Source organism: Abramis brama (genome assembly GCF_963993115.1).
Source record: "Abramis brama genome assembly, chromosome: 24".
NCBI lineage: Eukaryota > Metazoa > Chordata > Actinopteri > Cypriniformes > Leuciscidae > Abramis > Abramis brama.
The window spans coordinates 22,144,822-22,276,849 of NC_139986.1; the positions used below are offsets into that span (position 1 = coordinate 22,144,822).

At 37.7% G+C, this 132,028-nt stretch overlaps 2 protein-coding genes across 14 annotated transcripts in view; one reads left to right on the forward strand and one right to left on the reverse strand.

Annotated features, from left to right (window-relative positions):
• The window catches only part of ntng1a (netrin g1a), an 89,876-nt gene extending 58,840 nt beyond the window's left edge, over positions 1 to 31,036 (forward strand). For 2 of the 13 annotated variants that reach the window (XM_084102195.1, XM_084102190.1), the window contains exons 4-8: positions 7,335 to 7,507; positions 16,219 to 16,245; positions 21,575 to 21,742; positions 23,987 to 24,121; positions 29,410 to 31,036. In XM_084102195.1, coding sequence (XP_083958321.1) covers positions 7,335 to 7,507; positions 16,219 to 16,245; positions 21,575 to 21,742; positions 23,987 to 24,121; positions 29,410 to 29,663 — 757 coding nt within the window. In that variant the 3' untranslated portion in view covers positions 29,664 to 31,036. Of the gene's footprint in view, positions 1 to 7,334; positions 7,508 to 16,218; positions 16,246 to 19,017; positions 19,063 to 20,005; positions 20,066 to 21,574; positions 21,743 to 23,986; positions 24,122 to 29,409 lie in introns of all 13 variants that reach the window. The other 11 variants (XM_084102192.1, XM_084102191.1, XM_084102194.1 and 8 more) reach the window with 10 other exon arrangements.
• Positions 31,037 to 52,765: 21,729 nt separating this feature from the next.
• vav3 (vav guanine nucleotide exchange factor 3) lies at positions 52,766 to 120,221 on the reverse strand. Its single transcript, XM_084102380.1, has 27 exons — positions 119,778 to 120,221; positions 107,108 to 107,224; positions 90,976 to 91,034; positions 90,807 to 90,872; positions 85,927 to 86,035; positions 85,759 to 85,851; positions 84,548 to 84,616; positions 84,348 to 84,451; positions 84,165 to 84,264; positions 83,756 to 83,851; positions 80,533 to 80,601; positions 79,530 to 79,616; positions 78,782 to 78,867; positions 78,513 to 78,645; positions 76,979 to 77,088; positions 74,785 to 74,886; positions 74,299 to 74,396; positions 72,826 to 72,848; positions 72,149 to 72,182; positions 68,222 to 68,352; positions 65,256 to 65,321; positions 64,702 to 64,736; positions 64,052 to 64,168; positions 63,009 to 63,096; positions 62,427 to 62,529; positions 58,081 to 58,232; positions 52,766 to 56,383 (listed from the first exon to the last, which is right to left on the reverse strand). The coding sequence occupies exons 1-27, from the start codon at positions 119,979 to 119,981 to the stop codon at positions 56,339 to 56,341; spliced, it is 2,496 nt and encodes an 831-aa protein (XP_083958506.1). The 5' UTR covers positions 119,982 to 120,221; the 3' UTR covers positions 52,766 to 56,338.
• Between the last annotated feature and the right edge of the window lie 11,807 nt (positions 120,222 to 132,028).

Consider the following 132,028-nt stretch of genomic DNA (forward strand, 5'->3'; position numbering starts at 1 on the left):
TACTGAAGGATGTTAAAAGATAAAGATAAAGGATAGAAATGTAACACTGTGCTGGCCAGGATGTGTTAGTTTGAACGTTTTCAAAGTAACTGGATGTTTGAAAGCAGCACTGCACAGCACTGCAGTTTTCCCATCTGCTTCAAAAGAGCAGCCATTGTTCCTAAAAAACCCAAGATACCACACCTGAATGGCTACAGACCTGAGTTCTGCATTTAGACATTTGGGGACTCAAGTCCACTTCAGAACCAAAGCACTTTGCCTTCAGTGCTGACAGTCTAATGATGACATTGCCCCCTCAGTTACAATCTGTCCCCTCTCCACCCCTCGAAACGCGATACATTTGAACCCTTTTAACATTCACACCGGTGTGATTGGAACGTTCAGTGCGTGACATGATAAACTGCTAAATTAATATGTATCTTTGCTCCTCCGCTGGTGCTGAGCCAGAGACGGACATGCTCAGCGCTGTTCTTATATCACAACTATTCAGTGTTTTCGATCACATAATGTTTAATTTAGGTTTCAGACATGTAGGCAATAAAAAAAAACAATAAAAAAAACATAAAAAACAAACAAACAAATTAGTTTGTTAAATACACTGATGTCAATGGAAGCATCTATAATTTGACATTGTGCTTTATCAGATAGCATACACACTGTACACAGTAACTATAAAGTTTATTCTATTCTTTTCCGATTTCACCAGCCACTTACATTTATGTATTTCAGGAGAATTGGATGAACTTAAGTGATAAAGGCTCCCATCGTGTTTTATAGATTAACCAACGTGATCATTATAAAGGTGTTTAAACAACAAATGTGACATGCATAACGCGTCCCATACAACAGTATTTCTCCGCCCTCCGTTCCCCAGGTCCGTTCGAGACCAGCAAGTTTTTAGGGCCGGAGCTGAATCGATCTTTCCGGCCCGAAACCCCCTTTTCTGCAGTGGAAATTAGTGTTGCTTTCGTCAACGAAAATTATGACGAAATATTGCCGTCAACGAACCGTTATCACCTGACGAAAACGAGACGAGACGAGACGTAAATGCTGGTCATGTGACGATGACTAAAATACATGTATAATGCAATATCGTTGACGAATAAAAATGAGACTAAATGTGGTTTACAAAATAAAAACTATGCTAAAATGTATCTTCATTTTCGTTGACCAAAACGAGACGAGACGAAATGTTATAACGTCACGACGAATGAGAGAGTTGTGCGTGAACCCATAGCTTTGTCGGCTGGTCACCCGATTATCAGCGAATTTAACAATATTATTCCATTAGTTATTCCATTAAAATGTCTCATTGATATATTTGACAAATTCATAATCATTACTTTTGCCGGTTCTTTGTGACAGCTGTTATGTGCGTTATTGGCAGCGTCACACTCTGGTTACATGAACGCGTCACCGCATCAGCACCAGAACATGGAGATTTTATTTTAGAGAATAATCGCACAACCTATTCGATATTCTATAATTAAATAAACTAATCGAATATCCAAAAATCGTGACTCATCCCTGCATGGAATCTCTTGTTTCTTTTCCCAAATCTTCACTCACGTCTCACCCATTTTCTAAAGGGATTAAACATTTCTTCATTGGTTCGCTTTTAATTAGGCCTATTATATTCGTATTCTTTACTGTGGTAAAGTAGAAAAATTCTGTAGGACAGATAGCCTACATTTGTACTTGCATGTCAAATTCTTTTTAACACAGTTTGTGCTTGTTATATTAGACATAGGGCGCGTCAAGTTTAGTTGTAAAGCACGTTTCACACGTGCGGGTGATTTTTAGTTTCACTTTCTCTGGCAGCGCAATCTCAAACATAGCCTAAATATTTCGCCCTTGTGGAGGATAAAATTCACTCTTCAGACCAATTTACATCAAGTAGAAAACACGAAGATATCATAAAGAGATCGATGGTCTCTTTCCTGCTCGTGTCCCACATCCCTCTTAAAGCGCAGAGTAGGCTATATCACGCGTCTTTGTGTGGAAATATAAAACAAGGTTTTTTTTGTTTGTTTTGTTTTTAAATAACCCCCAACTACCGCCGGTAGGTAAAAAAAAACTGCCACCGTCACAGCCCTAAATATAATAAAAAAGATAACCTTGTTTGAAATTCTATATTGACGGGGTTAAATAGAATTGCATTACTAAAAAGAGACTAAAATACAATTTTCATTGACTAAAACTAGACTAAAATGTCATCAGTTTTCGTTGACTAAACCTAGACTAAAATGTCATCAGTTTTCGTCGACTAAAACTTGACTAGACTAAAAAGAGTATGAACGTGACTAAAACTAATAAAAACTAAAACGACAGCTTGACACAAAGACTAGACTAAAACTAAAATTAAAACAGGCCGCCAAAAACAACACTAGTGGAAATGCACAGAATGGTTCGAGAACAGACAAAGGCCGGGAACCCGCACCAGAACTGTGTCGGTGAAAAAGGGTTAACAGTGATCTTGTGTTGTTCCAAACCAATATGATTTTCTTTCTTCTGTGGAACACAAAAGGTAATCTAAAAAGTCAAAAGAATCCATACGACTTGTGCGCTATATATTCCAAGTCTTCTGAAGCTGTGCGATACCCCAGTTACTCAGCAACACTCTTATTATTTATTTAAAGTTTGTTTGACTCCTCGTATCTTAATGATTTGCACAATGGTTTTTATTCACTGACATGAGCAAACAATTATTTTAGTGAGAGTTTTGACCATGTTCTCTGTATTACAATAACACCTGCACATTTAATTGAACATAATTACTTCACTTACTTTGCTCACTCACAGGCCATTCTGTCTTTGCTCAGCCTGTTTTGGTTGGATCAGCATGCCTAGCCATGCATGTGTAAGCTTCATTTGGAGATAATTGCTAATAATTATCCACTGATAAGTCAGTACGGCGCAAGGCGGCTAGAGAACGGGGGCTGTTTTACTGTCGGTTTTCTGAGCTGGTGCGAGATTAGATAAGATATGAATTGATGAAGATGAGCTCTTTTTTTCAAGAGGTCAGTTGTGAAGGGGGACTATTTAAAGAGAGACTACAGTGCTGTTTGTGCTTTCGATGTCAATCAAGCTTCTATTATTTTCGAGGTCACAGACCCATGTGCTTCAGGCTAGTATTTCAATAAAAGATAGATAAATAAAGAAATAAATCACTATAAGCATGTTCTGCCTCCTGCCTTTCAAGGAGGATATTCAGCCTTTAAACTTTTCTGTTAGACTCAAAGCTGTCTGAACAAAAACCTCCTTCATATTCTTCTTTGTAGCATGTTAGCCATATATACAATTTGAAACAAGTGAGAAATGAAAATTCTGTCATCATTTACTCACCCTCACGTTGTTCCAAACTGTAGAACACTTTAAACATTTTGAAATTCATCAAAACATCTGCAGAATAACGAAAGTCATGCAGGTTTGGAACGACATGAGTGTGAGTAAATAATGACAGATTTATGTATTATTTTTGTGTGAGCTGGTTCTGAGTTTGAATATACACAGACGAGGGCAAAATTTAAGAGTTATGGTGGAGGGGAAGATTTCCAGTAAATAACAAAATGCATTTTTGTTTTTCACACAAAAGCTATTGTATGACTTCAGAAGACTTAGTATAGTGCACAAGTCATGTGGACCACATTTGTGGTGCTCTTTTGTGTATTTTGCACTAACATTTTAGACTGTTGTGGAAACTCACACAAGCAAAATGCACATGCATCATAATCTTTTATCAGAACAAGGCAGTACTTGTGAATATGGCAAAGCCTGGCTAAATTAAGACAGACAGTTTCTATGGTGGAGCCCTGGAGAGCAGCTTTGGCATTAAAGTCTAATTAAATGTATTTTTTTACTGCACTTCTCCTTGAGGCAGCTATTGCACCCCATCTCCCCTGGTGACCAGACTGGAACGAGAATGTTTCGGCTCTGTTAGCGATGCTACCATGCCGACGGCAAAGGGACCCAGCAGGCCCTTGCTGTGTCCCCTTCATTACATCAGCAGCACAGCTCTGCCTCATATCAACACCTGATTAAAATGTTTCTGGTGATAAGAGGATATGAAGGTCAAGCTACAAGAAGTGCAGTGCATGGAATCTGAGACCTCCACCTGAACTGAATAAGGAGGCCTAATCAGAATGCCATGCATGCCTTTAACTCCTTGCAGCTCGATGGCTTTGTTTTGCTCGGTCGCTGGACCAGCTTTGTTAGTTAAGGCTAGTGAGCTGTTCATTGCAATGCATAGTTTTTTTATGAATAAAGTAAATGAGGTACTTTATAATTCAGAAAAAAACTATGCCCACTGGAAATGTTTCATGCCCCTGTAAAGCAGCCCTTTTTTATGGTTTTTACTCTTGTGTGGTTTTAATATGTCTCAGAAGTCTATTACTCACTGTTTATATGCAGTTTAATGACCCACCATAATATCAGCAACTAATTTGCATCATATGTCATTATTTGGTTGGAGATTTTATGTGTGCAAGCTTGCTAACATGTCACAGAAGCAACAGATTCATGCTTGGCTGACAGGTGCCAGTTTTAAAGAGGATGTCCTATGATATTGAGATTTGACATGCCCTTCTGTTAAATAATAAATAAATAAAAACTATAGATAATGAGATGCAAATCAGGGTGTCTGGAGAATAATGCCCCCTCATTTATTCAACCCGTGTATACGTGCAGGGACTGAGCAGTCATTTGTCACTTCCAAACGTGATTCGGTGCATCACATTTACCAGCCCCTGCATGTACATCTCTTCGGACACAATGTTTTTAATAATTCTCCTCTGTACCCACACTTGGCAGATCGTAAACCTGTGTGAGAAAGAGAGACGGCAGACATCTGGAAAAAGTTAGATCAAAGACTAGAGACTGATCAGCTTTTTATTTTTTATTTTTTATTTTTTTTATTTTACAGTGTTACTTTAATCTGTTAGAATCATGCTGATCAACTTTAAAGGAATTCAGTTATTTTTTCTAACATAAAATCTATAGACAGCATCGGTGACATGCTGTACATTACCACAAGGAATAGTTTCAGCTATAATAATTACATAAAAGGTACAATACATTTATATTAGCAGGCAAGTGGGCCAGAGTAATTTTAGTAATTTTAATTTATTTTGCTATCTGAATACATTCTGGGTACCTCCACCTCTGGGTGGAGTTTGCTTCATATAACCCAAGCTTTATGAATAGTCAAGTAAAATAATTTTTACTCTTAAAAACTTTACTCTCATTGACTTTCTATTGTTATCATTCATGCTATATGTTTTTTTTTTATTTCTTATTTATATTTATACCATGGCCTGTCTGAATACTCGATTCTGCAATAAAACCGTTTAATGCACAGGTAGTTCCAAGTCAGTTTAATCACCGTTCTATAGTAATGCACTGTTTTCATTGAAGCACATATACACATACGTCACTCGCATGCAGAGGGCAGAGATTGCGGAAAGCACACACAGAAACATTCAGGAGCGAAACTTGTGATCAACGCTGCCTTAAGACCTTTATTAATAATATAGCTTCGCTACTTAATCGCTACATTATATTTCTCAGCATGAGGGTGTTACATCACTATTCTGAAGGAATTAAACTCACAGCTTCATTGTTAATAGAGAGAGATACGCTGAAAAGATGCAGGTACCCATCTCTCATCTCTCTCTCAATAATTAATTCAAATGAATCCTATAGTTTATTCATTCAAATAAATGTAATCTTACGCACTACTTTATCTCTGTGTCTGATTTGAAAGCAGGATGAATGCTAGAACAAACAAGCCGTAACTAACGAAAATAACCATAAATTTTACCCTTCCGGTCAAATATTGCACTGAAAACATCTTTAAGTTGTCAATGTTGACAAATGACCAAAGTGTAAGCAGGATAATTCATGGCTAGCTGTGCATTAAACAATTTTAATGCACTTTGTGGAGACAACCAGCCTCCGCTTCCCATCGGATGGTCTTTGCCTCCACATCATGCATTCAAATAGTTTAATGCACAGCTAGCCGGGGATTATTCCTTACTGGTTTATAATATTCAAATATTAAATTGTACTTTTATATTGTTAATCACACTTTATAGTAGGTGTCTTTAACTACTTTGCCCTTACATCAAAAAATAAGTACAATGTACTTTTGTTTGTATTGTGTTGATGTTGTATTGCAAAACACCTTTTCTGCTACTGAGGTGGGATACGGGTAAGGTTAGTGACAGGTTTAGTGGAATGAGTAGGCTGTAGGTTTAAGGCTGGGTTAAAAGGGAAGGGAAGGGTCAACAGTGTAATTATAGCTGGAATTACAGAAATTAATTACAGATGGAATTACATGCAGGTATTTATAATACTATAAGTACAATGTAAAAACATGTATGTACATAATAAGTGCATTGTATCACATTATAAATGTAAATGTTAGTACATAGTAGTTTAAGACACTGGTAACAGTGAATGTTAGTGAATGTTAGTTAATACAATAACTAATGTTAACAAATGAGATCGTATTGTAAAGTGTTACCAAGACACCTAATATAAAGTGGGACCATATTGTTTATTACCACATATTGTTTATTATGTTATTCAGTTTATGAGTATAAAAAAATATTTGCGCAAGTGATGGTCAATTTCATTTACAGTATTGCATGGTGAACTGAAAAACACAGACGCACACATATAAACAAGTTAAGCTATACTCAATTCTAGCTGCAGAACAGTTTCACTTAACCACATCACAACCACTCTCGTGCTTAGAGAGGAAACTGGGGAGAGCAAATCTCGCTGTGAGACACTTGCATGGGGGTTGTCCTCAGTGGCCATAGTGAATGTATAACCAACATTTAAAGCATGACTGCCTCTGAGGATTAAAAGCATTCACAAGTGCTTCAGCATATATATGAATATGTGAATATGTAAATAAAGAAGTGTGCAACATATACGCCTAATATACCACTTAATTGATATTTTTAGATTATTTAACTGGTTTTTTTTTCTCTCTTTGAAAGTGTGACCTGTCTGTAACTATTTCTTTTCCTGTGGGAAAATTATAAATAACCTATCTTTCGAGAAGGGAAAAAAACCCTGAAAAATAATGATGTGGATTTTGCAGAATCCTTGACACTGTGTGCAAGGTTTTGAAGTCACTTTCTGGAAGCTTCAGAATACCTCCACATGCAGATGCACATTTACTTGAAATGCAAATGATTTACAAGGTCACTCTGGTCTCTAAGTGCTGGTTCCAATTTTTTCTCCCCTCTCGGGTGTAATTGAACTCCACAATTGAAAATCCACAAGGGCATATGTTTTATTTCCTTTTTTTTTTACCGTGACAGGTGCAAGTGCAACCTTCATGCCAACAGCTGCATCTTTGACAAAGAGAAACTCACTTGCGAATGTGAGCACAACACTACGGGGCCTGACTGTGGCCGCTGTAAGAGGAATTATCAGGCCAGAGCTTGGAGCGCTGGATCCTATCTCCCCATCCCCAAGGGCACAGCAAATATCTGTGAGTATACACACACACACATTCCCATTCCACTTACTGGAAAGAACAATATGGGCTCTATGTTTGTGGATAACAAGGCTCACATGTCATTTTACTCTGACCATAAACCATCTCTCTTACTGATGTCCTACCTTTCACAATGCGCTCATGGTGTCTCCCCAGAAGCCATTACCCTACTTCCAATTTAAAACCAGGTCCTCACAGGAACTCTGACACATCACAGTAACTTTTCAACTTTAAGAAGGGCTATCAGACATATTTAATATTTGAATTAGTTATGTTAAATTACAAACTAAATGCTCATTATTGTTTACTACAGATGTAGGGACTAAGTCCAAAAATTGTGGTGGTACTATTATTATCCATAGTATAAAGTGGGTTACAAAGTAAAAAAAAAAGATTACCACCATTTACCATTTCAGTGAAAAGTTAACATTATTTTCTATTTGGTATGTCCTTTAGCTTTAATGACAGCAATAGCATGGAAGTGCCTAAGCAACCATGCTATTGGTTACAGGGATAGTTTACCTAAAAAATGTAAAAGCTGTCATCATTTACTCACCATCATGTCATTCCAAACCTTTATGACTTACTTTCTTCTGTGGGGCACAAAATGAGATATTTTGAATAAGGTTTCAGTTGTTTTTGTCCATGATGGCAGAAATTTACTTTTGAGTGAACTACCCCTTTAAGGAGTGTTTACCCTTCAGAAAGACGCAGAACACTTGTAGGACCTTTCTTTCACAGAGCGCATATCAAATGTTAGAACTATAAAGAAGGACAGTTAGCCTTTATAAAACCAGTGCTGTCTGTAAGCCTGGGGACTACACCACCACTGCAGTTTATTTCAAATGACAGAAGACAGAGCCTTCAATCAAACACACAGAATGTTTGCCCTGAAATAAACTAGCACTCAACATATGCTTCTGGGACTAAAGCAGCAGCACATATCACAGATATGACCTTAGCATGCACAGACACTGTGTGTATGCCAAAACTTTCTTTTCAGTCTTCAGCAGGTTAGAAGGTGTGTGTGTGTGTGTGTGTGTGTGTGTGTGTGTGTGTGTGTGTGTGTGTGTGTGTGTGTGTGTGTGTGTGTGTGTGTGTGTGTGTGTGTGTCTGTCTGTGTTTGTGTGTTTGTGTGTCCCTCCGTGTGTATAAGGGGAGCGACGCGTGCCTTCTGGCAGCTGTTGTACCTCATGACTCTCTAGGAGCCGTTGGAGTGTTTTGAAGGACTGAGATTGACAGGACATTATTTAAAAAAAAAGACAGCGCAGACTCTGGACCCACTATAAAACACAGCCTCACCTTAAACCCCTTATTATGGTCCTGTGTGAGGAGAGTGAGAAGTCCATAACATAATAATGTGGTAAAAGACGGGCTCTTAGATCATTCCCTTTGGATTAAAAATAATTAGATTAAACAATAATAATAATATTTCAAACAGAAGAAAAGCAGTTTGTCGATTTAAAGCCAATTGCAGCTGATTTTACAACAGTTCTTTGTGCTTGATACCATGCGGTAGGGCAATGGAGACAAACGTAAATAATTACAAATAGCATCTTTTTTACTACAGGTTGCATTGTTGTGCTTTTAAAAAAAAAAATTACTGCTAAGAGTGTATTGCTCTCTCGCTTCGGTCTTCTTTTTATTGAAGCAAAATATGTATTTAAATAAGTGCTACTGTTTATCACAATGCTTTCAACATAGTAATTTTTTTATTGGCACTTTGTAAAAAATTGCATTTTCTATTTTTATAGTTTTTTCTTAGTTTAAGCTCATTTTTATTTTTATTCTCATTTTTGTTTTGTGAGGGATATTATATATAGATACATTGTTTTTTAATAGATACAGGTATCTTGACTGCAGTTTTACTAATTTAAATTTTGAGTAATTTGTTAATTTATACTATGTAGTGTTAGTTTTTGTGTCGTTGGAAGGCAGAGTAGTTCCTCTTAGTCCGAGTGGGTCAGACAAATCAAGAAAAGAGCTTGAGTTTGATGAAAGAGTGTTGGATATCACTCTTCATCAAAGCGTGCTCAGACTTCTGGGAAGTAGCTAGGTCCTCGCTTCACATCAGAACGGCGAGTCGGAGAGCGATCAGTTGGAGAATTAGCAGTGACAGACCATTTCTGATCTCGAAGAGAGGGGAAGTGATGAGGGCGCCCCCATTTTCTCCCTCCTGGAAAAGGCGGCAATGGGACTCACGCACAATGTTCTGGCCCGTGCTGATCTGAATCTAAAATGCCTTCTTAAACTTGACTAATGTTTGTGTGTTTTATGGGTTGTCAGATTGATGTAGGGTTTCACAACGCGAGTGAAAATAAGGTCTGATCTGCACTGTGCCTGCTGGTTCCCAAGCGAAGCAATGGCATTTGGTATGGTTCACGCACATAAGATCAGCAAGCCCCTGTTAAAGTTTAAAAATGGGAGGATTAGCAAGCAATGCTAATTGTTTTCCACGTCTCTGCTGAGTAATACTCTGTGGTTTAATATAGCACTTCTGTACAGAGAACTGACTAATTCCTCTTGTCCTGGCAGGATTAAACTGTGCAAATGAAACTTCAAATCAAACCAGTCTGGCCTTGTAAATTACTTGCGATCAAAGCACTTAAAGAGAGATGTGTCCCGACACAGTTTCAGTAACGGTTTTTATCGCTCCTCATTGACCTCGGCTTCAGTCCGTGAAGATAAAAGCTGAACATGATATATGCTTTTATGCGACTTATTGATTTTACAGCTTTTTAACATTTAATTTTGGATACAAAATTCCACTCAGCACACAACAGAAGCCATGGAAATCATGCTTGAGCGAGATCCACCGAGGGAGGAGATTCATAATACCTCATTTACTTCTGTTCAGCCTAGCTAACGAAGACAGCCCAACACATCTGGAGATGACAGTCGCAATGAGAGTAAATTATTATCAGCGGTGCCGTAGTGTACGACTGATGGCTGGTTTTGTTTTTTAATTAGTGTACATAAGTAAAGGGCTGCCAGATGTCAGTGTGTTCGCCTGCCGTTGTTCGGCGTCCTTGAATCAAATGGTTCGTTCCTGGGCTGAAACTATAACAGCTGTACCCTTCCTCCCCCACCTGCCATCCTCAGACATGCAAACTTTCTTATAGGAAAAGCATACACTCAAGGAGGAAGTGAGGAAGACAGTTCCCGCCTTAGAACGTGCTCAGTCCTGTAGAAGATGTTTGCCTTTCTTGTTTTGTAACATGGATGATCTTGAAGTGTAATTAAGCGTGTCCTCGATCCTCATTCCACTGCCCGTACGGATGCTCTAATTAGTGTTATCTGAAGGGCCAGGTGGCCATCTTGTCTTCTCCCAGAAGAGGAGAGTTATTTTGTACCATTTGTGTTATCTAATTATTCATTTTAACATCTCCACCCTGGCTGCATATCCTCCTTCACAACCACCACAGTTACCATTTCCATCTTGACTCTTGTAGTGTCAACTCCGAAAGCATATTACGCTCCCTCTCTCTTTCGGTCTTTTTTCTCTTTCTTTATTTTGTGTTATGTTCTCCTTATTCCCCCATGAGACCTGGTTTGTTTACTCTGCCTTTTCCACATCTTTCTCTGTGCTGCCGCAACGGTAATCTCTCTTTCAAATATTTGTTTCTTCCATCACAGGATTTTCCGCCGCGTGTCGCATTCCCAGAATCTTAACTGTGACTGTGACTCATCGCAGGCACTTTTTCATACTTGCCATCTCCCGTACAAATCTATTCACTCTGCCCTGTAAGACATTCAGATGGAGGTGCCGTTACTGTAGCAGAGGTTGGCCGACAAGTTCTACCGGTGTGGATTGTCATATTTCCTTACGTTTTGAGCCGTGCGGTTGCTTGTGTATGTCGCGGCTCACATCCGTGTAGAAAATGGATGATGGATGGCCATGAGATGTAAGTGGCCAGGGAAAGTAATTACAAACTTTGCCTAGGGTTGAAATTTTGTAGATAAGCTTTGCCGGAAAGTCCAGGAAGACGGAAAAAGCAAACAGATGAGACTATGTGAAGGTCAGGAAGTTATTTCCACTAGAACAACAATAATGAGGCCACCAGCAATTCAGCTAGCTCCGTTTCCAACATGAAACATGAAATAAAGCATCATAGAGGGGTTTGTCCTTTTGCTGGCGACGGAAGTGGGCGGTTAAGGAACAGATTGTCTTTCAAATGAGAAAAAAGGAAGTCGTCACAATTTCCATGCCGTCCAGCGGGAATCCCTCAAGCTGGATGACTTGGCAGGCGTGTGAGTGTGTTATGTAGGGCAGGACAGATCTGGTATCTTGCCCAGGTTGGGTTAATTACGTCCCGTCAACCTCTGGGAGGAAGCCTGAAAAATTAACTGTCAGTATAACATGTGTTTAGGTGTGTGTGGATGGATTTTCCCCCCAAGAGACTGTCTATTCTTTATCATTCTGTGCAGGTTCATATAACATTGTAGGTGTATTTTGATGGCATAATTGCTTGATTGTGAGAAAAGGGTCTTATTAATTTGTGGAAAGGTGGATTTGCACAAAATCAAGGAAGTATTTGTCTAAATATGAATAGAAGGAATGTGGAATAAGTCCCACACACTGATATATATATATATATATATATATATATATATATATATATATATATTAGGGCTGGGCAACGATTAATCGCATCCAAAATAAAAGTTTGTGTTTACATAATATATGTGTGTGTACTGTGTATAATTATTTTGTATAAATACACACGCATGCATGTATATATTTAAGAAATGTATGTATGTATGCGTATATATATATATATATATATATATATATATATATATATATATATCACACACACACACACACACGACTCGTGTGCACAGAAAGCCATTTCAGACAGTTTCATGCCCGTTTTGTGGAGTATCCTTGCAAGCACAGTCTTAAATGAGTTAAATAAAGTCTTAAATGTACGTAAAGAGTTGAGAAAATAAGGTGTGTGTCAGATCTGCGTCATATGCTTCAGCTCTTAAAGTGACAGCAGCCTATTAAGGTCGCTTAATGTTAATCAAAGAACAAAAGACAGAGAAAATCATTTGTAGCTTTAATAAGGATTAATCTATATTTAATTTATCATGTATGCAGTGAATACTGTGAAGTGTTTGATAACTTTATTCAATATCTGTATATATCCTACCTGTTAGACCTACCTAAAAATCTTAAAGCCCTGTTTACAAGGTTACATTGGACAAAAACAGTGAAAACAATAACTTTTTGTGCATTTTGATAGGGCAAGTAAAAATCTGAACCGGTCTGACTGGGCCCATAGAAAAAATTTAGCCCTAACATAATGAAGGGCAGGTGAATGTGGCATTTATTATGATGGGTTTATGTAAAGATTGTTTTAAGTTCACTTAAATTAAAAGTTGTTCTATTATTTAAAGCCTAATAAATGTTAAACAAGTATTTATTATATTTAGTATTTCACCAATTACCCCCTGGTGTCACTTTTGGACAGTGAAAAACAAGTGATTTATACACTTTTAATGTCATATTTTGTAATATTTGCATTGTTTTATTTTTGTAATATTGGTTATTTTTTCATACACACACAAACATCAATAATTATTCAATAAGCAACACTTAACAACACAATAAGCCATTAAGCTACTGTACTAAAGGTACAATTTTTGCAAACATTTTCTGACAGTGTAGAGAGTTCATTCAGTCATTTTAGGTGTGTTAAACAAACAATAGCATAAAAGATGACAACATAACATGTAAAATCAGGTACAGGAAAATTGGAAAAATCCTCCTGGATATATATTCATTTAGCACACACACACTCCTGCCCATCATCAGTTGATCCTGGAGACTCGAGTGACCCCAGAGTGCAGAAGTTCAGATGGTAAAAATCAATGGAGTGTGCAATAAACATAAGCAGCCTAATGTGTTTCTGCATCAGGCTTCACAATTTGATTCCTGCTCTCTGACATAATGGAGAGTTCCAGCAGGTGAGGGGGGCTGAAAACCGCTCTGATTGAAAGATAATCTAATGATATGACACATGATATTTTGTGTCCGTCTCAGGCAGACGACTGTCCAACTCAAAAGAGGAGAGGTGAATAAATAAATAAAAATAAAAATGAGGTTGTATAGCACTTACATGAATCGTGAGGATGAATGAGAACCATGACTAAAAGCCTGACTGTATTTAAAGCAAAGAGAGCGGACAATGTGCTATGAGAGGTGCTGTGTTACACTGTTGATGCTGTTTAGAGTATATTGAGACGTCTGTATTTGTTTCTGTGGTGTCAGATGCAGCATCAATCATTGTATTTTTCCATGATGAAGTTCAAGTAAAAAAAAAAGACATTGAAAGAGGGAACCAAGCCTTACTGTATCTATGGACCAGAATATCATAGAGATTTCCACCGAAATTACCCGGAACAATTTGTCCCAATTTTTTTCCCCCAGACCTGTTTCTTTCTGCGTTTCCACTGCAGTCTAAAGTACCATTAAGATTAGGCAAATTAGTCCGGTGACGTAGGACTACACACCGCAACAGATTTTTAAAAATGGTGGTTGAAATGAAATGCTGCGTGAAGTCAACCAATCAAAATGCGGCATGAACTCAACCAATCAGCATGTTCAGTGCCCAAGTCCCACCCCCGAAAGTTCCTGAACATTGAAAAGGTAGTACCTCGCAAGCAGGCACTTTCTGAGGGGGACATTTTTACCCGGAACTTCATTTAGACTCTGGATCCTGCAGTCGCAACACACCAAGTAACCCCCCAAAGTTCCTATTTCCTGGGGAAAGTTCCTGCGGTGGAAACGCGGCTTTATGGATGCGCTCCTTTGAATTAAAATAAATAAAGAACTTAGTGCTATTGCACTGTTGCCATATATTAAAAAAAATAGAACATATTTACTCTTAAGCAGGAGTTTTCAAACTGGAGTATTGGGACCCCCATGAGGCCACAAGGAGGTGCTATAGGGGTCAGTGAAACATATATATATATATATATATTTTTTTTTTTTTTACAAAAAGTTAGCAAGTAAAACTCCCATGTGCTATAGTTTGCATATTTTAGCTTACATTAAGTCTTCTGTGAAGTGTGAACGATTTCTCTCTTGATTTCATCAGTGAAATCAAGGTATTGGCAGATACCAATCTCTCTTTGGTATTGGCATAATAGATGTGAATGCAAAAGCATGATGTTATAGTTTATGTTTCCCTATGCAGGTTGTCCTCTCTACTCCTTTCCGTCTTCTATCTTTCTGTCTCAGTCTTCACACATGTTCGTTGGAGGTGCCTGGAGGTGCCTATTTTCCAAGTGATTTCTCAACCCTCCTTCCAAAGGTCATAAATTTGACTCTTAACTGTCCATATGAAGCAGAGATCAGGGAGAGAGATTAGATGGCGCACACTAGATCAATGGCACACTGCAGGGGCGTGAGTTCAGCTCACCAAGAGTTCTCCATCGTTCAAAGGAAAATCTTCATTCACTGCTCTCCAAATGGTCTGTTTGAAACGTAGCACCAAATCTTATACCTCACCATTTTTTGGTTTATTTTTATTTATTAGGAATGCAGATATAATGCTTGAATCTGTTCCTACTTTTGGATTTGCTTTGTGTTTTTTATGAATTATCCTAGAGGGGTTCTCTGCTGTCATCAATTGTTTGAAATGGTTGTTTTACTAAGGTTGTTTATTTTTTCAGGTTCTGTAGCAAATATAGTGAGAGATAGTCCAGCAGTACACTACGAACTATTTTATTACATAAAAACCAGATTATGGGTGTGTTCACACTTGGCATTTTTGGTTCAATTAAAATGAACCCTGGTGTGATTGCTCTGTTAGTGCGGTTCATTTGAATAAGTGTGAACGCTACCATGCGAACCCTGGTGCGCACCAAACAAGTGGACCGAGACCGCTGAAAAGATGTCTCCGTCCAAACTCTGGTGTGGATTGAATCAAATATGAACGCAACACAGACCAAAGGCATGTAAACGAACCAAAAACGGGACATGATGTCACAAGATGCGACCCTAAAAAGGACAGAATGCTCACACATACCTGATTTTTCTCATCATGGTCATGATGTTGCCCATCACAGTTTGATACAGGTATCAGAAACACGTCTCCTCGCAGCAGATCTTCGTTTGTGTGTGTGACACAGGGATTCCTGCCTTTGTTTTGACTCATTTACACATTTTATAAGCTCTTCACGCGTCAAAACACCATCATATGTAGGCTACACACATACAACGAGCAAATTTAGCCCACCACACAGCATTGGTTTGGTTGTTCGGGAAGTTCCGTCTCGAAACGTCATAAAAGCTGATCAATCAGGTTGTGAATGAATCCCTATATGGTGTTAAAATGCAAATGTGAATGCTAAGCGGACCAGGACTAAACTTTTTTTTTTTTTGGTCTGGACCAAACGAACCGAACTATAAGTGTGAACACACCCTATATTACATGTTATGTGCATTGTATGTGTTTTTTATCAATATTTATTTATATGTATTATTAATATTTATTGTGTTATGATTATTTCATTTAAGTATTTTTATGGAAATATATATTTATAGAATGTAAAATGTAATTATTGCTTTTCAGTAAAAAAAATAAAATTAATGATTTTTGCACTTTTTATTACATTTTAAAATTGCTGTTTGTTGCCATTGCTATTGATATATACTGTTTCTAATATAATCTCTTCTCTCATTTCTCTTCTAGGTCTGCCAAATAGCGTTGGTCCAGTTAGTAAGTAAACAAACTCATAGATATAAATCAACAGGAAGTGCGAGATGAACAGCTTTGCTTCTCACTTTACCTCAAGTACACTTCTGGTTAAACGTTGATTTCTGATTTTCATTGGACCTACTGATTATAAACTGTGCAACCTAATGTGATTAGTTTTGAAGTTAATTAGAACAGAGTTAAGGTAAGCTGTTTCTAGCAAACAGCAGTTTTGCCACATAATAAGATAGGGGCTTAGAAGCAGAAAGGGGAGAATATCATTTTAATATGATAAATGCAGGTCTATCTGGTATTATCTGGTCCTGCCAGGGGCCTCATAAGCCAGCAGACAGATAGAGTTACAGGTGCAGGGAGGTTGAATGTGAAAACTGGAGCCACAGAGATATTGAACAAGTCAGAATGCATGTAGAGCCTTGAATATTTCCATACGCTTCACTTCTCTTGGGTCCAGGACAAATATACACATTTCCTCTTTGGATAGATTGGTATAACATATCAAAGATGTATGAGATAACATTGCACAAATCAGATATTCAAAAATGAACATTGTAATTATTGTTGATAAGGATTTTATATTTATTACAATATTCATATTGTACTGATTTATTCATACAATACCAATGAACATTTGTTGAGAAGAAATTAGTGAACGAAAAACTTGCGCTACAAGTTGCACTTTTGATCAGAAATGTACGTTAAACCAAGTGGACACTCTCCTCAAGTGTGTTTTGTCTTTGGCTGTAAAGCATGGCCTGTGCTGTGCCATTTCTGCATGGGCTCACTCCATTATTTCTTATGCAATCATCAACATGAACATCCACTCACTGTCCCTCATGGTGAATTTACACACCTCCATCCAGAAAGACACAAAGATGAGACACTCACAGTACAACTAGGGTCCTGAACAGTTTGATGATACTTTATCACCAAAACAGAGCTGAAGCCATAAAAACTGTCCTCTGACCATCACTATAACAATTATAAACACCATTCTCTCCCTTTCATAAAAACTATAGAGAGAGAGCTTGTAAAGAGAGTCCTTGAGGCCGGAGATGTTTTGCCCGAGACTGAAAAAGAAAACACTGCAGTTTCCTCAGAGTTGCTTGAGGGTAATTGAATTCTTTATTGACTTTTCCCAATTCTATTTCAAGTTTATTAAGCCTGCCAGAATTGCCTAATGCAGGCATTAGAGCAAAATTAATATTTTAAGATGAGATTTTGGCTGTACAGGATTGCATTTCATCACTGGGATGGCATTGATTAAAAGCTGTCACTTCTTATTTATCCAATTTTTATCCAAATTTTCACCAACAAAAACATTAATGAAGAGCAGATGTGATGAGCATCGCTCCTAATCATTTGGTAATACGGAACACATTTTATATCAATAATAAAGTGCTCAACGTTGTCCCATGGGTATCATGACACTGGCTTCTGCATGTGTGAGTGTCATGTAATGTGATGAAAGAGGACAACTGGATTCATCCGTCACTCTGAGGGCTGATAGCTTCCAAACTGATAGTAACTCCAATGGTTGTTCATTGCTGTGTTCTCACTCTTTGTGTCTAACTGGATTAAAAATAAAGAGACAGAAAACCTCTATGAAAAGAGTTGTGGGAAAAAAAGCGTTTCTCCAAATATTAGATTAGTTTGATGGATCCAAATTGGTTTTTTTTAGTTTACAAATTAATGCCTAATCACATTTTGAAATAATTGTAAAAACATTCCTTTTTTTCTTGTTTGTGTTTTAATGAGGCTTCAACTAATGAGGTGATGCTGAAATGCCAAACACTAATCTAAAGAAAGAGAAACACTTTACAATGTTGACAAACCCTCAGCTAACATTATCTTATTAATCTTACAAGAACAATTATTTGTTTTTCATCTTTAATTTCTATCATAAAATATTACTGGAGCTTGAACTGAAAACTCATAGTTATTTTCACGGAATTCCCCGAATCACATGGAAAAAGAGTCATTTCTCCCAATGTGATTGGACATAGAGGCCATTTCATAATGGGTCTTCAAGATGGGTTTCCTCTGTCAGTAACCTGCGTCTGCATGCATTCCGAGTCCCCAAACACCATGCTGTGTCCCTGGTGAAAAAAAAATCGAATTCAAATTCATAGACGTGTCCTCACTGGAATTCCTGCACCCTGTCCTCGTTTTACACACTTTTCCCACACACTGAGGTCAACCATGAAGCAGCACATAAGGGACTTAACCATGTTTGTGTCCTTTCACTTTAGTGCTGCCTCTGAGGTTGACTGAGAGACTGCCCCGTTCCCAGTCTTAATATTTCCGCATCCAAGGAAATTAATTGTATGTAATTATAAGGATATTCCCATCAAATCCTCATTTCAATTGTCAGCTTTTTTTCATCCAGAAGCACACTTCAAATGAATCAATTTGATGAATTTAACAAGTATCTCAAGCAACCATGATTACACGTGCGCACAATCCAGTCTCACATGGTGCATCCGAAACACTGACACAATTTCCCTTCATCTCTGTCAGCCATCTTTCCCATGTATTAATACAGAGTAAGCCAAAAAACACAGCTCAATTACATACAATCTCTAGAGATGACCTGTGATTGGTCCATTGGTTGCTTGTCCTCATCGAGCCTATCAGCTCAACTTTATGAATGACCCATCTGGAGATGTGTGTAGCTGTTTATGTGTACATGAGTCCAAACTTGACCCGTCCTAGTGCATCTGACATTCGACAGCCAGTGCATTCAATTAACACCTGATTTCTCCTGCTTGCATGCAGTTCGGCAGAACATTTCATCTCTAGGTGTCGCTAACCGAAATCAAGGTAGGGTATATTTTTCAACTTGGATAAAATTTCCTTTGATCTGACTCACAGAACAATTTTTAGACTGCTATAAGAGTGAAACAGATCCAGCAGAAGTTTGCTGACAGCTAGTCTTTTTTGTACATTTGTTGTATACTGACTCATTCCAGATGGACAAACATGTTCTTTTTGCTTTTTCTCTTTCGCGTATGAGTTTCTGACATGTCTGAAAGCTGTGAGATTTTTGAGCAATCAGCATTTCTAAGAAACAAGCTGAACAGCCATAAAGACATGAAGATGATTTAAAGCATTATGCCCTCCATTTTAATTAGGAATGACGCTCTCTCTTGGGCCCTCTCAATCTTTTCTCAGCCCTGCTAGGGAGTTTTCATGGCTGTTTAAATATACTGATTCAAGTTAATACATTGCGCAGAAAGATGGCCAAAGAGAAACATCATGCGAACAGCATGCCTGAATAAACAGTGGTTTTGATTGAATTGGGGGTTGGAGGTTAGTAAAGGACATAGTGCTCATTGAAACTTGGGTTGATTTGTGAATGCATGATAAGCTGATAACTTTGGGATTGTTCTGAGCCCTGTTGTTCTGCTGTTGTGTCGGACTGGCAGCGGGACGTAGGGATATAAGCCTTACGTGCTCTCACACAAGAAGCCTGGGAAGCTCAAATACGCTAATGCCAGCTGAGCAGTTTCTGCCAGCAATGCAGGCTTTTTGTTTTCCAGAGCCGTTGAAACTTCCAAACCACAACAGCTGCAAGGAATGGAACGTGCACTGTGCACATTTTTGTCTATTTTTATCATTTATGACAGAGAAACTGGATTTAAATAGTCTGCATTCTTTCTACTTCATTCTTCTTTTGGTATGAACATTAATGTTCATAATAAAATTTAGGGTTTCTGTTGATTTAATGTTTTCATTTAATTTATTTTGTCTTTATTTTGTCCAGTAGCTCCTCAAGTTGCTTTGTCAACCATTCCTTCTGTACAAGTTGCAAACAGTAAGAGAGGTAGGAGGACTCGATTCTTATCCTCTCACTACTGTGTCAGTGTATGTCATCCGAATTACCCCCCACCACCATCCCCTGAATGAGTCCAGAGTGAGTCCTGTACTTTCTGTACTTGCAGAACACCTATCCCTGACCTTACTTTTCCCACTTTGCATAGTATAATAGTACCATTAAAAAGATATTACATTTATTGTATCTACATTTATTTATTGTTTAATTTGTTTATATTACTAGTTTGTTAATTAACTCCATCCTGAATCAGCATGGAAACTCTGTCCCGAATGCTTTTGGGATTCGAGGAGGCAAAGATTTTACTTGATAAATCAGAAGGGGAAGCATCATGTTGACTCTGTCGGATTAATGTGTTGTATATAGTCAATGTTGCTGATCCGAGTTTGGATGAGAACATTGAATCTGATATAACTCCACAGTGGCTCACTGACGAGAAGCCTGTACATTTTTTTTGTTAAAGTGGGCCGTCTAAAACATTTTTCAGACAGAATGATTGACATATCCAGGCAGCTTTAGAGATCGCTTTTCAGGAGATATGTCTGTCTCGACGACTCCAGTCGGGGGACGGGGGAAAAGGCTGCTGAGGAGGCCTGACCATAATCCAGATGTTGATAATGAGAATCCCTCCATTTCTCCCGAAAGCCCTGGAATCATCTCAGGAGGGAAGGACATGGAGGCTTTATGAACGAGAAGATCTGTCAGATTGAGGGTTCTGGCCAGTTGGTTGACCAAGTGTCCCTGGCAGGTCAGGGCGCCACTTTGTTATGTTATGCCAAGAGCAGCATCCGTGCATTGAGATTCAACTTCACTTTGAAACTAGGACAGACTCCTTGCGGGTCCTGGATAAACGTTGTTTGGTTTCTTTGGAGGCTGTGGGGAAATAGATAGGAAGTTATTTCTGATTTGGTTGAGCTATTTCTCATTTTGTAGCTGACAGAATCAATACTGAAAAAAGTGCTTTGTCTTTCATTTTTATGGCAGTAGTTCTGTGGAGAGGATACAGTTTGTGTACCCGTTTTCGACCTGAGAGGCTTTGTTATTTCGGGGGCATAGAAAATAGAAGCCATTGTTTTATTCTCATGTTTGAAAGTTCCAGCTCCTTCACTACACCCCTCCATCATTTATTTCAGACAACTCTCCATGAGCAATAGAATATAAATACTGTAGATGTAAATTTCAAATTGCACTCGCCTTCTGTCGAGGTTGAAAATTACATCTACTCGTGTTTGATTTCCATGTGGCATTCCTATTCTTATTTTCCTCTCCATTGCTGTGGTGTGCTCGAGGCGAACTCTAATAACAACACCGCTTCTCCATTCATCTTAAGGTGATCGTACATCTAACACCACTGGCTGCATCCATGGCAGTGCCTGCCACCCTACCGCTGTTTCAGACCATCCAAACCTCGCATGCCATGGTGCCCCTCTTCTGCAGCGCCGCCGCGACTCGCACACACTTACCCTAAACACAGCCACATCTCTCTCCCCTTTTTGCAAGACTGCGAATGCTTCAGTCACTCCAATCGCTGCAGTTACATCGAGGTGCTAAACACCGTCATTTGCGTGAGCTGTAAGCACAACACTAGAGGGCAGCACTGCCAACTGTGCAAGCTTGGATACTACCGCAATGCCTCAGCAGAGCTGGACGATGAGAATGTTTGCATAGGTCAGTCCTCCAGCACTCCCATCCACCAACGCACATCACACACCCTCCCAAAATCTGCCATATGGCCTTCCCTTTCTATTGCTCCATCATCCTTCATCTCTTCACTCCCTTCTCTGTGTCTGTCCATCTCTCTGTCATCACCCGAGTCTCTTCACGCATGCTTGTGTGAGTCAGCAACGTCACGTTGAACCACATCCCTCTGGTATTTGACCACAAAACCAGCAAGTATCTGACAATGATCCATGGCAGATTATATTTCCTGAAAATTGGCATGTTTATTAGTGTTTCACTAGTTCACACTTACATATAATTAAATAGAGTAAAGGTTATGCGTAATTGGCGTGCTGTCCGAGGGGAGGGCTCCGAGCTCGGAATTTGCCCCGAACCTAGAGTACTCCATCCCAGGTTGGGATAGGAATAGTTAGAAGTGAGGAGATGGGGTGGTGGAGGGATGCTGGAAAACTGTCATAGAACAGAGGTAAGTCTGCTGTATATATACCTCCTGATGCTAATTGAGTTGATTAACTGAATGAGCTCCTTCCAAACTTTGTTAATAAAACATAATTTTTTATATTTATTACAAAGCTCAGAAAGGAAAAGGAAAAAATATCGTGAAACCGAGAACAAGAAAAGACAAAGAAAAAACAAAAGACAGACTATAAAATCAGAAAGGTGTCATTGTGAGGTAGAGGTGATGTCTGCCTTCACACTTCCCCAGTGAGGTGTCTGGGAGGGCTCGCACCCACAAATAAAGGTGCTGCATGCTGCATATGTCACTCTGGGAAAGAAGAAGCAAGAGAAAGAAGAGAGCGAGAGAGGTGTCTGGGAGCAGGTCACGGCTGTGTGACTTACACACACATCTTTAGGTGTTACAGGTCACAGACTCTGACCTCCACCTCAACCCAGCAAATTCTGTACTCAGAGGAGGGCCACAGAGCTGTCAAAATATGTGAAAAGTGCTTCATGAGAGAGGTCTGTGTTAGTGTTTTAGCAAAGCATTGATAATTAATAAGCATGAATGTCTTCTACTTACTGTAGAAATGAAACAAGTATCTGATCTGTAGCAAAACCTTAAGACTATATTCACACATATAGAGAGTTCTGTTGTGCTGGGCATACTGGTGAATTTATACTGAAAAGAAGTAGTATTTCTCCCAAAACAAACAAAAACAAAAAACAAACAAATGCAGTTGTGAGTTGTGAAATGCCATTACACACATCAGAGTTTCAGGCTACATGTCCAAGTTCTTCAGCACTAGAGAATTAATCTTTTGAATGGCAAATATTAAAATTTTTTGCAATTTTAAAACCCTTCAGTAGCTCAACATCTGCTCGAAATATTTGTCTTCTCCATAGATGTCCCAGAGATCTAGGTTATGAATCGCCCTTCAGCACCAAGAAAGTAATCAGACCCTGGATAGTTGTCTTAAGCCAGATGCCTTAAGGTCAAATGTTACAGTAGTAGGGGTGATCCATGACCTGGAGAGTTACTGAAATTCCCAAACATTTACTTGTATTTTTCAGGGGTTTTTTTTTGTTTGTTTGTTTAGTATCTTGTTTTAAAATTATGCAGTGAAATGTGTTACAAATGCTTTTTCATTTTGACTTTAATAAAATGGTCCCCTTCAAGGACATTTCCTGTAGTATCAAAGGATTTAATTATGAGATAATTGTAAGAAATTATCAGTATTTGACTTAATGCACTTGTGGAAAGCAAACGAATTGGCTAATCAGGAAACCTCCACCACGTGTCTCTGTCTTTCTTTTTCTCTTTTGTATGTTCCTTCCCTTCATGCCACTCATTTTAGTGCTAAACTAAATATAGAAATATATTTTCGTAAAATTATTCATAATGCACAGTGCAATCAGTCTGTAATAGTCTTCATCGCCCTACACTTTTGCATAATGGGACTTCCAAGACGTTAAACAATCACAAACATACGTTTTCCTCACTAAACTAAATGCCATTTTTTCCATTTTCCACCCTCACTCACCTTCCCCAGCTGATGCTTCTCATTTTATTCCTTTGAAATGGAAGATGTAAGGTAAATATTCAGATATACAGGTTATAAATCTGTCCTTTGTAGACTAGCAATGTGCATGAAGGATGCAGCAGAGGCCCATTTTGAGCGAAAATGCTTTTTGTGTAGAAAACAGGGACTTTATTCATGAGCTGATCTGAGAGGCTGAAGACCACAGACCCGATCTCTCCACTGTGTGTATGTGTGTGTCTTGTTTCTACAGACTGTAATTGTAATCCCTTTGGCTCAGACACTGATCGCTGTAATGGCACAGGATATTGTAAATGTAAGGAGGGAACGACAGGGGCTAAGTGCCATGAGTGTCTACAAGGATATTTGTGGGACAATGGCTGCAAATGTAAGTAGAACCTCCAACCAACCTGCAGCTTCAGTCCCTTGCTCTCTTTTCCCTCTCTCTCTCAACCCCTCCCTTCTCCCTTCTCTCCCTCTATTTTCTCTGTTTGCTGCTGCTTTTTTGGCTTACCCGGGAATGAGCAGCTTGGTTTGCTTACAGCACTTGGGAACAAAAAAAACTTGGACTGACTTCCATCCGAGGCTCAGTCACACCTGTTATACTGCCTTGTTAGTGGTTTAACTACAGATTTAATTTTGAGGGAATTATTAACATAATTTATCAGAATTGTTTTTATTAATAGTATTAATACAAATAGAATTGTTCTCAATCACAGAGATAAATCATGCAAACAAATCTCGGCATAATCCCATGCATGTGCATTTGTGCAGATGAACGCAGACAGCTGAGCTAATATTTGAAGTGAGCAGAACATTTGACGCCTGCGCTGTGTTCTCTGGCTGTTTGCTGTTATGGCCACATTATGATGGCTGGTTTTCTCTCTTGGCTCCAAGTGTTGCGGTTTGAAACGATCTGTAGGTCAAGCATTGATTTGTATTCTTCAATGGGCTCCTAGCATCAAAGGTCAATATTTACCAAAGCCTCAGATAACACAAAGGGATTTTGGCTGTTATAATGTAAGATGGACAGTCCAGCATATGGGTATGTTGAGTTCAAAGCGGCTTTGAATGTAACAGTACGAGGATGGTTTAGTGTGAGAAGCAGAAATTCACACCATCACATGTCACAAGATACAAGTAAACCAGAGAGTTTGGTACAAGTGGTGACATGTGGCAAATGCACTCCCATTACTGACTGTTCTAGAAGATGTACTCGAAGAGAAATAAAGAGACATGTTCTTTATACACATCCATCTCCCACCAGCTTGAAGATGCATTATCATGTGACTGTTTCAGTCAATGGTATGCACTACGGTAAAGCACCATAACCATTTTAATTTGATGTTGTCATCAACACAGACGCTTTTTTGTTAGATGTCCTAGATAAGAGATTAAGTTTGTTGCATTTGTCTCATTAAAAGTCCCAAAGGCCAAAATGTGTGTGATAAATGCAATCTAACGCTCGTTTTCCTGATCCCGTCCATCTGTATGCAGGTTTCGGTATGCAATTAAAGCTCAAATCTTTCTTCAAATAAGCCTTTTCTTCCCAGTGCACCATGCAATCTACTGCTGTTCTCAATAAATATTATCCCTCTTATCAAAAGCAAACCCAATAAATGGCTCAATTTATTTTCTTATTACGGTTTATTTACATGCAAGCAAATTATGAATGCAGAATTGGAGGCTGAGCACATTTTTCCTTGTTGTGAGTGCACATGCTTTAAACATAAACAGACCTTCTGTTGCTCTCTTAAAATAGGTTCTCATATTTATTAGATAAAAACGCCTTCTTGTGCCTGGGCTCTAGAGAGCGTGGGGTAGGATATAGAGGTTAAACTGTTTGTAGGATATGAGAGATACATTCTCAACCAACAGCAGAGTAAATAGTTTCCATGCCCCCCTCTTTTGGAAGGTAAAGGCGTTTGTTTGCCCATACCAGCTATAAATCACTGACGGGGCTCTTCTTGCCTCAGCACCTTTTTCTGGTCATCAGGGTATATCAAACTGAGGAGACAGAAAGAGTTGAACTCTTAGGGTGAACCAAAAAGACCCAAACTCTTGAGAGATACGTTATCTACAAAACTGTGCCTCTTTTAAGTCTCTCTTTAGATGAAGCACAAGAACACTTTTGCCAAAGGCCACAGTTGTGGAAAAGGTAATCGATCAATTTGCTCTTTCCCGCAAAGAGGAGTTGTTCTAAAAGTCTTTCCACAGACACAATCAACTCATTATCTCTTACCTCTTTCTGTACAGTTTGGTAAGAGGCAACATTGATGTCTCAATCGCAAAGAGTCAATATGTCCTACACGTCTTTTAAAAATAAGATTAATTTATCAAAGGAAACATCTTGTCTATAAAAGAGCATTGGGCAACTTGGAGATTTACAAAGATTGAATCAATAAAGCATCTTTTATAAACAAGCCTCTTTTTAAAACAGCTGTTTTTCATCTTTTGATCCATAATTTCTTTATATTTTCTTATGGGCAGGCTAGACAAGTTAAAAATGTGCTCGGAAAAGGACAGTTGATTGTCATTTCATGACTACATCAGAGCCCTAGAAGTAAAACAACTGGTCTAAATTTATATTTTGATTATTTTAAGAAAAAAACCTAGATGAACTAATTGATCTACTGCGATCTGTTATATAAACAATTTTTTTTAACATGTGAAGAGAGAACAACAGAACAAAAGAAGCATATCACATAGCATTCCCTTTTACTGACCTGGGGCCTCATTTATAAACGTTGCGTACGCACAAAAGAAGGCGGACGCCGCTCTCTACGCAATAATTGGTATTTATAAAAAGCAAACTTGACGGGAAAATGTGCGGTCCTTCACGCAAACTCTAACCCAGGCGTACGCACAAAAACGGGTGAAATGAGAAATGGCGACACCGTCGGCAGATGGAAGAAACACGTGAAAGTGTGTGAAACTTTAGACCGTTGTGTAAAAAAATGACAATACTGCCTCTCATAAATAACATGAAGACTTTACAAAGCAAGTCTTACAATTAACAGCCTACACGAACACCCGTTTGATCGATCTGCAGTGTATAACAAACAAAATCAAACGAAAATTACAACAGAAATGCTAATTAACACATATTTGCAAAAAGAAAAGTGAAATATGTTCTGCAATAATATTGGCATGTTGTGCAATTCATCCTCATAAATAATATAGTAAACAGAACGAAATAATGTACAAAACTGATATTCTCGTCAATGTGTCCGTCTGGCGGAGCAGATAGATGCAATTAGATAGACAGATAGATAGATAATTTGGGAGATATATAGATAGATAAATAGATAGATGTATTAATTGTCCACTGGGGAAAGTTGTTTTCATAGTAAAACATTTCTTCATCAGCTACGGAATCATGGTATTCATGCATATGCCTTTAGTTTGTTTTATTTTTGATAAAATAACGTATGACGTATGTCTCAACTCTGGCGATGGAGCGCTAGACGCTTTTTTGCCTCAACTTTGATGTCCGACCATTTCTTTTTTATTTCGGCCACGGTCCGAGGTTGTGAGGCTACAGCATTTACGGCGTCTGCAACCTTTTGCCACTCAAGTGCCTTTTTGGCATTAGTAATGCCCACACTGTGCCCTCCAAACAACATTTTTCTCCTCTTTTCCACCTCGCCAACGATAACTTCTACTTCACATTGAGTGAAGTTACGTTTTTTTTTTATTTCCTCTCTGTGTTTGCCATGATTTCGCAATCAATGAATATTAACTTGTGGGCGTTTCACGGACTATTTATGGGCATCTATGGGCGTGACATGAAGCCGCAAAAGCTGCGCTACATTTAGAATTGATTGTGATTTATTAAGGGAAAACTGCGTAGGATGTGCGTGCGCACGGTTTTATAAATCCGAATATTTCTGTGCGTACGCACGTCCTATGTTTCATCCGTACACCACTTCTGACGCAAATCCTACGCAAAGTTTTATAAATGAGGCCCCTGATCATTTTTATGATTACATTCAAACCTTTGAAAATAGGCTAAACAGTATACAGAGGTAACTGTATATTAAGTTTGTTCTATAACACCTATATATTGCTTTAAATTTGAAACTATTGTAGTGTCTAACTAGGAAACTGCATTAATTTTGCTAAATTGAATTAATACTTTAGCGCAATTTAATTTATTGTCATAATCATTTCTTAACATTTGAATACACACTGATAATTTTGTATTGTTAATAATAATAATTATTTCTATTACAATTAAATTGTATCAGTACGGAGACCCGCATATGACATGCAAGAAAAAAAAGTACATTTTGAGCACGATTTAGTAAATCGAGGGAACGAATAAGTAAAATGTGCACATGATTTATAAATCAAGGGAACAAATCCGTAAATTGTCCACAGAATTTAGCCTACTATTTTTTTCCTGCATATCATGTGCGGGGTTCTGTATATCGGTGTGTATCCAAACGTTAAGAAATGTATGATTTGCTTGTTTTTACTAACAAATACTAATGAGACTAATACTAATTGAACGCATTCAATCTATATGTGTGTTAATCACTGATAATTCAAATAGCTTGTTCATCTTGCAGGTCCAGTGTCTGAGTCTTGTTTTGTGGTACGAGTGTGGGTTTTCACTAGGGAACGATTGATCTGCATCGTAAAAAGACTCGGCAGTGATGAACAGGGGGAATTATGGACACAAACAGGGGCTCATTTTTCCCTGACTCAACCATAAAGCCCGTATCCACACAGGAGATGGAGAGAGAGAAGCTGGAGACCATGTAGTTCTGCCAGCTCCCTAATCAGCCTGTTATGACTGGGAGAGTTACACCTCCTCTCTCTATCATCCAGCTCTCCCTGTCAGCTCAGTCCATCCCAAAATAGCTCAGTAACAGCCATTAAACAGATGCTGCAACGCACAAGTCCTCTCAGAACCATTCCTCGCAAGCTGATAGAGGTCAATGTTTGTGTGTTTTAGATGATTATTTTCCAATCAGCAGGTTTACAGTGATTTTCAAGCTTTGATGAAGATGTGAGAGGCATGGCTTGTTCATGGGTTTTTATTTGTCTATGTTGGTTTTGCTAGTTTGCACTGGAATTTATTTGCCTGAAGCTTGCTCAACAACTTGCATCTGAAGGGAGCAGGTCTGGCCTTGGTGTCCCTGTTGTTAAATATACTGATGCCTGATGCAGTGCCGCCACATAATGGAGAATGCAATTTATTGTCGGGGATTTGTAGAAACCTATGCCATGTTAATGGTTTGGGTTAATGGCAGTGCTGAGGTCTCTTGAGTGACATGTTTCAAATGAAACCAGACTAATTGTAGTACTTCAACCTTTTTCAAATAATTTCGAGGTGGCCGATGAGCAGGGATGCCAAGTAAACTTTTTGAGGGAAAACAAAATTATAATAATCGAAGCTGAAGAGTTTCTGTAAAACAAATGTCTATAATTTTTTTTTTACTTATGATTTTCTATTAATAATGATATTACGTTTTCTACTTGTGATTCATTTCAATCAATACTTTGCCTGCACTTTGTATTGACTATTTCTGTCTATTTTCAGCAATAGATGAATATATGATATCTCAGGATAGAGCTCTATGTAATCATAGAAGTGTTCATACTTGTTTGGGTGTAGCCTGTGTGTGTGTTTGTCTTCTGCTTACCCTTTTCCTCTCAATACCACAGCCCGGGTGTGTGACAATGAACTTCTGCGTTGCCAAAACGGTGGTGTGTGTGTGAACAACATCCGTTGTCAGTGTCCTCCGGCGTACACCGGCCTGCTGTGTGAGAAACCGCGGTGTGAGAACGAGCCGGGCGGCTGCGGAGGGTCGGACTCGGGCCAGGCTTCTCTCCGCCCCCCTGCGCCGATCCTGCTTTTGCTGCTGTTCGTCCTGGGTCCCGTTCTCCTCATGGAGATCTGCTGGGTCACAGTCCTTTGAGAGGCAGATCTCGGACTATCCAGCTTCTTCTGTATGAGCAGCGCACCAGACCCACCGACACTCGGCCGGCCATGTGGAATGTGCCCAAATATCAAAGCGAAATTTCAGAGGATGACAGACAAAATATAATAAATAAATACATCAACAAAAATAGCATTTATAAAAATTTATTCAATACAAAAATCTAAAAGTAAAAAAAAATAAAAAAATCAAGGTGTTATTTATAGAATTTACCTGAGCATATGCTTTATGAAGCAAATAAGAGGAAGTAGAGACTTGAACCAAGCCATAATAGATACTCACTCCCCTAACAAAACGAGAGAGTGACAGGGATCGGAGCGGACAATACTCAGCCCTTTCCTCCCTTTATCACCACGGCAACGGGAGCTGCGTTCAGCCAGCGGCATGTACAAGTAAAGCCAGCTGCCGCCCCTCACCTGAGCCATTCTGGGTATCATGTTGGCTGTAGACTGCTTTCGGCTATTGTGACACAGAACGATGGAAAACTGTCTGGATTGTGTGAACTGGACAATTACAAAAAATAAATAAAGATAAAGCAGTAATAATATGGAAAAAGACTTAAGAAAAGAAACAAGCATTCTTTGCTGTCAGTGCATTGTGGATACAAGGAAATCTATTGAGAATGTCACTTTTGATCTGCTTTCAAATTGAGCTCGTCCCGCCAACACCCCCGACCCCACCCTCGAAAATAAACTTTAGAGTGTCCTTTGTGTCAAGAGCCCCGTCCTTCCTCCACCATGTGCTTTTGTGAATGTAATTCTGTAACCCTTGATATTTTTTTTCATATATATATTTTTGGTTTCCTTTCAGTCTGTGTGATGTTAGTCACACTCATGTGGCACAACCCCTATCCTCCAAAAAATATGATTAAAAACTCATGACTTTGAAATGTGACAGACTGTTTGCTGAGGCCACGGTCAAAGATGTGTTTTCACCCAAACAGATGAAGTGCTTAGACAGTCATCAGTGTATTTAATTTTTGTATTAATACAGAAGTTATTTTCTTGACAGAGTAAAGATGATGTTGAGCATAAACCTTTTTGTATTATTGCTGATATGTTTAAGGGCAATATTTTAGTGCGTTCAATCAAGGTGCAAACAGAATTAAATATTAAATTACGTTTGTCTGAAATTTGATTTCATTTACAAACTACTTTTTTTTCTCCTTCAGTTTGATTGTGAAGTTTACCTAAAGTATATTGGCAACGTGCTGGCATCAAAGAATATCAGTTTACATACAGTATATATACTGAGATGTAAAAAAAGAAAATCACACCAAAGGACATTCTAAATGTTTTCTTGTTGCTTTAACACTGAAAAGTTTAAGTGAATAAAACTTTAAAAGGACTTTATGTAGTGGTGTTGTATTGTTTTATTGCAAAATGAAGAATCTAAATTGTCCCTGAAATGAAAGCGTAATAAATAATCGCATATGTCTTTATATAACATGCATATAAATTGCATACTTTGCAGAACAGTGGAAAATGCTTTAAGCCTCAGAATTTTCTGCACACCATTTATCTCAAATTCAATACAGTAATGATTCGTCTCAGAGAAACGCATTATCGGATGGGCAAAATTAAATATTAACAGCTATTGATGTCTCTTTGAGAGCCTGTTTTATGGAGTTGGTTTTGCCTGTGACTAAACTGCCCATCTATCGTACAGGTTTGTTTTAAACAGAAAGTTTTACAGCCGGTTTCACGATTATAGAGTGTGTGACAACACAGGCCTGCTAAATGATTCATTTTGAAGGAGATGCTTCAGGAACATTTGTCTTTATCTGCAATGATTCTTTAGAAACTGGATACTGATTTACGAATCTTCAAGTGTTGTTGTGTGTCTGCTTAGAAAACAAAAGAAATGTCGTTTAAGTGTTGACAAAGTTATTTTTAACTGTACACCCTAACACAGATCAACTGGTCCAGAGACACTCTTGTATTTCTTCCCTGGCTGAGAAAACTGGAGTTCACAACATCATCTCGTGTACATTTGTGGTGTATTGGTTCAGAAATGCAACATTCCCTTTATCATGTGCAGACATATGCAACACTGACAAAGAGAATAAACAATTCAGTGTATCTATATACTCAGCAGATCCACTGTGTATTCAACAAATTCTTTGAACCAAGCCAACAAACAGGCTCAGCCAAAATCAGCTGCATGGTTCCATTTGTTCACTCCTATTTATAGGAGGAAAGATATTGCAGATTATTTTCTAAAAAGATCTAGTGAATGTTTTCATTTCTGCATTTCTTCCCCTTAAAGCAACGTGTCAGTTTTTCTTGCATCTGGAGTTAATCTGCCCTTGAACAAGGCAGTCTATTGATTTTTAAATCAGCTTTTCCATTTGTTAAGAAGTTCAGCTTCAGTAAACATGATGATTTTTTACTTTAGGCACATCCAACTTTTTCATTGATAACAGGAATTAAAAACTGAGGATTCATTTAACGTTGACCATTTCAGGGTTTTGATTAATGGTTTCCTACTCAGGGTAAGACTTTCAAAGTTACAAACACTTTTATTTTTATCAGCTAATATCACATACTAATACTCATGGAAGTATTCAGATATTTGTGTTGCCACTACAGAATATGTTTCTGGAAGACCCATCTGAAGTTGATAACAAAGGAGAAGTGAACCAAGGTTACCCAGAGAACGCCGCCTGAACTCAGACAGCCAACGGGCTTCGCTAAGATCATTATCCACCATTCAGCATCTCGCTTTTCTTCCCAGAACAAAAGCCCAACTTTGGCTTGGCATCTAAGTCCTTCTCCTGGAGGAGTAATGGTGATGTTGTTCCCTCTGCTGCTAATGGGAATATCTCTGCAAAAACATTGGCAACATGCACTTTCAAAAGGGAAGAACACACACTGCATTTGGTATTTGGCTGCATGAGGATGTTCATTTGTCAGATTTGAAGGAATAGAGAATCTAAGCTTACAACAATGTGCATGGGTTCATGTTTTCACACTTAAGGTAGAATACCTGAATGAAGTATAGTGCTGGAGAACATGTGTGAGCGCTGGAGATTCCTGAAGGTCAAACCATTGTGGAAATGTAAAAGGTATTCAAGATTGTTTGGCATGAAATTCAAAAGAAAAAGCCACCGGAATGTGCGTGAGTAGCTAAGGCACAAAGAATAGTATTAAAACAAAGAACATTTTAATAGAATTCAAAATGTTTCAAGAATCCCTACTGACCACAAGCATGCACTGAATATGTACAGCGGAAACTTCACGACTCGTAACCTTCAATGTTTTAAACATAAGAGGCGATAAAATGCGAGCAAACTGAAATGGGAATCGTGGAAATCAGTTAGTCTGTTACAGCATTCATTTCTCAAAATAATAAGAAATCTTTCTTATTATTGTGAATGTACTTGTCAAACTCCAAAAGCTGTCCAGTTAATTATGCAGTTGGCTATAGAGTGGTGCAGGTATGACATCAGAACATGGAAGTCAAATTCGCTGCTGGTATTTCCTATGGGGTTTTATAATGGGGTTTTTCAATTTATGAGTAAAATAAAGCATGTGGTAAACATAAATTGACTATAACAACGTAATAACTAAATTACACACCCATAGCGAAAACACATTAAAAACACAAATTATTTAATGAGTAACTAGATAAGACAGCTTGGGGTGTAAGTGTGTCCCAGACAGTAACATATTGTCGGCCCAGATCTGGCCCACTTTTGGTACGCGTAGAATCCACATGTACCAGATGTGACCCGGATCTGGGCCGACACTATACTGTCTGGGTGTGCAGTTCTTAAAAAAAAAATTTGTGTAAAGAACATTTTAATAATCTTAAAGCTACACTGTGTAGGATTTTCTCCCATCTAGCGGTGAAATTGTTTATGACTACCAACTGAATATTGCTTTCTAGCCCCTCCCATTCCGAGGGCGTTTTAACTCCTACGGTGGCCGTATTACTCCCCCTCGCATTTGTCACGGTGCCACTGAGTGTAAAAACGCGAAAGGCGAAGCTTGAATTTCCAGGTATGTCACTCTTTGGCTAATGTATTTTCAAGATGGAGGCGCAACATGGCTGCCGCCATTTGAGCGACTTGCTCGTATGTATTCTAAATGGCAGATTCTACACTTACGAGAATACTTGATTAGTTGGTAGAAGTAATTATACATTAATGAGCACATATCATTTTGAAAGAACAAAGTGTTTTTTTGCTAAGAATCAACTTAAAAAATTACACAGTGTAGCTTTAAGAACCCTTTTCTACTATAAAGAACCTTTTGTGCATTGGAAAGGATCTATGAATGCTAAAGGTTCTTGTTAGGGTGTACTGGCGGTGAAGAAAAAATGGAGAAAAATTCACAGTCCAGGGTGTTTATTTTGGTGCAAAAGTTATAAAACTACACAAATACTCAAAACAAATGGCATTAATATGCAACCTATGCATCACACTATTAATTACAAAGTGGTGTCTAAACAAAGAAAAATGCCTGAGAAATGATAGTTTCCCTGATTTCCCCCTGTGATGTCACTGACAATGGAAGTGCCCTTCCTACTTGGCAAATGGAAGCTTTAAAATGGCAGCCATCGCTGCACATGGGTTTGCCAGTTGAGATTTGACCCACAATATGAGTACAACAGTATTTTATATGTATATGTTTGTTGCAGGGGAAATAAATATTTGTAAAATGTTAACATTTGTAAAAATGAAAAATAAAAATAACCACACATCTTGTATATCTGATGTTGTTTTGTCGGCATCTAGATTGTGTGTGTATATATTGGTGTAAACTGTTCATGGGTGTACATGCACTTAAGCAGTCCTTTCAAAATAAGAGTCAGAGGGCACAGTCTATCTGTGACAGTTCTTCATGGATCCATCAATGCTAATAGAAGTTCATTTTCACTAGAATTAATAATAGCGCAAGATGGTTCCAAAAGCGTTTGAATGAAACAAGAGTGTGATACGAGAGCCATGGAGCCACTAGTGGTGGTTAGTTACTCGGATGAGATATTGGGAAATGTCTGGGCACTGAATGCAGCGACTGACCAATCACAATCAAGAGACGTGAAATATGGAAATCCACTGTTTCATTTAAAGGTACACTAAGTCACTTATTCCTTACTATGATTTAATGCAAATTTAAATAGTGCTGTCAGAGAAAAACTGTGGGTAAAACAGTTTCTCAACTTGATCAACTAATATAGTCCAGATTACTCCAGCACAGCTTCATTAAGCCACCGAACCTCATGTGACAAATACATACAAATAAATATAAAAACATTTCCTGGCACAGTCGAGTCCCTGGGGCAGAGGCAGGTGTATGACTGAAGATTATTCTTGCCATTTTCCAAGTTAGTTTTTCACACCTCTCCAGAATACAAAACTCAGAGATCCAAATATACAAGAACTACATTCTCTCTCTCTCTCTCTCTCTCTCGTGCGCATGCGTGGGCGTTTGTGGAGTGAGTGCGGGAGTGTGCGGTGAGTGCGTGGAGTTTTCCCTCTGTACTTTTTGTTGTTTTGAAGTTATATAGGTTTTTGGTGTCTTTTTTCTTTTTCCTTTTCTTTTTTTCTTCTCTCTCCTCCTTTCTCTTCATTGTGGGGTTATTTTAGTGTTTGCTAATCTGTGCTGGGGGTAAGGTTTGGGCCGCGTGCTACCTGTAAGGGAACATGGCGGGCCCAGGTGTACGGGTGTTGAATACACTCACGCGGCGTCATGCAGTGAAGGTGGCGTCGGCTGTGAGTGTTGAGGACTGTTGTTTGGCCATAGGAGAAATTGTTGGGCATGAGAGCATTCTGTCGGCATCAAAAATGAATAGTGCTACTGTCATTTTTTTAAATGCAGTAGAAAAAGCAGATGAGTTAGTTGAGCGAGGAATTGTTGTCGATGGTTTGTTTATACATGTTCTTCCTCTTGCAATGCCGTCTAAAAAAGTTACGCTGTCAAATGTGCCTCCATTTATTAGCGATGAAGTGTTAATTCAGTCTCTTTCTCGTCACGGCAAATTAGTATCCCCGATCAAAAAAATCCCAATTGGAAGCGGATCCCCATTACTAAAGCATGTTGTTTCATTTAGACGATTTGTTTATATGATTGTGAGAGACGATGTTGAGCTGGATCTTACTTTTAAATATCGGATTGATGATTTTGATTATGTTGTATTTGCGACAACTGGTCAAGCTAAGTGTTTTGGCTGTAATAAAGTTGGTCACTTAATCAGGGATTGTCCCGAAAAGAAAAGAAAAGAAACGCTAATTATTACGGATGTCACGACTGGTCCTCCAGAGCCAGCGGGTGCTGCGGGGGGGCGTGCTGAGTCGGATGCGCTAGTGACGGAGCAAACCGAGGACAGTTTAGTTGTGGAGGAACCGCTAAACATTCAGCCAGATGTAAGCGTAGAAAGAGAATCTGTCAATGACAAATCAAATGAGTTGGAGACTATACAGTCTGTTAAAGACAAAAATGTTCCGTTGGACGGTATTGGAAGGGAACAGACTGTAGGTGAAACAAGCATGATTACGGGCAGTGGTGATGAGAGTTTGATATTTAAGATGCCGCGTAAAAGAAAGAGCAGTGTAATTACCGGGGATTTAGGATTTGGCAAGAAAATGGACAAAATCGAAAGTGAAAGTCAGGGCGAGTCAGGGAGTGACAGTGAGTCGGACTGTAGTGTTTCGCTATCGCAAATTGAAAACGTGAGTCGTTGTTATGATCTAGATGACATTAAACTGTTTCTTAAGGCAACTAAAAATAGAAGAGGAGTGAGAGTGGATGAATATTTTCCTGACTTAAAACAGTTCATTGAAAAGACACGGTATTTGATGGCTGAAGGTTCATTTACTAATAAAGAAATTTACAGATTGAAAAAACTAGTGAGAAAAATTAACACTGAATTGAGTGATGGTGCCGAAAAATGAGAATTTAGTGAAGATAGCTGCTTTTTTCTTTTTCTTTTCCTTTTTACCTTTTATGGCTGAAATCAGTGTTGCATCTGTGAATGTAAATGGTGCAAGACATATTAGGAAAAGAGCAGTGATATATGAGGTCTTGAAGGAAAAAAAACTAGATATTGTTTTTCTTCAAGAAACTCATAGTGATGTACATAATGTGACTGAGTGGACAAGAGAATGGGATGGAATCTCAATTTTAAGTCATAACACTGCTGTAAGTGGAGGGGTTGCTATATTATTTTCCAAAAATTTTAAACCAGTTACTTATGATATTGAGGAAATTATAAAAGGTAGGCTTTTGAAGGTTAAAGCCTTATTTGAAAATCACGTCTTCATATTTATTTGTGTCTATGCTCCAACGTCAGGAGTTGAAAGAATGTTGTTTTTAAACAAGCTTAATACAATCTTGCAAAATTGTAATAGTGAAGAGTGGTTAGTTGTAGGAGGAGATTTTAATTGCACTGAGGGAGATCTTGACAGGAATCATATCGAACCCCACGAACCCTCACGTAAGAGAATTATTCAAGTGATTAAAACACATGAGTTGAGTGACATTTGGAGACATCTCAATGGCAATCAGAGACATTATACTTGGTCCCATAATCGGGATAATGTGTTATCTCTAGCAAGATTAGACAGGTTTTACACTTTTAAACATCAATGTGGTATTTTTAGTAAATGCTTTATTGTACCTGTAAGTTTCTCCGATCATAGTATGGTGTGTTGTAACTTTTTTTTGAATTCTATCAAACCAAAGAGTGCATACTGGCATTTAAATTCTTCCCTGTTGTATGATAAGAATTTTGTGGATTCTTTTAAATATTTTTGGGTTAATTTTAGAGCCTCAAAAAGTCATTTTCAATCCTTGAAACAGTGGTGGGATTATGGTAAAGCCCAGATTAAACAATTCTGTCAGCAGCACACTCGAAACATCACTGTTCAGACATTAAGAGATATGAAAACCTTGGAGACATCCATAATAAAGCTTCAAGAATCAGTTGAATTAACGGGGGAGAATAGATGCTTGGAAGCTCTTTCAATTAAAAAGACTCTGCTTAGTGATCTTTTAAGTGCAAGAGCACAAGGAGCTCTGGTTCGGTCCCGATTTCAGCAAATTGATCAGATGGATGCGCCAACTAAATTCTTTTTTAATTTGGAGCAAAAGAATGGTCAGAAAAGGTTAATCCATGCTTTGCGTTCTGAAGCTGGCTTTTTATTAACTGATCCCACTGATATTAGAAAGAGAGCTGTTTGTTTTTATGAAAAACTGTACAAAGGTGAATGTGACTCAGCGCCTGCTGTTGGTAGTGGTTTTCTGGAAAACCTGTCTGGGGTGTCCGAAGAAGACAACCAGAAACTCAGCAAGGCTTTGTGCCTAGAGGAATTGTATGAAGCCCTGATGGGTATGGAGTCGGGAAAGGCTCCTGGCATTGACGGTCTCCCTGTCGACTTTTATAAGTCATTCTGGACGGTGTTGGGGGAGGACTTGCTCGCAGTGCTCAATGAAAGTTTAACCGAAGGGCGGCTACCTTTGAGCTGCCGCAGAGCAGTCCTTACACTTCTCCCAAAGAAAGGAGACTTGACAGAGATCAAAAATTGGCGGCCTGTGTCCCTTTTATGTACAGATTACAAACTACTCTCTAAATTATTGGCGAAAAGATTGTCAGTGGTGATGAAACAGATCATTCATCCGGACCAGAGCTATTGTGTATCTGGCAGGTCTATTTTCGATAACATTTCTTTATTGCGGGATTTTTTAGATGTCTCCAAGATATTTGATTTAGATTGTGCTCTAGTTTCTCTAGACCAAGAAAAGGCATTTGATCGTGTCGAGCATATTTACCTGTGGAAAACATTAGAATCATTTGGTTTTTGCCAAGATTTTGTGAATATGATAAAAGTACTATACACTGATGTTGAGAGTTTGCTGAAGGTTAACGGTGGTTTATGCACTCCTTTCAAGGTTGAAAGAGGGGTAAGACAAGGATGTTCCTTGTCAGGAATGCTCTATTCAATAGCCATAGAGCCACTACTACAACAGATAAGGAGTAATCTGAGTGGGGTTCAAATAGTTGGGTCTAATTGCACTGTTCATTTATCAGCGTATGCCGATGATCTGATTGTGATGGTTAAATGCCAAAGAGATATAGATATTTTAATGAAATTACTTGATGATTTCAAAGTTTTATCTTCTGCTAAGGTGAATTGGAAAAAAAGCGAAGCTGTGGTCTGTGGAAAATGGAGAAGAGGAAGGTTAAAATTCCCTGAAGGGTTACATTTGAACACAGAAGGTTTAAAGTACTTAGGAATTTTTTTAGGTAATGAGACAATCATACAGAAAAATTGGGATGGTGTTATTGACAAACTTAAAGGTCGGTTGGCAAAGTGGAAGTGGTTAGCCCCAAAAATGTCTTACAAGGGGCGAATTTTAATTATTAATAACTTGGTTGCTTCATCCTTATGGCATAAGTTAGCTTGTATTGATCCACCTCAAAAATTTTTATCAGATGTTCAAGCCTTATTAGTAGATTTTTTTTGGGATAAGTTACACTGGGTCTCTCAGAGTGTTTTATATTTGCCTAAAGAGGAAGGTGGTCAGGGGTTAGTGAATTTGCAGAGCAGGACAGCAGCTTTTCGTCTGCAATTCATACAGAAACTTCTGTCTGGATCAACTCGTGTCGGCTGGAGAGCTACTGCCTGTGCAATTCTACAGAGTTTGGGTGGTTTTCAGCTGGACAGAGCTCTTTTTTTGATGGACCCTCTTAAACTGGACCTTGCCAATGTCCCAGTGTTCTATCGCAACCTTTTTAGAGTCTGGAGTCTTTTTAATCATCAGAGGACATCATCTTCGGACTCTCTTTTTTGGTTGTTAAATGAGCCTATAATCCATGGAGGCCGATTGGACATTTCTTTCAGAGACCAAAAGTTTCCTGGACTAAGTCATTTACTATGTAAATCTAAGACCACTACACTAGGTGGTTTGGTAAAGGTGGCTGGTCCCAATTTCATGAACACTGAGAAAGCTGCTTTACATCTTGGTTTTTTTTCCACTCGTAAAGTTGATGAATTTTTGACAAAGTTGAGGTCTGTTTTATCATCTGAGGAAAGGGAATCTCTTACAGACTTTCATACAGGGGCAAGGTTTCCTAATGCTGAGGACTCCTTTCCAGATACTATTTTATTACCTAAATTAGATGATTGTATGGGGATTTTTTTCAAACCAGGTGAATCATTGTGTTTAAATTTTCTTTCAACTAATGGAAAAAACTTGTACAAAGCTTGTGTTCTGTTTTTTAACAAAAAATTATTGAATAACAAGGTGGATACGCCATGGCGTTCTTTTTTAAAATTAGATGAGGAGGCTAAGCCCGAATGGAGAATCTTGTATAAACCACCGTTAGAAAAAAGAGTTGGAGATATGCAGTGGAGAATTCTCCACGGTGCAATTGCAGTTAATGCCTTTATCTCTGTGTTAAACCCTGAAGTGAGTTCTGAGTGTCCTTTTTGTTTTAAGAGGGAAACAGTCTTTCATGCTTTTTTGGAGTGTTCCAGGTTAAATCCTTTATTCAGTGTATTAAGGAGTATTTTTGTTTGTGTGGATGAAACCTTGTCAAATGAAAGTTTCATTTTAGGTGTTAAATATGTAAGGAAGAAATGTAATAGATGTCAATTACTGAATTTTATTGTGGGTCAAGCTAAATTAGCAATGTACTTGAGCAGAAAAAATATGATTGAACGGACAGTTGGACAGAATGTTGTTGTTTTGTTTTTTGCTCTTGTAAAAGCCAGAATTTTAATTGATTTTAATTTCTACAAGTCAGTAAATGATCTTGCTTGGTTTGAGATGAAATGGTGTGACAAAGGAGCAGTGTGCTCTGTTGTTGAAGGAGAAGTGGTTTTTGCACACTTCTTATAATCATGTTTTATTGAATCCATTGGTTGTTTGTTAATCTGTTTTTGTCTTTTGTAATAAAGAGTAATTTAAAATTCAAAAAATTCTCTCTCTCTCTCTCTCTCTCTCTCTCTCTCTCTCTCTCTCTCTCTCTCTCTCTCTCTCTCTCTCTCTCTCTCTCTCTCTCTCTCTCTCTCTCTCTCTCTCTCTCTCTCTCTCTCTCTCTCTCTCTCTCTGTGTGTCTCAGAGGTACACACACACTGACACCTTAGCAGCACTGCAAGCATATTTTCTCTGGCAGTGGGGAAATAGACTTCTTTTGCAGTATGGTCAAGATAAACTAAAGATGTAATGCATTATTTAGACCTACGGCATGCCCTTTCCAGCAGTAGATAAGCAAGAAGTGTGAACACCAGACATTGTGGATGTCGTTTCAATGAATGGATGTGTACATACACACACACACACACACATAGTTTGGAACAACAATGCAGCTAAGTGTTAAAACTGAACGGTTAAATAATCTTCTCATTATACAATGACTATTTCCTGTTTCATAATCTGGCAGCCATATTCAAAGAACAAGGTGTATGAAAACAATGGCTGTAATGTGTATTATGTGGGTCATTTCTGTTATGCAGTCCCTTTTGAACTTCAAATTCATGCAAATGCTTGTAATTTACGGATGTATTTCTGTTAAAGAGATTTATTTATAGTGTAAAGGATAAAGTATTTTAGAAATATGCTTTAGTCGGGCTCACTCAGAAATCCAAATTAAATTCATCAAATCCATTGCTAATGCTTACTGATGTTTGTGTTGTTTTCCCACAAAATGATGTCAATTCCTGTTGGATGATGTCACTATGGAACTGGCTATTCATTTTGTTGGGTTGTGTTGAATTGGCTTTTATTTTTTATATTTTAAGGTTTCCTTTTAATTTTAAGTTTGATTAATTTAATTATTTTGCTTATGTTTTATTAATCCATTTTGCTTTTAATTTATTTTTGGTTTTAGTTTTTGTAATTTTAGTATATATAGTATGTGTTTCTTAGGCAACCTTTTTATTTAGTATTTAAGTTTTTCTATCTCTTTTTTTATTATTATTAAATTAATAAATACATTGTTATATTTTTAGTTTTTAAATTAAGGATAATCCTGGATTTTGGTGCTTTTATCAGCTGTATTAATTAGCCAGACAGACTTTGACCTTGCTCAAGGCCAAAGTAAACCTGCACAGCTAAAGAATGGGCTGCCACAAGACACTCCTTTATTGTATTAAGCTGCAAGAAAAGAAATGTTGGTTGTTTGAGTTCATAATTATAAGTGTTTGCTAAAGAAAAGCATCGCTATTGGTCCAGACTCTTAATGTGTGTGCACTAACTTGGATGGGTTAAATGTAGAGGACAAATTCTGAGTATGTGTGGTCTTCACCTCATTTCACTTCTAAGACCCACCCATTTAGCCCACTCACTCAACCACTTAGCAATGCACTAAAACCACTAAGAACAGTGTAGCAACACTGGGTTTTGTACAGACAAGCACATCTCAAACATTTATATTGCTCAGAAAATCTATATACAGTTATGGATAAAATAAGACCTTTCAACAGGTTTAGGTTGGATAGAGCAGTTCTGTTCATAGCTGAACTAATCAGTCTGATTTGTTTTACCGCCCTTAAATCAGTCTTAAGGGCGGTAAATCAAAATGTAAAGATCCAGTGTTGCACAAGCACAAAAATCCCCTCAGTTAATCAGAGGTCATCTGAGATCAGAGCCTCTCATCCTCCAACCTTTCCATCCCTCTGATCACTAGTTCTAAGACGTCCCACGACAGGCATCCACTCAGTTAATGAACGTCTCACCACTGTCCCTCTGCCCTCCCTTTAAAGCTTCTTTCCTCTCCACCTTCTCTTTTGTTGATTTGACCAAAGTTGAATCTCTACAAAGTCAAGAAATGACATTCCGGGTCGAAGACATCAAGGATGGAAGTTAATGAATGGCCACCAGATGTCTGTTATTAGGCTAATGTAGCCCTCCCTGCTTCTAGCCCGCTATTCCTCCTAATGACAGCTCTCACTAGTGCAGCACGATCAGAGATGGGACTAAAACTATATGAGCTGCTGCTGTAGAACTGTGGAAACCTCTGGCCCAAAATTCATTTTGTTCACCACACTGCATGCATCACACTTTTTCATACCGTTCAAAAGTTTGGAGTTAGTAAGTTTTGAAAATATTTTTGAAGTTAATTATCCACCAAGGCTGCATTTTTTTAAAATTCACTTGTAGCGTTTAAAATGACTAATTTTAGATTTATTTTTTTTATACTTACAATGTGTAACATTACCATTACCATTCAAAAGTTTGTGCTATGCTCACCAAGGCTGCATTTATTTGATAAAAAATAAATAAAAAATAAGTTAGTGTTCAGTTATATGATCCTTCAAAAATTATTCTAATACTGTATGCTCTAATATTTGGTGCTCAAGAAACATTTCTTATTATTAATGTTGAGAACATTTTTTGCTGGTTAATATTTTTGTGGAAATATTTCCAGGAATCTTTGATAATGAGCAAGTTCAGAAGAACAACATCTATTTGAAAAAAAAAAGTTATCAGAAAAGTCTTTACTGTCCTAAAAAGAATCGATACTTTTTCAAAATAAATCGCTACTTTTCTTAAAATGAATCGCTACTTTTCTTAAAATTGATCGATACTTTCTTAAAATGAATCGATTCTTTTCTTAAAATTGATCGATACTTTTAAAATGAATAGATAATTTTCTTAAAATGTATTGCTGTTTTTTATAAATGAATCGCTACTTTTTCAAAATGAATCGCTACTTTTTTCTAAAATGAATCGCTACTTTTTCTCAATGAATCGATACTTTTTTCAAAATGGAGTGCTACTTTTTCAAAATGAAAGAATCACTACTTTTCCTAAAATGAAACGCTACTTTTCTTAAATCCAATGTTTATATAAATGAATCGCTACTTTTTTTTAAAAAGTATTGCTAGTTTTTCCTAAAATGAATCGCTACTTTTTTCAAAATGAATCGCTACTTTTTTCAAAATGAATCGCTTCTTTTTCAAAATGAATCGCTACTTTTCTTAAAATGAATCGATACTTTTAAAAAAAGAACCACTACTTTTCTTAAAATGAATCTGTTTTTACAAAGAATCGCTACTTTTTCCTAAAAAGAATCGCTACTTTTTTCAAAATGAAACACTACTTTTCAAAATGAACAGCTACTTTTTTAAAACGAATCAATACTTTTTTCAAAATGAATCGCTACTCTTCTTAAAATGGGTTGGTTTAGGATTATGGTTAGTGTAAGAGGATAGAATACACAGTTTTTGTACAGTATAAAAATCATTATGTCTATAGAAAGTCCTCATAAAACATGAAAACACAACATGTGGATGTGTATTGAAAAACATTTTTTTATGGGAAATAAAAAACTGTTGAAAAAGTAACAGGGCAGAAATATAATGAATGTGGATGGCATAGCTCAAATGAATTGGTCTTGGAATAATTAGCTGAAAAATGTTAGACTTCATATTAAAAACTAACTTTTCATTGCTGGTTTGGTATCATTTCAGGTCACAGTTGAGACATTGATGAGATCACTTTTGGGCAGCAAAATCTTCATTTGCTTTCCATTTAATCACTGGACAAAATCACTTTGTCTAGGACAAAAATCAGTCAAGGAATTAAAAAAAGAAATAAACAAGCACCAAGGCCAGAGCTGCCAGTGGAACTGGCAAGAAACTGGTGTATTCCATCAGAAACTGGAAAGAAAACTGGCATCAGCCTTTGGAATAAGTTGAAAAGATACAGATTCTACTTACCTATAGTCACAATTGGCAACGTGAGGTTTTTGACTAAAAAAAATAGCTCTTGGCGTGGATTCGAGCCATGGGGAACACAAACACTGTAATTTCATGTGCTTCTTGTCTGACTGCCAACAGCCCCAACCGTGCCGTTGTTCTCGATGGATTTAGCATTATGCACACATATATTCAAATGTGTCAAAAAAAAAAAAAAAAGTGGGTTTAGTATTTTTTTGTGAAGAACATATGGTGCAACCCGGGACATTATTTTAAAAGCACATGTTTTTTCACACAAATGTTTCTACTCATAGCAACAAAGAATAATGCAAAGGTCACAGATTCAGAGCTGCACACTTTAGTATAATTATGTGAATGTGAATATTGAAATTCATAGTACCATGCCAAGACATTTTGAGAGGACTGCATGAACCCAACTGTTATTGCAGCAGTGTTGTAAAGTGAAAAGAAAATTTCACCCAAAATTTAAAATTCATTATTTACTCTCCCACACATAATGATGTGTGGGTGAGTAAATAATGAATTTTCAATTTTGGAATTGCTGATTTCTTTTGTCTCTGGAACACAAAAAAATTTAATATTCTGAAAAATATTCTGGTTCTGCTTTTCAATATAATCAAAGTGAATGAGAACTGAAGCTGTCAAGCTACAAAATAATAACAAAAAATAACCATAAAACATAGACCGCTTGAAAAATATACAGAATAAAAGATCAAAACTTAAATAAAACAATAAAAACAATAAAACAATAAAAGTTTGAAAACAAAACACAAAGAATCACAGAGACTATTACAGGAGAAAGTGGACGTGTAACCTGTGTTAAACCTTTATAAACCTAATACAATAAAATCTAAGAATGTGGATTTTTCTTTTTTTTAAAACACAAAACAAAAACCTTTCATGTTATTCATTTGATTTACTCCAAATTTTGACAACATGATGACAAAACACTGAGGATACTAAATTGCAAACGCATTTTGGATATCTTGAACAGTGTTGCCATGGTGAGGGATTAATGTAATGACAAAAGAGTATTTTTGTGCAGTTTTTGCCATTTCCAGGCATAAAACTTTAACTAACTCAGATCAATCAGATCAACATCATATTTGGTCAGTCTCATCTAAAGGCCTTTACGATGCAAAATTGCGAAGTTTTCTTAAAGGCACACTATGTAGTTTTCCGTTTTTGTCAAACAGCGACCCCTGGAGTCGCTGTGGAGTACTTGTATTTAACGTTACTGTCGTAAATACCACTCACGCAGAGCAGTCTCTGCACTCACAGCCTGATCCCCTCCCCCTGTATTACCGGTACCTGTTCAGTAGGATGGAAGCGTCGGACATCGAACAGGCACAGATAGCCTCCGAAGATGTCTACTGACAAGGTAATGTTTCACGATTAAAATATGCCAGCTAAAGTTTGCATAAGCACAGTACACATGCCATACGAAACCTGAACCAGACAAAGGACTACGTGATAAATGCACATCACAACACCTGAGTTCAGCTGGTAAACTTGCTGTTGAGGCAAGCTGGGCAATAAAACATAACGCAAAAACACGTAAGAGAAACGAGTGTTTGTTATGAAGTCTGCTAATAGCTCTGCTAATCGACAGCTAGCTAGACATGTGGAAATTAGTGGACTGGTCTTATTATCAACAATGGATGAATGAACAACTTCGTAAAAAATAACATACAACAAGCAAGCGCAACAACATACAACATAGCAGGTTTACAAATAAGAGATTTACTTACTAGTCCATCAACAAGAACGCCAGGGCGGCATCGCTGTTGCATCCTTTGCTGCTTTTTAGCTCTCGCCAACGAGTGAAAGTCTGACCGAGTGGGATTCTTGTGTCTCACTTTCTCGTTTTCTTTTCCTTGACTCTTCCGACCGCGTTTTCTTCGTTGAATCTGCCATGATTCACATCTGAAATGCATGCTAGTGTCTTCCATAGAGGCTGCTTCATATGTTGTTGATTTATGTGACGTCGTGCCATAAAGCAAGTCATGATTGTCGCGAGATTTGTCGGGACGACACCTCTCAAAACTTGCATTGCTGGTTTTTCCAGCGGCGTCCCCCCAACCCCCCCACCCCCTTCTATTCAGGTGTTTTTGAGAGTGTTATTAGCATGCTTCAAATTGCATGAAACTCGACACACACATCAGAGTTGTCGGCCGTTAGACATTGGGTAAAAATAGGAAAACTATAAATAAAAGTGTTCCTCATGTGCAACACCCTTTATATACAGTACAGAAGGCAAGGAAACTAATGAGCCTGAATGTAAACCAGCAAAACGTGAGATTTTATATTGAACCAAGTATTTCATTAAAAACATCCAAATGTAAATCTGCTTACCTAGGCCACAATGACTTCTCCCGTCTCCAGAAGTGATTGGTGGATATTTTATTGTCAATGTCTTGCAGCAGTGTTATGAAAAACTCTCTCTGTGGAGTTGAAGAGCTGATGCCATCATATTTCTGGATGACAAATGAAAGTGGAATATACCTGGAGGCATTCTGAAAGAGTGCAAGTGATTTGACACAGCCAGAGCGGATGGTTCTTCAGGAACCAAATAGAAACCAGCATCTCTCCCGTCTCGTAATTCTCCTGCTGTGTATAGAGCAACCTGCTAGATCGGGACGCTTAGGCTGACAATCTTGGGTTTAAAGCATTTATATAACTACTTAGACCCATAACGTTTAATGGCTAATGAATAGAGCTGTCAAATCTACGTAGAACAGTTGAGTATGCATAGTGTTTTGAATCATGAAACGTCCTTTGCAACCCACTTTCATAATGTGAGGCTTTCTGAATGAAACAGGATATTGAAGAAAAATATATGTATAACCTGGTATATACAGTATATCTATATGCAAGTATATTTTCAGTCATTTTTGCAGATCCAATATCCATGTATTAAATCTGATTTCCTAGACTCTGCAGAGCAACACATGTCAGGATCCGGTAGCAGAAAAGACCGAAAGCATCTCTTTTCTCACCCGCTGATACGTGAAAACTAGACATTGTAAGAGGCAGGGTGAGAGATGCCACATCCCGCCACTGAGAGCTTCAGCAGATCACTGGCAAGATTCTGCTCGCTGCAGACAGCACTTTCCTTTTAAAAAACTGCAGAGATGGTCTTATCTTATCGGGTTCAAGTGCCGGATAGACGCGAGACTGTTGTCGGTGTGTGATACGCACAGAGTGATGACAGAGATCTGCTGTTGATGGATTCTGATGAATTCTATCATGCTGTAACTCCACGTGTTTGAGTTGCTAAGCTCAGAGGATGCGGTATTAAATGTGCCCCGTGGACCTCAGGGTCTTATTACAGTGCTGTTCAGTTTTATGCTCAGGTTATGCTGAAATACAGTAACGCTTTAAGACACTGCAAAGCATTAACCCTGTAAATCCTGACATATGAAACCGTTTATTGAACCTTTAGACAAAAAAAAGAAAAGAAAAAAAGAAAATATATATAAATTCAAAAGTTTGCATACTCTCAATTTGATTTAGAGGCCCAAACTGAGCAAAATAACAATGTCTTAGTAAGATGATATTTAAATGCTTAGTTTTATGATCAAAGCCCAAAACATATAATAAATGTATAATAAATAAATAAACAATATATGTTCCTTAAAGGCCTGTTGTATCATATGTGATACTCAGATTTCAACATGATTTTACTAAAACATGTTTGGATAATCAAATAAACCTAAGTTGCTTCAGTCCAGTTAGTGTTCATATAACAACATAAAGGTTTTTCCTTACATTTACTTTGTAAAAATCAGTAACTTGCGCAAGACAAAGGTCTTTTACTTGCTAAAAAGGTCTAAACTATCAACCAGATAACAGAAGACATGAAGTAGTTTTCTTTGAGATTTATGTTTTTTTTTTTTCTTCTGATGAATAACGATAAAACACAAAGTATTTTAAATAAACAAAATTTTCCCAAAATAAATTAATAAATAAAATGTGACATTAAATATGAGTATGAGATCATTTACAATAAAAATCTTTTTGTGTGACTTTTTCATATTTATACAAAAAGTGCAAATACAAGAACGTTGATTGTTGCAGCTCAGTCACGGTTGCACCATAGGCCTATAAGGAGAAAAAGGTGGAGAATAAGCAACTGCACACAAACCTCATTGGTTCTCACAGCTATCGTTTCCGAATGAACGTCAAAAGCGCACAATGATAGTTCCCTAACCATGCTATGAGAAAAGAAAGATTGTAAAATATCAAAAGAAGAGCTGTTGTTGTTGTAGTACCAGCAGAGTCGGCTACAGCAGTGAACGCGTGCAATTGAGGAACTTAGGGGCCATTGTATTTTTCTGAAATGGCTCACAGGATGGAAGACGGAAAGATCAGTGACGTTGTTGCTATTAATACGTTAGGGGACCGCATGCGGGTGTGTGAATGTGGGCCGCAGGACTTGATATTTACACGTCGGCTACTGCCTTTTCCACTCACAGGTCCCAGATGGACACTGCAGCAAATTCTCCTCAACACGGATCTTTACCGAGACGTCTACCAGACATTGTGGGCAAAAAGCAAATACTATGAGCTTGGTGCTCTATTATTAAAAACAATATCCTCTGCAGACCGTTGTATATTAATCAAAATACCAAGGGGTGCACGGCACAGGCTCACTCGATATGAGAAAAAAAAGAAAAAAAAGAGTGCGTTTTGTTAAATGTCAAAGATGTTTTCATCTGGATAGAGGTGGGTACATAAAAGCAGTTTGTTTTGTGGATAGATGTCACTTTTGATGTGGTTTAACACGTCTTGCTTTAGTTCCAGGCTTTCAGGGATGAGTTTTCTGTCTGCTTTCTCTACATTTATACCAGCAAATGAGTGTTTACCTTGGGAGCCGGGAGTGGGGATAAAGGGGCTCGAGACTTCTGCCGCAGTCATGACTTTTCTGTAAATCAATCCTCATCTGCACAAGCTTTCTTCTGCCAGTGGATAGGCAGACATTGCTTTGAGGCGATAGATTGAGTCTCAGCAGACATCTCCAAACGTGTTCTCCACATACGCTCAAACAGATGGTGACCACCACTGTTTTAATCTCCATTTTACACGCACGCTTTTCTACATGACTACAGAATTTGACTGCAACCTAGTTCTCTTCCCAGCCGCATACATGAATGCGAAAATCTGCAAACCTTGAGGAATTACATCTTTTTTGAGTTAACTGAAAAGTACTAGTCTCTTGCATTTAAAGATTAATTCTGTAGTTGCATAGCTACAACTAGAAACTCCAATGCAGGGTTATCATTTACTAAAACTATTAAAAAAATGTTGTTCATTTAAACAAAGCTGAAATTATATATAAATATTAGATGAAAACCCTAAACTAAACAAAGATTTGAACTGTTATTTTGGCACTCACACACTACAAGATAATCGGGGCAAATTCTGGGCCTTTTTCTCCCCTTCCGACAGTCCTAGGTAAAGTCCCTACTATCTTGATGGTTCTATAGATTATCTTATCAGATTTTCCTGTGGTGTGATGTGTGTTAAGAGTGAACGAATCTGCTCGGAAGAACGTCTGGGTCACAATGCCCAATCAGAAAGTGAGCTGACGGAAGACGGAAGCATAACACGACTTTTTGTGAAACTTGATGTGAAACTGATGTGACGTCATTTAGAATAAAATCAGGCCAAAACAAAGTTCATTTGGGAGTTCATTTTGTTGGGAAACTTTCCAGCAAAGTTTGCTCCGGCTGGTAAACACCTTCGCACTACCATTGGTCCGTGGCGATTATGTATAAGGTGGGTGCGCTCTGAGGCTCCGCCTTCTTTGACGTGGAAATCTCTGGTTAATTTTTTCTGTTCAGTCTATCGAGGTCAGACATCCGTGAGTGAAACATGAACACACTGGAAAGCTGCTTTTTTTAGAAGAAAATGAGGTTGTAATTCTAATGAAATGAGACACTGGCACTGCTTTTCATTTTTAACACTGTAAAGCTGCTTGCTTTAAAGCAATCTATTGTATAAAGTGCTATATAGATAAATGTGGCTTCACGAAACATGAGCACCGAATTGCAGAACTTGTGCAAACGTCCTCTTTGCTATGATCAGATTCTAACGCTTTATTTTTAAAAGAAAATGCTTGCCGTTTTCTCATTAAGTTGTGTTATTATTTTGTTAGTGAGAGGAAAGCGCGCTGCACATAATTACGTTCATCTAATGTCGTTCTCAGCAGTGTGGACGGCGTTGGATGTTCGCTAACAGAATACCGCTGCTCGCGTATTTCGAACTTCACGTATATTTGAAACACTAATAAAATGACAAAAGAACATAATTTTTATTAAATATATTTCAAACTGAAAATATTAAAATAATAGTTAATTAAAAATATTCATAAAAGGGTGATTCTCCAACTAGGAGCACTTTTGGCACTGGGAGTTTATGGAAAATTCACTCTCTTAAAACACTCTTAAAACAATCTTCCTAGCTTCATTCATTTGTCTTCTAACACAATATAACAGTGGGCAGTTTTAGAATTCCATGGATTATTATTATTTTTAACAGTTTTTCTGAAGAGCGCTTTCAAAGATGTCATTTCCACCACTTTTCAATTTATGTATTTTATTACAATATAATATTGTAAAACTGATTATAAGATTATGTATCAGTCAACAACATCAGTGGCTACCTAATCATGTAACAAAATAAATCTTAATACTTCATGAACTTAATGCATTTTTATTTAAAGTTGCTAAATGCCACGAGTTGCCACGAGTTGGGATTTTTGCCTACAGCATTTCGTTTTTGCTCAGGTCTATGTTTATTATAAGTCACTCACACATATATTGTAAGTAATGAACTATTACTACTTGATTTAAAATACTTTTAGATCCACATCATTAGTTATTCTTATTTTTTTTCTTAAAAACTGTAGTGGTGGAAATGACGGTTTATGGTGGAAAGATTGTTTCTGTTTATTTTTACTTAAATTGCCAGTCCAAAATATTTTTAACCATGTATTTTATTATTTAACATATATGAGTTGAACAGTTATAAAAATAGTTTTAAAAATAGTTTTAAAAATAATGATTACAAATGATATGCAAATTATATGAACCTGCTCAAAACATTCATATAAATATAGATAAATAAAAATAAATTTAGAGTGTACTGGAATGATGATATATAAAGTTCTCAGTCCAAAAGCACAAATATGTCATGAGAACATGCAAATAGCACACAAAAACTACATAAATCATGTCCAAAGCTACACCTGTAATTTCTCAGTGGTGGAAATGACGGAGGTGGAAATTACATTTTAGCAGTTTTTCTGCAATATTAGCACTCCCTCATGTCAGGCTTAGCTACTTTTGGACTTATTATGTTGTTTACTCGTAATAAACATAAATACATTATTTTCATATTTGTTGTACATAATTCAACCGAACTACAGTCAAGGTGGAAATGACGCTGAATAAAAATACTCTGTATAAAAGCTTGAGTTACCTTGATTTATTTTCTTGTGCTGAAGAGCACATGTGCCTGAAGTTTCATCTTCAACTAATACGTCCTTTTCACTATTATTTCCATGATTACCAAGTAAATAAAATATTTAAGGTGGAGCTATTAAAGTGGATTTTGTTGAAGGAGGTGGAAATGACGGAAAACCTGGGGACAGACCTATTTCATTCCAAAAATAGTTTAAAATTATGATATACATATGGAATTTCGATGGTATGATATTATTTTATTTGTCCTTAAGACAAACATGTTAAAAAATATTTTTAAATCGATCCTTTAATATAATTTTTTAACATTCAAAGAGGGCCAGTCTGGGTTGGGGACAAGCATAAAACTGCAAAATCTGCTAATAAACAGCCTTGCAAAAGCATTTTTAAAAGAAAAAAGGGGCAAGATGTGGTGGTTACTAGGATGTTGGAGCATGTACTTCATAATGACAATTTATTTGTGCACTTGTTTGTTTATTTATTTACAAAAAAAGGCCAAGGACACAAAAGTGCCTGTAGTTGGAGAATCACCCAAAAACAGTTTATAAATAATGCTAAAATAACACTGCTCCCATGTGGAGGTTCTATATAAGATTTAAAAAAGAAAGTCATAAAATATGGGTTTTAATTGTTATAAAAAATCATTTTAGTATATCGCTCTGTACATCAATAGAAAAAAATATTTAAGGGTGATTTTAACTGAAATCATTGGACACCTTTGATCATATTATTAAAAGCAAACTGTCCAGCTCGTTTTCTTTCCCCAATTCCTTCTGTTTTTGACTTAATTGTTTTTTTTTCTCTATTATTTAATTAGTCAGATTAACCTGCCCTAAAACCAAACACTTGCACTGGCTTCTCACTCCATTGAACAGATTTCCCAAAAAAAAAAAAAAAAAAAAAACGGACACAAAAGACTGCAATGCAGTTTGCAAAAAGAAGCAATATACATTTTTATTGTAACTTTATCAACATATATACAGTTCAAGTGTGATACAGCAGCTAGGTGGCGCTGCAGGACACTCGCATTGCACTGCTACAGGTTAGGCCACTGCGGCGGTTTACATGGCGCCCAGGCTTGTGTATGTCTTTGGCTTCAGTGGACAGCAGATCATTAACCATGAGCCCCTCATAGTACCATCATTCTGTTGTTACTCAAGGTTGCTTATGTAAATATGGCTTTTTGCTTGGTTAATAGCCCCCAAAATTGTTGAAGCATGCCACAATAGCAATTATTACACACACAAAAACAACAAACCAGCCTTCAAATTTGCGTTCACTTCGTTCACTTACATAAAAAAGTTTGAAGGACATCTAGATAAAGAGTGGAGAATATGATTATGAAGGTGTGAGTGGAGAAAACATAGAGAGATGCCGCAAAAGTGGAAACAGAGACAGAAATCCCTTTCCTTCGAGGTTAGAGATCGCTGGGTGATTAGTGGCCCAAAACTCTGTGTAGAAACAGCCGTATATAAATATATAACGATGTGTGGAAGCCTGTTAAATCCGTCCTGTCAGGGTTCATCTCTGGGGAGAGAGGAGTGGGAACAGATTACCGGTGAGAAAGCTTAGAAAAACCAATTCTACTGCTCACAGTTGGAGTGTAAGGGAACAGCGAACCCAGGAGAAGACCATAATCTGCCTCGGGCACGGATTTCGCCCCAGATTTCGGTGCCAGACCAAAAATCCTCTTTCAGTCAAAGCCCGAAAGAAAAAAAATTGGCAATTCTAAAACCGACCTTTAACCTTTAGAAATAAAGGGAGAGAGAGGTATGGCTGTGCCATAAACAGCTGGTAAATGTGATTTTCCTAATGAGAAGTTAATCTACTCGAATCCTCTGTGACATAACAACACTTCCTGTCAGTGAGGAGAGAACTGATACAGCAGGACAGGAAAATAATGAATCTCTTTTTATGCTGCCTTTAAATCATGTCAGAATGATGGTATTTATGAGTTGAGAAGAAACATGAATGGAATCCACATGTACCAGAAGTGACACTATGTTGCTGTCTGGGATGAATCCTGGCGGAAGCTGATTAGTATAGACCTTATTCACAGAAATGCCATCTTTGATTCTTGACAGGAATTAATTATTATTTATTTACTTATTTAGCGTTCTTTGTTGGAAAGTGAAAAAAAAAAAAAAACTGAAATCAATTGAATGCAAGTACGTCTTTTAAACTCATAAGTACAGACTTTCCTGGACTTCAAGGCAGCATTATGATGATTGGGAAAATTCAAGGAAAGAACCAAAGAGGAGGAAGGAGAAACTATAAGCTCATCAGATGAGGGTGAGAATGAAGAAAGAGAAGCACCTGGTAATGATGCTGCCACTTAGTGGTGTTACATTGTGCTACATTGAGACAAAGATCACACAATGAGATGACTGATCAATGCCTTATTCATATATACATTTAAAAGACATTATCTTTATAACACAGATAAAGATATATAAATCAATAAATATTTACCCTTTTTACTCTACACGTCTTCTCATTTTACAGGAATAAAAAAAAAAAAAAACATAATTCTTGCTCAAATGACAACTTTTTTTGTTACATACATTATGTAGCTTTTTGGGAAGACAAAAATAAAACGATAAAAGATCTGTCCTTGTGTTCAATCAAAGACTAATGTGAAGAAGAAATGGAAATGCTTTACATTGGACTTCTTTATAGGCACATAAGAGTGTATTTCCGTTTATGAGTTTAGTTTCTCTCTACTGGCTTTTTATCGGTTGAAGCTTTTCAGTCATTTGACGGTATTCCTTTGAATGTCTTTTCCTGTCAAAGTCTCTTCTTAGATCACAAATAAATAAATAATACTTTGTGAGTGCACTTATATCTAACCATTTGAGAAACCAGCAGTGTTTCCTGATATGACCTTTCTCCGATTATAGAGTCTGTCACCTCAACACAGTCTAAACACTCTGAAAACTTTCATTTCATCACAGTTTAGAGGAAGTTCAGATTGCACAGATCTACATGTAGCTGCAGACAGGTAAAGCATCCATCTAGTTCATTACAACACTGGAAAATCTGGGAAGAAAGAGTCCCAAAGGGAAATACTGCAGGAAGTGAAAACACATCCAGTATCCTGTCCAACAGTACAGTACAGAGCACTGCTATATTTCAGATTTAATGAAGAAATTACTTACAGTACTTAATAACCCTTGGCCAAGAAGGTTATCAATACACACTAATTGACTGACATCTGAAAAATAACAGTGGGAAAAAATAACAAATTTAGGGAATTTTGTGTACCCAGACAGCAACATACAGTAGTGTCTGGCACATCTGGTACATGTGGTTCCAGATGTGGGCCGGATCTGGGCCGACACTATGTTGCTGTCTGAGTAGAAATAAGCATTATATTTTATTGATCAATATTAATAATATATATTATAATAAATCTATTATATTCGTTTTATATATACATACACACAAAATAATATAATACCTTTATTATAATATATATAAATCATTTTATATTTTAATACATATATTATATTGGCCACCCTACAATTTAGATATCGGCTTCAGACACCGAAAAATCCATATCAGTCAACCACTAATTTACACATATCGAGACTTTCTAATTCACTGGATCTGCCTCATTGTTTTTCAATGTGTCAGTTCTTCCTGCAAATGTGAATGTAAATCCCCCTCATTAGTTGATAGAGAAGGCACTCTGCACTATCTACCAGGATCCTTTCTGCATGAGGTGACACAATGCTTTCGGGGCCATGGGCCCCTGCTGAAAAAGCTGTTTACAGGCCTGTCACCGCAATCCCTTTTGTTTCCTGTCAACGTCTCGCTGCGCGGATCAGATAAACACGCCGTGACAGCCCCACAATATATCTCTCGAGATAAGCGTGCGAGAAACACGACGCACAAAACAACCGGTCGTTCCCTTTAAGTGGAAATCTGAAAATAAGAGAGATTTCGTAGGACGGAAAAAAGGGAAGAGACAGCAATCAATTACCGTGGCATACATGGCAGGGAACTATGATCTTAATCTGAGACGAATAGCAGGGTGGGAGGGTCTTCCGCGAGTGAGAACACCTCCAGGGCAGTGTATACACGGGGAGGGGGCATCATCAATAATAGCGGAGGAAAGGAGGACTCGGGCAAGGTCAGGACAAACATGTTTCCCTGTGAGCCGACAGACACATACAGAATTAGCTCACGGTGTAACCTCAGTCCGTTTCCGTGCGTTCCATCTCAGGCCCGGATTCACTCGCGACACTCCGTCCAGGTGCCCGGAAGGGTCTTTTAAGATCTGGCTGAGGGTTAGGGGTTGTGTTTGATAATCTGCTCCCTGAGAGACAGTCCTTCATCTATCAAACCCAGTGCACTTCCTCCAGGAGAGACAAATAAGACAGAGAGTGAGCGAGAGCATCAGCCAATCAGCTGACTCCGTGACTCAGCTCAGTGTAGTCCAGTCGAACGCAGTCCATCTGCTTTCTTTCCTTGTATTTCCTTCGTTGAGCCGTTCACTCCTCGCCCTCTTCTACGTACGTGGAGGGGAACCAGCCCACCTGTGGATGAGACAGAAGAGAAGGAATGAGTGATTGGAAGAGAAGGTTGCGGGGGGTATTACAGAGGATTTGCATCACTTCATTGCCTGGATAACCTTGAGGATGCGCCTGCTGCAAGAGGAGGGGAGGAGAGTCGGCGCTGGATTGTTTAAGCAATTCTGGTGGCTGCACACAGACCTGAGCAATAATATCCAAAGGGACAGTATGACAGAGCTGTTTTTTTCTTTTGATTGGCCAAATCAACGAGGGAGAGAGAGGAATGGCTGTGCTGTTCCTGTGACCGTTTTTTTGGGGTGTCACATAATTTTTCTATACTCAATGACAGCAAAATTCACAAAGCAATTTCTGTTTCAAAAACCTTCTTACAGATGCTTCCAAGACTACATTGGTCATTTTGCAAAGTTAACAAAACAGTCTCTTAGTAAGCTGGATAAACTTTATACTGGTAACAAATCGGCATAATTTGCAACAACAATGTAGAATACTGTACATCAAGGAAAACACTGTGATTTGTTGGTTGACGTTTGATCGTGTCACACCTCGAATACAACATGAATACAAAAGGGACACAAGCAGTTCTGTCCATTTCAGGAGGAGGCAGGGGAACTGTTCAAAGCACTGATCCCAGAATTTATAACTGCCATCCATAAAACAGCCCTGAACGGTTTTATTCACTAAATTACAGCCTTCCTGATGAAACCATTATGAGATAGCTCAAGAGGCTCAAAAAAACGTTTGACAGTTCGATGCGCTTTAAGTACAAATAAGCTTCTTGGCTCAGTATGAAATAATGCCGCTTAATTCAATAGTGAGGCCACTTTTTCTGTGCGGTTTCAGTTTTCTGACGCTCTTAGCAAGGATGTCTGTCATCTTAGATCAGAGAAGAGAAGCATGTTATGAAGAGACAGTTTAAACAGACAGTATACTTTCACATTTATGTAGGGTATAAAGGTGCTCTATGACTGCACTAAACACACTTTGTATTTTAAAACTAAGATTATTATACTGTTATATTTTACTAGCTAGTGAACTTATATTGTTATATAATAAAGCAAATTGTATTTAGCGATTAACTATGTGTCAAAATGTCCAGTGTAACATAATGATAAGGACTGGAAGCCATTATTTCAGTCTTCAGTGTCACATGATCATTCAGAAATCATTTTAATATGCTGATTTGCTGCTCAAGAATTTTTTTTTATTATTAATGTTGAAAACAGTCGCTTAATAATTTTGTAAATATGATTTTTTGATAAATACAACGTTCAAAAGAGCAGCATTTATTTGAAATAGAAATCTTTTGTAACATTATAAATGTCTACTGTCACTTTTGATCAATTTAATGCATCCTTGCTGAATAAAAGTATTAATTTCTTTTAAAAAAATAAAATAAATTACCCGTACCTTTTGACCGGTAGGTTATATTACTTTATATATAAGGGTTGTTTTGTTTTGTTTTACATTTTATTTTACAAATTGTATTTACAAATGAAAATAATCCTTTTTTCCACGATGATAACTTGATACTACACAAAGAATTCAACGTGCCGCAAAACCTTTTAACTATTTTAACTAACACTATTTAAAACTTTTATTGTTGCATAATGAGTTTCACGTGTTCATTTATGCAGTGTATAATATGAAGTATGCAGTAAGCTAGTATACTTTCAAACACATCTACACACGCACACACTCACCCGCCCGTTGACTTCGCCTCTCCACCAGCCATTGGCTCCAGTTTTGCTGTAGATCTTCACCACGTCGCCCTCCTGCAGAGACAGTTCTCGCGTGTCCCGGGAGCTGAAGTCATAGCGGGCTATCGCCACACCCATCACCTTGGGAGTGAACACTGTAGAGACAAGAGACAAGAGTGAACATTTAGCAGCAAACATCACAGGACAAAAAATGAAGATGAGAATCAGACAAAATGATGCAGACAAACAGCGAGGGGATGGATGCAGCAGAGTCAGGCTGTATAGTTTCCCTGAGGACTCTTGTAATCACCGCACTCCTTCATGTGTTTGCCTGCCTTAGCACATCCACTCTAAATAAATGATTCTCGCGAATCTGGGACGGGTCCAATCACAGCTGAAGTGGCTGTTTTGATTATGTCTTGAGATGTGTCAACAGCATAATCCGCTGGGTTAATTACATTTCAGGCGACATTTCCCTCAAAAACACATCATGTTCCTTCTACCAGCTCACTGACTATTAGACGTTTTGTTGGACTGTTTCGCAGTTCTCTCTAAATGCGGTGGGCCGAGGGAAATACGTGGTGGCGGATTCAAATGAGCCTTTGTTTTTATCGGACTTCAGAGGCTCTGAAGACTTTGTGAACGGCAGCCAGAGAAGCTAGGCCCTCCGCCAGACGTGCGTTGATGAGATCCGCCTCGGTGCCAGGGTGCTTTCTCTTCAGCTGTTTTAAAGTGAGCAAGACTTGTACAGACAGAGAACTGGCTGCCAGTTAGCTGCCGCCATGCTCAAAGCGAGAAGTTTGTAAAGGAGGGAGAGAGAGATGTCACAAAGTTAGGACGACTCCTTCCTTTTCATCACAGCTCCCTTGACAAAAACCGCCCGTAATGACGGATCTAATAAGCTAACTACCTGAAATGAGATAATGATGAGTCATAGTGTCTCCCAGTCTGCCACAAAGGACATATGGTGCATGCATTAAAGGAGATGATAGTGGCTATGGAATGCTCTATAAACAGACACGCACAATGAGATGGGAGGCGGGGTTAAACGCAGGGCATGGCAGCCTCAGATCTCCTACGACCTTGACAAAATGACACCAATGGATAAGAAAACATGTACCTGTACCTGACCAGAATGGGGCGGTAGAGGGGGGGACAAAGCTGTAGCCGGCGGGAGTTAGAAAAGACAGGCCGCAGAGCAACGGGGCTGAGGTGTGGCAGAGGCATGGGCGCGGTGGGGTGAGGCGGGTGAGGTAGGGGTGCGGCGAGGGTAAAGAGAAGAAAAGCAAAAGAAAAAGCATGTTTAATTGAAACGCAACATTTGCAAGCAAACAGAGCAGATTGTAAACATTTGGCCTTATTCTAAGTGCTTCAAACCGGTTTTACACGGTGGAAAATTTCTATTCACGTCCCAATCCACCGAGAACTATCGATGAGGTCTCGGTTTACTAGTAAAACTCCAGGAGCGTCTGAGGCAGTGAGGCGAGTTCCCCTCGCCATCTGATGCTCCATCTGACCGGCTCGGCCCAGAGAGTCTCGGACCCCAAGTGTGTCAGCAACACAATATGTTTCCTCACCCACTCTTCTATGGAAGGCGGCCAAAGCCATACGGCACAAAGCGTAACTAACAAGACGACGATAAACATTGAACAATCTGATGAGTGGGAGTGTGTCATATCTTTTAAAAAGATGTGTCTTCATCTACTTTTTTATGAATGTGAATGTTTGGAGCTTGTCTAATCTCGATTGGTCAAATGTTCCATATTTTTGGAGCATAATGGCTAAAAGCAGCACCACCAGAACCATCTTCATTTATCTAAAATAAATGGTGATGATAGATAGATAGATAGATAGATAGATAGATAGATAGATAGATAGATAGATAGATAGATAGATAGATAGATCTACAGCATCCACAGTAAGACCAGAAATGTACTAAGAATATAAATAGGGTCCATTTTAAATGTTTTGTCTGGTTTTGAACTTTGAAATCTAATTACCTGACAATATCTCTCAATATCTCTCTTCATTTCACTTAATTTCTCACTCTGTCCGTTCTCTGGCAAGCAGTTCAACTCTGACTGGTTTCAGAAGCATTTAATGTCTTTCTTAAACATCTGTTCAGAGTTTTGAAGGGACAACCCAAGCTGAGGCTAACTGAGCTCATGAATTTATGCAGGAGCACATGCTGAGTCTCCAAAAGGCCTTGTCTCAGACCACTATCCAACCTGTGACCACTCAGACCAGCTGCTGATGGGCACTTGAGATTCCACCCACGTCACTCCAGAAAAGCCAGGCCATTCGCCCACTATTCTGCAAAGTCTGCGAGGCTCAAACCTTCAGCACGCCTTTACCCATAATGTGAATATTCAGGGTTATGGATTTGCCGTCCAACCCGTATGGCTCGCTTAACATTCGATGGAATATAAGTAGAAACGCAACATAGCTGACAGCATCTCCAGAGCTTCTTGGATATAAATAAAAATGAGGATGGAAAGGGCAACTATCAAGCAATTTGTTCCGTCTTCACTTGAGAATTAAAGTCACGAATATTTTGGTGTCCAACACGAACAATAGAGGTAACCCTGTACAACTGTTTCCGTTCTGCAATGCTGATTTTTTCCGGTTGAAACTCTCTTGCTGTATGCTGCCTACACAGGGTCAAGTTACCACTTAGAGTAGATGCCCCTGTTGCTCCTTACGTCCTGTTTACATGAAAGACTTGTGCGCCTCTGGCAGACATCTAAAAACAATCGCATATGATTTGCATGTATTGGCACATAAGCAGACGCTGAGATGGAAAAAAAAAAACAAAAAAAAGAAGCTGTGCTGCATGGGAATAGAGCTTGGGGAAGAGAAGAGAAAAACAGCAGCAGTGCATGCTGGGAGATCCATTCTTCGGTCAGAGTCGCTTTCGAATCGCTTTCGTCCTCTTTGTTAAAGCAGTGAAGCATTTGAGTGACATCCCCCAGCTTCTCAATCTGCCAACATTTCCCAATTGCGGCAAACCCTCACTGTGACATATGGAGCTACAATAAACTCTCAGATCTAAGTGTTGATTGCAATGCGCCATAAACTCTCAGATCAGGCTGTAAGCACAGCTCAGTAACAGCCCCTGTTTGACATTTTTAACTCACTCCTCTCCCACAGCTGGAAAACAACACAGATGTCTTAGGAGCTTTTGCAACCACAAAGTCATGAACAGACAGAAGATCTCTAAAACTTATTTGGCCAGAAACAAGTATGCAAATGCTGACGTGAATGCTGCAAGTATGCGAGCCTACTATTTAACTAAAAAATGAGTCCTGCATGAACATACACGTTTCGTATGAGCTATATATATATATGTTTATTTATAATTAAAATAATTAAATTAAAATATTTAATATAAAAAATAATTATACATACACTACTATTTAAATGTTTGGGGTCAGAAATATTTTTTTAAAGACTCATGCTCACCAAGGCTTTATTTATTTGATCAAAAATACAACAAACATTATTACAAAATTATTACAACTGTTTACTATTTTAATATATTTTAAAATGTAATTTAGTCCTAAGATGGCAATGCTATTTTTTTTATTGATTCTTTGATGAATAGAAAGCAATTTGAAATATCATTTCTTTGTCTTTACTGAAGATTTTAAGAGGGGAATTCTTACTGGCCCAAACATTTTTAATTGTATATATACAAATAAATACAGAAAATGATTGAAATATTTAAAAAATATGCCATATATAAGGCATAGAAACAAGGTTGAGAAACACATTATAGCGTCCCTTGTGCCACTGATAATAGAACCTGTATTTGCATTTTGATATTTCCAAACGTAATGTGAAATTGAGCTTCTATAGTTAGAAGCATTTGCGTTATACTAGTTCATGCTTCAGGCTTTATAATCTTACCGTAGTATAAAAATGCACCTTCTGGTTATGACAAACACTAAGAGAAACGTATCCTTAAACATCGAGACACCTGGGCACACGCGAGAAGATTTGGTCTCAAACATTGCTGCTATAGCAGCCAGCCTGGTGACCATAGCTTCTGCCCATCACAACAATGTCACATGTTTTGAACTATTAAAGAATGAATCATTGTTTATACTCAAACTTGATTGTTTGAGAGTGTTTAGGCTTTTTGAGGATTAAAAAAAAGGAGTGAATGGATTTTTTTCATTGCATGGTGATTGTGTCCACACACTGCAAAGGCACATTTATATGCAAACACCATATAACAGTGAATTTGGCATCCGATGACCCCTTTAAATAGAACAAGCGTACATTTTGTTATTTGTGAGTCGTGTTTGCGTGAATCTGGAACTAGTGTGTTTGTGCACAGGACGTACTGTTGGCTCCGTTCTCCGGCTCTCGGTAGGGGAACTGCAGTGTGGTATCAAGTGTCCTGAATCCTTCCCGCAGAGAGTGATGTTTGTAATACTCGATCAGCTCCTGCATTAAACACACACATACGCTCAACGTGATGTCAGTTCACATAAAAGGGTAAATATCTACAGCCATTAAAAGGGAAAATAAAATAAATAAATATATGAACGGATTCAATATGACTCCAGCATTCACAATCCAATAATGTTATTTAACTGGCATTTGCGAGATCGAATCTAAAAGCGCTTTCAAAAAAAAAAGCTGACAAAAGACATTTGATTTTTCTACAGAATAGAGACATTAAGCAGCATGATTTCCTAATGCCCTTTAGAAGGCAAACAGATGACAAAACAAAAGGGATTGTATAAATGATACAAAGAGATTTAAAATGTAATAAGCTGGTATAATGCAAACATTTATCTTTATTGCACCGATTCCACCGACCTTAAAAACATATGAGCATAACATTTACTTTTCACTCTATATGATGAAGACGTTTTAATAATACTCTTTGCTGAAAACTAGTACAAAACATTAGCACTTACCAAAATGCTTCTGAACTTCCTGTTTTCTGCAATGTAGAAGAGTCCCTCCTTTGTTAAGATCTTGATGTGTTTCACGTCGTTGTTGTACCTGTGGGCCATGAATAAATGATGAGAGTAATTTTCTGGTGATCATTGCGATCGATGCTGCCTATCCCCTATGGGAAGCTGCCATAGTAATGCATGGGGCAAAGAGCTTTTCATGCAGGGAGAAGGGGTCGATAGCGAGGGGTGGGGCGTCTCCATTAGTCCTTGGATTAAAAGTTACGAGCTCACATTTTTTAGAGCGAAAGTGCACAGGACTGTCTGCAAACAAGAAATACTGATAAAATGGGGCAGCTTTTGTCTTTCGGCCTTGCACTCAAACACACACACACACACCGTAGAGTTGTCCTATTGTTGTTGGAGTGTGTGAATAAAAAAAAATCATTTTTATTTTATTTTTATTATTAATATTGTTGTGGGTTACGGAGCCCCGCACATGACATGCAGACAAAAAAAATATGTTGTGGTCATGAATTAAGAATTTGTCTACAATCTATTAATTAGTTTCCCTTCGTTTAGTAAATCGTGGCCACATTGAACTAATTAGTTTACTAAATTTTATTAAATCGTGGCCACGAATTAAGAATTCATTCCCATGATTTATATAATTTGTTCCCTCGTTTTAGTAAACCATGGCCACGTTGAACTAACTAACATACATATTTTTTCCCGGGCTCTGTAGTATGGAAGCTTGTTTTGGCCACTGAATCAAAAATAAAACACAACTTTTTATCTCACAATTCTACATTTTTTCTCACAATTGCATGATATGAAGTCGCAATCGTGTGTTATACAGTCAGAATTGCAAGATATAAACTCGCAATTCTGAGAAATAAAGTCAGAATTGTGAGATAAAAAGTTGAAGAGATCTTTTAAAAAACAAGCTTCCATACCGTAGTGGGTGGAATATTGCAGTTATGAAACTTTTTCTCAGCTAGTTTTTACTAATTATTATTTTTATTTTTTTACAGTAAATAACTAAGTGTGCTGTAGTAACTCACTTGATGCTGATGGCGTACTCGTGAAACTCTCGGCTTCTGTGACGGACCAGGTAAGTGCTGCTCCTCCGGTTGAGCAGCGTAGCCTCAGCCTGCACCCTCTCAATTGAGCCTGCAAACCTAAACCAAAGGTCAGAGGTCAGAGGTCAGAGGTCAGAGTTGAAGGGCTTCTGGGCAACACACAATATTAAAAAGTTATAGTGCTGACCTGTAGTTGCAAAAAAAGTCACATGAATTAACAATTGTATTTACTGTTTTTCAGTAAATATAATGGGAGATTAATGAAAAATTAGAGGGGAAATAGAATTACGAAAATTACAGGAAATTAAATTAAAAAAAATAATTATGGTAATATAAAATGTCATAATGCAAAATGTTTATTTTATAGTAAAATGTATGGCAATATATAATATGGATATTTTATGAGATTCTCCCAGTTATTCGTAGTACCTGTAATGTAGTTTGTAAAATATTCTAATTATAATAATTAATCAAAATTACTACATTATTTATATAATAATGAAATATCAGAATATTTTAATACATAATTATAAATAGAAGAAAAAAAAAATATTAAAGATGGTAATAATAAAAATTAAATGGTTATATTCGGGTACAAAATTATATTCTGGTAGTGAGTATAAAGATCGTACCAAGGCTGGGAAGAGTAGTCAATAGGTTTGGGTACCTAAAAAAGATAAAGAGATAAAAAAGGAGGTGAGAAAGAAAAAAGTAGAGCACACATGTGCGCTTTTGTTCTTGAAATTCCACTCAACCTGATTTTCATACAGTATTTTTAACTTGCAGCTCAAGTCTGGGACAATACAGCTCATATAAACCTGCCCCACTTATTCTATCTTTTAACAACCACAATTGCTTTTCTAAATGCACTTATAAAGATAACCTGACATATTTTTCATAACATGATTTAATATGACTTGTACATCATTATGACTGTAAATCATCTTGCTGATATCAGTGTTATCGCATTCTGTCCACATTCCTGCTATTTACATGACAAATCAGCATTACAGACAATCACCTACAATGCACCTGTCATTCAAAAACAATACTGAAGAGGTGCTTGCATACCTAAACCATGCGAACACAAGGACAGGCCTCCCTTGCCTTGATCACATTTGTTTTTGTTTGGCAGAGAATAAAGAATGTTTTTAGCATTATACTATAATCTGGTATTTGTACTCACACATGGGCAAGGCTTCACTGCGTCGCTTGGAAAGAAGCCAACATCCTTAGTTGCCAGGACTTTACCCTGAAACCATGGCAAGATAATTACATTACGTTCAGCTGGGCAACTCCTCCTCAATAATTCAGTAACAATTAGTACTTAACACGAGTCACGACACGCTACAAATTTACAGCAGAGTTCATCAGAGCTGAAAAAGTCTTGGGAGAATCCAAGTAGAGTAACAGGAGAATGAGCAAACAGTATAATACATCCAGCAGTGTTGAAATCTGTTCAACCTTTTTGTGGAAACAATGATACTATTCAAACATTTGTGGTAAGATTTAAAAAAAGACAGAAGTTAATATTTTTATACAAAGATGCATTAAATTGATGCATTAAAAAGATTTCTATTTAATAAATGCTTTGCTAAATGTAATAAATGCTGTTCATTGAACTTTATTCAAAGAATCCTGAGAAAAGTATCACAATTTCTACAAATAAATGTTAAGCAGCACAACTGTTTTCAACGTTGATAATAATAAGAAATGTCTCTTAAAGCAGCAAATCAGCATATTAGAATGATTTCTGAAGGATCATGTGACACTGAAGACTGGAGTAATTATGTTTTTTTTTATTTAGTAACTTAACTTAAACTAAATGAAAATGAGAAATGTTGCTTTGGCAACTAAATTAAAGATTTGATTATATTTTATTTCAACTTTTTTATGGTTTAAGTTTTAGTTTTAGTTTAGTTTAGTTTAGTTTAGTTTAGTTTAGTTTAGTTTAGTTTAGTTTAGTTTAGTTTAGTTTAATCTAATTGACAAATAATTTATATACAGACACTTCAAAAATGACCTCAAATAAAATGATCAACCGATACAGCCGTCGCTGATGTAACCACAAATGATGGTTCTCCTGCCGGTAACGCTCGGATCTTTCCCTTCCTCCTCCTCCTCCTCCTCCTCCTCCTCAGACAGTCTTCCAGGGAGATGTAGAAAGTGCATTTCTGTCTCATCTACCTCTTCCTTGAACAAATTTGATTTGTAAGTGGATCCTTAAGCACACCCCCTCCCCTCCCCAATGCATTTAGCGCATTGACATTTTATCAGCACTCTCATGATGCCGCCCCACTATTGGTTGTTGCTCAGATAAGGGCCTAATAATGATTAAACTCATAACCCTGTTAGATCAAACAGATGGCAACCAAAGGCCCAAATGGAATTACAGTGAATGATTGCGTTTGTCTAGGCACCAGAGCGGCAATAATTGTCTCCGGGTTACCACAGCTACGAGGGCTCTGATCGTCCTTTGCTCCGTCCGGAGCTGCCGCGGGATGCTGGATATTGCGAGGTCTCAGGTGACACGGGCGGTGTAATTTTGCATGAGCTCAAATTGAATAAATCAAACAACTTCCGGGTGCACGGGACAGCTGGGCGTTCGGAGCCTGCAGCGGATGGCGGTCTTAGAATGAGGCAGAACGAGATTAACATGTTAAAACAGAGCTGTGGAGAAGCGTCCTGGACAGCTGGACCCGTCTGACGGAGAGGGATGTAGGGGCATTCGAGTGTGTGCCAGGCTCTGCCAATTCTCTCGCTCTCTAGACAATCATTGGCTGGTTTCCTCATTGCCTTGGCAGATAAATAACCAGAGCAAGAAGAGTGGGCATCAAGATGAACTGCGTGTTCTTTTGTGTCCCATCCCAGAAGAACATTTTACTGTTGCTCTTTCATAGTTTAAGAAATATAATAACTCAATTGCTTAATTTAAGTATCAACTTTTTCTCTTAAGACTATTACAAATTACACAAATGAGACAAAAAATAATGTGGGTACTTTCTAGTCTTTATAGAATTTGATAAATGCTCAAATCTCTGACTTTTAATATCTGGACTTTGGCATTTTGGCAAATCTGAGCACAGTGTGTGACACTGGAGCCTTATGGAGAACGTGAAGTACAACATGTTCCTGGATCGACATCTTTGTTGATCCTGGGAACAACATTCCAATCGACCACTCAGATTTGAGGGACAAGTTTACAGTTTATGTAAAGTTTAGGCTTACATCATTACTTCTACATCAGTGTTATCCACCTATCATTTCAATCTGATTTTAGGGATAAGTTATGGGTAGGGTTAGGTGTAGGGACAGGGTTAGGACTACATTTTCAGACAGGAATGTTGTTCCAGGGTCAACAAAATATGTTGATCCAGGAACATGTCTTACTTGGCAAAATCACGGTGACCGGAGACTTACTGGGTCTGTTTCTCATGAGAAAAAGGAGACTTGGACCCCATCCCAAATGGCGCACTTTCAGTCTTGCGATGATTACCATGTGCCCTTAAAGTCCATGAGGCTGTAGCGTGTCACATTTGTTATTTTAGGCTTCACACTTTTTGGTCTACGCAGCATTATGTCATCAATGTGTGGACATTTCGGGTGACATTTAGCGCAATTTAGCCCAGTTTTGCTGGCTATAATTTTTTTTTTTTTTTTTTTTTTTTCAAACAAAAATAAAAGGTTAAAACTTTTACAATACTTCTTCTAAAAGTTTAATAGGGGAAAAGGTTCATAGGAAAGTGATTAGCATTGCACTCCAAGAAAGAGTTAATCATTAATCTAAATCTGTTGTGTGATTTTCTTTTGCGTGTCTCATGTCAGAGCAATGCATGTGCAGAAACACCTCCTATACAATTAAAACATGACAAATTAAACCTGTTGTGAAGCGCGTGTCTGCTCTCTGGGCGTTGTGCTGGTCTGTTTTGTTTTTGTACGGATATGAAACCTAACCCACAACAGCTTTCTTGTGTTGAATAAGGGTTGGATTAGTTAGCATTTCACAGTCAGTCATGCTTAGCAAAGCATAACAACACAGTCACTCGGCCTTTGCCACAAACACGAGAGGCAATCAATTAGCAGCTGAACACATGCTAGCGCCGTTCCTGCATGGCTTGAAAAGTTTATGATGAGCGAGTAAAACTGTCTCACCTTCCACCAAGAGCTGCGGATGTTCGCCTCCATCACCTCAACAACGTCACCAACGTTGATTTTAAGCGGTGGGCCGTATGGGGGGCTCGGAACACAAAAATAATTACGGATGACCTGCATCTTAGGTAGATCTGGGGGGTAAAAAAAACAAACAGAATAATTGTTAAAATAATGCATTTGTGTGTTCATCTATATTGCCAATGAGCATGCTGAACTTTGACAGAGTGTCATTACTGCATGCTTTGACATTCCAGCACGTAAAGAACAGGTTTATTTACGTGACGCGGTGATCGTAAATCACAACAGGTGACAGAAAAATCAAGTCAATCCATCATAAATATGTCAGTGAGCTAATGTTTTGTCTCGAGCGTTCGTGCTGTCATGCATGCAGTGTGGTAGCATCATGCATTTAAAACCGTAGCTGGTCATGTCTATGCTATTCCTTGATCACTTTAGTGTGTCGGATACAAAATAAAACTGAAATAAAAAAACATTTAAGTATTAATATTACTAAGAGTAAAACTGAAATAAATATAAATTAAAGTGTAATATAAATATAAAAAATTTCAAAATGTTAATAAAATATCTCTCCACAAACTAGCATTTAAAACCATAGCTGGCCTTTTTTCTGCCATTCTGAATTTGAATTGGATACCAAAGCAAACATGTTAATAAACAGTGCTATCAGTGGATGCAATTCATTCTTAGGGCCATGAAACACCATCGGCCAACGTTGGGCCATCAGTGAGCGCCTGTCAGGCTAGTTTTTGTGGTGTGTTCCACACGTCGGCTGTTGTCAGGCATTCAGCATGTTGAAATGCCGTCTGGGAGAGATCGCTCTGATTGGCTGTTCAGTTTAGTGAACGAGTCCAATAACAGCGAAGTGATGAAAACGAACAAAGAACTCAAGACGGCGCACTCAGAATGCTGTTCTAATTTTACACCATCTTACCTTAGCATTCCAATATGCTAATGTTTTCATAACAACATAAGCCGCCTCGAATGAAGAAAGTGATCAGCATTATTGATATTCAAAATGGTAAGCAAGCTGCTTTGTTTACGGTTTGTATATATGCGGTCCTAGTTTCGGTTTCTCTTTTTGAATGACAAAAATAGACTATTGATACTTGCTGATATAGACAGCTCTACCTGCATACAGGTAGGTGCCTAACAGTCAGCTGTGGTCTTTGCTGTGTGTTCAAGCGCAGCTTGTTGGCCGCGAGGTGACACCATAATCAGCTTTCGTCGACGCTTGTTCTTTGTCGTCGGCTTGGTGTGTCACAGCCTTTAGCAAATTCCCCCCAGAGTGTGTACGAAGACAAGCTGACCACAAACATCAGCTGTACAGTCTGGCTATTACCCCAATTAGTATTAAAACACAGTTTTATTCATTCAAGTAATTGCACGCACAGGTCTCGTGTGTGCCGCGGGGAAACTGTGCCGAGCGGACAGTCGTTCAGACGCTCCAGTGAGCTATGAATGAGTGTGTTTGTGTGCACAGGGCTGGTTTGCTGAAGGGTCAATAGTGATGGTCTCAGCTGGTTGCTGCAGCTCTATATATTCTGCCGTTCTGATGATGAGAGGCGAGTGTAGACTCTCTTAATGCAACCAGCTGTGGCTGAAGCCTTCCAGCCCAGCAGATCACCCAAGGCCCTGAGCCTCCAAGCGCGGCGGGCTGTCTTTGAAGACGCTTTAAAGAACAGCGTGAGCTTGTGCTTCTCTGTAGAGAAGCGTCTTGCTGCCATGCTAAGCTAAGAACCTTTGAGCACAAGGGCAAAGAGTCAGCACCAACAAACACTAAAATGCATTTTTGCATCAAAACAGCTCACAAAATGTTGCCTGAATGTGCCAAAAGAAGTGTTTGCAATACAAAAGAGCTCACTTACTAACAACACACCTCTTCTCAAAAACCAGCACTATTTCGAAATATCATTTATGCACAAAGATATGAAATGACTGCACATGAAATAACAAATTCAGCCAAAGTGAACAAGCATTGTTTTTTAGAAAGGCTGCTTCTGATGAAGACAAATCTAGCAGCGCTGAACAGGCAGGAAGGAACTACTTTAATTCAAACGGAAAGATTCCCATGACAGCAAATACTACACAGAGAGCTTTTCTCACCGTAACTTTAATGAATCTACCGACCCCAATATTGTGTGGGATCAGGAGGCCTCTCACAGCTCCACGCAGACAGGGTGACTTTAAAGAGATATAATGAACTCAGGAGAGGGTGTATAGTGATTGTGGGGGTGAGAAACAACGACTTGCAATTTAGCTTCACCCGTTTATTTCAAATATTCATGAAGCTATTAAAAATAAGGGCGAGGGAAGTGTGTCGCCCCATCAGCAGTCACTCCCCTGATATCTGAACCTGTATCCCAGGTGGACATTTATCACCTCTTGGGTATCGATCAAACTATCAATGATGCTGTGAAAACATAATTAAAGATAATGTGGCCCTCTTTACGACATAATAATGGGTGGAACGACTGCTGCTGAACACTAGCGATGTGAGATCGAACATGTAGTTGAGGTGGTGAAAGTCGTCTATCTCAGTGCTTCTCAACTGGCGGGTCGCAAGACCGTTTTGAGTGGGTCACGTGTGTAGTCAAAGAAACAACAACAACAAAAACGTATTTCAAAATGTTTTTCTGATGCGAGACTTTTATTTTGAAAGACGTGAATGAAAGATGTTGCAAAGACTTAGCTCTTCTGTCAGACAGAACGTGTTTTTCCATTCCAATTCTCTCCATTTCCATTGTTTTTCTATGTACTGTATGTGCTAGATGGACAGGTTTGATCGTTATGGTCGCGTCTTTTGCAGTGTCTCATGCGCGACCTACCTACCTTAATTAAAATAAGGTATTTTAAATAAAAAAAAGTAAAAGTAATGTACATTTTTAAAAACTTAAAGATCATAACCCCCATAATTTGCACCCTGGTTGAAAGGCTCACTTGGGGTCATATTTCGGTCAAAAGGTGTTTCTGTAAAAACACAGCTTAAGATGCCTACATAATACAATTAAACTGAGTGAACATTTACTGGGAGAAGTGGGTTAAGTATTGGGCCTATCTATGCTAGCAAATGGAGCAACAGTGGTTAAATGTCTTTGCATATTGTTTTTCCCGCTTATATCTGATTTACAACTGACACTAAACCCTAGTTACGTGTATGAGCTTGCCTTTACAACAAACGACAACACTACGGGTCAATGGCTACTAAGAATCTGCAATCTGGATCAGATTGAAGAAGTAAGTATTAATGTACAAGACTATGCATGTTTTGTAAGCATGATCGCTTATGAAACCCCAAAGCCATAGCAATGACGAACTTAAAAATTTCAATGCAAGACATGCCAAACTGTGACTTCAAGGAACTGTTCACCTAAAATTAAATCATTATATGCATTCACATTTAAGGGGATAGCTGACCCAAAAATGAAAATGTTGTCATCATTTCTTTTGTGTTGTCAACACAAAAGCAGATTTTTTGAAGAACATTGGTAACCAGACGTTGACATAGTATTGAATGAAAGTCAATGGCTACAGTCAACTGTCTGGTTACCAATATTCTTCAAAATATCTTCTTTTGTGATCAACAGAAGAAAGAAACTCATACAGGTTTGGAACAACATGAGATTGAGTAAATGATGACAGAATTTTCATTTTTGGGTGAAATATCACTTTAATGTGTCATTCCAAACCTAAATGCTGTTCTCTTTTTTTTTAGTAAATCACAAAAGGAGAATTTTGAAGAATCTTGTTGTCCATAGTGACCACATCTTGTATTTAAAATAGCTTCAAAAAACATCCTTTTGTGATCCACTGACAGAAATAATAACATTCTGGTTTGTCATGTTTGGTTGAAATACGTTTTCCTTAAAGAATGCAAAATGTGACTTATTGTATGTGTTTGTGATTTACCTGCATCTTCTCCACGACAGGGTTTTTTTCCGATCTGTAATGACAGTAAATAAATCACATGATTCATACTGTTGCATTAATGATTCGATAATTAAGTAAAAGTTTGTGCAAAAGCACAATTAATCTCATCATTAATTTGGACAAGTAAACACTGTTTGTCACACCGCTGCACAAAACACGTTCATCCTGTAACATATGCACAAAGAATGGAGAATGGAGAATTTCCTCCATGCAATTTACCATCAGTGTTTTGAACTGCACTCTGGACAAATTGCATGTCAATATCCTCATTACATGCTATATAAATTACATTGGGTTTGTTATTGCAAAATGATGACCGTGGTGTTGTGTTGCAAGCGATACAATTAATAAAACTGGTGTGCAATTAAATAAATGCACAATCCATAACATATATATCATTCTAAACTGCAATGAACTCTGGGCTAGAAACAATTGCATAGTTTCCCTATAACTAGTGCATCAAACTTTAATAAAGTAATATCACTTCAATAACAATTCCATGAATAATGCTGCAGCAACTCTAAAGTGCATTGTAAAAGAGAATTTTCTTATAGTACTAATTTTAAATTGTGATCAATAGGAGTAAATGAGGCCCTGCAGGGAAGAACTACATCACAGATTCACTTGAAAAGGAATTATTTAAACAAAAACCTCACCTGTGATCCAAAAGAGCTGGAATCTGCAAGCATGTTGAAGACAGGCATGGTTAGAGTGAATTTACACATTCAGATAAACACACTGTAGACGCTGTCATTAGGGTGTGTGGAACACGGTGTGCTGTGAGCATTTACGATTTGTTTTGCTACGCTGCAGGTACTTAAACAGCTGCCAGAGCTAAATTGACGTGAGGGGCCGGACTATACAGAGTTATGCACCAGGAGCAAGTCTCATTGGCTCCCGAGGGAGAGGCTGGGCCTGTACTTGGAGTGTACATTGTGAACTTTGTCCTTTTGCACTAGCGTACACCTCAAGAGCTAGTAACACACACACACGGAGGCATAGACACGCAGGTGTGCACATAAATACACAGAGTGGAATCTTGTGTACAAAACAACAAAGAGGCAAGACTTGACAAACACACATTGAGTTCTCAAGAATTCTACAGTCTCAACATTGTTCAACCACAAAGATCTAAAAAGTTGTTTACATTAAGAGTGAAAAAAAAATAAACAATTAAAGGTTGCTCTATTTTCACTGGAAAATTCCAGTGTGAAAAGTTCCATGCAGAGGGTGTGTGTTTGGCAAGTCTGGCCTCTTTGTTGTTTTGCTCCACAAGATTCAACTCTGTGTTTGTATGTGCTATGCCTCTGTGTGTGTTACTCTTGGATGTATTAAATGCTTTAATATATTGACTAAATTAATAAATTAATTGAATAAATTCCACCATCCCTGCTTGCATGTGGAAAAACAAAGATTTAATAAAAACGGCAACCAATCACATAGAAAATAAAAAATTAAGATGATATATCTGTTGTGGTAAAGACAGAACATTTCTACATAAAACAATCTGATCTGTGGCCTAGTCAAATGTGGTACAGCAGAATCTCACAACGTCCTCTCTGTGATGAGTAAGTGAATCTACCAGAATCCTTTTTGTTTTTGTTTGTGTTTTGTTTTTCATTTTCTGTGCGTATTTTGTTTTATTTTTATTGCTAGCTTAAATCACAATCAAATTAGCTAATAGGACATGGGATGTGCAGAACTGATGGGAGTTTAGAGAGAGCTCAGCTGTGCCTAAAAGCGTGAACAAGGAAATTCTATGGAAGCCTGACTAATGCCTAAAACAATAAGAAGTGGCACTGTTGGCAGGCGCACACACACATGCATACATCATGAGTTCAGGAACCCAACCAAGCCTGTTTGTCTGTTTGTCATCAGACACGACGCTTATCTATGTGGCCTAGGTTAGATTATTAGGAATCTCTGCATGTTGACAGCTTTTATTGCCCTGTCAGTTACACTACAGTGTACTGTAGGTCAATCATTAGTGTGCAGCGAGGTAAGACGACATCACATAACACTGAAACATGAGCCAGAGGCTCCATCGCAGCTCTGTAAATAGATGATTCATAATGTGCATGCACAGAAATTTCTAGAAAGTGTTTGTTTGTGTTGAATGCGGGGCTCACCGGCACTGCTTTTGACACAGACGTCCACCCTGCCAAGACACTCCTTATGAGCGCCAGCACCACATTTGGAGCAGCGGTAGCCTTGATAGAAGACTCCTCTGAGATAGATAGATAGATAGATAGATAGATAGATAGATAGATAGATAGATAGATAGATAGATAGATAGATAGATAGATAGATTGATAGATTGATAGATTGATAGATTGATTGATTTGCATTAACATCTCCCATTATTTCCATTCCATTACAAAACTATTCAGGAATGATCTACATGTGATTGGGCCACGCCCACATACTCTGCTCTGATTGGCCCATTATCTGCCAATTCATTAACTCTGAAATCATCGCATTTATGATTATCCATGAACACCCTTGATTTACCACTGTCTTTCCCTCTCTCACTCACTCTATGAGCAATATCGATCTCATTAAGGTGCACTGTGGGTATACTGTGTCATTTCACAAAGCTTCAACGGTGAGCTCACCTCAGCAGCATTTCACACGAGCTGCAGGATGTGGTCGTCTCAAAGGTGTGCATGCGGAACTCATGGAAATTACTTTTCCCGCTCTCTGGACAGATGTTCGATCTGTTGAGAGAGAGAAAGTGGATGTTAAAGACAAGACTGGAGACTGCATAACGTAACTCGTGAACACAGAACCGCTTGTTTCCACCTGTAGTCTTCTCCCTCCATCCAATCAGCTGTGATTGCCTCTTAAAACACATGTAACTACTGTAGATATTTGTATTTTCTGGAGAATTCGTTTTTTTAATGACGACCATGTAAAACTCAATACCACAAAGCTTTTTAACCAGATCCCTGAATGTACTGCATAACACATAACAAAATGACAATATTTGCAAACAAAACAAAATTATATTCTAACTAATGATCTGTTTTATATTATTATGTAGTATGAGCTAAAGCAATAGTGTTGCTATCTTAGCATGCACCACTAATTACAGCATCAGCAGGGCAGGAGTCATGATGTCGTCTGTGGCTCTATTACTGTTTTATAGTCCAAGACCCGCCACCCACTTTCTGTTTCTCTCGCTCGATCCATCTTGAATAACCCTTGAGTGGTGAGTGCCCTCATAATAAAGGCATTAATGGATGACGGACAGATGAGAGAGCTGTCTTTGCTTGCTGATGTCATGTCATTAGGCTCGGAGTATGTAACAGCACTGATATCCAATCAGCTTTCAGCTGCCGACTGATCTGATGACACATGACAGAGAGAAAGAGAGCACTGACTCACCACTGTTCGCCAGAATTAATGAGCCCTTCAGATAAATCTGTTAAAAACGTGTTATCTAATTAATCAGAGCCCTGTCTCCTATCTTTGGTGCTTTACACTTTTTTCTCCTCTCTTATTCAAATGGGGTTTTTTATGGATGTGCCTTTTTTGGATATATATGACGTTTTGGTACAGTAGATCACTTGTCAAATGGTTTATTGCGTTTTTCATCTGCATTTTACCGATTGTTGCTGTCATCTGCCAGGAATTATAAATATATTTTCTCTCACTCTCTTTTTTGCTCATAGGTATGCTGTTTGATCACTTATACAAAATAATGCAGCCTTAGTATTTCATAATACAAAGATTTACTTGAATCTCTGATTCTCCTGAGAATAGTGAATGGAATCAAATTTATTTTGATAAATTTATTCATTTATTTATCTTGCTTCTTTGAAATAAAAGAACTACTAGAAACTTAGTAGTACTAGAAATATTCTAATGTGTAATATGGCGGAAACCACCAGAAACCACCCATGTTTAAATATCAAAACAGAATCATTATTACCCAGATAAAAGATATTTGGAAGAATCTGGGTAACAAAAGAGTTGACGATAGCCATCGACTGCCATAGTTTTTTTCCATACTATGGAAGTCAATGGCTATCATCAACTGTTTGGTTCCCAGCATTCTTTAAAATATCTTAAAGAAATGATGTCAGAATTTTCATTTGTGGATGAACTATACCTTTAAAGTACAGTACTTTAACAAAAATAGCTTGTTTAAAGTGCAAGTTTAAAATGGTCTTCATTGGCTGCCTGTGAACAACACACTTTGACACTGTAGTTGTAGCTGAGGCCTGAAAAAGTTTGATTCATGTTGTCAACGTCAAGAAGACGCTGTTGACATGACAGTGAGTAGATAACTGAATGAAATATTGTCAGTGAGCTATTCCTGAAAGCATCAGAGAAAAAATGGTCATGCAAAGCTAAATTAGGACAGGTTTTAATGCAAGAAGCACTAAAATACCAGCTATATCTGAACTAACTATATCTAAAATAACTATATCTAAAATAATGCAGACTATATCTTCTTAAAAACACCCAAACTTACAAAAAGAAAAGGAAAAAATACCTGGCATATTACTTCAGTCTATCTGCAAAACTGAACCAACCACTCTGAGAGAATGAAAATCCTTTGGGTCACATTATGTTTTATAAGGTACACCACTGCAAAAATGCTTGGGTAAGCAAGTCTGTCCTCATTACTGTGTTTGTTCTGTAGTAAAAATATACACTAATGGTGTTTTAGTCCTGAATCAGGGCCAGGACATACTGTCATAGCTAAATCATGTCTCTGTGTCTGTTGTCAAAGCAGATAACAAACCTGAAAAACAGCACAGTGCAGACCTTCAGAGTTCATACTGTAACACACACACTCACAATGCCATGCCAAACTGCTCCAGCCATTTCTTCTTTAGCTCCTTGGTTTTGAAGAAGAACTCAAAGCCGTTCTGACCCTGGTTGTGTGTGAGGTAGAATCCGTGGCACCACTGGAAGAGACAGAGAATGCAAGAACATCCATGTTATAAATGCAAAACACACACATACACAGAGATAAAGCGAAAGCTGTTTGATTCAAAACATCAAAGATGCTCTAACAAGTATGAGAGTACAAAGCATGATGGTGTGAGGGGGGTCACTGTTGTTTATGCAAGACTGACGAAATACTACAGTCAAATCTAGCTGGATCATCCTGTTATCGTCTGCAGGCATTGTGCTGACAATTACATCATATCACAAGTGATGTAGAACAAATGGAACAGATTTCATCACTTGAAAGAAATGACAGTGTGGACAGTCAGGTTCAAAATACAAATCTTTTGTTTATTTGCAGTGTGAACAAATGTATAATGCAGTTCAATAAGCGGTTACGTATCCGGACACTAGGTCTTCTCTGTCTTCAATTATTTGATTGATTTGGTGTTATGAAATAAATAAAAAATAGTTTTTTTTAATGCAGATACTATGCTATGGGGCTTTTAGTGTGTTGCTAAGTGGTTGCTAAGGTGTTCTGTTTGGTTTCTAGGGCGTTGCTAAGGTATTTAGTGCCCAAGTAAAAAGAGCCTCTATGGTGTGGCATTATCATGCTTTTCATATCCAGATATTATGTACAGTACTATTCAAAAGATAGGTTGGTAAGATTTTTACACGTTTTACAGTAAAAACAGTAACATTGTGAAATATTACTAGAATTAAAACAACAACTTAGAATGACTTTATAATATTTTATAATGTAAGTTATTCCTGTGATTGTAAAGCTGAATTTTCAGCATCATTACTCCAGTCTTCAGTGTCACATGATCCTTCAGAAATCATTCTAATATGCTGATTTGCTGCTCAGCAAACATTTCTTATTATTATCAATGTTGAAAACGGTTGTGCTGCTTAAGTCTTTAATGGATAGAGCGTTGATTTGAAATAGATATACATAAATAGATAAACATTTATGTATATTAAATGAACTTAAATGAACAAAAACACCTTTCCTTAAAAACCCAGACAATTTGAGGCATGACTCATGTCTGTAGCACAAAGATTGTTTAAATCGCTAACTGCAAGTATGAGAAAAAGTAATAGTGATGTTTACATTGCGTGTTTAAAACTGCAGCTCCATTTCTCAGTGAAACTCTTGTACATGTAATATCTACAGAATCATCTAACCAATAATTGTCCTGGCACAGCAGCATGTAATGTATAGTAACAAACAACATCATGTTTTCTAATTTAGCCTTGTCTGGTGTCGGCTGCGTTCGTTAGCAGTCGCTAGACAGTTTTTAATAGAAAACACCATCTGTGCGAATGAAAGCTGCTCTACTGCAGTAACTGATCATGGCACGACAGAATAACAGCACATTTGCTGCCTTTGGCTTTGGAGCAGCGGACTTTGGAGGCAATTAGGGGACCGGCTGCACACCTTTCGGTTTTCTCTTTCTGAGGTCGGGTTGTTGGTGATCTTGAAGGAGTGGAGGTCAATCACCTCCTTCATCTCATAGTTATCTCCTCGTCGTTTGCATACGATCACGGCGGCGTCAAACAGAAAGATGTGCCTGCAGCAGAAAAAAGGCAGACATCAAAAAGAGAAAGAGAAAATGAAAGAGTAGCGCCTGAGGGTGATACCTTCGTAACCCTTAGGCCTTAGTGGAGTTTCAGGCTGAGCAGTATTCCACACTTTAATCATCTCACCTGTCTTGTTTAGCTCGTTTGTCGACTGAAGCTACTCGCACTTCGCTGTCACCTTTCGGTCTCCCATAGTTACGGAGAGACTGATTCTGCAGAACACAGAAATGAAGCAAACTCAATGCTTGTACACAATGTTTTTGAGTTCGATGTTTCTTTCTCCACAAAACTGTTCATACTGTCTCTGCTGGGGAGTAACTTACTAAAAGTAGCATGCAAATCAGTGCTGTTTTTATTAGTCTGCTGTTTTTAAAATAGTTCAGCTTTTCCAGTAACATACAGTAGCTTTTTTCCACCAAGTTACAGTGTAGCGTGAATAAAGAAGCACACAGCCTTTCAACAGAGTGAGCTGAAGAAACATTCCAATACGCTTTCCTAAAAACTTCTCTCTCTCAAGTTGCACTGAGAAGTGTGTGAATCATAATAGCAAATTGTTTTGTTTTGCTGATTCATTTTAATGATCTTAATAGTGTTTTTTAATCAACCAGAAATTGATTGCATACATTTCATGCATTTTTTGATAACCTCAGTGAAATAAAATGTTGTCTCAGAGGCAGTAGACTCTTGCATGAGGTACAATGGGGATCTTCTTCTCTTTATCTGATCCCAGCGAATACTGAGGTGGAACATTTTTATTTTAAGCTTATAATTTAGCTAGATACTTTATCAAAAGTGTAGTTTGACTACACTGCATGCATGCACTGCTTTTTAAATGATACTCTGTGATTTATATGAAGTGTGTTATTTAGCTCACAAGGTTTTCTATAGATTTCTGGTACTGGTCGATGTCTCGTAGAGTCTCGATGTCTCTCTTCACCTCGTTGACGTACTGGGCCAGATCCTGAGGAGAACAAAGGACAATGCAAACAAAACACCTTAGCATTCATCATGCTTAGACTTTGACCTGCATATAAACAAGGAAATCTTTCTATCCGTGACCTAAAAATAACCATATTTCCTCGCCAGCTTCCTTATTGACAACATCACCCCATGTGATGTTTTCAAGGCACTCATTTCTGTCTAAAAATGCTAAATGAGATTTAGCGTCTGAAAGGCGAGGGTTATTTGACAAATCTCATTGCGAACACAGTGCCCGCCGTTCCCGTGAGTGGAGTTTAGCGACTCATTCATCATGGCGTATCTAGAATAATCAGAGAGTGGGGGGCTGCTCGCCCACCGTGAGGATCTTAAAGGGGAGCACTTGAGGAGGTTAACCGCGTTAGCCCGATACCCCAATCAATGCTAAGTGGCTAATTTATCCAAATGAAATCATCACAGCCCTCGGTGCAATCTGCGCAATCTTCTCAGCTTGATTTGCCTCAATTAACGGACGGTTACCTGTCAAGATGCATTCGGCACCATCTTGATCATGTCTGAGTCAAGTGGGCCACATTGATTTTCAACCAAAGCTTTTCGTACGAAAAACTTGATGTATGCCCATGCAAAATAAATCGCTATAAGAGAATTAAATTTGTCACTGTTGTGATTTCAAATTGAACCAGGCCTATAATATCACAGAAAGATAGGTGATTAAAAGCCTGTTTGTATGAATTATGCAATGATGGGGAGCTAAATGCGTGTATGAGAGCAGATAACAAGGTCTAACCGTTGAGTGAAGACTGTAGGAAGCCTCATTTGTCATTTTATGGTTCAAATGAGTTCTCACACTGCTGCAGTGCACACTTCTCACTGGACTACTACCCAGAAGGCAAGGCAACAGGCAGCTTATGAAAAGGACATTTATACACTCAACCCACCTTCATGGCGTCCAGCGCTTGCCGTAAATTACTCTTGTCTGAGGCATCATGGGTGTGTTTCACCAGTTCCTGTCAGGAAGGAAGAGAGATATGAGATTGTGTTCACGGCCCATGTCTCAGTGTCTTATTATCACCAGATGATGATGAACACAGCAGACAGTCAGATGTACAGGAGCGAAGCCGAGCCGGAGGACATCTGTCACTTTCACACGCTCTCATAACTCCTGCTTAATAACCGTGCAAATTGTTTACCAACATTATAGAAAGAACATATAGCTATAAGTCATCTAAAATGTAACAACATTCGGTAACACTTTAGGCTCTGGTTACACTGAAGCAGAATTCATTTTGTTCATCAATCCCTGCTCCGTAAAAAAAAAAAAAAAAAGCAAGCAAGCAGGTGACCCTGATACAAAGACACCAACAAAAAAAAATGTATTACAAGATTATACAAGGTGATTATGTGGCAAGCATTAGAATACAATGATAATCCAAACACACAGCGTGGCATGTATTTTTATCTTTCTTTCTCTTTTCCCCCCTCATACACACACATCCAGATGCACAAACACACACACACACACACAAGCTGAAATAATATCCCAACCGGCATCGCAGGTTCAAGAATTGAAATGAGAAGCAAAAGGTTTTTGTGGGGTTGAAATTGCCTTCCTGCTCCGGGATGAAGTAAACAAGACATCTGGGCCAGTCTGTAGGATAAGGGAGGGTGCTATGAATGTCCTTTACTCGGGTCTGATAAATGGCTTCCTTTTGGCCTAAGAGATATATTGCCATCCAGCACAAGCCAAATCCCCTGCGTCAGTCAAGCTGAACCTGCGCATTATTATCAGCAGAAAGACGGACATCACCTTATTTTTCATTCTCACTTCCTTCTGCCCTCACACAGCGAAAGAGAGAGATAGAGACAGAAAGGAGGTATGACACTAACACAGAGATTACAGAAGAAATAAAATGCAGCCATTCTCTTATCCAAACGTTTGCAGAATTCTAGGTGAATATGATTCAAACGTGATTCAGAGCAGCATCGCAGTTTTGTAAAGTCTGGCCCACCTTTTTATGTCAAACTGTTGCCCAAATTATGGTCAAAATGTGTCGCATCACTAACATTCGCTCATCACCACCTTTTGGTTGCTTTGTTTCTGTCAACCAATGCAAAAAATATCACCACTTTAAAAAGATATGTAAATATCTTAACTTTTTATGTAAATATAATGAATATGTATATTCTTACTTCCTGATTTATGAACATTACTTTGACTTCTTTACACGGTTACAGTAAAAATCAGATTTTCTAAATCAAATTTAAACCTGAACATAGAGTAAAAAAAGTTTGGGGTTGGTATTGTAAGATTTTTTATGTTTTTGGAAGAAGTCATTATTATTATCAATGTTGAAAACAGTTGTGCTGCTTTATATATTTGTCGAAATTGTTATATTTTTTCAGGATTCTTTGATCAACTTTAAACAGAACGTTCAACAGCATTTATTTGAAATAGAATCTTTTTGTAGCTACGTAAAAATTCACACTCACATTTAATCAATTTAATGCATACTTGTTGAAAATTATTAATTCCTTTAAAAAAAATAATAAAAAATAATCATTTAGAGTAAAAGAAGAATAATAATTTATTTAATGTGAATAGTTAAATATTCTAATATTTAATAATAGATTATATATGAATTATTTTTTAATATAACTCATTCTGTAAAGCTGGTTTTCTCTTTCTCTCATTGGCCAAGGCTTTCTCCAGCAGAGCAAAGAGCAGAGAAAAACAGTCTGTCACACGCTAGCCTGCTCTCCAGAGGGGCAGCAGACAGACAGACGCTCTATCTGCACACACACACACACATACACACACACACGTTCCCTAAACCAACAGCTGGCCAGATGGGCAGGGAGGTGAACTGAGCTGTGGACAGCCATGCAGGCATGCTAAGTAGATGCTTGCACACACACACACACACACACACACACACACACACACAGAAAACACCTTCGCTGTTCTGTCCGCTGAGAGCCAAAAGGTTCCTGCAACAGCAGGAGGATTGTGGTGGCTTCAGTCTACACACGCTATGCACCTCTCTCTCTACTTTTCTTTTTCTCTCTCGCTTTCATTCACATTTCTCTCTAAATCCCCTCATAGCTGGATCATGCAGTAGACCTAACGTGTGATGGACAGAGACACACTATGAAATATTCATGGCAGGCTGCGTGAGATGTTTATGGAATAGGGCCAGACTAAACATACAGGACTGGGTGAAGCATGCTGCTTCTCCATTCTGTGGATTATACTGCCTCTACTGGAGGACAGTGGGATATATTACCCTGCGCTGCCTCTACTGGTGGATTTCATACATGCGTTATGCTGCTTCCCTGTGAAGACAGACACCACTGCCCCTAGTGGACATTAGCAGTAAAGCAGTCATTTAAAGACAACATGAAAGAAGAACTGACCCTTTCTTCGATCAGAGCAAATTAATCAGTGCATATGATAAATGATTTAGACTCTTTCATCAAAATAACAATAATATTAACATCTTTCTCCACCTCTGAAATTAATTTTCTTCTATCAAAACTAATATCTGATGGACTAAGAAAATATTACTTGTAATATATTTATTATTATATATAGTACTATTCTTAAACTATGCCAAAATATAAAAATACAGTTTTTATTTTAATATTTCCATATTTATTTTATTTTAGTTAAAGCTTTATTAAATTTGTTTATATTTATTTATTTATATATAAATTAAAGCAGCAAACATGTTTTTATGGTTTTAGTTTTATATATATTTTAAATAAAATATACATTAACTGAAATTAAATAAAGTATACATTAAAAAACTTAGTTATTTTATTTCAGCTAGTTTTCCCATTTTTATTTAATTTTACTTTAAGTACTAAAATTACATAGCCCTACGTGTGTGTGTGTGTGTGTGTGTGTGTGTGTGTGTGTGTGTGTGTGTGTGTGTGTGTGTGTGTGTGTGATTAATAACATAGCTTAACATGTTTAATTGTTCTAATCATATGCAAAAGAATAAAATCAAGTCCCACTACATTATTAGCATTACTACATAATAATAAAATATGTCACAGTATAGACATTATGCATTTTATGCTGTCTTTAAAGTACTATTTGGAGACACAGGTAAAAAATGTAGATGTAGGAGCAGAAATACAGCACAAATAATTTCAAACCTGTAGAAGTAGATGATACTTCAGAACTCTCTGCATCGGAACAACTAGCAGATCTCTCAGAGTAAACTTCCCATTGTTGGCTCGTTTGGAACATAACTGAAAACAATGAAAAGCACAAATTATTAAAATAAAATGTTCACAAATGTGTTGTACTATTTTGAACCACCAGGTGGCAGTGTCTAGCAGCAAATACATTCTACGAGTTCAGTTTTGGTAGTGAAAAATAAAAACTACTTTCATAAATCATTTCATGACAGATGAATTTCTTACCACTATGCTGTACAAAGGCTCTAAATTATGTCACTTATGAGTGCTATATACAGTCAGTTAATTTTAAGTTATTCGTTAACAAAGATTTGTGCTACCGTATTAATGGAAAGTGCCAGAACACAGTCTGACAATACCTTACCTCTAACATCTGCCTGACGTCCTCTCTGTTCTTACAGATGTCATCCAAACACGCAATGGCTGTTTCCACGTGGCTGCAGTATTTCCCATACAGGACTAATCTATCACACAGGAAAACAGACACGTGTGAGAAGAGGAAGCAGGGTTTCGTTTCTTAAACAGCTAAAAAGAGTAAACTGATCACCTTTCTTTGTATTTTATAAAGATCTGGTGCAGGTTACTGGCGTTATGCATAAGCACTGAATCCTGAATCTCCCTCAGAAGACTTGTGTGCACTTTCACAAGATCCTGTTGGAATATAGAACATGAAAATACAGTATGGGGCGATGACACACAGATTCAAGCTTAAATCTGTTCTCCATTAGAGAAGGTTTTGTGACTCACTGGTATATTGATGAACACTTTTTCAATATCCACACCAGACAGCGACTGTCCCAGAGGCTTCATAAAGAACTGAAAATAATAATCAAATATAAAGATCAAGAAGCTGATGTGGGCAAAGCTAATACACAATAAATATATATTGCAATATAATAAATATTTGACCCATCGTGGAAATTTACCATGGTTGTATTATACTGTAGTAACTACAATGGAAATGTTGTATATTCATAGTAAGATGTTAAATAAATAAAAATAAAAACAATAAAACTATATTGCAATATAATGACTATTTCAACCATTGTGGGAATTTACCATGGTTTTACTATATTAAATATAACAGAAATGTGTATTTTCATACTAAGATTTAAAATAATTGGAAATTTACCATGATTTTATTATACTGCAGTAATGTATAGATGGAGATGGTGTATATTCATACAAAGATTTAAAATCAATCAATCAATCAATCAATCAATAAAAACAACAAAAAACTTTATTGGAACATAATGATTCTTTAAATCAATGTGGAAATTTACATTGGTTTTATTATAGTAACTACAACTGAAATATGTATTTTCATACTAAGATGTAAAATAAATTAAATGAAATAAATGGAACGAAAACCATGATTTAACAAATTAAATAAATAACAATAATAATGATAAATAACATTTAAAAAAAACAAAACGTTTTATTATAGTTTATAAGATCAATAGTTTAAAATGTGTTTAGGCTACTATTTTCAATAGTTCAAAAGCATAGGTTATTTTTAGATTTTCTGTCATTTTCTTTTCTTTAATAAATAAATAAATAATAATACGGATAAATAACATTTTATAATATATAAAATACTTTTTTTTACTTAAACTATGTTAGCATTAGTTATAGTTTATACATTTTTAGTTTCAAAAGCATTGATTATTTTCAGAATTTTTCTGTCATTTTAATTTCTTTAATTTGATGATAATGGTGGCTTACAGCAAGTCATCAGAGGGAAATTGTAACAATAACTCTAGTGGTAGCAACTAGGTAAAATTTTGTATGGTAAATTACATTGATTTAAACGTGGTAAAAAAAAAAAATCATCCATTGTTTTACCTGTGGTTACTATGGCCTTAATAAAAATACCAAAGCTAATAATGCTTTCCATTTCATTTAGCATACACTTGGCAGATGTCACACATTACATTAATGGGTCTGACTGTGCTCACTTTCTCTATGGAGTCCAGCGTCTCTGTGTATTTCTCCTCAGTCTGTTTGATTTCCATTAGACAGCAGCTCCTGATGTCCGTCTCGGCCTGTTTCTGTAACGAGACGGGGCATTTTATGACTCACAAACCCAAACATGTTTACATGTAAAACCATTTCTGTTAGCTCACCTGTGGTTGTACCAACTCGACCTTCATCAGGTCTTCATACACCTCTCCACCCTCATCATCATCATACACGCAGTCGTAGAGATCTTCCTCATCTTCGACACCATTTTCACTGAGACACACAGACCATATACATTCAGTGATTCTCCAAAGGGTTTAGTTTAGTACATAAACTTTTAGACTGCAAACCAAGCATGGAGGATGGAGGATGGACAGCACAAAGAGTCAGCACAATGTGTTCAAATGCTTCGGCATATCCGATGTATGGAGAAAAAGACCTCTTCTCGCAATTGCTCATGAGGGGTTTAAAACGATAATGTTTCCCTCGTCTAAATTAAACACATGTTTTCAGCTACAGCAAAAGAGACATTATAGCTGAGTCAGGCCTTAAGATCACTCAGATATGTTCTCCAGATGGGCACAAAAGAGAGAGAAACAGTGTTGATCTCTTTTCCTAACCACGTCTGTAGTTTGAATCTATTACGAAACGCCTTCAAGGAAAAGTCTCTTTCTGACAGGGACAAAACCGTACTGGCACATCGCCCTCCAGGGAAAAACACTCAGCAAACACGTTTCATATGAACAAACCATCACATGAGGAAAACAACCCTCTGCTAGAGGGCCTCGTGTGTGAATGTGTGGTTAAGAAACAGATGTGATGAGGTGGAGCCGAAACATAGTGACAGCAACATCAATATTTGCTACGCATAATATCAAATCCTCAAGCATGTCGTATGAGGAGAGCAGACGTTTCTGCTGAGGCTTCGTGCTCCCAGCAGCTTGACAAACTACGGCACCGTTACTCAGTAGAATCTGTTGTTTCATCAGAAGCAGTGATGTTATCATTAACTAAAACTAGCAGACAGATTACATTTTTAGAAAAAACTAAAATCCCATACATAGTTACGGTAACAACTGAATATAATTTACTCCACTTTTTTTGGAAATAGGCTCATTTTACAACTCCCCCAGAGTTAAACAGTTGAGTTTTACCGTTTTCGAATCCATTCAGCCGATCTCCGGGTCTGGCGGTACCACTTTTAGCATAGCTTAGCATAGATCATTGAATCGGACAGGACCATTAGCATCTCTCTCAAAAAATGACCAAAGAGTTTTTATATTTTTCCTATTTAAAACTTGACTCTTCTGTAGTTACATCGTGTACTAAGACCGACGGAAAATGTAAAGTTGCGATTTTCTAGGCTGATATGGCTAGGAACTATACTCTCATTCCATGAGTCCAGCAGGCGTAATGATATGACGCAGTGCCTGAAAATAGTCCCCAGCTCGGTAACTTCCAACGTGATCGGGACTAAATTTGTCTAACCTATTAGACCTATTTTCGCAACTTTACATTTTCCGTCGGTCTTAGTACACGATGTAACTACAGAAGAGTCAAATTTTAAATAGGAAAAATATCGAAACTCTTTGGTCATTTTTTTGAGAGAGATGCTAATGGTCCTGTCCGATTCAATGATCTATGCTAAGCTATGCTAAAAGTGGTACCGCCAGACCCGGAGATCGGCTGAATGGATTCGAAAACGGTAAAACTCAACTGTTTAACTCTGGGGGAGTTGTAAAATGAGCCTATTTCCAAAAAAAGTGGAGTTTCCCTTTAACAGTGTCACCTTCTGTCGAGGTGGTGGGGCTTCTTTGGGAGAATTTCGGTTAAGACTCAAGTCTACCTTTCACATCGTTTTATACAATGTATTGCCCTATGTGGTTCTCCCTGACGCATCCAGCTTTGATTGAGCTAGATGCAACGTATTAGGTGTGGTTGAGGCTACACCTGTACGCATTTCTCGATATCTTTGCTCCTGGGAGTTACTCTCATCCGGAGTTATGTATACTGTGGGTTTGGCCTCTGAGGGAGCCCAGCTCATAGGTTAAGGTCTCTTGACTGAGGTCGTAAAGACCATACTCCAGTCTAGAGCTCCCTCCACGAGAAGACTGAATATGCATTGGAATGGAAACTGTTCTCTGCCTGGTGCGGAGAACGCCTTCTGAATCTTGCTATCTGCCCTATGGTACAGTACTTGATCTGGGATATCTCTGAGGAGAGATCCTTATTTCGTCTTCTCCGTGGTACGTGAGGCTGAGGCCTGCACATCAGAGTCCTGCACGGGTCCATTTTTGGAGACCCGCCCCCGCCCGTACCCGCAAAGTTCAGCACCAGATCCGACCCGTCACCCGTGATAATATCAAAATTAAATCCGCACCCGCCCAGACCCGTTATTACCCGACCCGTGCCCGCGATAAATCACACACAAGCTAAAATCTATTGAGCGGTGGGGACGCGTTCATAGGGTGCGCTGCCAATAACGCACCTAAAAGCTGTCACAAAGAACTGGGAAAAGTAATGATTATTAATATGTCAAATATATCAAGGATACATTTCAATTGTTTATTAATAAACAAGTGTTTTCTGTGTCAAAGTTGAAGTTGACGATGCTGACTGACTCGCGATCTTCGCAGTAGTGAGCGCGCCAGAGAGAAAATCACATTACGGATTGCATAAGCAGAGAGCAGTCTGCTTTCTTTTTCTTTTATTTTTTTTTATTGTTTTGTTTAAAAGTAGACATTTCATGATTTCTATTTCTCAGGTCTGTGAGGCAAGTAGCTTATACGCTGAGTTTCGGTTTATTTAAGAGACGAGCCTCAAGTTCACGCGCCCGCGCCACCGTGTCGTGATTATTGCCTGCTATTTACCTCCTATTTATTGAATCCAATAAATTGGTTGATGAAACATTGATTAAAATTAAGATACAATTAATACGAAACGAAATTCACTTTAAAGAAAGGTTTTCTACATAAACTTAATGAAATGTTCAAAATCATGTCTGCCCACTGCATTTGTCTCCCGATATTCGGGATCATCTTATCTTATTCATGCTTTTCACTTTTCATATAATCAACATGAAATTTAAAAAAATATATTATTTTATTTAAACATGAATATGAAACTAAATCGTTTTTAATGACAGGGCTACAACACATACAGTACAGAGAAATTTAATGTCGGAGCATTGCCGGTGAGCATTGTGGAGGGGGAGATAGGCTACGATTTTCGATCATTTATCAATATTATTTTGCTTGATATGCCAATTCTTAATATTTGGTGTTTTTAATGTTTGTTTGAGATCTCTGTGAAAGTTTTAATTGTAGGTTCGTGGCCCTGAGTGTCGCGATTTCGGTTTCATTTCGCATATAGCCTACAGCCCTTATAATCATAGATGACGCCACCGGTTTTTATTTAAAAGAAAGACATATGTATATATGTTTGTATGTAGGCCTATATATGGGCAATTTATATACACAATACTTACTAAAATATAATTAATATCATTTTATTGCATTTGTATTAGTTGTTTGAAGAGTAAAAAAAAAATCGGTAGGTCTTAACACAAGTTCACTACCGGCAAGTCGGTCGGACTAAAAAGGGGGAAAAAAAATAATTGGGTTGGTCCTAAATTGACAGGGTCGGTCGGGTTACTGCAAACAAGAATATTTTTAAGGACGGCCTGACTAAAACACATATTTGCGTATGTGTAATGGTAATTTAGACATACAAATATTGCACATATTTTTCATCCGTTACCCGCCCGCAAGGAGTTCATTATCCGCCCGCATCCCCGCCCGTGAATTTTAGGAATGTCACAATCCACCCGTTTTAGCCACTTTTATGCGGGTACCCGCGGACCCGTTGCAGGACTCTGCTGCACATACTTGATTTGCACCTGGTATGGTGATAGTCTTTCTTCACCCCTTGCCGGGTTGTATTCCTAGGTCCCTATTAAATTTTGCGGGTCATTTGTGCTGCAGGCCTTCTGTCCTCCACCTCAGATCAGGAAAAACTTAATCTGTTATGCTCCTTTTTGGGCTTTTGATGCTTATGTCCACAAAGCTGCCCTGTATATTATATATATATAAGAGCAATTATTTGTCTGCTTCGGGTTACCTAAGTTAGGTTGCCCTGCATCTAAACAGATAGTGAGCAAGTGAATAGTTGAGGCTATCTCACTTGCTTATTAAGCGGCTAGACAGCCTTCACCTTTGGCTGTCCCGGCCCATTCTACCAGGAGTATGGCTGCCTTTAAGGCTTTATTATCAGGAGTTTCACTCTGACATCTGTAATGCGGCAGGCTGGTCCTCACCGCATACATTTGTTAGATCTTATGACTTGGACCTAGGCTCCACTCCAGGGTCTAGGGTGCTTGTTCCTAGTGTGCGCATGGGCTTCATACAGAACAGGCATTTGTCATATGGCGTCGTGGGTATAGGGTTCCCGCAGCGCTTGACGCAGCGCGAGTTCCCTTGAAAGGGAACGTCTCAGGTTACGTATGTAACCATGGTTCCCTGAGAGGGAACGAGACACTGCGTCGCTTTGCCATACTCCCTGCATACCTGTGATCGACTTGCTTCGGCTTTTCAGAAGCTGTCACTGTCTGTCTCAGGGGTGCTTTATAGTTTCTTGGTCGATGATGTCACCCGCCTATGACGTCTCGTCTTTCCATTGGACTGATTACACGAGCTTCACGACGCAATCACGCAGGGCGTTCCCGCAGCGCTTGGCACAGCGTCTCGTTCCCTCTCAGGGAACCATGGTTACATACGGAACCTGAGACGATCTCTTTATGTGTTAAAAACACTTAATAAAAGATGGCAAAAGTCATATTTTACAGGATATCTACAGGAGTACAGTATGTGTGTGGCACACATTATTCCATGACTCAACATGTTAACATTAACCTAAGTACTCCTGTGTGCTCCAGCCTGAGGCTCCTATATCTCTCCGAACCGATACCGTACAGTGAGCTGAAGGTTAAAATATCATCTTGTTTCTGCAGAGGAAGACAAGCAATGTAAGCAAAAAAATGACTCACTCTATCAGATCCTCTAGATGGTTATAAATGTCTTCATCCTCAACGCTCTCTTCTGTGGGAAATGGCCTAGAATAGAAAGAGAGAGAGAGAGAGAGAAAATATGCATTTTCATCAGCACTCGTAAAATAGAATTTTTCATTTCTTCTTTTTTTTTTATAATGTACTGTACCTTATTCCAGTCTGCTGTGCAATGTGTGTATGAGAGAGTTTTGACAGTGTGTCCATAACCTAAGAGAAAAATACAAGAAAAAGAAAACTGTTACCTAAAAAACATGAAATATTGATTTGAGCTTAAATTATTTTATTGATTTGAGCTTAAATTACTTTATTACAAGAGAGGAAAGTTTAGGGGTCATTTAACCAATGTTTGACCAAAAAAGTTTGACCAATCCAAGTGTGTGTGTGTGTGTGTGTGTGTGTGTGTGTGTGTGTGTTTATATGCATAAATGTTAACAGGCCAAACCTTATTATTATTAAAACCCTGTCAAGTATTATATAATGAAATATGTTTGTAAATGTTCTTTATGAAAGATGTTACCTACAAAGAACACATAATCTTCAAAACAGAAATAACAGCACCGCAACATTAGTACCAGTAGGGGTCAGTGTGCATCAACATTTCAATGCCGCTCAGGTTTACGTGCACATCAGCCTCTGACATGAAAAGTATGAAAGATTCATCATAATCTTTTTGTGCTCTACACGTTCACCAAGAGTGTTCACCTCTCCGATCTTCCACAGAGCTGCTTATGAATAATCAACACATCAATGCCAGATTTTACAGTCAGGTCATGAACAATTTTTGCACAGGTGTCCATTCAAATGCAAACAAACACAATCATGGTCAAACAAATATATGCACAATTAATTAATGCTAAAACTAATGCATAATTTCCAGATGTATTTAAGGAGATTTCCATATCTATGATGAGCACATGTGTGGTTTAAGCTTTCGAACCCGTAGCGTCTGGGAAAGACGTGTTCAGAAATCAATTGCAATCACACCAGGTCAGCTGAACTCTGCTGTGTGCATGACAACCGAATTACATCATGAATACAGAGCACACACCGAGTCAAGCAACTGTCAATCCATGCACACTACTCTGACCGCTTTTACTGAAAGATGCTCATCCTGTCTAAGATTCAGTCTTGCAAAGAGATCTGATCCAATGCATCTAATGTGCAACCAGTCTGACATGCTGAAGGGAAATAATTCGTCTGCATTGCTGGAGGTAGAGCGGTTCAGTCAGTTTGGCCTTTTGTGAATCAATGTGTTGGGTTGGCAATTTTTTGGGGGCAACCTAAAAACCTTGATGTAAGCACTTACTCTGTAGTTCCCATAAGAAGACGCTAAGAAGAAGGCACTAAATGATATTGTCAATGTTTTAAAGGTTCAAAACCTGTATGATGTTCTTTTTTCAGTGGAACACAAAAGGAGAAGTTTAACAGAATGCAGAAACTGTTCTTTTGTTTAGAATGAAAGTGAATGGTGAGTTGGTGACCAAACTTTCAAGCTAAAAAAAAAGACAAAAAGTACCAAAAGTCCACAAGTCTTCTGAAATCATGCAACAGCTTTTAAGTCATACGGACTATACTTTTATGGTATTTAATGGTGATTTCTTGTTATTTTTGGTGAATGACAGCCCCTGGTGACCATTCGCAGCACGAACATCCTGTCTAACATTTCTTTTTGTGTTTACGTGGGTAAAAATCGTACAGGATTGGAACAATTAAATGATAAATGTGTTTTTCTTCAAACAGAATCTCTTGATTTTCTGTAACCTCACAAACCCAAAAGTACACGTTGGCGGAGTATGAAGCTGGCTGTCTATCTGTTGGTTATACCACACGCTGCGTTTGGGAAATCTCAGCTGGGATTTCCACCCTCCCACCCTCACATCATCACCTCGCTATATTGTAACACTTCCAAACGGAAATTGCATGATTTGTATTCAGGCCTGTCACAGTAAGTTCCACCTAGTTTGGTAGTAAACATGCTGTAAATGTAGTGTTTTATGCTTTTCAAAGATCCTGGATTTAGACACATCAGCGCTGATAAAAGACACACATGCAAACACTGGAAATTATAATACAGTTAAAAGAGATGAATGGTTTGTCTGGCTTCCTGTTTAGACGAGGAGCTGTACACTACGAAAATCTCAAAGGTGCAAGTGTTCATTCTGTACAGGGATGTCTCTCATAAAAACCGGCACAGCACAGAACAGGAAGGCCAAAAATGGAGCTAGTGCAAACTAAGCAAAGGTTACTTTCACTTTCAAGAGGTAATAGACCATCAGGCCATGTCTCATCACTGCAAAAAAAGCACAGAGACACAAAATTAAAACCTTTCTAAGCGTTCTAGGGAAAACTGCATTTAGAAAAGGGAAGGTGCATTGAGAGTTAAAGACAACTGGAAAAAGATTTACAAAACAGAGAAAGAAAAGCCCCTTTATTTCCAGGATCTGATTGCGTCGTAAGGGCTTACATAACAGGCTGAAGGAGAGGAAAGGGTGGAAACCGTCTCTAACAGGTAGCGTGCTTCAAAGACCCCCTGTAAACACAGCAAAAGTGAGTTGGGTGGATCAATGACTTTAGACTGTTTCCGATTCCAAAAACAATGGGAATGTTTCTCTCTGTGAATGTTGAGACTTGTCTCTGAATAAGATTGTTTCTGTTTCTCTAAAAAAGTGTGCAGAGATGAAAGTTTGCAGGTTGGTTTGTAGATGCATATTCACTGAAGTGACAGCAATAAGATTTCGGTATGACTCTTAAGTGCGCTCGAGTCTGCTCGAGTCTAGTTTCATATTCTCAAAAAACATTGTGGCCTTTCTCCTATTCATAATTTAAAACTTAAAAATTGCACAAGAACAGTGAAATGAGAAAAAATAAGGCATTGACTTCTCAGCTCATGACTCAAAACAACTAAATAATATAATGTATCTATATATAACATAATATAATAACATAGATTAAAAATCAGTTATAAATATAAAGATAATATAGTTAACACATATATTTGTGTTTGTACTATCTATACACGCATTATATTTTATATATGTAATTAATTCATTTATATACTAATTGATGAGATTTATATTTGGTTTTACTAAACAGAACATTCATTACTTACTTAATGTAAAAATACAAAATTAGAATTGAATTTGGTTTCTCTTTTTTGATGTAAAGTTTATTTAACCAGGAACATGTGATGACATTATGCAGCTGTGACATGAATTCACATTTGATTTATTAAAAACAAAAACATAAAAAAAACTGTGAGGACTTTGCCTCCTCATGTCAGAACACCACTGCACGCCCCTGATATATAGTAGTTGGAAAATAGTTATTGGAAAATCTTCCTCACAATGCCAGATTTGCTGATGCAAGTTAAACAAAGTGGACTGAAAGTTTAAGAACATTTCAACTGTAATTAACGCACATTAAGGAAATACAGTCTCTGCTGTAGAATCACCGGCACCAGGTCCAGGGACTTCAGGGAGATCCATCTGATTAAAACTTACATACGTCAGCCTCTTTTTCCATGAAAGGAGGTGCTTAACCTTCAGAAAACGTGGATTGTCGACATTAGAAAGTCTAAATGTTATGTTATTATATTAGGACATTATTCGGGACATGTCTAAATACAGTTTGATTTGTGTGACTGCTATTTTAAAAATTAAATAAACATCTATTTAAAACAAAGTTAGTATGTTTAAAACTAGCTAGTTTTTCATTTCAAATGCAAATGTTACCCTATTTGTGGAAAGTGCTGCCCATATCATCTCCCATCTATCATCAAACCGCGAGAGCATGTTTCCTGTCTATCTCATCTTGTCTTTATCTGTCTCAATCTATCCGCTGTCCTTAAATGATTCAAGTACAGAGCATGACACAGATAAATCAGATAGATGGCATCAACAGTGCACAAACAAGGTCTTTGGCAAGATCTATTCAAATACACGTATACCAATGCAGGTGTACACGCACACACCGGATTCACAAGTACAAACGGTTTCATATTTACTAGATATGCAAATAATATGCAAATATTACAAAAGTTTAACTTCTTATAGTTATAAAGCATAAGAAGCATCCACACATGGACATCTGAGTGAGCATAAAACAGGCAGTGGGAAGAAAATGTGGATGCTGATTAAATGCAGTGATGCAGTGATGCAATTAATATACAAACAACAAACAGACAATCGTTTATTTGCAATAAATAAAAGACTAAAAGAAAGAGACCTGCATAAGGATGTTCTGTCTATTTACAGTTTGGGATGTAGTTTTATATGATTAGCCTCATTTACAGAATGCATTTTTATAAGCATAATTATTTGAATCACTCTTGGATTTTGCAGGTATTGTGACTTTACAGAGGCTTGAAATGTTATATATGATATATTCTCTGCTTTTCCTCATTAATATTATCTGCTTTCATAATCCAGTCCAATACTTTCACACTTAAATAACCAACACCATAAACCGATAAACCGAAACCATGGCTAAAATAACGAAGGTTTTTTATTGTTTTATATTTCAAACTTAGTCTTGTTGTTTGGTACTTTGTGTTTGTATTCATTTACAAATGATTGTATTAATGATGTAAAATGATGTATTAAAGCTTTTCATAACGGTTTTGTCTTCCACATAAAACACAGGCCACAGAGAAAGTTAACGTGCATATTTTAAACTAGTCTCCAAAACTCACATCAGTTTGATTGTACAAATGGTGCTCTAAAAACATCTCTGTCTAATCCCTGTTGATATTCTCCATAATAACGCTGTACTGTAATTTTGTACTCAGTAAGAGTGAATGTTTAATTATGAGCCTCAATCAGACATCAAAATCCCCCAGAAGCCTGTGTGGTCTATTTCTGTGCCTCTGTCTAAAAGCAGACAAGCGTTGTCTCGTAAAGACCATTACGGCTTGTAGACATTTATATCCACTCTCTTATCTCTCCCTCTTTGTGGCTTTCCAGCAGGCACGTTCCTGAAGCGCTCCTTACTTTCAGATTCCAGATCAGTGATTATGGATCACTGGAGCTTAATATAATGTCATTCAAAGATCTCAGAGGACATGTGACTGACATTGGTACAGAAGCTGTTTAATGGGTCCCATGACTGGCAAGGTCGTATCTAACATGACAATGAAATGAATTTTTAATTCAGTTACATTTTTCCATTTTTATGCAGATTAATTATTCATTTTACTCATCTGTGCTTTTATGGATGTTCCCTATAATTAAAGCAGAGCTCAGAAACAGTACAATACTGCCTTATAAATAAAACCACAGCCATTAAAGCAAGTAAAAGTAGAATACACTTACAGATGTTTTAACCTGAAGAATGACATGATCAGCCAGAATGAGATGACTTAAAATGAACAACTTCCATTTGCATATTTAAAAACACTCCTTTGTTTAACTCTTTCATGTGTAGCTCTTCAGAACATAAACAGATTCAGCTATCATATGTTGAACCAGTTGATCCAATTCACACATTGGACTGAACAAATTATTGACATATCTGATTGATTTGTTCACAAACTAGAGTTTAACCAAAGCCCCTTTAAGACAAGTCATTTCACTCTGCAGCCATCGCTGGGCGTGCAAGTGCAGCTCCTATCTTTTTGGATGGGGAAAGATCAAATTCTCCAAAACTGTTCACCATGCTTACAATTAAATTTCATATTTGAAATCACCAATGAAATCTGACAACAACTGTCTCATAAATTTAGTTTCTAAATTCTCAAAGCTAATGCACATGCGCATTGGAAGCGCGCGCCTGACCGACTCCGGAGCTTTTAACGGCAACTGCAGTGTACCAATCTGTGATTGGCTCTTATTTAGAAGGCGGGACTTATTCCGCCATATTGAGCTGCGTTGCTCTTTTCCCCATTCAAAACAATGTGAGAGACGCGTCTTGTGTAATTCTATAGTCTTTAGTTTAACTCACTGGCTGCATCTGAAATTGCATACTCTCTTGAGTAGGTACTTATTTTGAATATAGTATAAGTGTGTGTAATATGAATGTAATCTGTACGTACAACATTCGCAATGTTGACATTATCATGTGACTTACTGTACCAGCATCAGTTGCGTCGCTTCACTACCATTTACAAATCCTCTCCCATTTCCTCATGGGACAGTAAAGTGTCCATTGTATGCATATGCACACTTCAGTATCTCACCAGAAGTAGTTCATCCAGGTACTTTTTTTCCTATTCTTTTATGAGTACTGTGAATTCAGACATACTTCTTTTTTTCACATGTTTTTCACCTACTATATAGTAGGGAAGTATGAAATTTTGGGTGCAGCCACTGGCTTCTTTTGAACCTTTTTTTTTTTTTTCAGTGAACCAGTTGATCCAGTTCACAAATGATTCACAAATCTGACTGATATGTTCACAACTTACTGACTCAATGATCAAGTCACTAAAGAGGAAGATTATTGGTGAATAATAGATTTTGTCATTCAAATCATGTGGACTACTTCTATCCAGATTTTTTGGTTTGTTTTTGTCATTTTTAGAACTTAACAGTCTTTAACAGCTTAACAGCTTAATAGTCTTTTTTTTTTTTTTTTTTTTTTTACTTTTTGTTCCACAGAAGAAATAAAAACGGTTGTTTGTCTGCTTTTTCACACTGATACTTTACCCAACAGTTCATAATAGGACATCTGCAGATCGATTCTTTAGCAGGACAAAAACATAAACTTCATGAACAGGATGAAATTTACTTTCTGGCCTTTGCAACTGTGTTTGCAATATCACCATTTTTGGCAAGTCCATCCTAAACTCTACGCCAATGTTCTAGGAGGTGAAAACAACACTGCACAGACAGAACCGGTGCTCACGTGGCAACATATTCACAACAAGTCCTGAGTAATATTTCGCTGAAAACCCCAACGCTAACACTGATCTGAGCCAGGTGGATCCGACTCGAGAGGAAACAGCTGCTATTATGACCTACATAATGATCTCAGCTCATTGCTTTCTTTCTTTTTATGAAAAATGATAATTTCCTTGTAATGTGAATAAATCTAATTTAAACAGCACACTATTATATGAGACAGTATATAGGCTAATAGGGAACCTCATGAACCCAAGATCTTTATCACAAAATGAAAATGATAACTTATCAACAGCATTTTCTGCATTTCTGTTTCACAACCAAATGAAACTCCACACACAGCTTCTCCCGCACCCACACACTGCCCACACAGCTCTGAGGCATCATCCTTCAGGAACAAAATAGGACAATTATTTAAGTATGCAGAGCAAGTGGAATTTCAAGTGAATATCGTGATGACGAGATGGAATCATAACAGTGGTGTACAGTCTGTCATGTTTTCACTTCTGTTTTTATGGCATCACTGCTTTCAATAAACATTAGTTCTAAACATCTTCAGCCAGTGTGAATTACTGGTCCACAGTCGCTAACTGACATCTATCCCTCGAATAATAAGCATGTTTTATATGCAATAGATTAAAAAAAGTAATTAACATATTTGGCTGATTATCAAACACAAATAATCGCATACTGTATATACATTTTTGCTGAGAAGCCCATAAACAAAATTATTGCAAAGCATATTATTGAATATTTACATTCATGAATGATTGGTTGAATGAATGATTCACTTAGCCTACTCATTTCAATCCTGAATGAATCGCCGTTTTTTACAAATCGCTTGAATGAATCATTCTATAACTTCTAACTTTCCAATCCTGAATGAATCAGCATTTTGAAAAATCTGTTGAATTAATGATTCAATGAGTCACTCATAAAGACTTGTCGCCAACTACTAACGTACTGATGTAACCTGCAGAAACAATATTTGACTGAAAGTTGATTTTACTATTTCTTGTAATTTACACTATAGTGTATATTTTACAAGTATTTATTAAATATTACCGGCAACTAACTGTAGTAGCCAATGAAATGTATACAAATCCACACTCATTCTTATACATTACGGTTATGTCCTGCCCTCAACACATAAACAATACTGTCTGGCTGAAGTTCCCTCTGTGACATTTTTATGATGAAGTTATGCTAAAATATTGAGTGTACTGTATGTATCATCATCCATGTAGTGGACTCAAAACAGTTCCTAAAAATCTGTTCCTGGCTGCATTTCAGTCGAGTGCTTAAGACCCTGAAAGTCTTAGTGAAGGCCTTGGAAGGACATCTTTTCTAAAGCACACGGCTTTGAGCTTCGCTGGAGCTGACTGAGATCCAAACAGATGGCTTGAGGGTGCGCTGGAATAAAAAAAATCTCAAATCTGCAAGCAAAAATATCTCTAATTGGCTTTAAAAATGACACCTTCAGTATAAAGCCTCGCAATGCCACGCTTCCAAGGATCAAACAGCTTATAACGGATTCAAGCGCGATTCGGCTTTTGTGTTTTCGCACCAAGCGCCCACTACAGACTGAAAAAAATCCGTCTTTGCAGCCCACTTTGAAGAGATATGCAGCTTGAACATGATGTGTAAATAGGACACTAAGGTGGTACAGAGTGTTTGATGTTTGCAGTTCTTTACACAGGACCCTTAGTGGTTATGAAGGAAGGGTTAAACGTGCTCTGCAAAAAGCCCCATCTGTGAAGGCACTGACCACAGCAAGGAACCATGCACACCAAAACACACACCTGCCTTTCATCTTCTCAGTGAGAAACATTGTAGAAGAAGCAAGCAGCTTTAGCAGTTGTTCTGATTTTTCAATACATTTCAGGAAATGTATGATAATTTAGATAGTTCCTCTTAAAATATGACATGGCACAATGATCTATACATAAAAGCTTTGTTTCAAAAACTGCTGCCTATATCCTAACCAGTGTTGTTTAGTATCAGAGAGATACTATTATAATTTTTATCATTATTATTTTTTGTATTTTATATTTTATTTTCATTTTAGTTGAAGTTTTAGTATTTTTTGTCATTTTTTATTCGTTTTTTTTTTTTCATGCGTCTATGTTTTTATTATTTTTTATTTTAGTTTTTATTACATCAAGTTAAACTAAATTACAATTTTAAAACGTTGCTTTGGCAACTAGCTGAAATAAAATACGTTTATTTTATTGTTTTATTTTATTTGATGTTATTTTGCTGTAATTGAACCTCAAATATGACTAATTTCAAACACAAAAGCAGCAGCTCTGCATGCCTCACTGACAGACTTTACAGGGTTCACTATTTCAATACTGTTAGTATGTTGCAAAGTGACAGTAACCTAATGTAATTTTTTTGAGAGCTCAGTTCTCCCAATGACTTCAGATGTGTTCAAGGGTCTTGATCTCAGGAAGGGTTTGGTGTCTACACACACACATCATCTAAACACACACCCCATCCCCCTCCGTCGTGGGGCCCCATGAGTCGAGCACAGGAAGCGTGAGTAAGCTCGCAACTCAACCTTCAGGGAACGCCACGTAGTAGTAAGAGTTCGACGAGTCAGGAAAGAGGAAGTGTGAATGCTTTCCAGCAGTTTACAGCTCTCTGCTCGAAGGCATGTGACTCTGTGACTGGAGTTAGACAGCCAAGCAGACAGAAACACAGACAGACAGACGCACAGAGAGAGAGAGAGAGAGAGAGACACAACCTGGGGTCAGCCTAATGAAACCCCTGCATGTAATCTTCGACTCCTGACATTTAAATCTTCTGCATACATAAGTGCACACACGTCACACAGGTATACAACTAGCCTAAAAGTACAACAACAAGTAATGCCTTATGGGATCTCAATAAGGGATACAATATAATAACAGAGCTGGAGAGATTGGAAAACTGCTAGAATTCGCCTGTGCTCAGTTCAGTGAGAGCATGGGTATCATCAATACGTGTCCTCGAGGACGATCAGAGCACTTGACACACACGCCTCCATGTGTGTGTGGTATGTGTTCTCATTCTGAGAGCCTAACACTTCACCACACACTCTTGACTAATAGCAGATGTCAGGTGCTGTAGTTCACATCCCGACATTGTAGCCCTCAGGTCTGAACTGCTTCTAACACTCAACAAAACGATGATTCCTGGATACTATCATTCAGCGTAACGTGTCTTACTTTCTGTAATGAGATTACATGGCTTGAATAACACCTATTTAAAATACAGTTTGCTGTTAGCATATGTTGCTACGCTAATATGTTACTCTAAACTGTATTAGTCTGTTTTAATTAGTTTTAAGTTTTTTTATACTTATCAGCATTGAATGAAATATAATATAATCTCCATTTCTCTCAGGTTTTTCCACAGCAAGGACATTTTCAATTTTTGGAGCATCCTACACATCAAAAATGTGCCTATGTAGCCTAAACATGCTTTCTAGGTAGGCAGCTCACTAGGTTTTTACAGACCGACCACCACGAACCCCCTCAAATGATTTTCTGCAACAACAACCACTCTGCATCCATTATTGAAAAACCTCGTCACTCGATACTCAATAAGCTCCACACATCCGCTCATGAACAAGAGCCTTGAAGGGCACTTCGCCCTCAGGAGTATACGTCTGCATATTTATAGGCGTACTTGTTCATTCAATGTCCATAATATAGTGACTAAAAGTAGTAAAGACAGAGACAAATAAAGAGAGAGGCAAGCTAGCAAAGTGAGAGCAGCTATTGATTATAGTTTTTTTCTACTTTGTGGCAGTGATATATTTAACTATGGAAATCCAATAGCAGCACAGATGCTCACTTTGTCTCTTATTCTACATTTAATACAGTGGTTTTCTTGTCTTATGTTCTTGTTCTATCTCCTCCAAAGCCCACAAGCATTCGACATATGTACAAACAGATCTGATCACTCAGCAACAGTGACAGTTTGAGAAACGTCATTTACAAGAACACACAAGATTTACTGGAGACTAATTTCAACACAATTCCTCAGGAACTTCTGTGACTTCACCACCTTAGCGCAAGGTTCACCGAACTAACTGACATTACGGAGAAATTCACCCATCTGTACTCATCGGTTCCAACTTGCAAAGTCAGCCTGTGTGCACTGAAAATGAAGAAGCAAATACGTCATATTTGAACTTATTTCCATTCATTTGTCAGCAGCATGTGGCTCAGAATAGAACAGAAGTGCTGATGATGGGATCGCATGATTGATGTTTCAATAACATCATGGGATATGTCACATAAAGCTTGTAAGCAAAGTTCATCAAATGTAAGTGTCTAAAACAGCTGCTTGTTTAAGACTCCAAATGATTTTCTTCATGAAAAAAACACACAAATGTTCTAACTTTTCTGAGCTAAATAAATGGTAGCAGTAGAAGCAAAATAGTTAGTCACCATGGGTTGCATTTAGGGTTATTATATAATATGGGTAATTAGGGGTGCACCGATCCGATATTAGGATCGGATATCGGCCGCGATACTGATAAAATAGCTGGATCGGGGATCGGAAAAAATAACAGATCCACGGGCCGATCCAGGTTTTTTTTTTTTTTTGTCGTCGCAGCAGAACCTACGTCATTCAGCTTCACGTGTGTCGCATGCTAGAAGCAACATGGAGCGAGCCAGAGGCCGTTTCTCAATACCAAGTACGCAAACTTCGGACTTGCGTCCGTCCTTGGTAGTTCGGACTTGCCAAGTTCGACTTTGGAGAACGAACTCCCGAGGACGAGAGGATGCGAGTCCGGTTATTCTGCAAATGGAACAGCAGCGCTCTTGATCGCGTCACTCAGCTCGCTCTGGCTACTCCGGTCATCTCTTTATGTATATTTTAGCCAACAATAAAACGAAGTATGTTATAAAACACCACTCTGCCTCTTTTCATTTAAAAAAAAAAAATTAAACATATTAATGGCCACATAAATGTGGTTCAGGCAAACGCGTACATTGATTATCTTTACTGCATATATTTATAACAACACGAAATATAAAACACAACCCTGCTTCTTTTTGTTTTCATTTTTAAAAATATAAACTGACATTTAAATTTGCCATTGCTAATTAGGTGAGCATTCACAGGTCATGTTTGTGATGGTGGTGTGACACTGCACTACATTACAATGTTTGGTTATTATTATTTGTATGTGTGATCAAGTTGTTGTTCGACCAACTTTTTATTTTTTTATTCTCAGGTACAGCTGCTATGTTGCATTTTAAATTCCTGTTTGCAGGACTTTGCACTTTATATTTTTACATGTTTACAATTTTTGGAAACTGTCAGATTACTATTGTATGTTTGACCAATACACTGTTTTTTTGTTTCCACTGCTACATTTTTTTTTTTTTTACATTTATTTAAAGAAGTTTGATTATATTCTATTTTCGATTTGAATGCACAATTGTTTTTTAAATAAATAAGAATTCAACACATTACATACATCTGTTATTTTGTCTTAGTTATGTTTAGTTAGTAAAGTCTGGTGCCTTTAGTCTCTTCAAGGAAGGTATAAGGTGGAAGGTATACAGTTTATTATTAATTCAACTATAGTATCGGATCGGTATCGGGTATCGACAGATACACAAAGCCCAGGCATCGGTATCGGTATCGGGACTGAAAAAGTCGGATCGGTGCACCCCTATGGGTAATATAATATTAGGGTTATTAACTAATACTAAAACTATTAAGGTCATTTTTGTTCATTGAAATAAAGCTGAAATAAAATAAAATATAAATACTAGAAAAATGATAAATGTTGCATTGGCAAATAACTGGTTAGCACTCAAATGACTAAAACTTAATCTGAAATAAAAGTAAAAGTAAATATCTTTAAAAATAACTTCAATAGAACTATTTAAAAATAGTAATAATAAAACGCAAAATCAAATTAAACTAAAATAGAAAAAATAAAAATTTTAATAAAAACTACTGTAAAAAACACTAGTTGCATTAGAATTTCTGTGTGCAATAGAACATTCAAAAAAAAAAAAAAAAAAAAAGAAAGAAAAAAAAAGATGGGTCTAGTGAATATTGTCCACAATAATAAAAAATAGCATGTATTAAAAAAATAAGGCCAATTTTTCCCTATGATGCTCCAGGGGGACTTTCCATGAAATGCACCTGCTAAATAGTACTTGCAACAAATCCATTTCATATCATAGAAATAATGAGTCCTAATTAGCCATTTAGCAAAGAGAGATTACGTCTCTGCTCTGATTGGAGGATAAGAATCAGTGGATGAATAGATGAGACAGATGGATAAATGAGAAAGGAGGACTTTAGTTGAGCTGTCACTGTGGCTGTAAACATACAGACAAACATCGATCAAGCTTACAGCCCTGCAGCGCAAAAGCTTATTACTGGAGATCAATCGCTACGATCTATCAGTCAGTGAGAAAATGCGTCATCACACCAGGCAACCCCGACAGCACAAAGATGGAAAAAAAATGTTAGATTTAAAAGAAAACAAAAAAAATGTTAGAGAATTTTAAGTGGAGATTATTTAAATTTCAGTGAACATTCTAATTCGCTCATTCAAACCTGATACAGATTTAATAAAACTGCTTGCTTACTGTGATAAACCGTTTCCTTACAGTATTTACTCATTTATTTAATACATAGACTAATATATGTATTTTAATTAATAAATTAAAATATATTTACATTTATATATTTACAAACACATTTAATGAAAAATACATTAAAAATGTCAATGAATAAATATATTTATCTTTTTAACCTTCTGTAATTTTAGAAGCTATTTTACAGTGACCTACTGTATCTATGTTGCTTTATTCCAAACTTCATTTCCAACAATATTTGTGCTACACTTGTGATACAACAAGTGTTGGCAGATTTGCCCAGAGCGAGTGTCAGAAGAATGAGACAGATGTTTTGTCAGTCATGTGGAAAAAATTGGTGATGTCTTACAGAGTGTCTAAATGTGTGTGTGAAGACTTTTCCCCTTCTGTGCTAATGAATACATACACAGAGACAATATGAGATAAGAGAATCAACAGATGTGCATGTACGGGATGCTGCTGTGGACAAGATCAGATGACATAAGCTCTACTACTGTACATGTCTGATAGTGAACTAAATGGTGTCAAACCGTCTAAACATTGCATAGCAGGGTCAAGTGTACATGAGCCCCTTGCATGCTCAACAAAGAAAAACAATATTTCTTTGCCAAAAGACACATTAGCTCTAACTACAGCTTTGCAAAAAGCTTTTGGAAACATTTAGTTTAACTTTGAAGCCACATCTATTTTTAAAGCATACAAGGATAAATGGGGAGGTGTAACACCTCAAATGATCGACGTTCACTCAAATGGTCGATTTTGTCACTCCATTAGCTTTCTGCAATGAGTCTGGACGCAGCAATGGTTGCATTTTATGGTGCAGCAAGCACTTTCAAAAAATGATCACACCAACAATATATATATTTAGGCTATATATATATATATATATATATATATATATATATTAGGGGTGTAACGGTACACGTATTCATCCCGAACCGTCACAGTACGGACGTCACCGTTCGGTGCATTCAGTCAGACAAAGAATACAGTCAGTCACAGGCGATCAACACTCCAATCCAGAAGGGGGCGCGCAAGGTAATGCAACGCTGCTTGCTAACCACCATAACAGAAAAAAGAGCAGAGAAGAAGAGATGATCTATGCACCAACCCAAAACAAGAGCTCAGATGGCACGCAAGAGCTTGCTAGTAGCCTATATGCTAAGTTTCGATACATTTTTGTGACGCGCTTCACAAGCTTCACTGAAAGGAAACCAGGACGGCAGAAAGCGGCATCCTGTTTGTTTTCTTTATTTTACAAAAGCACAATGATTTGTTTTTATTGAATAAATAAAGGTTAGTTTTGTCCATTTCCATCTTATTTAAAGGGATACTCCACTTTTTTTGGAAATAGGCTCATTTTACAACTCCCCCAGAGTTAAACAGTTGAGTTTTACTGTTTTCGAATCCATTCAGCCGATCTCCGGGTCTGGCGGTACCACTTTTAGCATAGCTTAGCATAGATCATTGAATCGGACAGGACCATTAGCATCTCTCTCAAAAAAATGACCAAAGAGTTTCGATATTTTTCCTATTTAAAACTTGACTCTTCTGTAGTTACATCGTGTACTAAGACCGACGGAAAATGAAAAGTTGCGATTTTCTAGGCTGATATGGCTAGGAACTTTACTCTCATTCCTGCGTAATAATCAAGAAACTTTGCTGCAGTACCATGGGTGCAGCAGGCGTAATGATATGACGCCCACTGAAGTGCCTTGGAACGCGCAGCTTTGTATGATCCGTTGACGTAATTTCCACTGAAACAGGAAGCTAAGGCAAGACATATTGAATACCCTTTTCAAATAGCCAATAGCGTTTAGTTTACCTCACAGACTTCAATTCGTACTTGATGATTGATTGGATTCAATAGTAGAGGTGTGAATAAATTCTAGCCATTTCATTCTTAACCATTGTACAGTTGGAAAATGGAATAAAACTCGAGCGTTTGAGCAACCGAACACACATCTCCAACCCATATTGCTCCGTGACATGTCAACGCCGGTCGCTTTGGCCAGGTGGTATATAGCATAGAGGGAGGGACGGATTTTAGCGGAAGTGAAACACTAAGTTTTGAATGCTTATATCTCCTAAATGCGAATTTTGTCATTGTTCTGCAACGCACCAGCTTATTCATAACCTTAAGGCTAACATATTCATACTAAAACTAAAAAACTTGAACCTTTAACAAAATCCATATCAAAACCAGCTACAGTATAACTGACGGTATCCTGTTTACACGTTTACTTCCTTGAGGAGAAATATTACTCTCAATATCACATAACATTCATTTAAAGTCTGCTGCTCACGTTTCACAGCAGGTGAGAGAGAGAACTGAGAGGTCGCTGAGTTTGCATTAGGAGACCCTTTGGGGTTTAGGGGCTCTTGACTATATTGATCAGTGCTAGATGTAATACATCAAGACAATCGTGCCACATCCCCTGCCGTCATTCACTGAAGTGGACTAAATAAGAAGCAGGATGAGACGCAGACACTCTTTTTATTACAGCAGACACAGCCAATAGCCCAGCATCTCGGAACATAATCAACTGAGACACAACACCACAAAAAACACATCCAACGCACAGGCTAATGTCAGGAAAATCAAACACAACCCTGCTGTCTTTACCACATCTGTGACCGAGGCTGAAGCTATACCATAAGCTGTGACGGATGACTGTTGCACAAGAAAAATGTAAATCATGCCACTTTGATGATGCTTGGAAACAGAACAAGCAAATATGTCAGTGCATTGTGGGACGAGTGCAGAATGATTGTGCGACTACGTGTTTCAAACAAGAGATTTGAAAGAGAAATTGTATCTTACCTTTCCGAAATCTCGAACGTCGAACAAATCGAAAGCCTCAAACAGCTCGCTCTTCTTCATCCCGAATATCTCTGAGCAGGCGTGCAAAAATGTCCTGATGTTCTTCAAGCAGAGAAACTAGACAGAAATGAAAGGCATATGTTATATTAAAGAGGAATATTTAATATTTAAATGACCTTAATGTCAATATTGGTTTTGAAGTATCATTTTGCATCAACATCTGATGAAGTGCTTTTTTTACAAGCCTGTTCTAACTATATTTTTATTTCAAATGAATTATGAACTTAATCTAACAAAAATAATATTTGAAGATAGTGTATTGTTAATGAACATTTTAATGTATATACGTATGCATTTCCGTGATCATAGCCAGTCATAACAAATATATTTAAAGTGAAAATTTTAGATTTTTTTTAAACTATGCCATTATAAAGTTAAATATTCTACATCCTATTCATATTTATATAAAAAACATTAGTTTAATTTAAAACTGCATACATCAAAATAAAAGTCAAAGTCATATTTTTGTCAAACATTCCTAAATTCAATTAAAAATGAAGGCATATGGGAACTATAACTACAAAACCACATTGGAGAACAAGACTAACCACAGAGTTTTTTATTTAATTCTCCATTCTTATTTCATGTGATACCTGCTCTGAATCATGACTAATGAGTTTGCCAAACAGCAAACGACTGGCGAACATCCAAACACATTCATTTATAAAGTGAAATGAGATGAGTCTCAAACACAAGCTGTTGCATTAAGCTGACACCTGTGTTGACTCATGACCACAGCTCTGTTACAAAACGGATACTTTATCAGAACTCTAGATCCAGATTCTCATCGTCTGACCACAAAACTCCACGGTAACTGCCAGCTATCAAAAATCATAGGCTAATTCACTGAATCATACTAAAGATTTGAGTTCTTGTGGTCTTTTGAGTGAAAAATATTACAGTAATGTTATAAAAGTCAGTATTACTAGTGAAAGTATTGGCTTACAAGTCTACAGTATTTTTAATTTTTATTTATTTTTATTTTTTTTGCATTATGTGAGCAGTACTGTCATTGATAATTATTGCATAAAAAAAACGTAGTTAAAAGATAAAATACTAACCATCGGATACTACCCACACCTGCTTACCAGTTATTAATTTATAACTAATAATGATTTATTTAAATGATCCCTTATTAATGTTATATTTATTATTAAAAACAATAATAAAAAATAAAATGTATATTTTTGAAGTAGCCTATTAATAAAACATTAATTAAAAAACTAAGCTAACACTTTACAATAAGGTTCCATTTGTTATCATTAGTTAACTACATGAACTAACAATGATGAATACTTCTAAAACATTTCTTAATCTCAGTTAATGTTAATTTCAACATTTACTAATAAATTATTAAAATCAAAAGACGTATCTGTTAATATAATTGAATGGACCTGAGCTAACATGAACTACCAATGAACAGTTGTATATAATCAACTAACTTTATTTACTTCACTGTTTTTATTAACTAACAAAGAGTAATAAATACTGTAACGTATCGTTAGATAATACATTAATATTAACCAATGGAACCTTATTGTAGTGTTACCAAAACAAACAATTAATCGTTTTAATGAAATTTTAATACATAATTAAACAATTATTTATAGTTTTGTTTGTTTGTAAAAAATTACATAATTAATAAATCAACACACCAATCGGTAGTAGTTAGTATACACATATTGCACAAAAAAAGTTTTGTAAATTTATAATCTGTAATTTCCTTTCCCAGTATATGCAAAATGCCTAAGTGACATCAGACACAGGAAATTTTCATCAAGAGTGCAGCAATGTGTTCTCACAATAACCCAGAAAACACTGATTATAATCTTAATGGATGTCCTGTCATGGTCTGCAGATCAGCACCTTTACCCTCTCGCTGGGCACGTTCACAAGAATGTGTCTGTTTCTACCAGTTAGATTTTCACCCGCCATCTGTCGTTGGCCGTGCGTCGCCTGTCAAGCTCTTGTAAAAGAGTTTGACATCTTGCTTCAATGCCAAGTTTCTATCTTAAGCAACAAGAGGAAGTGAATACATCAAGAGTCTCTATGTTTTGTGCGGCAGCTGCACCTGTGATTTCTTGAAACACAAAGTGCTCACATTACTATGTAAAACTATAACCTCTGAGAGCAAGGACGCTCAGCCCTCAACCTGAAATCAGACTCGTCCTCTGGCATTTAATGCGCAGAAAACATCAGTCTGGAAAAATTCATAAGGAAAGCTTTTTCTTGCATACAAACTAATAAGTCTTATCTGCGAAGAAGCTTGCAGATCAAAAGCGAGCGACACATGCACCGCCTCTCAGTTCCCATTCCCCCTCTACAGATGACTTAACCAGAGGCCTAGGGCTGCACTTATGCACAGATAAGACAAGCAAATGTTCAGCGAGCAAATCTATTTGACTGTTTACACTTGTTTGGTTTCAACACATTATCAGAAAGGCACATCTCGTGGTTGCCCTGAAGTCTTTAGGAGTCCTGCAGGGTCTGAAGGAAGCTAGATAGAAACAGAGAGGAAGAGGAAAAGAGAGCGAGAGTAAAATAAAGACAAAAACATTAACACATGATGTGCCTAGACACTTTCAGAGCTGTTTTCTGCATTACAGCTGCCTCGGACCCGTCCTGCTCAACCAAACATGGCTTTTAAATCTATCCTGGTGGAAAACTGCTCTTCCATCTACTACTGCACAGTCAGATCTCTGCAGGAAACTCAAGAGCTGTCTTTCTCCTGAAGGGCGTAATGAGACTAATACTAAATGGATAGCATTTCATCCATAATAAATACCATGTGTGAAACAGAAAGCTAGATGGCTTTGAAGATACTGATTCAGTTTTAAATGGGACATACCATAAAAAATGTATGGATTGAGTAAAAGTATTAAGTAAGGTTGGGAATTGAGAGCTGGTTCTTATTTTGCAATTATATTGCATGACATATTGTTTTCTGCAAAGCTAATGACTGCTTGAGACAGGCTCAGATCAAGTTGTTGAACTGTTCATACTTAACGATTAGGTTGGGGTTTAATAAATAAAGTTGAGTTAACTTAAAAAAATAAGGCAACCTATCGCATTCAACTTTTTAAGTTAACTCAACTAATTTGCTTCAGTTAAAATCAACTTAAATACTTTTGTTCATGAGTACCAGGTATTCTTTTAAACTTTAAACTTCTTGTCAAGACAACTAAAAAAAAACAAGTTGAGCCAACTAAAAAAATGCGATAAGTAACCTTATTGTTTAAAGTTAGCTCAACTTTTTTTTTTTACAGTGTGACCACAACAAGCCGATAGTGGGGTTTTGTCTGCGACAGCAAAAAGTCAAACCCCCTTGGTTGAAATCTTGTACCGGTTGTTTTACTGCGGGCCCCCAATGCCCTTGCCTGAAGTAGTACTGTAGGTCATCCTGGACGTTTCGCCTATACTGTTTTTCGAATACTATGCATTCGGACATACTACTCTGTTGGCGTACTGTTTTTCGCATGCTAAATAGTAGGGAAGTATTCGATTTCAGACGCAGCAAGTGTAAACTATGCTGGCAGTTTCCAAATGCAAAGAGGTCAGCTAATCATAACAGAGCTATTTCACATGCAGAAGTCTTAAAGGTAGAGTGGCAAACACAACATGTGTCTGAAAGACAATGAAACTACAGCACATTGCAACTCATTTAGTGCAAGAAACCTGAACTTATAATAAAATGCTATAAAACGTGGATTATATGGCTCCTTTAAAGTCCAAGGGCAGAGTGAAGTGCTCACACCAGTAAGGCTTTCAAGATGAAGGCTGAAGCTTTAAAATTATTCACTGAAATTGATTCTAGGAAAGTCCTGACATCCTCTTAACAGCGATGGTTCCAACGGCACAAAAAATCTCATTCAGAAGAATAAGGAAGTCAAAGGTGTTGTAAATCAGTGGCTTCGGGCACTTTTACAGTGTTCCGTCCGCTGTGGAGAGCACCAGCTGTGAGCCGTGTGCAGCTTTTACCCTTGGTTTAACCAAGCAGACAGCTAAACAAGCTGTCTTGTCAAAACAATGAAGCATCCGTCAGCAAAGATGCTTTATTAAAACTGTGTGCAAGACAGCACTGTGGGTAGAAAGTGACCCAGAGCATCAACTTGACAGTCAGAAGGGCATGCTAGCACTGAAATGTTCTCAACAAAATATGCTTTGCTCAATACATTTATGAGCTCTATATATCTGACATCTGTTATATGGATTGCAATGGTTTTATGAATTGTAAATGTAGTCTGTAAATGCTCTCCAAAGCCATTTAACAACTGATAAAATCTCCATTTAGCACTATCGATGCTAACACCAATGTGGTGTAGTGGTAGAGGGGTTATGAACCATTCAGAATTCGACTGGGAATGCCTTTTATGTTGTAATTAAATTTCTGAATTTGGACTGAAGTAGTAAACAGCATACAGAATTGCACTTTGAATTTGAATGTAATGAAGTAAAAAAATTATTAAAATGAAACGAGGATAGCTAGATAGATAGATAGATAGATAGATAGATAGATAGATAGATAGATAGATAGATAGATAGATAGATAGATAGATAGATAGATAGATAGATAGATACTCTCCCTGTCATTCCAATTCAAATTTCAAAACTTTATATGGGGTGTGGCCAATTCAGTTCAAAGTCAATTCTTCCGTTCAAAATGTAGCACAACCCTGGTGGTTACAGATCTAAACTAGCAGCTGAAAAGGTACAGGTTCAAACTGATCCGACTGTATGATCTATCACCATCCCATCATACCCTTCAGCGCTCTAGGGAAACTGTCCCTGTAATATGGGCACTTTGGACAAAAGCTTTAGCTAAACATCTATGTCAGACAACCTATTTACCTAACTTAAAGGTAAAGCTTACATTTTTGTTAGCATCTTATGGGATTATATATAAAATATTTCCGCTGTGCGTAGCATTTTCTCATAGCAGTTTGGTGTTTAACAAAGCAATATTCTAACCCCTAAGAAATCAATGTTGACCTTGGATACATGCATCCTATAGATTTTCTTAGCATATTTCCGATGCAGCAACTGATTGTTCGTATCAAGTATGGATACTTCTCTGAACCGCACATGGCATCGCATTTTGTAAAATGGACAGGAGAGGCAGAGGATAAACACTGGCTGGTGGCTAAATTGTCATCACTGGCAGATCCGTGGTGAATTGCCCTTCACAGGGCAGTGCACACGGGTTACTGCACACCACACTGGGAGAAGTGAACCGTCAGGGCAATGTGAGAGATGGTCAGTATCACACAGCCAGTGCTACCACAAACAGAAGAACAGCGCAAAAATGTCATGTATACAACAGAACACACTACAAGAGTTTTATTCACACAAAATAGACACATCTAGACACCACTCTCTAAATTAGACATTAGGTCTAACAACTGCACACTTATTGTTATTGTCTAACATGCTTTTTTTTTTTTAAGTACATACTATGATATGTGTGTGCATGTAGTTCCATTTACAGTAAAAAAAATACCTATATAATTAAATATAATCAAATGTGATGTCGTCATTTTCAAGGTGACATTTTTTTTACTTGCAAAAAAAACTTTCAACAATATTTTACTATAAAAGCACATGCATTGCATACATGCATGAATTATTTTATTTTTTATTATAGCAATTATAGTTCTATAGTTTTATTGTAAATGGAATTATACATTACTATAATTTGAATATAATACGTCACTTTGAAAAATTTAATTGAAATTAAGTTTGCTTACTATTTCAACAATATTTACTATAAAAGTTCAGGTATTGTCTAAGTAATTTAACTGGTATATAATGTACATAATGTATTGTCCCATAAAATGTACCATAGTACATTTACAGATAACCAATTATTATTATTATAATTATTGGTGGTGCTAATAGTAGTAGTATTTATTGATTTTTCAGTGGCACCCTCTTTTTCCACTAAAATTACACACACAAAAAATTACAGCATTTTTCCTCCAGAAGCCAGACTACAAATCTGATCCATGCTGTAGGGCACATGCCATGTTTGTGTACTTGTGTAATTTGTACTTCTAAAGGAAGCAGTATGACTGTTCCATTCACAAAGAGCTTAAAATTGTCATCTGTGACAATCCATGTGATACGTTTTGGCAGATTGTGTCTGAATGCTCTTCAACTGCACTCAAAATGTCAATTCTCTTCTTTTATCTCAGGGGCTTCAATTTGCAGATGCATCAGCACTTTGAAATGAAATTTGATATTAGTGCTTCTCTGACATCCTGCTGAAATTCTTCTAGTGCCACTGCATTTTTACAGCTCCGGTTTATGGGCTATTTTTACCCTGACTGAGACAAGATAATGCCCATTTCATTGTGCGCTGTGATGTCATTGCTCCGCTGAGGATCTACTCTAAAGTAAAGGTTGCAGTACAGCTGCAGGATGTGTGCATTTACGTGAGCACCGTGGCGCTGACTGATCACTTTCTACATGTAGTCATCATCAAAAAGGTCATTCTGCCATATGAGCACAAAATAGGATATTGCTGTTTTATTGGCCACTTAAATGGATGCACAATTGGATACTACAATTAAATCTCCTTATTAATGACCATCTCGGTTCACTTTAATGGCACCGGCGCAGACGGCAAATGCTTTTACAATGTTCTGAATACAATTCAAATCTCATAAGAGTGCTGGGTAGGTTTTCCAAACATAATAACCATGGATTTTCTGCAACAAAAGAGCTCTGCCTGAGAATGGAAATGTCTGCCTTCATTTACAAATCCTAATGCGTGCACGTGTCCCTTGGTGACCAGCATAATTCACACATTACTGTGCAAAAATCCATTTGTGCAGTTCCAATCTGAACTGCAAATGTGTGATTCACACTGTCTATAGAGAGTATCTTTATTCATCCTGATCCCCAACCATTTACAGTAGAGCCTGTTACCTTGGTGACAGAAGGAAAGGTCAGTTTCAAAGAGAGAGAGAGAGAGAGAGAGAGCAATCTGACTGGACTTACTAGACCTTGCAAAGATTTGTGCCTCCTGAAAATGTGCATTAATATGCATGATGACATGCTGTTTGTGCGTAGTTTTATTCGTGTAGCGTGATGTAGTGACTTTCAATGTTACTACTGAACATTCTTTAGGCTAGGGATCTGAACAAACCTAGAAGCCTATATGTATTCAATTATGGTATGTAACACTGCACTATTTGTGCTACTGACACGAATAAGGCTTCAAATAATGTACTAATGCGCTTACCAGTACATAACCACACAGAGAACCTTAGAAACCACCTAGAAATGAACCAACAGTCAGTAAAGGGCTGACAAGGCCCGTTCACACCAACTTTATTAAGGGAGCGCTGCAGTTTGGTCGTCTTCCACTTTAAATGCTTGAGGTCTTGATTGTCAAAGTTTTTATCATTCATCAGCTGGAAAAAAAATTTGATTTAACCAACAATATAATTTATCTGTGCCATTGTTGTTATACTTGTGTTGTGGACTCTTTATATTCTTTTATATTTAGAATGATTTTTGTAACTATATCTTTATCCTCCTTATAGTTATCCTTGGTGTGAACGGGCCTTTAGAGCAACATTATTTGGGGGGAAAAATCGAATTGTGATTTTTCTGTGGTTGCAGAGTGGTTCGCTGTGCTAGTTTGTAGGGCTGCACAATTTGGTCAAAACTTTTGTGATGATATATCAATATTCCTACAAATTAATAATAATAACACATTATAAGCGCCAAACTCAGTACATGCAGAGATTAATTTGAGTAGAGCAGCATTTATTGCGAACCGATGCGCTCCGAGACTGTGTAATAGAACACAGTGCAGTGCTTCACTATGCAAAACATTTTTAACAGATCAATCATCTATTTACTTGATCTCGTCTAGACTACTGTAACTCTTTATACTATGGTGTGTAAGCCAATCCTCAAAATGCTGTTGCAAGGTTGTTGACAGGCAGACGAAGGTTCGATCACATTACACCCATTCTCGTCTCGCTAAACTGGCTACCGGTTGAATCCAGAATTATTTTTAAAATTCTAACTCTCTTAATAATCAAGCACATTCTTATCTTTCAGAAGCAATTTCCATCCATAAACCAAACAGGACATTGAGCACCTGTAATTTAGATTGTGCAGGATACTGACAACCACTCACATACCCAAAACTGCACAGTAAGGCCCTGACATCATGATGCAACTTTTGCATGAGCAACCACAATCATATTTTTTTCAGAAAATGTAAATGTCTAGTTATTCCTCTTGTACACTATATCAAAACTTTGGTTTGCTGGAAACCAATGCATCTAGTCCCCGTCTGAAATGTACAAATCGACAGTCCGACACTGAGAATTACTAAAACAACCCTGGAGCTGTTTCAAACATTCAAACACACACAGATGATGCTCTGACCAGTCTCTGACCCCTTTAGGGTCTCACATGGAGCTTTAAACACACTGTCTATGTAAAGGACAGTATATGTGTTATTCAAGGAGGACAGATTCTCCATGGACACTAGACATAAAAAAATAAAGAATATATTTGAAAAACGGCCCAGAATCTGTCATGTACATTTTGTAAATCACATCGTATTACAGTGAAAATTCAAAGACTGAGACAGTGTTCAGACAGGAGCTTGTTGCTCGACAGTTTCAGTGAAAAAAGAGACAGATCTGAGCCACTAGAGGTTCTGATGTTTCACCGTGGTTCAGTCAAGGGTCTTTAGAGGACGTTAAGTTTCATTTCCTTCCTCCATCCCATTTCCTCATTTCCCCAGCGAGCGTCAATGCTCGGAAACTATCTGCCCAACGAGTGGGCGTCGGCATTCGTGTTTCCCCCTCCAACCTAGAGATGAGACCGTGACTATCCGGCATTACAATGACCGTGTGAAATACTCACTTGCCGGACATTTTTTTTTTTTTTTTGCGTTTTGCACAACTGGAAATGAAGGTAAAGGGGTTACGTATTTGGATATGTACTGACTGTAGATAACTTCACTGTTTAATGATGAAACCTTACAGATTTTACTCTCACTGACATCTGTTGAAATCTAAATAAAGTTCTGACGGCCTGCCAAACACCTGTTGCCATTTCCTTTCACTCTTCACAAAAGTGCACATGTTAAACGGAAGAAACCCATAACCCAGCCACTGTCTGATCAACGCAGTGCGTGAGAAAGGCACTTGGCTTTGTGGCTTCCTCAAACTTGCACTTCCACGTTTCACGTTTCAAACATGCCTGTGTTCTGAAACTGTAATATATGCAGGCCCAGATATAATTCGCAGACTGCTGTTTCATTTTCTATGCTGATTACCTATTTAATATAATATTAAATAATAAATTATTCATTAAATATATTAAATTATATAAATCATATAAATAAATTGTAAAATAAATTAAAATAGAAATAAAAATAAAAATAAATATTACTATTTTAACTGTACACTCAAAATCTTACTGAGCCCAAAAATTTGAACAACAGTATATAATTATGTTAAATATATATATATATATATATATATATATATATATATATATATATAGGCCCATCAGAAAACCAACTTTGCCATCATATATATATACAGTGCAATGCATAAGTTTATACACCCATGCTAAAGTTGACTAAAAAGAGGAATAAAAAATCATATTTTGGAAATTGAACTTAATGCCTTAATTTAAAAAATTAGGAAAAATCCAACCTTTTAGGACACCAATTTTCTTTGTGAATGAATAATGTATCGTAATAATATAAATAAAAATAATATTGAGAGCAATGCAAATCAAACTAGCTTTTAGGCTAACTGAAATAAAACCATGCCAATCTCTAGGTATGGTGAAGGCTATGTGATGATGTGGGGCTATTTTAATTCCAAAGGCCAAGGGAACTTTATCAGGATGCATAGTATCCTAAAAATTAATAAATAAATAAATACTTAAAAATAAAAATCTGCCTGCCTCTATGGGAATTTAACATAGGGGTGTACACACTTATGCACCATGTATTTTAAGGAAGAACATTTATTTATTTACGATACATTATTCATTCACAAAGAAAATTGGTGTCCTAAAAGGTTGGATTTTTCCTAATTTTTTAAATTAAGGCATTAAGTTCAATTTCCAAAATATGATTTTTTATTCCTCTTTTTAGTCAACTTTAGCATGGGTGTATAAACGTATGCATTGCACTGTATATATATATATATATATATATATATATATATGTATATATGATGGCAAAGTTTAAGTTGAACAGCTATTAAAGTCTTCATTGTCACTTGATCCTTCAGAAATCATTCTAATGTGCTGATTTGCTGCTCAAGAAACATTACTTATATTATCAGTGTTGAAAACAGTTGTGCAGTTTTATATATCTTTGATGATAGAATTTATTTAAAATATTTTTTTTAACAATGTAAACAGTCTAAGTCTAAAAAGTATTAATTAAAGAAATCTTACAACCCCTAACTTTAGAATGGCAGTACAATTACATATATATATATATATATATATATATATATATATATATATATATATATATATATATATATATATATGTACATATATAATTAGTTTCAAGGTATCTTCCTCAAAATCGGCTGTCTAAATGTAACTGTAAATAGTGTAACCCCTCCTTCCCACACAAAAACACCCCCTTTCTTTCCCCGAATATCAACATTAATGCAGAAATTTCAGAGACGAATTCGCCATTATATTTTAATTACACGCCTATCGTGGGGTGAAGGGAAACCCAAAGTGCCCATTGGGCCCCTGGAGGAGCTCTGATGAGGTGGGGACTCCAGCTTTTAGTTTGGTCTCATCACTGCTTTTGTCTGAGCTGTTCCCCTGGGACGGCTGCGTCTGTGTCCCATGTGCTGTAATGAGTCTTTGATAAAATAGCTGCCAAAAACGTCATGAATAATTCATGCAAGGATTCAGATGTTGCCCTTTAGAGATGGAAATTTCACCTCCACGCTCAAAACACTGGTTTACACAGACCATTTGCTCATTTTCTGTCCCTTTTTTGCATACGTTAGTTCTCTGTGGAGTTCTTCCTTTGGTGAATGGAGACACATCTACGTATGTCAGTGCGGATGAAAATCATGTACTCAAAAAAAGAAACTGTGATATAACAAACCAAATGAAAACAAAGCAGCCTATCTGATGTAACCAGAAGCAAGGGGATGCCTCAAAGCCAGAATGACGTCAATTTGATCAGATGTCAAACTTCCACAGAATATTTATATAATGTAGGCCTATATAACATTGTGTTTTTTCTAATTGTCAGTAAACCAGTGAACCGAACAAGGCCTGTGTTTTGGAAACTAAAAGCTATTGACTAAAGTTTTATTGACTTTTTGTAAATGCTTCTTGGAATCCGCTCTCTGTGACTGCGCCACATTGTAACAAACAAAACAAATGTAACGCAAAGTGTATGTGTGCCTGTCTAGTTACTGGGCTTCCGCGTGCTTAAAATAAAGTTTGTTAAACGTGACTGTGAATACTATATTTGTCAGTTCTATGAAATGTCATTGTGTTGATGGCAGCTTTCACCTCATGTGAAATGATTCATCAACATGAAATCAAGTCCAGACTTTTGAGCAGATGGTGTGAGAAAACACAGAACGAGACATATTTCAGAGGCCGCTGTTTTCAATAAAGCAGCTTCCCGCAGACACTGAAACTAATCCTGCTCTCACCTGACAGGGTACAGCGAACGAGACCAGACTAAAACAGCTTTCATCTGACCCTGATCCTGACCGGAACCAAAAAGCTGTAGATTCATGGTTTTGGTCAAACGATGCATCAAAAATCGATTAATCGCGATTTATCGCATCTAACATAAAAGTTTGTGTTTGCATAATATAAGTGTGTGTGCATATATATTATTATATTTATATACATTTATATATATTAATATATACTGTTACACATTTTCTTTCATAGACGGCTCTCCTTATGTTAAAGGTGCACTCAGTAATTTTCTGTTTGTGTTTAGCCAGCTCTTATTTGTACTAACATAATAGTTTTTTTTTTACTTTATAATTGTATTGTTATGTTTTGAAAAGCATCTTAAACCCTGACTGAAAGTAGGCTTAATACATATATTAAACATATTATTAGTATTGATGTTGTTGTTGTCATTATTAACAGTAGCAACTCAATTGCGTGACCCAGCTAGTCATGTGCCCTCAACATGTTGGTGTCAATGAGAAGCCGACCAGATTTAACATTTTATTACGTTATTGGAATTGTATTATCATTTTAATCATATTTTAAAAAGTACTATTTCCTTTGTAAAATGTTTCAAAGAAAGAAAAATGCACCTTAACAAATCAGAATCTCTCTTCACAGAGAGATTTTTACTGCGTTGCTCACATTCACCGATAGGGGGCAGAATTCAGCACACAAATAACGGTACAGCACTGGCAAAATATCAACTTTCTGTTACAAAATATTTCACGTGCAAGTAGCTATAAAGCAGTAACATCACCTTTTTCATACACATGACACCGTATGTTTCCAAAAATCAAATATGTTTAACTCTGTTATAATTGAGTCTATTCTATTCTTACTGTAAACATACAACTTCTTGCCTTCGTGCATCCCTTAACGTTACCTGTGACATCTGTGGTCTCAGGTTGATCTCCCTCAGGTTGAGGGACTGGGGTCTTAGGTTGTTTAGGAGCTGGCACAGGAGGACCCCATCCCGCAGGGTCTGCGCCAGGTCGAACACCTGAGCGGACTCCCATGTCACCCGATGGTTCGGTGGCAGCACCTTACAATTGATCAGCCATAACGCACACTGTCTCCAATGCTCCATCCTGTCCAGCGATGCACAGTTCAAGATTAAACACCAATCCAAAACCAAAGCGCAAGTGGCGTCTCCTCATCCGATGCGCATAGCAGAATCACGGGCGATATAATGAATGGATGGTGTTTCCAGGGTTGGAGCACCAGCGGAGAGTGACTGATCCGTGTGCTGCTGCTCTCTTCATTCGCTCTTTCACCTCTTCTTTCTCCCCTCCCCGCGCCCTCCCTCTCGCTCTCTCTCTCTTTCACTGTGTCTTCCTGCTTTAGATGTTCCGTATGTTGCGCTGCTGACTTGACACCCGGAACACCCAGAGGACGTTATGTATAGTGGCCGCAAAATGTAGCTTTTTAGCTACGTCAGGCTGCGAATTATAAGGGGGAATATATATACCCAAAAAAGTAGAGGGGTTCTCAACTAAGTAGGCTATTCTTTTACAAATAAGTTAATATATTTCAATAGTTTTTTAAAAGCATTTCAGTGACCAATAAAATTGATTTTCAAGCTAGCCAGAGTTCACTATGACGCTTAGTGTGTTCACACTGAAAATTCCAAAAAGAAAAAGTGCACTTTAAATACCTGGATGATGCACTAAATTAACGGAAAAACGAAGTGTGGAATGTTGGACACTTCATTTTATTTATTTATTTATTATTTATTTATTTTTTGATGCCAGTGATCGTCACATTACAAACAATGAACAATGGCAATAGTCAACATATACTATAAAAAATATTGAACAAATATAGACATTGGCTGCATCGGAAATCGCATACCATATATTAGGCGAAAAAACAATAGGCTATGTGCCAAAAGAAGTATGTCTGAATTCACAGTCAAAAGTAGGCAAAAAGTAGCCTACCCAGATGACCTACTTCTTCCAGCGAGATTCTGAAGTGTTCATACGATGGACACTTTACTATCCCATGAGGCCATGGGTGAGGATTTATGAAAGGCAGTGAAGCGAGCAACTGATGCTGGTAGGTCATGTGATAAGGGCAACATGGCAAATGTACCGGTAGTAGTACCAGATTACAAATTACACACTTTCATACTACATAGAACGTACTTTTTTAGCGATAGTGGAGTAATTACTTACTCAAAATAAGTACCTACTCAAGAGAGTATGCGATTTACATTTTGGACACCATGCAATCCACTGTTGCAACTTTAATTGCATAGCGGAGGGGGAGGGGCATCAGACTCAGATGTTCAAAGACAAAATAAACTTATAAAATTCATACACTACACGGATAAGTACATAGTGCACATGTACATAGAAAAAGTGCAATGTGCAGTGTCATTTGAGACGCAACTTATGTATACATTGGACAGCAGACCTATAACGAAAAAAGTCCTGTCATTATTTACCGTAACACTTCCGCATTTACATATCCCAAGCATATTAAAACGTTAGAAATATATTTTTTTTTTACTGTAACAAATGTAGGCCTATTTATCATTGATAGTTTATAGTAGGTAATCCATTAACTATTACTAACTATTTTTAAGAATGTTGGTAACCAAACAGCTTGACTGACATCTTGACTGACAACAGATCTCGGTCCCCATTGACTTCCATAGTAGGAAAAAATTTATACTATGGTAGTCAATGGGGACCGAGATCTGTTTGGTTACAGACATTCTTCCAAATATCTTCCTTTGTGTTCAGCAGAACAAAGAAACTCATACAGGTTTGGAACAACTTGAGGGTGAGTAAACGATGATAGAATTTTCATTTTTGGGTGAACTATCCCTTTAAGCATGTCCAAATACATTTTGGGCGACACTGTATGATGATTAAATCAGTCCATATCCACAGTCTAATCTTTTCAAACTTGCATCATATCCCCAACTACATGGCAGAAGATTCAGACATACTTTGAGCTGAAATAAGAGGCCTATTTGTTCACCTCATCTGCAGTTTTTTACATTCAGTAAAGAAGTTTGAATGAGTGTTGGCTGAAGAGAGCATTCTCCAGATAAGCAGTAGTGAAACAGGATGATGCATAGTCATGGATATCCTGTATCTGTCTCTCTGCTCCTGTCGTGATCAAGGCGGTCTTTATTCAACACTGCCAACTAAGAATGTGCATTTTCACTTCAGTATTAGAAATCATGAAATGAAAATGCACGGTCACGCTTTGGCACTCAAGTCAGCTGTTTGAATAGAACTAAAATCAAATCTACAATACAGTAAATTTGTAATATTGGCTTTTAAGCTTGCAGAAATAACATTTCCAGCAATTGCTGCATGCTCTTTTAAAGTCACCACGAAATCAAAATGGACAATTCTTGTTTTTTAATGGAACATTGCAATATTTATTATAAATGATTTATCCGTGCACATCATTGTTTTTTTTAGTTCATGTGCCCTGATAATCTTTAATCTTTACAACCATCCAATGAATTCCAATAGACAATATCAAGCATAGATATCATATAATAAAGGCTAGATGTCTCGTGCGCGCTGCTGGCCAATGGAGGTCGACGTCCGCACGTGGCGGCCATCTTGCCACAGACAACTCGCTCACTCGTAACATTGTGTTTTAATGGTGCATGTACATTTAAATAACCATAACTTGCTAAATTTTTCACCGATTTTCAAACGGTTTGGTTTGTTATAAACGTCAGAGATGTAGTTATGACACTGCATACATATGAATAATTATAACATACATGTTCAAGCATTCGGAATTATAGCCACGTTAATAACGTTTGTAAGAAACCAAACCGTTTGTAAATCCGTCAAGATTTCAGCGAGATAAGAGTATTTGTGTTCGTGCTGATCACTCACCTTACATCAGGTACACAGAGCCCGTCAGAAAGCCTGCCTGTGACAAGATGGCCGCCGGTGATGCCGGAAGAGACTCCGCCGTAAGACATCTAGGCTTTATTATATGATATCTATGATATCAAGCCCACCCTAATTTTTTTCTCATTCGAGATGACGTTTCACTCGGATATACATCACAATAGGGAAGACAATACTTTCATAAATGAAAGCTTTAGCGTAAAGTTCTGCCAGGAAGACTCAATGTTACGTCACTCATTACTTTCTGGTCTATCCAATCACTATCTAATATTTAGAGTATAAAAGATCGTTACTTACACATGTTTGAGTTCGCAGATGATGATGCGAACATCCACCTCTATCCTCCCCACCACCACCAGGTTGGTCCCTGTCCATACCTCCCTGGGGGTCGGCTGTACCCCTGCCTTCATCTTCAGGCAGGATATGCAGAGTCCATTTCCCTCCGAATGTGAACTACGGACGGGGCCTTCGCCAAAGAACTTTACCATCCAATATTTCTGTTTTCATTTTCTGGTCTATTAACTAATAAACGTCATTGTGATATCATCTCGTCTTCCGAGTCTTTCTGGTAGAAATGAAAGCTTTAGCATAAGTTCTGCCGGGAAGACTCAATTGTTACGTCACTTTACCTTCTCATCTATCCAATCACACTCTAATACTTGTGGTATAAAAGATTGGTACTTACACACGTTTGAGTTCGCAGATGCTGATGCTTCCATTCACCTCCATCCTCCCCACCACCTCCAAGACGGATCCTTCCCTCCATCCTCACCACCACCACCAGGATGGTCCCTTCCCATACCTCACAGGGGGTCGGCTGCGCCCCTGCCTTTGTCTTCAGGCAGGATATGCAGAGTCTGGACCCTCAGATTGCGAGCTACGGACGGGGCCTACGCCAAAGAACTTTATTGCTTGCTGGGCTGTTAATAAATGTATAATTGTCACAGTATTTATTCTCCCGAGTCTTTCTGGTAGAACTTCCTTTTTATGCCGACTTTAACGTGTTTGAATTGACTTGATTTGAATAGTTCTTTGCATGTTCATCAGACACCAGCTAAGATGTTTACATGTTTTAGAAGGCCGCAGTGAGAGAGACGGTGGACCAGGGAGTCTTGAGCGTGCCGTGACAGTAAATTAAACCATCTGTCTGTCATAACCAAGGTGTGTTAGGAGCCTAATAAGCTCTGGGTGGAATTCTTTATTTATTTTCCTTCTGTTTTAGGGTTGACTGAGGGGAGCTCGGCTGGTGTGACGCAGGATGCTACAGCGTACCAGATTTCCTGAACCCATGCTGCTTCACTCATCACCCAGGTTGTGTTTCTATCCCATTTAACACCGGTTTGGAAGGGATGGACGCCTCCATCAATCACATATCAATCCCCAGAGAGACTATCAGACTGAGTAATAACGCGAATCAGCCTTACTGTGACCGTTTCCACATGGTGGGAGGGGTTTATCTGTAAAGCAATGCTTTGTGATTGGCTGGGGAAGAGAAAGAGGAAGCATGACAATGTGGGCCAGCACAGGAAGGAAGTGGAGAATGCAGGATGTTTGGAGCCAATGTCTATCTCTGTTTCCCTCCACAATTTTAGAGACTTGGCACACGGCAGATAGCCCCCTCTGAGCTGACAGATGATCAAAGCGTCACACACTTGCCAAATGCTCAGAGAGACTAGCGCTCTGCCACATTGCCGCAATTCCAATAACTGCCATCCTTGCATGACCTGCATTGTGTAGGTAATTTATAGCCAGACGCGGCGTGCTAATGACACTGCATATGGTGACAATACCTGATGACTAGCATCATGATTATATTTCACAAGCAAAGATCAAGGTTGTGTTCGAAACTGAATACGAACTAAGATTACACAGTCAATTGTTACTTTAAAAAAAAACAATTGTTAAAAGTATGTTACGGGTTCAATTTAAGTTAAAGGGATATTTGTGTAATCCTTTACTCGCCCTCATGTCGTTCCAAACATGTATGCATTTCTGTCTAATGCTGAACACAAAATAAGATAACCAAACAGTTTCCATTCACATTGACATCCATTGTATTTTTTGTCCATACAATGGAAGTCAATGGAAATCCAAAACTGTTTAGTTCTAACATTCTTCAAAATATCTTCTGTTGTCTTTCACAGAAGAAAGTAATTCACCTAAAGGTTCAGAACGACATGAGGGTGAGTGTTTAAATAAACATTTAAACAACTGCATAAATGTAATGATGCACACGTTTTAACAAAATATTAATGTTATGAGCTTCACATTTAGGCTTTTTTGAAGTCAAATAATTTCGATACAATTAATATTTCAATGATACACACAATTTAACAGCAAATTGTATTCTGAGAGAAAAGGTAATGGCCCTTTACTAATATCTAGATGAAACAATTTTAGTTAAAACCCATTTGTAGGAGTATTGATCCATGTGCAGTGCACAGAGTCCACAGCCGAAATCAATAACCAGAGACCCCAGGAGGAACAGAGCCAGACATCTGATAGGGTTTCTCGGGCATAGAGCTGTCAGCTGTGCAAGGACAGGGGCAAAGCACTGGACGATAAACAAAGAGGAGCATATAATAGAGACAGCTAAAGTCACAAGGGTCACAGGTCTGTAATCGTGAGCCACAAGGCAAGTAAATAAAAGAGCTGCCCTGAACACACCATTCAAAAGTTTGGGATTTTTTAAATGTTTTGGAAAGAAGTCTCTTATGCTCACACAGGCTGCATTTATTTGATCAAAAATACAGTAGGCTAAAACAGTAATATTGCAATACTATTACAATTAATAGTATTGCAATACTATTACTATTACGGCGGAGTCAACAATAAAAAATGTATTTTATTTTAATAGATTTTTAAATGTTATTTATTCCTGTGACAAAGCAGAGCATGATCCTTCAGAAATATTTTAATATTCTGATTTGCTGCTCAAGAAATATTTCTTATTATAATGCTGAAAACAGTTGTGCTGCAATTTTTTTGTGGAAACGGATACATTTTCCAAGATTCTTTGAAGAATAGAAAGTTCAAAGTACAGCATTTATTTCAAATATTTTTTTTTTTTTATATATAGTACTGTTGTAATCTGTGAAAATTTAATCTCCACAATTTTGGGTGTCCGAAAAAAAAAAAAAAAAAAAAAAAACTACTGATTTAGAAGTGCTCCCTCTATTGGCGGATTGATATAACTTCACGTGGACTGGATCTACTATTTGTCTATCCTTGTCTAAAATCAAACAATGTACGACGTTGAGCTATATTGTAAACATACTCATGACTAAGCTCTGTTGTTACAGTACCATTAAGGAAAAAAAACATCCATTATCATTTTTGTTCTGTCCTTCCACTAGAAGGTAGTCTCTGCAGCAAGTAAACTATGGTTGATACCGATAGGAAATAACCATTCATTTCATACATTCCATCATGCTATAAAAGACCACTGGGTCTATGTGGGGGTGAACTTTTTTAGGGGGGGTCTGGGGTGTGGATAACATGACATGACAACATGTTTAATAGCAATATTACAGGACAGCAAAAAGAGAGAGAGAGTGCGGGGTGACAGTGTGAGAGACCGCAGCGAGGTATAATTTTATTATGCATTCAAATACAGTAAGACATTTTTTTTTTACATTTTTGCTCATGAATCATGTCTGTGTTCTGAAAGCATATGCATCTGATGAATCAGGTTATGAGAGTCTGTTTTTGGTCTTGGTGTCGCAGATGGCCTGCACCCGGGAGGACAGGCTAACATGGTGCCAAGGGAATAATTCTTTGAAAAATTCTTCTTCAAAAAGACTGGCTTCTGTAGTAAAGGGATTTTTTTTTTTCTTTTTTTTTTTTCTATCTGTTTGTTACTTGAATTTTGTTGGTTTAAATATCACATTAAAGGTGGAAAAATATCTGACATGATTTTACATCTCAAAAAGCTTCAATTTAACAGGGATGTGTAGATGTTTTATAGTAGCCTACACACACTGTAACAGCTTTGTTCAGTTATGTCCTGTTTTAGTTTTGTTTTCACTCTGTTTGAACGTTTCCCATTTTCCTGTGTTCCCTTTAGTTCCCCTGGCTGTTAATTAGTTCCCACACCTGTTTCTGTGCTACTCACTATCTCACTGCTTCATATAAACCAGAGTTTTCCTTAGTTTTTTATCCGGTCTTGTCAATGTTTAATGGTTGTGTTCTACTGAGTATTCTCCATTGCTGTATTATTAAATTCAGTTTATTTCACCAAATCTCCTGTCTTGTGCGCTTCCCTGCAGCCTAACATGACATTTTTTCATGTTGTGGCATATTGCATCTCTTTTTCCTTAATATTCGAATTTTGCCTTCCTTGATCAATTTAGTTCTACTCATTAAAAATACTTACAGTCCAAATTTTGAGTTTCTCTTTACTGAAATTGAGCATCAGATGCCCTGAAGATCACACTCCTAATTAACAGGCCATAAAGAATTTGAAGTTTAAAAGCTTTCATAAGGAACATGGAATCTAGCCTTTAGCCTAATTTATGTAAGCGGATACCTTAAACAGGATGTGATGTAGATCTAAACTGGCTAGTTACAGTAGTCGTGCTGTATCTGGAAGGTGGGAGATATTGGAGAGGAGACAGCACTGTCTGTGGCCGTAACTCTTGCTGCCAGGTACCCTCAGAAACATTCAGGTGTCTGCTGTTCTTGCACGGACAGGAAATCATTAACTAAAATGCAAAGTATAAACAGTAAAACTTTTTTTTGGTGTCATATGCAAACTGCGTTGTAACTCATTTTCTTAAGGGTCTTAAAGCACTTCATTTAGAGTAGTATTTATGCCAGTGCTCTGGACTGTTTTATAGTAGAAAAAATATATATAGTAGAAAAAAGGTTCTTTAAATGCTAAAAATGTTCTTAACACTCAAAAAAACAAAACATTTATGAACTATCCACTTCCAGAAACTGTATCCACTATACAGAATTCCAGAAAATTTTTTTGTTATGCTGGGTGGATGTTTCTTCACATCCTGATAGCAATCACTAAGTTTTTTTTATTTGTAAATATATCTTCTGTAGGAGGCGTAGGATCACATCACACGTCATCAGCGCGATTCATGCTATGCAGAGTTAAACAGACGTCAGTCATCGAACAGCAGCCACCTTTAACAGTTCCTCCTGAACCAAAAACAACGAGCTTGTGCCGCATACACGCCATAACTTCTGTAATTTGGAAGAAATGAAAACCCGTGACGTAATACTCTGAGCGGTTCGTGACTCGAATTTACGCTCATTTGTTCCAAACCAGTTAGGGTAGGATCTTATGCTTTCATAATTTGCTATTGGTAGCCTCTCCGAAAATTGCCTACCATTTAAAGGTTCTTTGGGGAACCCAAAATGGTTATTTTACGGCATCATTGTGAAAACCCCATTTTGGAACCTTATTTTTAAAAGGAAATATCACTAATGTGTTAAATTATGTGTAAAATATGAAATCAAACAAACAGATGTGCTGAAATGTGTAACAGCTTGCCTGGCATATGTTACTATAGTTTGTTTAAGAAAAAAATACCTAAAACTAGTGTCCAATCAAACTGTTGTTCTTTCATACTCCTTTTCAAGGGCATCTGAACCAGGAAAAGAAGAACTTAGCCAAGACTCTCCAGGAGCTGATACCTGCTGTGTCCTCAAACACATGAGGTGGGCCGCAGTGCCAACTTCTCACCAAGTATGTGATTTCACCAAGTACATGTTCCTGGATCGACATCTTTGTTGGTCCTGGAACAACATTCCAATCAACCAATTAGATTTGAGGGACAAGTTTACAGTTTATGTCAAGTTTAGGCTTACAACCAGGGTTAGGTGTTTCTACATCAGTGTTATTCACTTGTTATTTCCCTCTGATTTTAGTGATTATTTGTCAAGTTATGAGTAGGGTTAGGACTAAATTTTCCAGACAAGATTGTTGTTCCAGGATCAACTAAATATGCTGATTCAGGAACATTTCCTACTTGGCAAAAATCAGTGAGTTCCAACTCTTCACCACCAGAAGAGAGCCCTGGTCCACCTGCCTCTTAGTGCAGCTCGGCTCTATGGAGGATCCCTCTGTTATCCTCTGAAGAAGAGAGAAACACAACGACACTTGTTTATGTGTTAAATCTGAGGTTTTGGGTGCAGGGGCCAAAATAACAGAGGGTTCAAAATTAGGGGAACCAGTGGCCTGGGGTCAACCAGAGGTGTGCGAAAATGTAAAGTCGGTGTCCTTATACACTCCTGGGCAAAAATGGCTTTTAATGGTCTTAACCATTTTAACTAGAAATTACTGGTCAGGAAATTAGCAAGAATTGCACAAATGCTGTAGATAAAGTAACAGCACGGAATAGCCTTCCCCAACTTACAGACAGCTTTACAGGAAGAAGAGTCAGTGTTGTTCCACTCAATGTTAATGGGATAGTTCACCCAAAAATGAAAATTCTGTCAGTAATTACTCACCCTCATGTTGTTCCAACCCCGTAAGACCTTCGTTCATCTTCGGAACACAAATTAAGATATTTTTGATTAAATCTGAGAGCTGGCTCACTCCTCCATAAGCTTCTAAAGACGTTATAACTTGCTGGCCCAGAAAATGCATTAAAGACATCGTTAATATAGTCCAAGTGACTACAGTGGCTCAATCTTAAGTTTATAAAGCGACAAGAATACTTTTTGTGCGCAAAAAACCCAAAAAGACTTTATTCCACTATTAATTTCCTTCTCTCTGGGCCTCGAGTCTTTTCACGTAGTGTTTAAGCGTAGCGCGTCTGTGTTGTACGTCACACGCATCACACACATGACCAGCGTCGGCCAATAGTGAGCCTACGTGGTGACGTGCAACACAGACGCTAAAACACTACGTGAACCAACTAGAGGCCCAGAGAGAAGGAAATGAATAGTGGAATAAAGTCGTTATTTTTTTATTTTTTTTTGCACACAAAAAGTATTCTCGTCGCTTTATAAACTTAAGATTGAGCCACTGTAGTCACTTGGACTATATTAACGATGTCTTTAATGCATTTTCTGGGCCAGCAAGTTATAATGTCTTAGAAGCCTATGAAGAGGTGAGCCAGCTCTCAGATTTAATCAAAAATATCTTAATTTGTGTTCCGAAGATGAAACCAAGGTCTTACGGGGTTGGAACAACATGAGGGTGAGTAATTACTGACAGAATTTAAATTTTTGGGTGAACTAACCCTTTAATGGCTTCAAACAGTTCATGAGTAGTTGAAAAATGTCTCCCAGTTAGATTGAGTTTAATATGAGAACAAATATTCACTGATATGGATTCTGGCCAGGCCAAAACACGAGCCTGATGGACTTGTTCTCGTGCCACTTCTTAGTTGTCTTTGTAGTTTGGGCAGGAGCATTGTCTTGTTGAAAAATAACATCTGATCATTCCTCTTTAGATAAAAACTTTTCATTTGTGGGAAGCAAGCCATTCGGCAATATTCTCCTGTACTCCAAAGCATTAAATGACTTTTCACAGTGAAGCAACTCACCAATACCAGCATCTAAAAAGGAATTCCCACACAACGACACCTCTTCCTCCATGCTTCACTGTGGAAGGAGATGCATGTATTATTATAGTTCTCACTGGATTTTCCATGACACCGCTCTGGAGCATCACCATGCAACTTGTGTTTCATTGTAATTCATCACTCCACACACAACTTCCCATATTCTGCCAAAAACACTCTGTCATTGATGATTTTCACTTTTGCTGAGCCACTGAAGTGAGCTCCTCAGAAGAATTCTTCCAGTCAGTCAAAGCGGCGTTACGTCATGAAAGTACGGACTCATTGGAAGACCACAAGTTTTTAGGGTGCCATTTGGGACAGGGCCTAAATGCCTCAAGAAAAAACTCTTGAACATTTTTAAAGAGTTTATGCCATGAACTTCACATGCTTTAGAAAGTCCAGCATTGAGCTGATCCTGATAAGCGTCATTGCCACAGTTGTAAACACGACGACTCTCTTTTTCCATGAGGGGGTTTGGCATCTCGACAGCTTTGTATCCAGGCGAACTGTTAAAGAACCCGACACACACGTCTCCCAGAAATCCGTCAGATGACGACTTTGAAATTCCCAAAGTGTTTCCCATTTCGCGAGCCTTATGCATCAGATGTTCAGCCAATGGTCCATGGGTGTAACTCTGCGGCTGAGAGACTAGTCTAGACCTGTAACTCTAGAAGTACAGTTACTTAAAGAATTATGTCTCGACTTGTAAAGTCTTTCAAAATTGTGTAAATTAAATATTATGTCAGTTTAAATATTCCAGATTACATCTGGGTCATTAGTGATATAAACTTATTTAAAATTCAGGTTAAATGTCTAATTTAGTGTGATTTACTGCAAGGAATCCGGGAGTCTTGAGGAGCAGTACATTTGGTTACCCCTTATTGCTTAAGTTGGCGAGATGATTGTGAATCAGCAGACAGCTTAATTGTATCCGTAAATCCTTAGCAAGGTCTGGCCAAATTGACTTTCCATGTAGCAACATTAATGGCTTGAGTGCTGAATATTGCATTGGTGCTCTTGTTTAATGTTAAAGTATTTAAAAATATAATGGAACAGTTGACGGGAACATTTTAAAGTTTGTGGGATGGAACTTGATTTGTTTCATTTTTACAACAGATACGTGTGTGGCATGTGAGCATTTATTAAAAATAAGTCAAGGAAAAATGAAACACTTAAAGATTAAATTATTTTAAGCACTGTAAAGCCAAACGTTTTACTTTTAAAGTAGTCACTCGTGTGACCGGCTGTAGTTTCGACTGGGCTGCGAGTTTAGTGATGTGAATTTAAATAACTTCACCTAAACAAGAGGATATGGAGAGATAACATCATGTTAAAGGAACAGAAACTTATTTTGTGCAAGAGGAAGTTTCAACATTGATCTCATTTGGGCACATACTGTATGCTGTAGTTGCCATGGTGAAACACAACCGTTTAATGATTTACAGTTTGATGGAAAACAAAATAAATGCAAAATAGGGTCAGTTTTACAGGCTAAATTGATCACCAATTTGAATGTAGATACTTTGTAAATAGTATAAGGAGATTGTTTCTTTTAGCAAGGATGAAACCAAATCTTAGAGTGGGAGAAAGCTGTGCTGCTCGTGTCTACATATATCAGCAGTAATGGGAAGACACACCTAATGCTACAGACATTACATCAGAACGAACGGCTCTCGCGAAACCACAGACACACAGAGACTCATACTGTAGTTATTCTG

Coding starts and splice junctions, on each gene's coding strand:
- vav3 (XM_084102380.1), bottom strand. CDS start 119,981: ATGGAGCATTGGAGACAGTGTGCGTTATGGCTGATCAATTGTAAGGTG. Junction 91,035..107,107: donor ACGTTCGAGATTTCGGAAAG/GTAAGATACAAT, acceptor TTTTTCTCTTAG/GTTATGGACACACTGTCAAA. Junction 85,852..85,926: donor TCGAGTTGGTACAACCACAG/GTGAGCTAACAG, acceptor GTCTCGTTACAG/AAACAGGCCGAGACGGACAT.